The 144,179-nt window shown below is 41.2% G+C and overlaps 1 protein-coding gene and 1 long non-coding RNA gene across 2 annotated transcripts; one reads left to right on the plus strand and one right to left on the minus strand.

Moving 5' to 3' along the window:
* The first annotated feature begins 13,273 nt into the window (after positions 1-13,273).
* Positions 13,274-109,137, plus strand: DENND5A (DENN domain containing 5A). Its single transcript, XM_040258410.1, has 23 exons — positions 13,274-13,661; positions 57,453-57,524; positions 58,272-58,381; positions 60,502-61,159; positions 66,098-66,285; positions 76,611-76,928; positions 78,077-78,292; positions 78,778-79,012; positions 81,758-81,908; positions 82,597-82,690; positions 85,749-85,880; positions 87,839-87,991; positions 94,652-94,736; positions 96,300-96,384; positions 96,848-96,976; positions 101,747-101,868; positions 103,033-103,178; positions 103,733-103,851; positions 104,219-104,400; positions 105,006-105,088; positions 105,544-105,667; positions 106,289-106,457; positions 108,113-109,137. The coding sequence occupies exons 1-23, from the start codon at positions 13,553-13,555 to the stop codon at positions 108,294-108,296; spliced, it is 3,864 nt and encodes a 1,287-aa protein (XP_040114344.1). The 5' UTR covers positions 13,274-13,552; the 3' UTR covers positions 108,297-109,137.
* Positions 21,760-26,759, minus strand: LOC120876480. The gene is made up of 3 exons (XR_005724179.1): positions 26,648-26,759; positions 22,678-22,682; positions 21,760-21,770 (listed from the first exon to the last, which is right to left on the minus strand). It is a non-coding gene; the product is annotated as an uncharacterized LOC120876480 (long non-coding RNA).
* Positions 109,138-144,179: the final 35,042 nt, after the last annotated feature.

The raw sequence follows: 144,179 nt of genomic DNA on the forward strand, positions 1-144,179 counted from the left end.
GTGAATGGCAGCCCTGCCTGTTACCCTCAGGGTCCCCAGGAGTCAGAGGCACGAATGGGGATAACTTACAACCTGAGCTTAGCAAACTACTAGTGGGTAGCAGGCAGCAGTTGAGACAACAAGTCAAGGTGTGGCCCAGGCATACCTCTGAATAGCAGCTTCAGAGACATTCAGTTGAGAATCAAAACCAGTTCTTCGCTTTATATCACCTTGCCCCTAGGAGCTTATGGAAATTATCTTGGTGAGGGCTTTTGGCCAACTCCAACATTTGAGAAAGTCTAGTGGAGGAGAATAATATTTTTATCTAGGAGAAGCCTGTGCAGGCTAAAAAACCCCACCAAGCTTCCTTTTGTTTTGCTTTTGGCTAGAATTACATTAACTTGTTGCGTTCTACATATCTTGTGTTAATTAAAAGGTCTGAAATAAGATTAATGTATCTTTTATTAATAAAAAATGGGAAAACTATCTGTGCAGTTTGTTTCAGAGATATCTTTCTAAGTATAGGGTATCTGAGGTGGGAAAGCAATAAAAGGACTCTGAAAGTTGCAGCTATTAGAAACTGTACTTCTCTGTAAAACTGGGTAAGCCAAAGCCTTGAGAGAATGAGAAATCGGCCGAGGTCACTTCATCCGAGCACATTGCACAGTGGGGATTCTAACCCGGGTTTCCTGACTCCTGAGTGTCGATCACTGAGTGTTTCCATCTGCATCTTTCTTCCTCCTCCTCCTCTTCCTGAAATTTCATGAACTTTTATTCAGGCTCAGAAAAAACCCAAACCATTTCTTTAACATTTGCTAAAATCTATTGAACATTGTGAGTGTATTGCATTGAAGAGCAATTATTAATAATTCTTTTGCAAGCTCCACAGTTACCAGCAACCCAATAATATCTCTTCTTTGTCCACAGAGTACATTAAACTGTACTCTTAAAAGAGAACATCTCGGGAATTTCCTGGCTGTCCAGTGGTTAGGACTCAGCGCTTCTACTGCAAAGGGCATGGGTTCGATCCCTGGTTGGGGAACTAAGATCTGGTATACTGTGTGGCACAGCCAAAAAAAAAAGGAACGTTTTCTTATGTGTGAATAAAAACAAAGAGGTCCCCAAATATAAACTAGGACATAATTCTGTGAGTTTTTTTAGAAATTCAGTTTGATTATAGTTAATATTTGATGTGTTAAAAGTCTTGTGCTGTTTAAGTCTGTCAATTCATTATTATAAATTTAATCATTTCAACAATTAAATTTCTTTAATTTTTCTATATGTAATTACTCTTACATGTTTTTTGTCTGCCATACTAAAGACAAATTGACATAAACTAGCAAACTGATAGTGTGACACTGGTTTTGTTCATAGCTGAAAAAATACTAAATTATTCAATTGTCAATTGTACAGACTTTTTCCTATTTTTTAATTAAGGTATGATTTACAGTAAAATTCACTTTTTTGGTGTACAATTCTGTAAGTTTTGACAAACATACAATTATGTAACCACCATCACAATTAAGATATATAACAGTTTCATCACCTCCCCCTCCAAAATCTTTGCAAGCTCAGCCACAGTTAAATATATCTTCCTCTTGGGATCTGGTCCAAAGGCCTTTCACTTCCCCTCAGCAGACCATCTGGCCTTTCTCAGAACGCTCTTGGCTCTCCAGTTGATGGAAATAGTAAGGGGCTGTGTTCACAGCCTAAGGGCTGCAGCACATATAAGGTCATCCACCCAGACTCTCAGGCTTTCCTGGTGGCTCAGATGGTAAAGAATCTGCCCGCAGTGCAGGAGACCCGGGTTTGACCCCTGGGTCAGGAAGATCCCCTGGAGTAAGGAATGGCTACCCACTCCAGTATTCTTGCCTGGAGAATTCCATGGGCTGAGGAAACACATGGGCTAAAGTCTATGGGATCTCAGTTGGACACGACTGAACGACTAACAGACTTTCACCCAGGCTCTCAAAAGACTCTCAACATAGGAGGATAGAAAGGAAGAGGGGACAGAAGGGACCACCAGTGAGTCACTCCTAGGTTTGTCAAGAGCCTCTGCTTATCTGGTCTAGCAACTCGTTCAGCCTTCTCAGATATACACGACACACACCCACACGTGCATACACTCACACACGACACACACATACAATTATTAATGCATGCAAATATGAAGACACATCTAAAATATTTAAGTGCCTACATATACATGACCAACTCTGTATACAAGTGTTCACTCACATGTAAGTAAACAGACACATACATAGATAAACACACGCACACGATCATGCACAACTTCTGGGAATGTTGCACCATTGTGAACATTATCGGCAATTTGCTCTTCCTGTTGCTCAACTTTATACCTCCTCAGGCCATGGGGCAGGAGACGTTGCTTGCTGCTGACTCTTCTTTGGGGCTTCTTGGTTGCTGTGAGTTATGGTGGCTAAATGTAATGTCTGATTTTCAACCAATTTAGAGCTCTTGCGTCAACAAGCGACATGAGGAGCCTGATGCTGGTTATGAATGAGGTACTGGGGGCTGGTGGGACAGCAGGGCATGGATCGGTGTACAGAGGGACCTGACTGCCTGAGATGTTGTGAGTGTGTCACTCTATACCCAGCATTTTCTTGTGTTAAGAAAGCCTGTATTGGGACTTCCCTGGTGGTCCAGGGGCTAAGACTCTGAGCTCCCAATACAGGAGGTCCAGGTTCGATAGGAGGTCCAGGTTCGATCTCTGGTCCAGGGAACTAGATCCCACATGCCGTGACTGACAGTTCATAGACCACAACTAAAGACCTAATAGGCCACAATGAAAATCGAAGATCCTGCGTGCTGCAACTAAAAGCCAGCATAGCCAAATGAATAATTTTTTTTAAAAGGAAGAAAGCCTGTATTATGAACCTTGCATTTTTCTGTATAATCAGTGGGATTCATTTCAGTTTGTACATGGTGAACTCTTCATTGAACATTGGAGAGGAGGAGTTTTGAGCACCTGTGAGTTCACCCGCAGGCCTTTCTTGAATGCTGTACTGTGAACTGGGAGTGGGCAGGTTCAAGCCACCCCTCAAGCCCAATCCACTGATCTACCCCTACCCTCATCCCATTTAAGGGAACAACTCACTCCCCTCAGGGAGTGAGCAAGGGCCCCTGTTACCTTGTACTGCAGCAGGAGTCCCCATAAAGCCTTGCTTGAATGTCTCATCTGGCTTCTTATCAATTTCTATCGGTTAAAGGGTCCAAGAGTCTGTTACCCTGGGTGGGTAACAGAGGAGGAGCCACAAATGAGTGATTAACTCTGGGCTTTCCAAATGAGGATTGGTTATGAGTACTTTGTCCCAAGTGGGGTGATTGCTGGGAAAGTAGTAAGTAGTAAATCTTGACTGGAGATAGAAGGTGTGAAAGGAGGATGTTGGAAGAATAATAAGGTGAGTGGGTTGAGCCTGGATCATACAAAGCCTTAGCAGTCACACTGGAAAGAGTTTGTGCCCTACCAAGGATTCTGACTGGCCGGGTGTAGCATGACCAGAGCTGTGTGTCTGGAGGATTAATCTTGCTGTATGAGTAGGGGGCAGTGGAGGAAGGGGATAGCGTTTTTAAAAGTTTTAATATTGTCTATTTTTGAGTAAATAATGCATTCTTATGGTTCAAAAGTAAAAAAGTATGAAACAACGTATAATGAAATATTTCCCCTCTATTCTTGATCCCTGTCAGTTTCCATTTCTAGAACATTTTAACAAAATTATTTATTCTTCCAAAAACAGTATATGCATATACAAGAAAGAAAAAAGCACATATTTCTTTTATCCTTTTTACACAGATGATAGCACAATACATACACATTCTTTTTTATGTGTATCACTTTAATTCACTCAACAAACATATGAGACAAATAATATTATTGTCTTCCTTTTACAGATGAAAAAATTAAGGCTCAGAGAGGTTAAGAAATTTACCTAAAATTACAGATTTCATAAATGGTAAAGTTGAGATTTGAACCTTGGGTGTCTGACTTCAGAGATCTGTTTAGAGCTCACTCAGAGCTCTTCTTTAATAAGTCAGTTTGCTTCTTCTACATTTTATTTATTTTTTGAAGAAGAGTTGATGTAAAAATTATGAAACTTATAAGTGTACAATATAGTGATTCATTATTTTTAATGTTCTTATGTTATTTATATTTGTATTAAACATTAGCTGTATTCCCTTGTACAATATATCCTTGTAGCGTATTTTCTACCTAATATTTTGTGTCTTTTAATCCTCTACCTGTATATTGTTTTCTTCCACATTTTAATTGTATCTTTAGCTCATATCTACCTTTTCATTTTTAAAAACCAGTGTCCAAGAAATAAGTTCAGAATGACTGAAGAATTGTGTGTTACTTTGAAATTATTTTTTTATTTGTTTTTGGCTGTGCTAGGTCTTCGTTGCTTTGCTTGGGCTTTCTCTAGTTTCAGCGAGCAGGGGCTACTCTTTGTTGAGTGCACAGGCTTTTCACTGTGGTGGTTCTCTTATTGCGGAGCACAGGCTCTAGACTTAGGGGTTCAGTAGCTGTGGCTTGGGTGCTCTAGGGGCTTAGTTGCTCTGCAGCAGGTGGAATTTTCTTGTACTAGGGATTGAACCTGTGTTTCATGCATTGGCAGGCAGATTCCTATCCACTGTACCACCACAGAAGTCTACCTTGAACTTTTATTTTATTTTTAGTGTGTAATCTTTTTATTAATTTGAGAAATTGTGATTAAATACAAATAGAGTTATCATTTAAATCATGTTTAAGTGTACAGTTCAGAGGCATTAAGTGCATTCATACTGTTGTGCCACCATCATCATCATCCATGAATCTTTTCATTGTGCAAAATAGATACTCTATGCCAATTAAGCAAAAACTCCTCATTCCTCTCCCCCTGCCTCAGCCCCTGACAACCACCATTCTTTTTCTGTCTCTACAACTTTGACTCTTCCAGATACTTAAATAAGTGGAATCACACAGTACTTGTCTTTTTGTGACTGGCTTATTTCACTTAGCATGATGTCCTCAAGCCTCACTTGTGTTATAGCATATGTAAAATTTCCTTCCCTTTTCAAGCTGAATAATATTCCACTGTATCTATATACCACATTTTCCTTATCTAGTCACCTACTGATGGACACTTATGTTACTTCCATGTTTAACTATTATACACACTGTTTTGCACCTTGCTTTTTACATTAGCAAAGCAACTTGTATTTTTTTCTGTATCAGTATCTAACGAGTCTCCTTTGTTTCTTGTCTTTTCTTTTATCCTTTTCTTCTTGTTTTGTTTTACAGGTGCATATTTCAGTATTTGTACAAGCTTTAGTTTCTTTAACCTGTTCCCTAAAGCTGGATATTAAGATTGTTTCCAGTTGGTTTTGTTTGTTTTGTTTTGTCTTGTTTTGCTCTTACAAACAATACTGCAATGCAAATATATATAATTTTGCAGTTAGTGTTGATCCAAGATATACCAATGGATATACCAATGACCTCGTTCTGGCTTTTGAAGGAAGGTTTGGGTCTGTAAGCGGACCTGTGTGGACCATTCCTAGGGGCTCACTTCTCTGCTCCTGAGCTGATCCATTGGGATCACATCCTCCCTCCCTCTCCTTACTTTGGTGCTTCTATGTAAGGTACAAACTTGCAAGATTAGTCCCACTATTCCTACATTTCTCTAGGGAAGAACTGACACTCATGGGAGTTATAATGCAAGTAACCCTCTGCATTTCAAACTGATATTTTAAAAATGTTTATTGACTATGTATTAAGCAAAGGGAAATAAACTGACCTATTAATAAAATTATCTATTTTTTCTTTATATTAAAAATAGTGGATTTATTATCTTTCATTTCAGTCGCTCAGTCGTGTCCGACTCTTTGCGACCTCATGAATCGCAGCACGCCAGGCCTCCCTGTTCATCATCAACTCCCAGAGTTCACCCAGACTCGCATCCATTGAGTCCGTGATGCCATCCAGCCATCTCATCCTCTGTCGTCCCCTTCTCTTCCTGCCCCCAATCCCTCCCCGCATCAGAGTCTTTTCCAATGAGTCAACTCTTTGAATGAGGTGGCCAAAGTATTGGAGTTTCAGCTTTAGCATCATTCCTTCCAAAGAAATTCCAGGGTTGATCTCCTTCAGAATGGACTGGTTGGATCTCCCCTCAGTCCAAGGGATTCTCAAGAGTCTTCTCCAACACCACAGTTCAAAAGCATCAGTTCTTCGGCGCTCAGCCTTCTTCACAGTCCAACTCTCACACACATACATGACCACAGGAAAAACCATAGCCTTGACTAGACGGACCGTAGTTGGCAAAGTAATATCTCTGCTTTTGAATATACTATCTAGGTTGGTCATAACTTTTCTTCCAAGGAGTAAGCGTCTTTTAATTTCATGCCTGCAATCACCATCTGCACTGATTTTGGAGCCCCCCAAAATAAAGTCTGTCACTGTTTCCACTGTTTCCCCATCTATTTCCCATGAAGTGATGGGACTGGATGCTATGATCTTCGTTTTCTGAATGTTGAGCTTTAAGCCAACTTTTTCGCTCTCCTCTTTAACTTTCATCAAGAGGCTTTTTATTTCCTCTTCACTTTCTGCCATAAGGGTGGTGTCATCTGCATATCTGAGGTTATTGATATTTCTCCCGGCAATCTTGATTCCAGCTTGTGCTTCTTCCAGTCCAGCGTTTCTCATGATGTACTCTGCATATAAGTTAAATAAGCAGGGTGACAATATACAGCCTTGACGTACTCCTTTTCCTATTTGGAACCAGTCTGTTGTTATCGTAGCTATCATTTTGTTTTGTACAATATGAATTTGTGTTTTTCCTCAGTTTTTCCATTATTGATATCATTATCCAGAAATACTAACTAAATGTGCTGGTAACTCATAAGATATAGTTACAAAGTGTTGGGTTGGTCAAAATGTTCATTCAGATTTTCCCAATAGATGTTATTGAAAAACTCAAATGAACTTTTTGACTAACCCAATATTTTTCAAACCATGCTTAATGATTTTCTGGAATTCATGTAACCAAGATGTTTCACACTTTCAGAAACCTGTTCTTTCTCCAGCTTCCTTTGATAATTTTCTGAACCAAACAAGGGTTAAAAGTAGACAACTTGCTATGCTTTCAGTTCAGTTCAGTCACTCAGTCGTGTCCAACTCTTTGCGACCCCATGAATTGGAGCACGCCAGGCCTCGCTGTCCATCACCAACTCCCAGAGTTCACTCAAACTCACATCCATCGAGTCAGTGATGCCATCCAGCCATCTCATCCTCTGTCGTCCCCTTCTCCTCCTGCCCCCCTTTGTTAAAATTTTCAAAAGCAATACACTTTTCTAATGGATATGATGTGGTAGGTGTGCATATGTGTGTGTGTGTGTGTTTGTGTGCATGTGGTATAAGTGTGAGGAGGGAGAAAAAGAGAGAGAGAGGGATGAGTGTGAAGTTTTTGAACTGAACTGAAAGCATGAAGTTGCCAATTACTGAGATAGGGAAAGCTTATGGAAGGGGCATCATATTATGGGAGTAAATTAGAAATTTGATTTGGAATATGTTAACTTTGAGATGTCTCTCCAGATTTAAATGACAAGAAGTTGGTTGGATATACAAATCTTGAGTTCAGGACAAGTTCTAGACAGAGTTAATGTATATAAAATGCTTAAAATGATACCTCTTTTTGTTCAGTGGCCTAGCCGTATGCAACTCTTTGTAACCCCATGGACTGCAGCATGCCAAGCTCCTCTGCCCCTCACTATTTCCTGGCATTTGCTCAAACTCATGTCTATTGATGATATCAATATTGATACATTCAATAGTATCAATGATGCTATCTAACCATCTCATCCTCTGCTGCCCCCTTCCCCTTATGCCTTCATCTTTCCCAGTATAAAGGTCTCTTCCAATGAATTGGCTCTTCGTCTCAGATGGCTAAAGTATTGGACCTTCAGCTTCAGCATCAGTCCTTCTAGTGAATATTCAGGGTGGATTTCCTTTAGGATTGGCTAGTTTTCTCTCCTTGCTATCCAAAGGACTCTCAGGAGTCTTCTCCAACAGCACAATTCGAAAGCATCACTTCGGTGCTCAGTCTTCTTTATGATCCAACTCTCACATTCATATATGACTACTGGGAAAACTATAGCTTTGACTATACCTTTGTCAGCAAAGTGATGTCTCTGCTTTTTAATACACTGTTTAGATCTGTCATAGCTTCCTTCCAAAGAGCAAGTGTCTTTTAATTTCATGGCTGCAGTCACCATCTACAGTGATTTTGGAAAGTGAAAGTGTAGTCGCTCAGCCGTGTCTTATTCTTTGCTACCCCATGGACAAGAGTCCACTAGGCTTCTCTGTCCATGGAATTCTCCAGGCAAGAATACTGGAGTGGGTTGCCATTCCCTTCTCCAGGGGATCTTCCTAACCCAGAGACGGAACTCAGGTCTCCCGCATTGCAGGCAGATTCTTTACCATCTGAGCCACCAGGGAAGCACAAGCAAAAGTGATTTTGGAGCCCAAGAAAATAAAGTCTGTCACTGTTTCAATTGTTTCCCCATCTATTTGCCATTAAATTATGGGACCGGATGCCATGATGTTAGTTTTATGAATGTTGACTTTTAAGCCAGCTTTTTCATTCTCCTCTTTCACCTTCATCAAGAGGGTCTTTACTTCCTCTTCACTTTATGCCATTAGAGTGGTATCATCTGCATATTTGAGATTGTTGATATTTCTCCTGGCATCTTGATTCCAGTTTGTGAGTCATCAGCTCAGCATTTTGAATGATGTACTCTGCATTTAAGTTAAATAAACAGAGTGACAATGTATAGCCTTGATGTATTCCTTACCCAAATTGGAACCAGTCTGTTGTTCCATGTCCGATTCTCACTGTTGCTTCTTTACCTGCATGCAGATTTCTCAGGAGGCAGGTAAGGTGGTCTGGTATCCCCATCTCTTTAGAATTTTCCACAGTTTATTGTGATCCACATTGTGGATCTCCAGTGATTTTTCATTTTATTCAGAAACAAAGGTAAAATGTTTACAATGTGCCTACAAGGCTCTCTGTAATCTGTTTCTCCCACCTCAATGTCTTCTACTTGAGTGATGGTAATGCTAGTTGCCATAACAAAAAACAACACACTACCAGTGGCTTAACCCAACTGAAGTCTGTTTTCTGTTCACCAAACAGTCCTATGGGGGTATTCTTGGTCAGCTAGAGCCTTTCCTCCACATAGCTGATTCAGAGACCCAAGTTTCTCTGTCTTCTGTTTTGCCATTCCTTAGAATCTCTGAATTCTCTACTTCCAGCTGGTGGAAGGCAAAAAAGAGAGATAGAAAAAGCCTCATTTGTTTCTTAAAATTTTAATTAATTAGTTAATCTCATTAGCTTCTTTTTAAACTTTTATTATTTTTTTGACATATAGTTGATTTACAATGTTCTGCCAATGTCTGCTATACAGCAAAGTGACTCAGTTATACACCATGTAAACATTCTTTTTAAAAATATTATTATGCTTTTTTACTATGGTTTATCACAAGCTGGAATCAAGATTGCCGGGGGAAATATCAATAATCTCAGATATGCAGATGACACCACCCTTATGGCAGAAAGTGAAGAGGAAATAAAAAGCCTCTTGATGAAAGTGAAAGAGGAGAGCAAAAAAGTTGGCTTAAAGCTCAACATTCAGAAAACGAAGATCATGGCATCTGGTCCCATCACTTCATGGGAAATAGATGGGGAAACAGTGGAAACAGTATCAGTTTTTGGGGGCTCCAAAATCAGTGCAGATGGTGATTGCAGCCATGAAATTAAAAGATGCTTACTCCTTGGAAAGAAAGTTATGACCAACCTAGATAGCATATTAAAAAGCAGAGATGTTACTTTGCCAAAAAAGGTTCATCTAGTCAAGGCTATGGTTTTTCCAGTGGTCATGTATGGATGTGAGAGTTGGACTGTCAAGAAAGCTGAGTGCCGAAGAATTGATGTTTTTGAACTGTGGTGTTGGAGAAGACTCTTGAGAGTCCCTTGGACTGCAAGGAGATCCAACCAATCCATCCTAAAGGAGATCAGTCCTGGGTGTTCATTGGAAGGACTGATGCTGAAGCTGAAACTCCAATACTTTGGCCACCTCATGCGAAGAGTTGACTCATTGGAAAAGACTCTGATGCTGGGAGTGATTGGGGGCAGGAGGAGAAGGGGACAACAGAGGATGAGATAGCTGGATGGCATCACTGACTCAATGGACATGAGTTTGGGTGAACTCTGGGAGTTGGTGATGGACAGGGAGGCCTGGCATTCTATTATTCATGAGGTTGCAAAGAGTTGGACACGACTGAGTGACTGCACTGAAGTGAAGCACATCTTCTCTCACTCCTTCCACCTCCAACACCCCCTAGCTACCCTAGCTTTTTTATTGCTCCTTGACCACTCCAGGCACACTTTTGCCTCATGCCCTTTCCTGTATTTGTGCTGTTCTTAGTCGCTCAGTCATGTCGACTCTTGGCGACCCTATACTGTAGCCCCCCATGCTCCTCTGTCCATGGGGATTCTCCAGGCAAGAATACTGCAGTGGGTTGCCATGCCCTTCTCCAGGGGATCTTCCCAACCCAGAGATCGAACCCAGGTCTCCTGCATTGTAGAATGAGAAGCCCAGGAGTATTTCCTGTATTTACCTTCCTTCAGATGTCGATTTGCTCTCTCTCAGATCCTCGGTGCTGAAATGGGTGCCCCAAGTTGCTGCTTATTAAGAGTATGTTATGGGGACTTCCCTGGTGGCCCAGTGGTTAAGAATCCATCTTGCGATGGAGGGGACATGGGTCAGATCCCTGATCAGGGAACTAAGATCTCACATGCCACAGAGCAACTAAGCCCGAGCCACAACTACTGAGCCTATGTGTCACAACGAAGATCCTGTACGCCATAACTAAGACCCAGTGCAGCCAAATACATAAATAAATATTAAAAAGAAACATTGGTTCAACAAAAGAGAATATTATGTTCCAGATGTTTAAATTCCTTTCTTCATTCATTAAAAAAAATTAAGAATCTTGAAAGCAATCTTGTGGGGGTAAGAATGATTATTCCCATTTCAGAGAAGTTAACTGATGTACCTCTGCTCACATAACTAGCAAGAGTGGAAGTGAGGATTTAATCTAAAACAAGAGTACGCAGCTCTGTTGTTTTCCTCTGAATCTGGAAGAAGCAATCACTCTGCCAAACATATTTCCTACTGGAAGGAGATCACTTTACAGTTGAATATTCTGGGCCTCTGAGCAGTTACATTTCCCAGGGCAAATTAATACAGTCTTTTGTTTCTAACTTGTTTTATGAGTTCAGTTAGTGGGAGAGGTCTCCTAGCACCTGATCACCCTGGACACATTGGATAAAAAGTTTCTAGATTTCAAACTGAGAATAATCAAGCCCTTTTTAAATCTCTTCTTCCACATGACTCTCAGAGTGATCATTCTAAGATGTAAATCAGATCTTGTCACTCCTCAGCTTAAACTCCTCCAGTTTACCATTCCTCTGACACAGGGTAAATTCTTTAGCCTGGCATTTGAAGCCTTTCCAGCTTTGTCCTTCTTCTTTTTCCCTGGTTTCATCTTTTAATTCTGTCTTCCAGAGAAATGAATTACATCTTGTTGCTCCTATGTAACCATTTTAACCTGTCACTCCCTGTGTGTCGTTGCACATGTTGTCTGAAACATCTTTCCCTCCCTGTTTTACTTGAGATATTTCTTTCGGTCCTTTGGAACTCAGGTTGGATTATATCTCCTCCTGGAAGCCTTCCCTGACCATCACCCATCCTGGAAGGATGCTGCTTTTCTGTGCATTGTAATACATTCCATGTATTTTCCATAGCTCTCTGAGCCTCCTCTCCTGTCTGTGTCCCCAGCATGCAAGACAGGGTGAGGCACCACCCTCAATGCACTTTGTAAAGCTACCTTTTCTGCACTTTTTTTTCTTACTGGTTCAGGCAGGTTACATACAAAGAGGATCAGGTGCCATGGTTCCAAGTAATGTTGGCTGTGACCTCCAAGTCACCGTCCCTGCGGGAACCAATACTTGAGAGAGGTACCCAGGAGAGAACTCAGGGTGAGCCTCTGGGGAAGCCAGCTGCCTTCTCAGGCCTTTAGCAGCAGCCTGTCAGAACAGACCCTAGGCACACCTCTTGTTGGAATAATAATATAACCTCTAATATTTATTGAGTACCTTCTACTTCCAGACACTATTCTGATCATTTAACCTGTATGAGCATTCATTTTATGTAATCACAAGAAACATGACTGCTGGCACCTGGAAACGGTCCAAGGTCACACAGTAAATGATAAAGTCAGATTTCAAATCTGAGCACTGTTTCTAGAGCCAACTAGAAATAACCACTATACACATTGCCTTCTTGATTTCTGATCTCCAGTTTTCTGCTTAGATTCTGTGGGAAATCAAATCGGAGGGTCCCAATCCAAGTACTAGGAAGCAAGTTTCTCTCCTGGTCCCCCACTTCTCTCAGGAGAACTCGCTTAGGGATGGAACTGAGAATTGTCAGAAGCAGAAGGGGAGCTCGCAGTGACAGGGGCCTCTGGAGGCTCTAGGAGAGAGAAGGGCACAACCATGGCAAGGGAAAAGGCCTGCTTGGAGCGGGGGTGAGAGGGCAAGGACTGATCACAAGCTCAGGATTCCACTCCAGCCTTTGTCTTTCAGAGTTTACGTAACCATGGGGAAAGGCCTCGCTTCTTTCTGAGCCTTAGTTTCCCCATTTATAAGCCAAGCGTAAATACAGAGCGGGCTGATTCACCTCTGGCGAAAGAGGAGACATCCCCAGCTCTACTAGAGAAAAAGCCAGCCATGGACGTCAGGGAGCGGGGCTGAGGAGAAGACTGTCTGCGGTTTACGCCGCTGGGCTTCCTAGAGTTAGGATGAGCTGGGCTTCCTAGCTCAGTCTTAAGACCTATTCCTGAGACAGAGCCAGGCGAGGGAGGAGGTCGTCGGACCTTTAGTGGGAGGCGGGGGTGGGGGCGGAGCATGGGCCAGGGGCCAGGCTCTGAAGGATGCGTCCACTCATCCCGCACCTCCGCAGCCCTTCCTAACGGAGTCGCAGCCCCGAGGGGGTGGCGGATGCGGGCGATCCAGCAATTGCCTGCCGCGCTGCGGCGACCGCCTGGGAAGCTGCGGCCCGCCAGGCCAGAAGAGCATCACGTCATCCTTTCGGCGAGGAGCCCGCCCCCTCCCCAACGGCGCCTGCGCAGGCGCGGCGGGAGGGAGCCGCGGTGGGGGGGTTCTCCTCAGCGCTTTCCGCCCTTCTCCGCGCTCGCTCCGGCCGCGGCGCTCTGGGCTGGCGACAGCGGCCGCGAAGCGGAGGGGAAGGAGTCCAGGATGCGGCGCGGGGCGGCCCGGTGCCCCCCTGCCCCGTCACGGCAGCCGCGGCGGCCGCGGGGACCGGGCCAAGGCCGGGGGCGGCGGCCGGAGCCGCGATAGCGGCGGCGGCGGCGGGAGGGGCGGCCTGAGGGCGGGCGGGCGCCCGGGTGCGGGGGCTCGACGCTCCGCACGGCCCGGCCCGGCTCTGCCCCAGCGCCATGAGCGGCGGCGGCGGCGGAGGGGGCTCGGCGCCCAGTCGCTTCGCCGACTACTTTGTCATCTGCGGGCTGGACACCGAGACCGGGCTGGAGCCGGACGAGCTGTCGGGTGAGTGCGCGCTGAGTCCGGGGCCGCTTCCCCGCGCCCGCGGCCGCAGGGCACCCCCGAAAAGTCCTCCCTCACCCTGGCTTTGTCCCGGGAGGCGGGCGAGGGGCGAGCGCGGGGAAGGAGGCGTCTGGCTGAGGACGGGAAACGGGCAGAGGGGCTCTGAGCCATAACGGGTCCGAACAGTCCCTGCTCACCGCCACGCTTGTGGCCAGGTCCTCCCGGATGAGGAGGGAAGGATTGTGTTCTCAGTTAGGTGAAGGTTGACTGACTTAGTGTAAAATAAAAGGGAAGCTTGCTCTCGAACACCCGTTAGGGAGGGAAGAAGGCATCCCACTCCTGGTGAAAGTAAGTTCCACCCAGACTTTAAAAAAAAAAAGGAAAACAAAAACTTGGTGAGTTTTATTTGGCCTCCTCCCAAGAAACCTGTGATCGCAGTTCCTCAAAACATTTCTAACCCAGCCCTGGGCTAGGCCCCCTGAGTTGATGGGACGTGAAGTAATAAAGTGAACTTGGGCCACACCAAGGAAGGCGAGAACTCCCTTCGTTCGGGAAAGGGTTCTTAACCCGGGGCCGTGCCGTTTTTTTTTTTTTTTTTTTAACTTGAAAATAATTTATGCCCTTTATGAGACCAGCGTCATTGGTGAATAAAAGGGCAGCAGCCTAGTTGGAGAGCCTGGGTTGCGTAGTGATGCTTCTCAAGTCATCTTTCAAAGGGAAGTGGTGGGGAAGTGAAGATAAGGCCCAGATCAGATCTGACACTAATTACACATGAGTGTCAGAATTGTAAAATCCCGTGAATTCCACTGCACAGGTGTCAGAGTTGTAAAGTCCCCGCGAATTCCACTGCACCGTCATTGGTTTTGGAAAAGTTTTGGTCTGGAGTGTCCAGTTTGCAGGTTTTATGTAGGTGGAGGTTTGTTGTGTCATCCTGCTTTGGATGAGAGAGATTGCTGTTTACTGTTCTGTCATGATGTGTTTACTGTAGAGTTTTTCTCCTGAAAGCGAATATCCTGTTGACTAATTTTCTTTTGCTTCAGAGATGACAGGACAAGTTTTGTGTGTCCCCCCCAACCAGAAAAATTTCAGTGTTTCTTATGAAAAAAAATTAGATGCATGCATCAAAATGGACTTTTTTAAAAAATGATAAATCGATGACCTTTAACAAGGTCAGAGCAAATACACTACTTCCTCAAATTAATAGCAGGTGGAGAAAAAAATCATGAAGCAGTAATACAATTAATACTTGGTCTATTGTTGGGGTAGTTTTAAGCTCTCTTTTTTAGGTCTTTGAATTCCTGTAATCTGATGCTAATTTTTCATCTGTGTTTTCTATTTGTTAAATTTATGACTTTGAGATATAGTTGTTGGAATTCAGTTCATGGTACTGGAGCTGGAAGGATCTCAGAGAAGAAAAGGAGCCCACGAAGGACAGTAACTTGCCTCACTTTGATTCAGTGCCCCTCTTGTGCCATAAACTGCATTTCATTGCTTGGCTGGGATTTTAGAAAACACTAACATGTTGACAAAAAGACTTAAAATGACACAGTTCTCCTCAGTAAAAGAAACTATAAATTGGTGAAATAAACCAGTGTTATTTTTATGCTGTGCTTTTGAGTGTCTATTTGATTTTCAAAAATAAAGAAAACGATTTGCAGATGATAAAGCTTATGAGTTGAATTGGGAATGATTTGATTTGTTGGTGAGAACATGGGTTTGGGGGTAAACATTCTCACTCTGCTATTGACTATCTCTGTGACTGGAGGCCAAGTTATATAACTGCTGGGGTCCTCATCTCTAAAAAAGAGAATTTAAATAAAAAGTGTCTTATCAAGTAGACTCTCAAAAGTGTTAGTTCTCTTTTAGTGAATATCTGTTAATTATCTGGCTTTTCAGGAAGCTAAAATTATATCCTTGTGAAAGCTTATTGAGAGAATAAAGAGGAGGATGAGATGTATAAAATGTGTAAAGAGGGGTATTTTTCTTTTTAACTATGGTTGCAGTAGTGGAATGCCAAGACTGTTTATTCAGTAGATGGCCTTTTGCTAGAATAAGCCCTGATTGAAGGATTTATTTTTTTTCTTCATTTCATTTCTGGTAGGTTGATAGGGGAATCTGGACCCCAGAGGGAATCTTTAAGGAAAACAAAACAATACGAATAGCTCTATGCGGGTCAGTGTTGAAGCTCTCCAGGGTGCATTTTCTCTCTGCCTTATAGCTCCCAAACTGATGATGTCATAGTAAATGAAACTACAGGAAATTGTGAGTTGCACCCAGATTCCCTAGGGAGGTACTGAGGAGTCTATTGTCTCTTCAAACAAATTAAGTTATATACCTCAGATAGATTCTATACTCTTAGTAAGTGAATCCAGAACAAACAGATAAAAAATGCTGTGTTCTTCTAGCTTTATGGAGAAAGATTATAAGATTCCTTCTTTTCTGTTTGCAGCAATAACCATAGAACTTGCACTGTCGAAAAAACACTTTGATCATTTAATTTTATATGAAGTTTCTCCCTGTCACCTCTTCCCCTTTCTTGTAGACTTAAGCATTTAGGCAAGTCATGTAGTTACTTGTTGTGCAGGAACTGAAGAAGATATGAAAATTTGTTTTGCTTTTCTTTGAGTTAGTTGAGGAATTACTTCAAGCAGAAGGAAAGAAAGGTAATCTGTTGGTGAAGCACAGGTCTAGCTAACTGGAAGAAATGGTATCTGCTTGTTTGGGTTTTGAGTTTGTCAAGGAGATAAGCAATTCTGGAAGGAACATTTTTGATTTTGATTTTTACCAAACGTTGACCCATTTTATTGGCCCGTTGTAAGTGGGGAGGCAGATGGTTGTAGATTCCAGTCTCTCTCTCTACCTCTTTGATAGATGGGTGTTCTGGACATCTTCATTTTCGCTTTTTCTTCCTATGATCACCACCAGGTGACTGCAGCAGCAGGTTTACCAGGATATGGGACTCTTGAGTCAATTTTCCCTATCTCTGTCTGAGAGTTAAGTTGCCAATATGCTTATAACCTATTTCTTACTTTGGAATCTTTATATTCCTTTTCACTGACCTGCACCCAGTATTGAGATATAAGTATCCTAGGTTCATGAATCCGCTATTCCAGTTTCTTAAGCTCTGAGTAGTGGGTTTTGTCAAGAATTAACGAGAGGGCTTGGGAACATAGATGGGAAACTAGCCAGTGTCCTGTATGAACCTACTTAGAACACAGTACCCTGAAATCATCTTTTAATATCATTAAAAGAGAAAAAATGGCTCACTGTCCAGGAAAGCCAGAGGACTGGACAGATCTTACTGCTCTTTAACTATATTGGGCAGTGAAGTTAGAACAACAGAATCATGGAACGTCAAACATGGAAGCACCTTTTTTAAAAAAAAAAAAAATGTATTTATTTGGCTGCATCAGGTCTTAGTTGTGGCATGCAGGATCATCATTGCATCCTGCGAGATTTTTTGTTGCCATGCTGTGCAGACTCTCTAGTTGTGGCACGTGGGCTCAGTAGTTGCTCCAAGGCATGTGGGACTTGAGTACTGCCTGGTGAATATGTAACCATCGGACCACCAGAGAAGTCCTTGGAAGCACTCTTAGAGATTATATAACCTGATTTTTACTGATGAGGAAACTGAGGTCCTGAGAAAGTTGGGGAATATTTATCTCACTTGCTACATTTTATCCTTTTTTCTTCTCTTGGAGTGATGTTTTGTATGCTTTGTAGAAATTTGATGGGTGGTAGGGAGACAGTAAAACCTTTGGCAGGAGCAGACATACCATTGTTTTTTTCTAGGGCAGGTTTCTGTTTCATGTTAAGCAAGGATACAGTGTGTGATTAACTAGAGAGGGATTTTTTTTTTTAATTTTTTTTTTAGTTTTTTCTTTTGATGTAATTTCACACCAAACGTTGTCATTCAGTACTATGAACTTTAGTGCATCCTTTTTCCGGACTCAGTGTTAACATTTTGCTCCATTTGCCTTATCGCTTAGTGTGCATCACCTTTCTCTTTCTAATATATAAAAATGTCTTTATTGAGATATGTCTTTTATTTAAAATACACAATTCTGTGTTTTTTAGTATATTCACAGAGTTGTACAGTCATTACTACAATCAATTTTAGAATATTTTCATCACTTGCTCATCACTTGCCCTATATCCATTAGCAGTTACTACCTGTATCCTTCCAACTCCCTAACACCCTAGCTGTAAACACCCACTATTCTACTATTTTTTTTGGGGGGGGGGAACCTTTTATTTTCTTATCACCAAATCAGTACTAGTTCACATCATTATTCACATCCATAGTATAAGAAAAATGTAATCTCTTCATGCAGAAATAGTAGTTAACATTTTGATATAGATTCTTCTAGACCTTTTATTAAAATGAAAGGTACTCTTATTATTGTAATTATAATTTTGTAAAAACAAGTGCTGATGAGTTTGAGAAAGAAGAGAGTTTGAGGGCGGTAGGTTGTTTGGGAACCACTAATCTATCTTTGATCTTTATGGATTTGTCTGTTTTGGACATTTCATACAAATGGAATCATATAACATATGGTCTTTTGTGACTGGCTTCTTTGACTTAGCATGTTTTCAAGGTTCATCGGTGTTGTGACATGTATCCGTACATTGTTTCTTTTTATGGCAGAATGATATCGTATAGATATACCACCTTTTGCTTATCGTAAGTTGATGTACATTTGGGTTATTTATATACTTTTCATTTATTACAGATAATGGTATTGTGAACATTTGTGTATGTATATTTTCATTTCTCTTAGGTATATGCCTAGGAGTGGAATGGCTGGGTTAATGGCCAGTGTTTAACCTTTTGAGAAATTGCAGACTGTTTTCTTAAACAGCTACAGTATTTTACATTCCCACTAGTGGTGTTTGAGGGTTACACTCTCTGTATCCTCACCAGCACTTACTATCTTTTTGATCATGGGTGGCCTAGGGGGTGTAAAGTGGTATCGCAGTGTGGTTTTGATTTGCATATTCCTGGATGACTCAGAAGGATATTTTACTTAAAAGAAAAAAAAAAGCTTATCTCTTCTCGGAGATGGAGTATAAAAAGTTTGATGAGCCAGTTTCAAACAGATAGTCAGTTTAAAATAACCTTAGGTTTTATTTTCCTCTACCAGCCTGGTCAGTTCTGGGTAGATTCTCTTTATAAAATGGTCATTTAATAAAGGCATCTTCTCTGAAGCTGAGACTCTTAGCTGAAGCAAAACTCAAATCCTGATGGCTTACCTCAGGCATTTGTGGATACTTTCAGAGGTCAGGGTAGGAGGAAGAGAGTTCTTAAGTTAGGTCATGTGTTTCCTTTTACAAGGTAGAGCAAATAAGAGTGTTGGAATGGATTGCCATTTCCTTCTCCAGGGGATCTTCCTGACCGAGGAATCGAACCCGGATCTCCCAGGTTTCCCACATTGCAGGTGGACGCTTTACCGTCTGAGTCACCAGGGAAGCCCAAGATATCAGGAGGAGAGACTAACACACAGAAAACAATTACAGAGCAGCCCCAAGGCAGTTTAGAATTATATGCTAAATTTAGTTGGAGAGACTGTGTTCTTAACATAAGAGCACCTACTTCACACACCCTTAGGTAGGGAGGATCACACTGAAGGTAAGTGGATTTCACTTTAATAACACTAGGGCTCTGCTCCCCTTTTCTTAGGAGGAAATCCTGAGTAACAGTGTCTGGTATTTAAACCAAATTCTTAGAATCTGTTTAGCCTTTCCTTCCTTTTGTAGTAGATTATAGATAAAGTTTTTCTAGCCTTGGTCCTCCTTCGGTAATGCCCATTTCCAGTCCTGTATCCTTTTATAAGTCTAGTCCTATATCCTTTTGTATATCCTTGTTTTTTTTGGCTGACTGGTGGAAGATGGACTTGACTCAGCTCCTCAATTCCTATTGCTGTCCTTGGATTTGAATTATTGTCAGGTAGTCTTAGAGATCTCTCAGGAACCTGGGTACACAGGAGGGGACCTATACTTGATATGTTTTAGGTTACTGCTGGATGGGCATAGGACCTTGTAAAAGAGAGAAAGCCTTGCCTTTTGGAAGCTGGTGTCTTCTTGTGGAATTCATTGATAACACACAGGCTATCCCTACTAAAATTTTAGATTTAGTTCTCAAAAGTTTTTAGGTGAGATACTGGTTAAATGTCTGTGTTCTAGATGTTGTGTGATGACTGATTTTAGTTTGAAGTATGTAGAACCCTGGATGTTGGAGTCCTGTCCTGGTGGAAAATGAGGGCATGCGCTGGCCCTCAAGCTATTTTCAGTGTGCTTCTTAGGAGTTGGCTGTGGCTCCAGGAAGTTAGATGGGAGTGGCTATTGTTTAGACCATCAAGTTTTCAAATATTACACTTAGGATAATTGATTGATTCTCATCCATGGGATCTATCATAGTTTACTGTTAAAGAAAGCCAGGTTAGTAATTTGTTTTGTTCTTTAGTTAGATGGGTATTTCAGGTCAAAACTTTGCTAGGCCATCTGTGATGTACTCAATGGACTGACCTAGCTGCATTAATCTAAAATGGTTTCATGGAGTGCTGAGGGGCCTTGAGCAGGGAGAAGATGTGTGGAGGTTCCTCTTATTAAGCTTCATCCCTCTGTGAGTGAGTCCAATTCCTTGTTTTCTAAACTATTCCTAGTTGGCAAAACATAATATGAGTATGAATTCGTTTATCTTGGTCATAGAATCAAAAACTGTCAGAGCCAGACCTGAGATAGTCCAGGTCCCACTTTTGACATATGGTAATGATTAATATTTATAAATGACATAATAGTTTTTAAACACTTTTTAATGTTTTCAGCCTCATTTGAGAATATATTTTTTGGTCCACTGTTCCCCAGCAATTTAGAAAGAACTGTTAGAATCCAGGTCTTGTGTCTGCTTCTCACCATTGATGAGATTACTCCTTTTTTTTTTTTTGCCATGCCAAGTGGCTTGCAGGATCTTACCTGGGGTTTGACCAGGGATCAAACCTTCCCCCTTGGCAGTGAAAGTGCAGGGTCCTAACCACTGGACCACCAAGGAATTCCTGAGATTATTATTTTGAAATGATAGATTTGTCAATACTTAAGAAATGACTTAAGTATTAATAGCAGACCACCTTACCTGCCTCCTGAGAAATCTGTATGCAGGTCAAGAAGTAACAGTTAGAACTGTGCATGGAACAACAGACTGGTTCCATATTGGGAAAGGAGTATGTCAAGGCTGTATATTGTTACCCTGCTTACTTAACTTATATGCAGAGTATATCATGGAAAATGCTGGGCTGGATGAAGCACAAGCTGGAATTAAAATTGCCGGAAGAAATACCAATAACCTCAGATGCACAGTTGACACCACCCTTATGGCAGAAAGTGAAGAACTAGAGCCTTTTGATGAAAGTGAAAGAGGAGAGTGAAAAAGTTGGCTTAAAACTCAACATTCAGAAAACTAAGATCATAGCATCTGGTCCCATCACTTCCTGGCAAATAGATGGGGAAACAATGGAAACAGTGACAGACTTTATTTTCTTAGACTCCAAAATCACTGCAGATGGCATGAAATTAAAAGACACTTGCTCCTTGGAAGAAAAGCTATGACCAACCTGGACAGCATATTAAAAAGCAGAGACATTACTTTGCCAACAAAAGTCTGTCTAGTCAAAGCTATGGTTTTTCCAATAGTCATGTATGGATGTGAGAATTGGACTATAAAGCAAGCTGAGTCCCTGAGAATTGATGCTTTTGAACTGTGGTGTTGGAGAAGACTTTTGAGAGTCCCTTGGACTGCAAGGAAATCCAACCAGTCCATCCTAAAGGAAGTTGGTCCTGAATATTCATTGGAAGGACTGGTGTTGAAGCTGAAACTCCAATACTTTGGCCACCTGATGCAAAAAGCTGATTTCTTTGAAAAGACCCTGATGCTGGGAAAGATCGAAGGCAGGAGGAGAAGGGGATGACAGAGGATGAGATGGTTGGATGGTATCACCGACTCCATGGACATGAGTTTGAGCAAGCTCCAGGAGTTGGTGATGGACAGGGAGGCCTAGCCTGCTGCAGTCCATGGTGTCGCAAAGAGTTGGACACAACTGAGTGACTGAACTGAACTGACTGAAGCAATAACTTAATCATTGACTGGCAGAACTGTTGTGTGGCCTCTTTGATTCAGTCCCCAAACCACAATGCAGTAGAGGAGCTCTGTTAGGGGAGGAGTCAGGTCACTTGTTTTTTGAATTGTTGAGGCTGGTTGGTATTTTTTATATATATATTTTCCTATCTCCCCATTCTTATCAGTTCTGGAAATTTTTTTTTTTTTTTTTAAGACCAAATAGTTACTGGGGCTTTGTTTCTAAGAAGCTCTCTTTTGTAAGTCTGTTTCAGGATGTTTTATGCTTTTTGTCTGAAGTCAGTTTTCTTTGAAAAGAAAAAAAAAAAAGCTTTGCATTTGCTAACCTCAGAAATCCCTCCCTGTAGCCTGCAGTTTGCATCTTTTTCTGATTGTCGTTGGGTGCTGTCTGTGACTTCTTTTCTAAGAAATAATTTTGTTTATTTTTGGTTGTGCTGGGTCTTTGTTGCTGCGAGGGCTTTTCTTCAGTTGTGGCGAGTGGGGTCTACTCTAGTTGCAGTTCATGGGCTTCTCGTTGCAGTGGCTTCTGTTGTTGAGGATCTGGGGCTCTACGGTATGCGGGCCTCAGGAGTTGTGGCACGTGGACTGCATAGTTGTGGCTCCCGGGCTCTAGAGCACAGGCTCAGTAGTTGCCGTGCAGGGCTTTAGCTGGTCTCCGCAGCATGTGGGATCTTCCCCGATCTTGGTTCAATCCTGTGTCCTGTGCATTGGCAGGCAGATTCTTTACCACTGAACCACGAGGGAAGCCCTGGACTTCGGATTTACCATATTCTTTATAATGAAAGGATATGGAAAGCAGCTAAGAAACTTTTAGGATTTTTAAAGTCAGAAAGACAGAAGAAAATGATTTAGAAGTAACAATCATAAACCGCATGGATAAACCCAATTTACAACAACTTAGATTCATTAAAAAAAATGCATTAGAATTACTTTTCCAGGAATGTCAGAAGAATTCCTTTCTCAGTTGTGTCATCTCTGGTGTCCTTTTTCTCCTTGTTTTTTGTAGTTGTAAAATAGCTTTTTAACAGGGTCATGGAGATAGGTATTAATTATTGCTATACTGTTGAAGAAAACTAAAGGTTTTATTTTGAGTATGTTAGATGTCTCTTCTTTCCCCAGAGTCTTTATTTGACAATGACTATTACATTAAAAGTTCTTCCTGATTATAAAGACCATAGGTCTTTATACAAGTTAAAACATTACAGAACCATGTTATAACTTCACTTGTCCTAGAGTCAGGTAGACAAATTTCTTAGCTTTGCTAGAAGACCATGCTTTATCTAGTAGGTATTTGATAAATATTTGTATTAATTATGAAAAGATAAAGCCTGCTTATTCGGGCTTTCAAAGAATTGTATGTAATCATGCTTTTTTTTTCCTGATATAAGGCATAGTACTTAACTTTTAAAAACTTAAATAAGTCAGACTTCCACAGTTTTTCCAAGTGCTGAGTAATAAAGAATTTGGAGGTTTGTAGAAGAGTAGCAATGACTGTTTTCCCATACTCAAAAAGCTAAGGGTCAATGGCAGATTTGGAGTTAAAATGGTGATAGGAGAGGTATTTTGTATTGCTGTTGCTGCTAAGTCGCTTCAGTCGTGTCCGACCCTGTGTGACCCCATAGATGGCAGCCCACCAGGCTCCCCCATCCCTGGGATTCTCCAGGCAAGAACACTGGGGTGGTTTGCCATTTCCTTCTCCAGTGCATGAAGGTGAAAAGTGAAAGTGAAGTTACTCAGTCGTGTCCGACTCCTAGCGACCCCATGGACTGCAGCCTACCAGGCTCCTCCATCCATGGGATTTTCCAGGCAAGAGTACTGGAGTGGGGTGCCATTGCCTTCTCCCTGACATTGCTTTAGGTAAAGATAATCAGCAGAGTTTTGTTCAGTTATGCTAGTGAGATCTGGTCTTCACAGTTACCTTAGCTAGGCTCTGATTGAAAATAAGCCTGAAGGAACCACATTGAGGCAAAAAGGGAACCAACTTTCTCTCTAAGGAGAAAATTTTTGCTTAATTTTATAGGCAGATGCCTTTTGAGGAAAACGTTGATAGTTAAGCCAATACAGATTTTGGCCATGATTTTAGCATGATATCCTCACTTTGCACTTATCTTGCCTTTTGTTATGTAGATTTTCCTCCCTTGTGTTGTGTGGTGGATTTGAAAAATAGATTCTCTCTCCCCCCCTTTTTTTTTTTTTTACTACTTGGATTTACCTTAAAATTATTCATATTCTTAAACATTTAATTAGAATAGTTGTCATTTCTAGTTGTAGAAAATGAGGAATTTAGCAGTTTTGTTTGCTGTTTTCACTCACCCTTTTCATAAATTTCAGTTCAGTTCAGTCGCTCAGTCATGTCCGACTCCTAGCAACCCCATGGACTGCAGCCTAACAGGCTCCTCCGTCCATGGGATTTGCCAGGCAAGAGTACTGGAGTGGGGTGCCATTGCCTTCTCCAATTTTGTATTGTGCTGTGATTATTTCATAATTTTTAATAGATAGAGCTAAATTTTATAATAGTTTGGATGAACTTTTTTTTTTTTTTAAGTGAATCCGTATAGTTTTAGTTATTTAACCAGTCCTATTGACAAGTTGACTTAGGATCACAGTCTCTTGTTGGAAAAAATAAAACAAAAACCTGGAAGTATCACCTGCTAAACTGACCAGTTGTGCTTAATTCTGAGATTCTGTATGTTCAATGGTTTTTAATCCTTTTCTTTGCTAAATAATTATCTAGTATTCATCCTTTACACCCACTGTGAAACACATTCTTTTTGGTGCAGTTTTATTGTTTGAAAAGTTGATATTTAAGCATTTGTAGTTTTATCTTCTAGAAGAATGTTTAGTGTTTTGTGGAGGATTGTTGATCTGCTGGTCTAGCTCTGTTGGTTGCTCAGCTCAGTTGGTAGTGAATGTGATGAATTTAATGAGTCCAGGGTCATTGAATCAGTCTTCCTAAGGACCAGTTAACTTTGTTCTACCCATATTTATGCTACCGTCTGCTGATCATCCCACTCACAAGTACACTAGGTCATGGGGAACACAGTCAAGAAAATGAGGCTAGAGTAAGCTGGTCCATGCCTAATCATTAAATTAACAGATATTATTTATTGAATAGATTTCATTGCTAGGTAGCACAAGACATTATCCTCACTTTACAGTTTACGAAAGCACTGGTGACTGCTGAGCCCGCGCTTCAGAGCCTAGGAGCCTCAACTACTGAGCCAGTGTGCCACAGTTGCTGGAGCTGGTACGCCTGCAGCTCTGGGTCTGCTACAAGAGAAGTCACTGGAGTTAGAATCTCCTGCACCACAACCGGAGAACCCCACGTGCAGCAACGAAGACCCAGTGCAGCCAAAAATAGCTAACTAAATAAATAAACAAGTGTGTTTTAAAAATGAAGTGAAAGTAAAAGTGAGAGATATTGCCAAATCGCCTTCCTCAAAAGGTTAGACTCTTTGTGCTCAGTCACTCAGTCATGTCAGACTCTTCGTGACCCTACAGTTTTTAAGATGCTACCCAATTTTTTCTGTACATCTGTAATGGAATATTAGCTGCTTTTCTACAGTGTTTTCAATCTTCTAGGAAGAAAATGTCTGTTTTAATCTAAATTTAATTATTCGTGAGGCTGAGCATCTTTTCATATAGTTCATGTACACTTGTATATTTCTTCAACAAATTACTTGTTTAGTCCTTTGTTCATGATTTCTGTTGTGTTGTTTATCTTTTTCTCATTGACTTGCATAAACTGTCTTTTGGAATATGTTGATTGTTAGGAAATATTTCAAAAACACTTGCAGTGAAAAATATATGGAAACTAATATAGATTTATAAAATTGAGATCATAAGAGAAAAAATGTATCCTGCTTTTAAAATTTACTATTATATGTGGATCGTTTTTCCATATTTTTAAATGTCTTGAATATTTTTCCATGTCGTTAAATATTCTTCATAAACATGATTTTAATTATTATTTGTTTTTAACAAATGAAATTGTTACTTGGTTTTATTTTTAATTTGTTATCCAGAGTATGAGTGAACTGTACAATTTTTAATGATTAACTGGCACTTGGGTGGTTTGTTTATACTCTTTTATGATAAGTAATTTTACAACATATATACTTTATATAAATCTGTATCTGTTACTCTAGTATATATAACAGTAAGACAGTTATTAAGTTAGATAAACCTTTAAGCACATTTCATATGTATGATGAATTTCTTCTTGGAAGTGCTGTGCCAATTTATGCTCACTTCTAGTGTGCTATCATTTCACCATACATATATAAATTATATATATATTATTTTGAGAGGGGGTAGTAGATTACTTTCACTTTTCACTTTCATGCATTGGAGAAGGAAATGGCAACCCACTCCAGTGTTCTTGCCTGGAGAATCCCAGGGACAGGGGAGCCTCACGGGCTGCTGTCTGTGGGGTCGCACAGAGTCGGACATGACTGAAGCGACTTAGCAGCAGCAGCAGATTACATGTAACATAAAATTTACCGCTTTGGCCATTTAAAAATGTGCAGTTTGGTGGCATTTAGTACACCTCACAATATTGTGCACGTCATTATGTAAGTGCTTAACAGTTTCATCGCCACAAAAGGAAACCTCCATCCTTCGAACAGTAGTCATTCCCTATTCCTCCCCCCGCCAAGCCCCTGCCAACCTCTGACCTACTTTCTGTTTCTTTGGATTTGCCTATTCTGGATATTTTTGCCTTTTCATACTTCAGGAAAGTTAGAGATACCAAGGGAACATTTCATACAAGGATGGGCACAGTAAAGGACAGAGAAGCAAGGACCTAACAGAAGCAGAAGATATTAAGAAGAGGTGGCAAGAATACACAGAAGAACTATACAAAAAAGGTCTTAATGTCCCAGATAAACATGATAGTGTGTTCACTTACCTAGAGCCAAATATCCTGGAGTGTAAAGTCAAGTGGGCCTTAGGAAGTATTACTCCAATCAAAGCTAGTGGAGGTAATGGAATTCCAGCTGAGTTATTTCAAATCCTAAAAGATGATACTGTGAAAGTCCTGCACTCAATATGTCAGTAAATTTGGAAAACTCAGCAGTGGCCACAGGACTGGAAAATGTCCATTTTCATAACAATCCCAAAGATGGGTAGTGCTAAAGAATGTTCAAACTACTGTACAATTGTGCTCATTTCAAGTGCTAGCAAGTTAATGCTCAAAATCCTTCAAGCTAGGCTTCAACAGTATGTGAACTGAGAACTTCCAGATTTAGAAAAGGCAGAAGAACCAGGGACAAAATTGCCGACATCCACTGGATCATAGAAAAGGAATTCCAGAAAAACCTCTACTTCTGTGTCATTGACTATGCTAAAACCTTTGACCTGTGTGGATCACAACATACTGTGGAAAATTCTTAAAGAGATGGGAATACCACAGCACCTTACCTGCCCCCTGAGAAACCTGTATGCAGGTCAAGAAGCAACAGTTAGAATTGAACATGGAACAACAGACTGGTTCAAAATTGGGAAAGGAGTATGGCAAGGCTGTATATTGTCACCCTGCTTATTTAACTTATAAGCAGAGTACATCATGAGAAATTCCAGGCTGGCTGCCCCAGAAGCTGGAATCAAAATTTCTGGGAGAAATATCAGTAATCTCAGAAATGCAGATGACACCACCTTTATGCAGAAAGTGAAGAGGAACCAAAGAGCCTTTTTATGAATGTGAAAGAGGAGAGTGAAAAAGCTGGCTAAAACTCAACATTCAAAAAACTAAGATCATGGCATCCAGTCATATCACTTCATGGCAAATAGATGGGGAAACAATGGAAACAGTGACAGACTTTATTTTTTTGGGCTCCAGAATCACTGCAGATGGTGATTGCAGCCATGAAATTAAAAGATGCTTGCTCCTTGGAAGAAAGTTATGACCAACCTGGATAGCATGTTAAAAAGCAGAGACATTGCTTTGCCAACAAAGGTCTGTCTGGTCAAAGCTATGGTTTTCCTAGTAGTCATGTATGGATGTGAGAGTTGGACTATAAAGAAGAATAGACTATAAAGCTGAAGAATTCTTCAGCTGAGTGCTGGAGAATTGATGCTTTTGAACTGTGGTGTTAGAGAAGACTCTTGAGAGTCCCTTGGACTGCAAGGAAATCCAACCAGTCCATCCTAAAGGAAATCAGTCCTGAATATTCATTGGAAGGACTGATTCTGAAGCTGAAACTCCTATATTTTGGCCACCTGATGTGAAGAACTTACGGGTGAAGATAATTCTCTTCTCTTATTGAGGGTAACCTGACAGGAGGCTCACAGATTCTTAAATCTGTTCACCTGGGGAAGAAGACTGTTGGGTGCTTCCTGATAAGCTGTGGTTTTAAGTTTGGATTTAGGGACATATTAGTGTTCTGGGTGCAGCCATGTTTCCTTCTCTGAGTTCTGCTTCAGTACTCATTCTGTGAAGCTGCTATGTGCTGTCAGTTTCATTCAGTAGAGGCTTCCTTTTGGTGAAACATTTGAAAATTTCCAGGGCATTTCTGTCTGTGTCTTGTTTCCATGGTTAAAGATTTAGATGGGATTCTTGCATGTTTAGGAGTTCCTTGGTGGCTCAGACAGTAGAGAGTCTGCCTGCAGTGCAGGAGATCTGGGTTCCACACCTGGTTTGGGAAGATCTCCTGGAGAAGGGAATGGCTACCGACTCCAGTATTCTTGCCTGGAGGATCCCATGGACAGAAGACCTGAGGGGCTACAGTCCGTGGGGTGGCAAAGAGGTGGCCATGACTGAGCAACTTTCACGTATGGATTTTTTTTTTTTTTTGCCTCTGTGCTCCATACAAGAATATGGTCATAAGGAATGTTTCCCGTATTCTTTACACATATTTACACACTCAGTGCTCTCAGTAAACCTGTGAAATAGGTATCGTTATCTATATGATACAGATGACAAAACTGAGATTATAGGAGAGAGACCTTGGCCAGATTAGTTAAAATTCAACAAGACATGGAACTAGTATTTGAATTTAGATTTGCCTGCCATTAAAATCCTGTTTGTTCCACTATGTATTATAACACAGTACCTTCCTTAGCTTCCTCTGGATGAGAGGTCCATTCAGATCTGTGAGGCCTGTCTGCTTTGGAGAAAGAGATACAAGTTTATTCAAATTGTGTTCATGAATTCCAGGAGGGATTGGTTTTGAATGATAAATTTTTGTGTCTCTGTAGCGCCTAGCCTAGAGCTGGGTGGCACACAGTGGGAAGGAACTCGTGAAGGTTGAGAAGTTGCTTGAGTATGGAATAATGTAGTGGTGCCACATAATAGGCAAGTGTGGGGTAGACAGTGTCTCTGTCCCATGGTCGCTGAGTGGAGAAAACATCATTCTGTGCCTGTTTATAGCTTGGATTTTTTGAGAGGGTGTGAGTATGATGTTAGGTTTTGAATGAATAGTTTTGATTAAATGCCCTGCACATTTAGTAAATATCTGTTGGTTTATATGTTGATGAAGTATGGGGATATTTTCACCTTGAGAGACAACTAAAATTTTTGGCTTGACACATTTTCTTCCCTGTCTGTGGCAGCAGTATATTCATTTTCAGAATTCTTCTTTAGCCTGATTTTGTAATACATTGACTAGTTTGGTGTTGGCTGCCGTAATAAGAACTGTGCTATAATTAGCATTTCTGCTTCCTGTAACAGTTTTATGGATTTGCTTTGAAGAATCATAAAAAAAAAGAAAGTATTATTGTGATAAATATTTCTTCAGGAAGGATGCTTTATACAGGGTGATATTCTAAATGTGAAATCCCAAATAACCACATTTGAAAAAAATATCTCCACAAGACTGAAATGGCCCCAGAAGCCGTCCCCCCAACGCCCATTGTCAGGGTAAATTATCAGTAGATCGGCAAGGATAGAACTGAATTGCTAAGAGGAGACTGAAACCTGAGATCATTAAGCATTTACATAGAAGCATTTAATTCCTCTGAATAAATTCAAGTCTCATGGCCCAGACAAATTACACCTTAGTGTTCTGAAAGAATTTTGGGATGATTATAATGATGATTAGTCACTGTCAGTAATCTTTAAGGAATCATAGAATTACCACAGTAGACATATTTTCAGTCTGAGAAGAAGGTAAGAGCTTGGCATATTCCTAGTCAAAATCTCGGATGGTTTATTAAGGATGTAGTATGAGAATTTAGAAAAGAAAGCTGTGATTATTAGGAGCCAACATGGACCCACTAGGATGTGTTGGTGACTTAATAACCACCTTTTCTTTATTAAGGGAGTAAACTTCTAGAGGAGGGGAATACCGTCAGCTATCATTTTTTGATTCAAGAATGTTTTGAAGGGAATGATTAGAATATAGTTGGGGTTAAGAGATTTGAGTTGTGTGGTGAAATAGGAGATTCCCAGGCGACTCAGTGGTTAGAATTCTGTGCTTTTACTGTTAAAGCCCTGTGTTTAGTCTCTGGTCAGGGAACTAAGATCCTGCAAGCCGCCGAGGGCGGGGGGAAACCTAAAGAGGGGGAAAAGAAATAGGTGATGCAGAAATACGGTGGGATAGAAGGGAGGACTTAATAGCAACACAAAAATGCAAGGCTTGTAGTTGTCTGTAAATTGGATTTATGGCAAAAATGTGGTCTGGTTGACAAAAAGTTTTGGTTTTAGCCAGCATTAATAGCTACTGTTGAAAGAGTGAGTGGATAGTGTTGTTTTAAACGATGTTAGACCACATCTTTCTAGATAGATTTTAGTTCTAGGAGCTCAGGTGGTAAGGGACCTGAAAATATGATATGAACTACTTTCAAAGGAGCAGATTTGTTTTTTGACGAGTTAATAGCTCTGACAATAGCTTCCACAGAACAGTTCCAGGAGAACTTGGAGAAATGGCAACATTGTTGGAATACCGTAGATTTTGATAGCATTCATTTGAAAAAATGTAAATTTTGGCTAATCTGGCAAAGAAAAGTATGAAGGTCATTCTAGGCAGAGAATAGCATCTACAAAAAGAATGAAGGCATGAGAAAGCATGCCACATTTGAGGAACAAGTGAGTTAGTACAGATGCTGTGTAAAGAGGGAGAGGTGGGTTATAGGAGGTGAAAGTGGGGAAATTGGCAGGTGTTGTATATGAAGGTGGAGAAACTGGAATCCAGGAAGATAAAAGTGATTTGCATAAGTCTTGATTGTGTATTGAACCAGGCCTAGAATTCCAGGCTTTCTTCTGTCCTTTCTGGAGTTCGCTCCATCTTTCTTTTCTTTAAGTATGTTGTTCTACATTTAGTTTAAAATGGCCAGGGCATGCTCTATATTTATGAAAGGATTCTAAATAATCATGTAAGACTATCCTTTACATTCTTTAATAAGCTAAAAGAACTTAAGTAGCTGTGATCTATAAGCAGTATAACTTTCCCAGTTATCAGTGCCAGATATTATGGTTTTAACTTTTAGAGACCAGCAGCCTATATTCTGGGTCATGCTAGAATCAAGAACTCTTTCTACTTTTCCATGCTATTTGTTTAAAAGAGGATTCTTTCTTTGCCTAGTTCAAATGATAGATGCTTGGATTAACAGTTGCAGCTATAATGATCATTTATAGCTGTGCAAAGTAGAAGATAAGTTTATTAAGACCTTGTGGCAACTTTGCTTGTGACTGGTCTGGTTGTAACTTGTTGTTCCACTGCAGACAGGGGTGAATTTCACATGGGAAGCAAGTTCCTGAGGCCTGTTTGTTCCTTAGTCACAGTTCTATCCAGGGTTGATGTCTAGTCTGTATACCATATGTGAATATGTATATGGCCAGCATTTGTCCTGACTGGTTGGTGCCCACATTGTATTGATTGTTAACTATTTTGAGAATCATGTCTAACTCTCACCATCCATCTTTCCTCATTTTATGCCAGATATGAAGTTTCTCTAATTTGTTTGTGGTTTATTCATACAGAGAAATTGCTACCTTTTCTTCTCAGGCTCTTAAACAATTTTATTAAAATAATTCCTGGAGAGACTTACCTGATGGTCCATTGGTTAAGAATCTGCCTTCGTAACCAGTTAACCAGTCTGCAAGGGGACACAGGTTCAATCCCTGATCTAGGACCTAAAAGTGCCACATGCCCTGGAGATAGCATGTGATCTGGAGTTGCAAATCTGACACTGCAGTGCTGCGCGCTGCAACGAAGAACCCGTGTGCCATAACTAAGACCTGATGCAGCCAAATACATTCATAGTACAAAAATTCCTGGAATCAAAATTTTTAAAATTATGAAGACACTATGTACTATTTTCCTTTAGGTCCACTTAGTGATTGGAAAGCTAGTTTCAAACATTTATGTGACAGTTAAGGAAATCTGAACACTGATTAGATATTTAGCTTTAAGTATTCTTTTGGTCAAATTTTTTTAGGTGTATTAATAGAATTGTGGTTATGTTAAAAGAAAAAGAAGTCTTATTTTTAGAGACACATGGTGAAATATTGTAGATATGTCTAGATTTGCTTTAAAATAATTTGGTATGAGGGTATACGGAGAAGGCAGTGGCACCCCACTCCGGTACTCTTGCCTGGAAAATCCCATGGATGGAGGAGCCTGGTAGGCTGCAGTCCATGGGGTCGTGAAGTTGGACTCGACTGAGTAACTTCACTTTCACTTTTCACTTTCATGCATTGGAGAAGGAAATGGCAGCCCACTCCAGTGTTCTTGCCTGGAGAATCCCAGGGACGGGGGAGCCTGGTGGGCTGCCGTCTATGGGGTCGCACAGAGTCGGACATGACTGAAGTGACTTAGCAGCAGTAGCAGCAGCATGAGGGTGTACAGATATAAAGTAAGATTGGACATGCACTGATATTTGTTGAAACTGGGTGATGGATACAAGATAATTCATTGTACTTTTATAATAAAAAGTTAGAAAAAGTTTATGTATTTTTAACCCCCCGAATTTATAAAATTATAATTGGATTTAAAATTTTTTCAAAGGTATATTATTGGCAATTATAACTTCTGATTGCCTTGAAATAATTAGAAGTACAACTTGGGATTAATATGGGCATACCTCATTTATGCGCTTCCCTTTATTGGGCTTCACAGATATTTCATTTTTACAAAGTCAAGATTTATGGCAACCCTGCATCAAACCAGTCTGTCAGCACCATATTTCCAACTGTATTTGCTCACTTCATATCACTGTGTCACATTTTGGTAATTCTGGCAAGATTTCAGACTTTTTTCATTATTATTATATTTGCTCTGGTGATCTGTGATTAGTGATCTTTGTCTTGCTGAAGCCTTCAGTGATGGTTAGCAGTTTTTAGCAGTGAAGTATTTTTAATTTAGATCTGCATATTAACTTTTTAGATGTAATACTGTTATACACTTACTAGACTACTGCGTAGTGTAAACATAACTTTTATATGCATTGGGAAATGAAAAAATTCGTGTGACTTACTCTTGCTTTATTGTGATAATCTGCTTTATTGAGGTGGTCTGGAACCAAACCCACAATCTGTCTCAGGTTTATCTTTGTACAGGCATGTTAAGTCGCTTCAGTCATGTCCGACTCTTTGTGACACTATGGACTGTAGCCTGCCAGGCTACTCTGTCCATGGGATTCTCTAGCCAAGATGATTGGGGTGGGTTGCCATGCCCTCCTTCAGGGAATCGTCCGACCTAGAGATTCTCTTAATGTGTCCTGCACTGAAAGGTGGGTTCTTTACTACTAGTGCTACCTGGGAAGCCCAGGAATGTCTGTACTTCCAGCCATAGCAAAGAAATTTGACCTTTTCATTTATGTAATATTTAAAAATATGTTTTAGTGTAGCTTTTTGAAATATTTAAAGTGGTGCCCCTATCATTACCATTTCATTTATGGGCCTCTAGTTGGGAGCCGTTAACTCTAAAAAATTTTTTTTCTATCTTTTGGCCATATCATGTGGCATGTTGGATATTCTTTCTCTGACCAGGGATCATACCCTTGTCCCCCTCAGTGGAAGGGCAGAATCTTAGCCACTGGATTGCCAGGGAAGCTCCTTGGCTCTAAAAATTTTGATCAACCTTGTTTGTATTTAGATTTCTTAATGCAATTGTATTAATATTGTAATTAATAAGGAATTCTTTCTTTTCCTGTGTATATTGCTTTAATGGTTAGATTGTATCCCTTTGCCTTAATGGACCTAACCTTTTTTAAAGCATTTGCTTTTCTTCTTTTTCTTGCAGTTATAAATAGCTTTACCATGAGAAATAGCTTTTCTTAAAAATACTCCTTGAGTGCTATTTTAGTGGGGGCTAGTTTTTTTCCTGGTGCCTTTTGGGTGGTATTTTAGTGGATTTAGCAGATCAAAGGGTTGGTTTTTTTTTTTTTTTTTTTTACAGTTTTTGTGATGTTGTGCTACTTTGGTTGAGCTTCTTTCGAAGGTGTTACTTTGTGGTTGGAACCATTTCAGTGTTTAAATCTCGACTGCTGAACCAAAGTCTTAAGGCATGTTAACAGTCTCGAAAAAATGATAAATTGGATCTCTTGAGCTTTCATTGGAAACAGGTGGAAGGATGGAAATGCATTAACTGTAAATCTTGAAGTCAGTTTATTAAGCTACTGCTGTTTAATTTAGAGAGCTGTATAACAGAGGTGGCATTTGAATGAAGTGTTGAAGGATAGGAACGACTTAAAAGTTGAGGATGTGAGTTGTTGTTTAGTCGCACAGTTGTGTCCGACTCTTTTGCAACCCCATGGACCATAACCTTCCAGACTTCTCTGTCCATGGGATTTCCCAGGCAAGAATACTGGAATGGGTTGCCATTTCCTTCTTCAGGGGATCTTCCTGACCCAGGGATCAAACCTGCATCTCCTTCATTGAAGGTGGATTCTTTACTGCTGAGCCACTGGGGAAGCCTTAGGATGGTGGGGATGGGTAAGAGGTGGGTGAACATGGAACTCTGGGGCATGTTTAGGCAATCTTGAGTCATACTCTTTGGCTATAACATATGCTATTTAGAGTACAGTAATGGAAGCTAAGATTAAAGAGTTAGTTAGGGGAACAAGTAAAATAAATAAGAATATACCAGGTAGACTGTGAAAAAATAATAGTGGGGAAAAAATGATGGTAATTGATTGTAATAGCTTGAAGACTATTGAGAGGGTAACAGGCAGGAAGGCCAGGGGTCTTCTTTAAGCCCTGGGGATCAAATCTATCCCAGTTTTTCAGGATACAGTTCAAAGGAGTGAGGCTGGAATTGTTAGCTCCCATCTGTAAGAGAAAAAAAGCTACCAGTGCCATCTTTCTACTGGAGGCGTCCCTCCCTTCTCTAGATGGGGGTGTAGACAGTCTGTACACCAAAGCTTTTCTTTCCTGGTCGGACTTAGTCTGTCCCTTACCGACGCAGGCGTCATACTCGTCCCTCCCTCGGTGGTTCTACCGCCGAGACGGGGTGGGGATGCACCAGGGGTAGACCTGACGGCATCCCTGACTGATGTCCAGCTCCTCACCATTAACCTTGCTTGCCTCTGATGCCACCCGGGGTGCAATCAGAGTAACCTTCCGGAATGTCTCCCAAGCTGAGACCGCTGGGGGAAACATTTGTCACCTGAGTGCCTGTGCACGACCCTGAGTATATTCCTGACCACAATAAGACTGATACCAACATAAAACTGAGATGTTCCTTCCAAGCGTCACCACACCAGTATAAGAGCCTCCTCTGGTCCACTAAGAGCCAGTGTTACTAAAGGAAAAAACCCATTGTAGTTCCAATCTGAGTAACCTTTAACCTCAGAGATGTTCTTGGAGGTAGAACTCCATCTAGCTTCTGAACTTATGATTCCTAGCGAGGCTGGGCACTTCCTGATTACCAATCCAAGTCTGGGACCTAAGTCACAGTACACAGTAATGGCATAGATCACAAGTCCCTTGAAAGTCTGTGGTCCAATAGATTAGGTTAATACTTCTCATTCCCAAGGAGTTATGAAATGGTCAAAGAGACCGAAAAGTTTGACCAAGAAAGGAGAGTTCGGTCCACACGCTTTGCCCATTTCTGGTCAGTCCCCAAAGGAGACATTGGGAGCCTCTTGGCATTGGCAGGTCGGTATAAACTCCCAACAGGTTTCTGCCATAAGCCGTATGAGATCACTGTGGAACCGCAGAGCAGGGCTCCTCACTTGGTTGGTGCAGGGCGTTTCATTCATTCACACAAGCACACCGTAGAGTTAGTAAATTACAGCAGAAAATGTGTTCTCTAGGAGAACAAAGAACTAGAGCTCCAAGCATCCTTACCTTGTCCTGAAGGATCCCGGATGAACCCCCAAGACGAAAGGTTGTTGTTGACCCACGAAAAGACACCGGAATTCTTGGCCTCTGGAGGAGAAGAATTCAATCCAGGGCCAGAGACGAGGCTTGATCGCTCAGAGCTTTTGTGTAATAAAGTTTTATTAAAGTATAAAGGAGATAGGGAAAGCTTCTGACATAGGCATCAGAAGGGGGCAGAAAGAGTACCCCTCTGCTAGTCTTCAGCTGGATGTTATATAGTCACTAGCAGTCTGTTAGGAGAAGGCAGTGGCACCCCACTCCAGTACTCTTTCCTGGAAAATCCCATGGACGGAGCAGCCTGGAAGGCTGCGGTCCATGGGGTCGCTAAGAGTTGGACACGAGTGAGTGACTTCACTTTCACTTTTCACTTTCATGCTTTGGAGAAGGAAATGGCAACCCACTCCAGTGTTCTTGCCTGGAGAATCCCAGGGACGGGGGAGCCTGGTGGGGGGTCTATGAGGTTCCACAGAGTCAGACACGACTGAAGCGACTTAGCAGCAGCAGTAGCAGCAGTCTGTTAGTGAAAGAAAGGAATGTCTTAAAACTCAGAATGGCACCAGGCCCCTCATCCATAAGATGTATTTGGGGATAATCTTGGCACCAGACGATTCATTCCGGACCATAAAACGATTGACTTGAATCTTGTAGAAGGGCAGATTACCATACAAATAATTTCGTTTACATAGATTAGGGGAACAATATCTGAGTATAACATACTGGTTTGTCAAGTAAGTTCTGAGCCATTAGGTAGAACGGACTTGAAGGCACAGTTTGGGGTAATTAACATAGCTTAAGACAGACATTTCCATAAGAAAAATGCATTGGTTAACTCAAGGTTTGAAAATAGTTAACTTCAGGTGAAACCAAGTGTCATTATGGCAACACATTATTTTAAGAGAAACCTCCTTTTAAATTTGTATAGAGAAGGGAAAAAATATTGCTAGTTTGTTTCCTCCTGCCCCTTAAGAGAGATAAAATGTCTGACACTTGCAGCCTATTTCCTCCCTTTGGAGACCCCTGGGGTTACCCTCTCACTATCAGCTGCCACTATTGCTTCTATAAATAACTCTTGCAGGAAAATTACTACTCTGTTAGTCATTCTGTTGGGTCCTCATTTTAGCAGACCTGTAATTTTCTAGGAAAAGTAGGGTCAGTGTTTGTAGGGTTGTTGATATAAGTGGAACTGATTCATTTTCATAGTCTGTTCAGATAAGAGACTACGAGAGATACAGAAGACAATGGACGTTCAGAAGGCGGAGAGGGGAAAAAAAAATGAAGTAACGTTGGCTTCTTGGGCTCTTTCTAAGAAGCTTTTCATCTAAAGCTTCAGCAACAGTGGTGGCTTTTAGTCTTGGTTTTCTTCCAAGGACTGATAGAAGGCCCTAGTCTTATGTGTTCATGTTACTCTTACTAAACTCAGTTACTGGCAGGTTGGGCCCCCAGTTTAACCTCATCTATTACTCCCTCTGGATCTCTAGTGCCAAGAGAAGACTCTGAGGGGCCATCTTTGTCGTAACTGCAACATGAAGATTGATGGTGCTTGGAGCAGTGAAAGGATCCAGGGGACCTGGGTTGCTTTAGTTGGCGAGGAACCCCTCTTATGACCTGTGGGTTGAGGATACTGCTTTGTTTCACAGTGTCAAACTTGAGGTTTTAATGGTTTTTTAACCTTCTGATGAAGATTACTTACTCTTAACATCGTGATGTACTTCGTAACAGCTCTAAATTCTAAAGTTTTAAGAGACATCTGCTCTCATGCAGTAGGTGTAAAGAACATTGGGTGGGGTGTCTGGGGGGGTTTCTAACCCCATTTTGCCTTATACTCATTGGTGTCTTACTGTCTCTGGGCCAGCTTCCTTATCTGTAAAAGCCCTCTGAGGGTTGTGGTGAAGCTTAATGAAGTAATGGATTTCAGGTGGTATATATGTTTTTTCCTTTTTCTTCTTCAAGGTTTCTCATTCCATATCTTGCCAAGCGAGTAGGAAATATGCAGAAGTAATGTGTAGATAATTAAGAAAAATTTGGGTTCATGTAATTGACCTTTTGAAGACGAGTGCTTTTCACTTAAAAAGATATATAGAAAACTGTGTCCTTACTGCAAAATTCAGGCTTAAGAAAGTAGGGAAAGAAGAAAGTAGGGAAAACCACTAGGCCATTCAGACCACTAGATGTACATCAAATTCCTTATGGTTGTACAGTGGAGGTGATGAATAGATTCAAGGGATTAGATATGGTAGATAGAGTGCCTGAAGAACTGTGGACAAAGGTTCATAACATTGTAAAGGAAGCAGTGACCAAAATCATCCCCAAGAAAAAGAAATGCAAGAAGGCAAAGTGGTTGTCTGAGGAGGCTTTACAAATAGCTGAGGAAAGTGAAAAGCAAGGGAGAAAGGTAAAGATATACCCAGCTGAATGCTGAATTCCAGAGAATAGCAAGGAGAGATAAGAAGGCCTTCTTCAATGAACCATGCAAAGAAGTAGAGGAAAACAATAGAATGGGAAAGACTAGAGATTTCTTCAAGAAAATTTGAAATATCAAGGGAACATTTCATGCAAGGATGGGCACAATAAAGGACAGAAACGTTAAGGACCTAACAGAGGCAGAAGAGATTAAGAAGAGGTGACAAGAATACAGAAAAACTATACAAAAAAGGTCTTAATGACCTGGATAACCACAATGGTGTGGTCACTCACATAGAACCAGATATTGTGGAGTGTGAAGTGGGCTTTAGGAGGCATTACTATGAACAAAGTTAGTGGAATTCCAGCTGAGCTATATCAAATCCTAAAAGATGATACTGTTAAAGTACTACACTCAGTATGTTAGCGAATTTGGAAAACTCAACAGTGGCCATAGGACTGGAAAAGAAAGACAATGCCAAAGAAGGACAATGCCAAAGAACGACATTGCCAAGGAAGGACATTGCCAAGGAAGAACATTGCCAAAGAATATCCAGACTGCTGTACAGTTGCACTCATTTCAAATGCTAGTAAGGTTATGCTCAAAATACTTCAAGCTAGACTTCAACAGTATGTGACACAGAGAAATTCCAGATGTACAAAATGGGCTTAGAAAAGGCAGAGGAGGGTCAGGATGGGGAACACATGTACACCCATGGCTGATCCATGTGAATGTATGGCAAAACCACCACAATATTGTAAAGTAATTAGCCTCCAATTAACAGAAAAAGAAAAAGGGAAAAAAAAAAAAAAAAGGAGGGGAGTAGAGGCACCAGAGACTAAATTGCCAACATTTGGTGGATCATAGAGAAAGCAAGGGAATTCCAGAAAAACATCTACTTCTGCTTCATTGACTGGGCTAAAAGCCTTTGACTGTGGATCATGACAAACAGTGGAAAATTCTTAAAGAGATGGGAATACCTGAACACATTACCTGTCTCCTGAGAATCCTGTATGTAGATCAAGAAGCAACAGTTAGAACCAAACATTAAACAAAGAACTGGTTCAAAACTGGGAAAGGAGTACAGCAAGGCGATAAATTGTCACCCTGCTTTTTTAACTTCGATGCAGAATACATCATGAGAAATTCTGGGCTGGATGAATCACAGCTGGAATCAAGATTGCCAGGAGAGAAATATCAACAACTTCAGATATGCAGATGATACCACCCTAATGGCAGAAAGTGAAGAGGAAGTAAAGAGCCTCTTAATGAAGGTGATAGAGGAGAGTGAAGAAGCTGGCTGAAAACTCAACATTCAAAAAACTAAGATCATGGCATCCAGTCCCATCACTTCATGACAAATAGAAGGGGAAAAAGTAGAAGCAGTGACAGATTTTATTTTCTTGAGTTTCAAAATTACTGTGGATGGTGACTGCAGTAATAAAATTAAAAGACGCTTGCACCTTGGTAGGAAAGCTATGACAAAAACCTAGACAGCATATTAAAAACCAGAGATCATCTTGCCAACAAGTCTGTATAGTCAAAGCTATGGTTTTTCCAGGGGTCATGTTCAGATGTAAGAATTGAACTGTAAAGATGGCTGAATGCTGAAGAATTGATGATTTCAAATTGTGGTGATGGAGAAGACTCTTGAGAGTTCCTGGGACTACAGGGACATCAGACCAGTCAATCTTAAAGGAAATCAACCCTGAATATTCACTGCAAGGACTGATGCTGAAGCTGAAGCTCCAGTACTTGGCCACCAGATTCGAAGAGCTGACTCATTGGAAAAGACCCTGTTGCTGAGAAAGATTGAAGGCAATAGGAAAAGGGGACAACAGAGAATGAGATGGCTGGATGACATCACCGACTTAGTGGACACGAATTTGACCAGCCCCAGGAGATAATGAAGGACAGGGAAGCCTGGTATGCTGTAGTTCATGCTTTATTCACTTGTGGTAATCTGGGAAGGGAGAACCATGCTGAGTCTAGTTGGAAACTGAACCTAATTGGAAACTGAATTTAGAGTCTTGGTAGAGTTTTCACTGTAAGGTAGTATTGGGTCATGAATTTCAAATACTTTTTCCTCCTAAGAGGAATTTTAATAACAAGGCAGGAAGTGATGTTTCTTTTCCCTTTTGCTGTCAGTGAGTAATATAGCTATGCAAGTCCCTTTTGTAGGTGATGAGTCAGGACTCCTACAATTGTTTTGGTGTTGAGTTAAATTTTAAGTTTTATTCATTTCAGTTTTCAAATACTGTGTTAATATTGTGGAACTATTTTAATACATGTTTCTTTGGTTTAAAAGAAATCACTTCATTGGAAATAGATGGGGAAACAGTGGAAACAGTGACAGACTTTATTTTTTTGGGCTCCAAAATCACTGCAGATGGTGATTGCAGCCATGAAATTAAAAGACACTTACTCCTTGGAAGGAAAGTTATGACCAACCTAGACAGCATATTCAAAAGCAGAGACATTACTTTGCCAACAAAGGTCCTTCTAGTCAAGGCTATGGTTTTTCCAGTGGTCAGGTATGGATGTGAGAGCTGGACTGTCAAGAAAGCTGAGCGCCAAAGAATTAATGCTTTTGAAGTGTGGTGTTGGAGAAGACTCTTGAGAGTCCCTTGGACTGCAAGGAGATCCCACCAGTCCATTCTAAAGGAGATCAGTCCTGGGTGTTCTTTGGAAGAATTGATGCTAAAGCTGAAACTCCAATACTTTGGCCACGTCATGCGAAGAGTTGACTCATTGGAAAAGACTCTGATGCTGGGAGGGATTGTGGGCAGGAGGAGAAGGGGACGACAGAGGATGAGATGGCTGGATGGCATCACCAACTCAATGGACATGAGTTTGAGTAAACTCCGGGAGTTGGTGATAGACAGGGAGGCCTGGCTTGCTGCGATTCATGGGGTCACAAAGAGTTGGACATGACTGAGCAACTGAACTGAACATGATATATTAGTCTTCTAATATTTACCCTTAAATTGGTATATGTAAATAGGAAGAGTTTCTCTTTGTTTTTTAATTTTTTTAAATTTATTTAGCTGTGCCGGGTCTTAGTAGTGGCATGTGGGATCTGGTTCCCTGACCAGGGATCGAACCCAGGCCCCCTGCCTTGGGAGCACGGAGTCTTAACCACTGAACCACCGGGGGAATCCCGAGTTTTTATTTTAATCCTGTACTTTAATATTATTAAAACATGTAAGTTTTGCAATATAGAAATTAGGAATAAGTTAGTCATTATAAATCCAAGTTGAAAAGAATCTCTTACCAACTGGAGAGAAATGTGCTATTATGCATATTTTTTTTACTATAATCTCTTTATCTTGGGATCATACGTGCTCAGAGTAGGAAAGTTAGAAAGTAGATAAAAACATAAAGAAAAAATAGTAATCATCCATAGTCCAGCCTTTTAAAAGTAACTTGAAAGTGAAAGTCTCTCAGTTGTGTCCGACACTTTTCGACCCCATGGACTATAAAGTCCATGGAATTCTCCAGGCCAGAATACTGGAGTGGGTAGTCTTTACCTTCTGCAGGGGATCTTCCCAAACCAGGGATTGAACCCAGGTCTCCCGCATTGCAGGTGGATTCTTTACCACAAGGGGAGTCCAGAAGTAACTTAGGCATGTTTAATATTTTGTGTATTTCTTTCCATAATTGTTTCTGTGTTGAATTACTTAAAAATACATCCTAATTCACTACAATGTTTACAGCAGCACTATTTACATTAGCCAAGACATGGAAGCAACCTAAATGTCTCTTGAGAAGTGAATGGACAAAGAAGATGTGGCATATATACACAATGGAATAGTACTTAGCCATAAAAAGAATGAATTAAAGCCATTTGCAGCAACACAGTCAGGAAACTAAGATCATGGCACCTGGTTCCATCACTTCATGGCAAATAGATGGGGAAACAATGGAAACAGTGACAGACTTGGGCTCCAAAATCACTGCAGATGGTGATCGGAGCCATGAAATTAAAAGATGCTTGCTCCTTGGAAGAAAACCTTTGACCAACCTAGACAGCATATTAAAAAGCAGAGACATTACTTTGACTACAAAGGTCCATCTAGTCAAAGCTATTGTTTTTCCAGTGGTCATGTATGGATGTGAGAGTTGGACTATAAAGAAAGCTGAGCACTGAAGAATTGATGCTTTTGAAGTGTGGTGTTGGAGAAGACTCTTGAGAGTCCCTTGAACAGCAAGGAGATCCATCCAGTCCATCCTGAAGGAAATCAGTCCTGAATATTCATTGGAAGGACTGATGCTGAAGCTAAAGCTCCAATACTTTGGCCACCCGATGCGAAGAACTGACTCATTGGAAAAGACCTTGATGCTGGGAAAGATTGAAGGTGGGAGGAGAAAGGGAGGACAGAGGATGCAGTGGTTGGATGGCACCACTGACTTGATGGACGTGAGTTTGAACAAGTTCCAGAGATGTTGAAGGACAAGGAAGCCTGGTGTGCTGTAGTTCATGGGGTCGCAAAGAGTCAGACACAACTGATTGACTGAACTGAATTGAACTGCAGCAACATGGATACAGACGTAGAGACGATCATACTAAGTAAAGTAAGTCAGACAGGGAAAGACAAATATTATATATCATTTATATGTGGAATCTAAAAAACATACAAAGGAACTTATTTACAAAATAGAAATGGCCTCCTAGACATAGAAAACAAACTTATGGTTACCAAAGGGGAAAATGTGGGGGGAGGGATAAATTGGGGATTTGCAGTTAACAGATACACACTACTATATATAAAATAGGTAAACAGCAAGAGCACGCTGTATAGCACAGGGAGTAGTATTCAGTATCTTGTAGTAACCTATGATGGAAAAGAATCTGAAGAATACACACACATATGCACACACACACATATATATAAACAATCACTTTGGTGTGTACCTGAAATATAAATCAACTGTGTGTGCTTAGTTGCTCAGTCGTGTCCGACCCTTTGCGACACCACGGACTGCAGCCCACCAGGCTCCCCTGTACACGGGGATTCTCTAAGTGAGAACACTGGAGTATGTTGTCATGCCTACACTTCAATAAAAAATAAAGTAAGCAAACTATCATTTTTTGCAATTTATGGGAAAGTTATATCATAAGTACTTAAGAACATCTGTTTCTTTGCTTTTATGTTCTTTTTTCTGATTTAAATTTTTTATATGATTTTTCTTATCATGTGTCATTTTATTTTTTTGAGATTGGTGGGACAGAAATCACAAAGTTAAATAAAATACCACTATCTTCAGGATGTCTCAAGTTCTGTAGTCAGGTACCATGTTTCATCTGAAGTGACATTCACAAGGCTTCTTGAGTGCTTTAACTGTGCCTCGGTTTCCTTTCTTATTTCTACATGATCATAATTAGGAAAAGATCATAATTAATTAGGAAAACTATATTAATCTTTATTACTCTCTGTTGAAGAAGACTCTTGAGAGTCCCTTGGACTGCAAGGAGATCCAACCAGTCCATCCTAAAGGAGATCAGTCCTGGGTTTTCATTGGAGGGACTGATGTTGAAGCTGAAACTCCAATACTTTGGCCACCTGATGTGGAGAGCTGACTCATATGAAAAGACTCTGATGCTGGGAAAGATTGAGGGCAGGAGGAGAAGGGGACGACAGAGGATGAGATGGCTGGATGGCATCACTGACACAATGGACATGGGTTTGGGTGGACTCCGGGAGTTGGTGATGGACAGAGAGTACTGGGGGACTGCGGTTCATGGGGTAGCAAAGAGTCGGACACGACTGAGCGACTGAACTGAACTGAACTGAACTCTCTGTATTTCTTCTCTTTGAGATTTGCAGCATCTGAAAGATTCTTTTTGTTATAGGAGTTTGTTGTGGTTTGTCTCTTGAGTGAGACCTGTGATGAATACTTTAACTTAAGGTAGTTGTTGGTTCCCAGATCCCTTTGAGAATCTGATACAAACTGTGGATCCTTGCTTTAGCTTTGTCAATCTGTTTCATTTGAAATCTTGGCTTGCCTATTGCACAGATAATATTAATACCTTAGATTGTCCTTTTACTTTATTGTGAAGTTATACTTGTGACACTTTTCTGTGATAGATTCAGTTTCCTGTATCTCATATATATATCTTTCTTGGTTAGTTTAGTTTTGGCAGAGAACCTTTTAAATTTCCACAAAGCTTGCTGTTGTCTCTCTTTTTTTAAGCAACTTTATTGAGATATAATTTACATACCATGAAGTTCATATCCCCCCAGTGTAGGCAACTACAAATCTACTTTCTGTCTTTGTAGATTTGCTTATTCTGGACATTTTGTTTAAATGGAATCTAATTTTTAAAATCTTTAAAATAAACTTATTATTTTAGAATAGATTTAAACTTACAGAAAAGGTGTGAAGATAGTACTGGAAGTTCTTGTATGCCTCACACGCAATTGCCCCCTAATAGTAATATCATTACACTCATTTGTCACAGTTAGTGAGCCAGTATTGACACATTATTAATTAAAGTGTGGATCTGTTTTCATACACTCTGCTAGATCTTTGAAGTGCACTTTCAAATTTGGTAATTCATGACACTTCATTTCTGGAAGATTTTGTTGAATTATTTTTTTGATCTTCCCCTTAATTTTCTCTTTATGGGATTCTGTTATTTGGATATTAGACTTCCTGGACTGACTAGATACTTTATTCATATTTTCTTAGTTTTTGCATAATTCTCCTTCTGTTCCAGTATTCCCATTCAGGATACCATATTATAAATAGGAGCTATGTTTGCTTAGGCTTCTTTTAGCTAAATCGTTCAACTGGCTTATTTTCTTTTAGACTTCAGCAGGCTTTAAAAATATTGGTCAACTGTTTTGTAGAATGTCCCTCCATTAGGGTGTATGTGATATTTTTCTTCTTGATTAAACTGGGATTATGGTGTTTTGAGAGGAAGATTACAGAGTTATGTATATCAGGAGTACACACATATTCTGAACATGACTTACCATTTTGACATTTATCTTGATCTCCGGGTAGCATTTATCAGATTTTTCCAATGTTTATCAGGTTTGTCACATTTGGTAGTGTTTGTCAGATTTTTCCTATGGGCAGCCCATACTTAAGGAGTGGGGAGTTATTTTCCACCTCTTTGAGAGCAGAGTATTTATTTACATAAATTATTCGGAATTTTTCTGCACATGAGATTTGTCTATTCTCCCTCTATTTATTTAATGACTTATTTATATTAGTATCACTCATGGACATTGATTTTATTCCTTGGGTTATAATTCAACTTCTTTATTATTACTATTATTATTGGCCGTGCTGAGCAGCTAGCAGGATTCTGGTTCCCAGACCAGGGATCAAACCCTGGCCCTCAGCACTGAAAGCGTGGTGTCCTAATTATTAGCACGCCAGGAATTTCCCTCAGCTTATTTATTTTGTTGTTCAAATTATTCTAGCTTTGGCCCTTGGAAGATGGTTCAGTGGGCTCTTGTGTCTGATGTGCCTGAATCATTGTGGGACTTTTTTGAATACTTCCTACTTTTTGGCACTACAAGATGTTCCAGGTTCCTCCTTTATACTTCCTGCTCAGTTAAAGAACCAGCTATTTCTCTATGTAGCCTTAAGTCATTTTATTGGAGAATAGTATCAGAAACCAAGATCTCGGTATTAGTTGTGCTCATTGTTACTGGGGTACTCTTGCCACCTAGCCTGATGAATAGTATTTTTGAAACTTCTTTTTCTGTATAGGTTTCTGTTTCCTCAGAGTTGCACTAATTGATCGATTGGGTGTGCTGTGCTTAGTGGCTCAGTCATGTCCTACTCTTGGCCACCCATGGACTCTATAGCCGGCCAGGCTTCTCTGTCTGTGGGGATTCTCTGGGCAAGAATACTGGAGTGGGTTGCTATGCCCTCCTCCAGGGAATCTTCCCAACCCAGGGATCAAACCCAGGTCTTTTGCATTCCAGGGGGATTCTTTACCATCTGAGCCACGAGGGAAGCCCTTGATGTCTTTCTTTAATTGTAGTCTTTCCCCAAATGCCTCATGATCTCTGGCTATGCATTCACATCTAAGAATAATGCACCAGGAAGCTGATTGGGAAGCTCTGTGTTCGTAGGTGGGGTTTGGTTACTGAGAGGTTAACTACAGAATTGATTTGGCTACATAGTTTTTTTCCTGGGCCACCAGTATCTCTGGGTCTTTTTTCTTGTGCTGGTCAGGTTCACGTAAAAGGCTCTTTAGATCTCTGCCTTGAAGTCATAATCCTTGCTGCCAGTTTTCTTGAGAGCCAAGGGTTTCTTGAAGAGAGGCCAAGGGAAGAGCTCTGGGGGTCTCAATGTTCAGTATGTAAATTTTCTATTTCCCTACTTTTATTTTTTAAAATAATTTTATTTATTCGTTTATCTTTGGCTCTGCTGGTTCATTGCTGCACAGGCTTTCTCTGGTTGTGGAGAGCAGGGGCTATTTTCTAGCTGTGGTGTGTGGGCTTCTCATTGTGGTGGCTTCTCTTGTTGCCAAGCGCGGGCTCTAGAGCATGTGGGCTTTAGTAGTTGTGGCACGTGCACTCAGTATTGGAAGCTTCCAGGCTCCACAGCACAGGCTCAGTAGTTACAGTGCATGGGTTTACCTGCCAAGTGGCATGTAAACAGTCCATGGGGTCGCAAAAAGTAGGACACAATTGAGTGACTGAACTGAATTGTTAACTATGGTTCAGTTCAGTCGCTCAGTCGTGTCCGACTCCTTGCGACCCCATGAATTGCAGCACGCCAGGCCTCCCTGTCCATCACCAACTCCCTGAGTTTACCCAAACTCATGTCCATTGAGTCGGTGACGCCATCCAGCCATCTCATCCTCTGTCGTCACCTTTTCCTCCTGCCCCCGATCCCTCCCAGCATCACGGTCTTTTCCAGTGAGTCACCTCTTCGCATGAGGTGGCCAGAGTACTGGAGTTTCAGCTTCAGCATCAGTCCTTCCAATGAACAGCCACGACTGATCTCCTGGTTGGATCTCCTTGCAGTCCAAGGGACTCTCAAGAGTCTTCTCCAACACCACACTTCAAAAGCATCAATTCTTCGGCGCTCAGCTTTCTTCACAGTCCAACTCTCGCATCCATACATGATCACTGGAAAAACCATAGCCTTGACTAGACGGACCTTTGTTGGCAAAGTAATGTCTCTATTTTGAATATGCTATCTAGGTTGGCCATAACTTTCCCTCCAAGGAGTAAGTGTCTCTTAATTTCATGGCTGCAATCACCATCTGCAGTGATTTTGGAGCCCCCAAAACTGATACTGTTTCCACTGTTTCCCCATCTATTTCCCATGAAGTGATGGGACCAGATGCCATGATCTTCGTTTTCTGAATGTTGAGCTTTAAGCCAACTTTTTCACTCTCCTCTTTTACTTTCATCAAGAGGCTTTTTATTTCCTCTTCACTTTCTGCCATAAGGGTGGTGTCATATGCATATCTGAGGTTTTTGATATATCTCCCAGCAATCTTGATTCCAGCTTGTGCTTCCTCCAGCCCAGCGTTTCTCATGATGTACTCTGCATAGAAGTTAAATAAGCAGGGTGACAATATGCATCCTTGACGTACTCCTTTTCCTATTTGGAACCAGTCTGTTGGTCCATGTCCAGTTCTAACCTTTGCTTCCTGATCTGCATACAGGTTTTCAAGAGACAGCTTAGGAGGTCTGGTATTCCTATCTCTTTCAGAATTTTCCACAGTTTATTCTGATCTACACAGTCAAAGGCTTTGACATAGTCAATAAAGCAGAAATAGATGTTTTTCTGGAACTCTCTTGTTTTTTTGATGATCCAGCAGTTGTTGGCAGTTTGATCTCTGGTTCCTCTGGCTTTTCTAAAACCAGCTTGAACATCTGGAAGTTCACGGTTCACGTATTGCTGAAGCCTGGCTGGGAGAATTTTGAGCATTACTTTACTAGTGTGTGAGGTGAGTGCAGTTGTGCAGTAGTTTCAGCATTCTTTGGCATTGCCTTTCTTTGGGATTGGAATGAAAATGGACCTTTTCCAGTCCTGTGGCCACTGCTGAGTTTTCCAAATTTGCTGGCATATTGAGTGCAGCACTTTCACAGCATCATCTTTCAGGATTTGAAATAGCTCAACTGGAATTCCATCCCCTCCACTAGCTTTGTTCATAGTGATGCTTTCTAAGGCCCACTTGACTTCACATTCCAGGATGTCTGGCTCTAGGTGAGTGATCACACCATCGTGATTATCCGGGTCATGAAGATCTTTTTTGTACAGTTCTTCTGTGTATTCTTGCCACTTCTTCTTAATATCTTCTGATTCTGTTAGGTCCATACCATTTCTATCCTTTATCGAGCCCATCTTTGCATGAAATGTTCCCTTGGTATGTCTAATTTTCTTGAAGAGATCTCTAGTCTTTCCCATTTTGTTGTTTTCCTCTATTTTCTTACATTGATCGCTGAGGAAGGCTTTCTTATTTATCTCTGTGAATTACATCCCCAGGACTTACTTATCTTATAACTAGAAGTTTGTAGCTTATGACCACAATCACTCATTATGCCCTCCCCACTCATTGTTTTATTTTCTCCTTGTAAAGGATAAACTTTCCTTTTTCTTTTGCAATGGAGGGACCAGGTGGAGTGGGAAAGGTGTGGGGTGGGGTGGGGTGGGATGGGGTGGGGTCCAGCTGGTTCTTTTCTTTTTTAATTGAGATATAATTCATGTAACATATATGTGCCATTCTGAAGTGTAGATGTTAGTGAGTTTTAGTGTATTCACTATGTTGTACAACCATCACACTATCTAGTTCCAGAACATTTCCATCACCCCCAAAAGAAACTACATAGCTATTAGAAGTCTGTCCCTTGGTACTACTTTTTGTTTCTATGAATATGCCTATTCTGGGCATTTCATATATGTGAAATTGCACAACATGTGGCCTTTTGTGTCTGGCTTCTTTCACTTAGCATAATGTTTTCAAGGTTCATTTGTATTGCAGCATATAACAGTACTTCATTTATTTTTGTAGCCAAATAATGTTCCATTGTGTAGTTATACAACGTTTTGTATTATCTGTTCATGAGTTGATGCCATCTGGTTCTTAAATAGACTTTCAGTTACTCCTTCTGTTTTTAGCCCCATCTTAATCCCTACTTCCCTAAGTACCTGATGCTACAAGTTCTGAGCTTTTTGGAGATTATCTTCAATTTTTCATTTTGTAGGTTTATGCTTCCCTATTACTGCTATTGTTTCAGTGGGATTTGGGGAAGAGAGGCAGCAGAGGAATAACCAATGCTCACAATTTGAGAGGTAGGATTTCTGTGCATGGTCAGACCCAGTAGTCATTAAGTCATGGAACGATCGAGCTGGAAAAACCTTTAGAGATCACCAATGAGTTCTCCACTTTTTAAAAAAAAATCTTTCGGTTGAGGAAAGTAAGACCCACAAAACTCAGTAAATTGTTAAGGGCCGTACAACTGGTAATCAAGGTAGGACCTTGACCCTCTTCCTGCCTTCTACCCTAGTTTCTTATACTCAATTTAGACTGCTTATTTTAAAATTTGGTATTGAGAGCATGGGAACCATTGCTCAGATTTGTCCTCTGCTACTTCTTTCTTAGAGATTCTAGTCCAGGCGTTTGTCTAAGCCTGGTCTTCTGGACAGCCCAGCTTTTAGAGAAGAGTACCCCAGTTATGCACATGTGTAGCCTCTGGGAGCCCTCACTCTGTTTAGAACAGTATGTGTATTTCCAGCTCACAGGACTGGGTTTTTTAGACTAGCCTAAAATACCGTGAACTTGAGAGCTTTTTTCTTCCCCCATTAAACACCAGCAAATTATAGATCTTAGTTCAATATGTTAGCTCAACAGTTGTGTCCCCTGCAGGGTATTCAGCTGGGCTGAAAGGGAGGCAGTGTCTGCACCTGATGCCTTGCTACCTAAATTCTGTCTTATCTGTGGTTTGGAGCAGTCCTCTTTAGATGGGTTCTCAAATCTCAGTCTCTTGTTAAAATTGGGTATATGAGAAGTTCAGCCATTTTAAGAATACTAATTGCATGAATTGGACTAGGTGTGGTGCCCTGATGATATCAAGTAGGAGGCAAAGCATCAATAAAGGTAGTGGCCATATGTACAAATCTAAAGTTAGTCTGACAAAGAAAATACATTGAGAAAGAAAGTGAAGAAATTTGTCTCAGGGGAACACATAGGGGTAACAGATGGTTTCTGTTGCTCTTTCTTTGAAAGCCTGGTAAACAGCTTTCCTGGGTTAATAGTGCCTTAGAAGAGGCCTGTGGCTTGTCCAGATGGGGGGCAGCTCATTATCTGCATTCTGGATATTTGTGAGTGTCTGTCTCCTGAGCACCACAGTCATCTGGTGATGGGGGTGCCAAGGTACAGGCTGTCTCTTCAAGGAGTGATTGTCTTCTTCACTTTATGCAGGAGCTGTGAATTTACCTCAACTTTGTGTGTACAAGAGAGAAAGAAGACAGTGATGAGAGCAGTGTAAGATGGTTTTCTTTAGATACCCAAACTCTGCTTGTTAGTCTGTGTCATTTTAAAGCTGTCTCTATTTAAAAAGTGCTGATAGTAATGAAGTTGTCATCTAAAAGTAATAACAAGTTAATTTAGTTAGAAATTTGCATTTCCTTCTCTTTCTACATTGTGCCCTGTTAGAGTTGACAGAAGGTCATCTCTGATTTGTGCACAAGTTCAAAAATTATCTAGAAGACAAGGAAAATTGAAATGCTGGGGCAGGAAGTGAATCGAAGATACAACAGTTGGTTTTCAACATGCACTGAAAACCTAAGTATAAGTTGGTAGTAATACTTTTCTGTTGGGCAATCAATTTCAGAAATGATTATAACAGGAAAAATATAGTGAAATCTTTTAATGCAGGAAAGAAATTGATTATAGCATGAGTAGCACTGAATTGGTGACCAGTGTCACTAACAGGATCAGTTCTAGGACATCCCAGGTTGTCATTATGCAAAGGATAGCATAATCATCTGATTATATCCATTCCCAAGGGCCTCTCTGGTGGCTAGTTGTAAAGAACCCACCTGCCAATGCAGGAGAATCAGGTTCAATCCCTGGGTCAGAAGGATCCCCTGGAGAAGGAAATTGCAACCCACTCCAGTACTCTTGCCTGGGAAATCCCACGGACAGGGAGCCTGGCGGGCGACTGAGCATGCTCACACGCATGCATACATCTATTCCTAGGGAAAAAAATTTCATCACTCTTGCTGTAGATAATGTGAACTAGACTTTATAGGATTGGTGGTGTTGTAGTGAGAATAGGCAGTTTATATGACGCTTCTGTCTTAGAGAGGAAGAACATAGCTGTCTTCAAAGAACTCTGTCTCAGGTTTAGCTTTGAACGCTGGATTTGTGTTGCCTGGAGCTTCGGCTTTAAAACCCTGGCTGGTTGTTTAAAACATTAAAACATTTTTTTAAAATTAAAAACACGCTTTTTAAATACATTAAACTTTTTATTTGAGTTAATTGTAGAATCAGTTATGCTGCTGAAAGAAAATACAGGGAGATTATTTTCCTTTACATGATGGTAACATCTTGAAAAACTGTAGTATACTGTCACAACCAGTATATTAACATTGATACATGTTAATATCAGGATATTAACATCCTGATACAGTCAGCATACAGGATAGTTCTGTCACCACAGGAATTCTTGGAGTTGTGCTTTTGTAGCCTCCCTCCACCCATCCCTGACTTCTGATCATTCATTTCTGTGATGAATGAATGAATACCACTATTGATCTGTTCATTTCTATAATTTTGTCATTACAAGAATGTCATATAAATGGAATCATACAGTATATAACCTATTCTCATTCTTGTAAGTGCAGGTCTGCAGCAGTGAATTCTCTCAGCTTTGTTTTACCTGAAATGTGTTAATTTTTGCCTTCAATTTTGAAGGATTTTTGTTTGTGAAATTCTAGATTGACAAGGCTTTTTTTTTTCTTTTAGTATATGTAGAATGTTTTCCATGTCTTATAATCACTATTGTTTCTGATAAAAAGCAGTAGTAATTTCAATCATTTTTATTCTTAATGTAATACATTCTTTTTCTTTAGCTCCATTCAAGATTTTCTCTTAAAATTTTTCTTTTTTCAAGAGTTTAATTACGTATCATTTTCTTGGTATTTATCCTGCTTGGAATTCTTGACTGAGCTTCTTGACTCTGTAAATTTGTATCTTTTACCAGATTTGGGAAATTTTTGATCACTATTTCTTCAAATATTCTTTTTAACCTCATTTGCTCTTCTTTCCTTTGGGGCTCCAATTATATGTATGTTAGACTTGCTGTCTCTCATATCTCTGGTTTCCCTCCCTTGCCCCCCCTTTTCTTTCTAATCTATTTTCTTTCTGTTTTACAGTTTGGTTACTTTGTGGTTGATTTGTTTTTCAGTTCACTAACTCTTCTGCATCTCCATTCTACTTTTCCCATCCATTTAATTATAGTATCTATTTCTTTGCTGAGATTTACTGGCTTTTCATTCATTATGTACACCCCTCTTTTAAATCCTTGACTGCTAATCCAAACATTTGGGTCAATGCAAAGTCAGTTTCTTTTGACTCTTCTCTTGAGAATGGGTCATGTTTCTTGTTTCTTTATATGCTAACCAATTTTAGATTGTGTCCTTGACATTGTGTATGGTATGTTATAGAGACTCTGAATTCTGTCACTTTCCTCCAGAGAACATTGAATTTTGTTTGTTTCCCAGCAGTGAGCAGCAGCTTAAATCTCAGTTCAGTTCTTTTAGCCCTAATTTAGCTGTTTGGGGTCTGTTCCATGCACTTATGGTTCAGGGATCAGTCAGAGACTTGAGCAGCATTTATACAGTTAGTGGTATCCCTCTCTGGCTCTCCTTGGAATTTCCCTCCTTCACTTCTCAGCTGTTGTGGTTGCCTTTAAAGTCTGTTCTCTGGTTCTTCAAGCTAATAAGACTGGATTTTTATCTGAATTTTAGCCACCTCTCATGGCACAGACTCAGACCTGCTTAGCCAAAAGGGGACTCTTTTCCGGTGTTATTACCTTTTTCCCAGCGTTGACCCTCCATCTCCTTTCATAATATGCCTGGTTTTTGTTCTCTGTTACTTTTGGATGGGCTTCCATAGTGGCTCAGACTGTAGAGAATCTGCCTGTAGTGCAGGAGACCCGGATTTGGTCCCTGGATGGGAAGATGCCCTGGAGAAGGGAATGGCAACCCACTCCAGTATTCTTGCCTGGGAAATTGCATGGACAGAGAAGCCTGGTGGGCTATGGTCCATGGGGTTGCAAAGAGTCAGACAAGACTGAACTACTAACACACACACACACACACGCTTGCAAAGAGTCAGACAAGACTGAACTACTAACACACACATACACACACACACACACACACACACATACCCCTTTGGGTAGTTGTTTTTTATATTTTGTCTGGAGTTCATAGTTTATCTGCAAGAGAGTTGGTGTCATAGGAGACTTTCTGCCATGGCTGGAAGTAAAACTTCCATCAAACTAGACATAAATTACTCTTTTGACAAAGTCAGTTTTTTGTTGTTGTTTATTTATTTTTTAAATTTTAGTTTCACCGATATTTATATAATCCTCCCTATGTCCTCCAAGGGACCAGATATAAAAATGTTTTTAGCTTTTTAAAAAAAAAAACTTCAAATTTTATATAAAGCTCCTTTAGTGTATCCCAACTCGGACTACTGATAGTTTAGAAATTGAGATACTCATTTTATTTGGTGTATCTAATCCAAGACGTAGGTATAACAGATGTATTCTATAAACAGTTTCCCAGGAAATAATGGTTACTTTTATTTTGCTTGAATCTAAGCTAACACTATGATCTGGAGAAGTTAGGTGGTTCAGCATAAACCAGGTTGAGATTTAACTATATTGGGTCTTCCTCAGGCAGACCTCCCTTTTCATATCCCCTCTACCACTTAAAAACACAAACATAATAAGTTTAATATAAATGTGGAGGTCTTGATGAACATTTTCTGATGACCTGGACTTCAGACAGAAGTTTTGAGGTATTTTCTATTTTAACTTGCTCACATGAAGCAATCAACAGGCTTTTCATGGTAAGAATGGAGAAAATAATGTCCTAATTTGGGTCATTATCAACCTGGAAAGCAGTTATTTAGTAGTATGTGTATTTCATTTTAGACTCTGTGAAAACCTGCTCATTTAGGTTAACTTTTAAGTGGTCAAAATATTTTCTGCCCATATTAGAAATATTTGGAGCTGTGCTTTAACTTTTTTGAGTCATGAAATCCTTTGAGATCTGATAGAAATTGTGTTTTCTTCCCAGAAAAATGCAGACGTCTTCCTACAAAAATTTGTAAAGCATTGCAGAGTTTAGGGGTTCCTTTGAAGCTTCTCAGCATCAGCATCCCTCATTCAGGATTATTCCAATCAAGCTAGTACCAAGAAGCTAATAGCAATAAAAATGTCAGTTTGTTTCTGGCTTGGCCAAAGCAGGACAAGTAAACAAAGAACCTATTAGAAGTCCTTGTAAGGCATGCGGGCTTTTAAAGAAAATCTGTTGTGATTTTATCTGAACTGTACTTTCCAGGGGGCAGATTCACAAAGATAGATCGATACCTAGTTGACTAATTTTTCAGTTGTTAGAAATGTGCCTTTTGATGTTCAGACCTGCTGACATTTGTGTTGGGCAAATAATTAGTTATTGTTTATAGAACAATGGAACAGCTGTGGTTGTGATGTCATATTCCTGGTATTGTTTGTATTTCCAGAGGTCTAAATAACTGAGGATTTAAGGGACCTGTGACACGTGTAGGTTCGAGGAGACAGGGCTATCTAGATGTTCCTGAGGCAATATGTGTGTGTTGCTTATTCTCTGAAAAATTCAGCCCTCAGTAAATGAACAGCGATTAAGTTGTTTTTAATAAAAAGATCTTAGGTTTGTGATCTCCTTCCTCTATTACTTTATGACACTTCATATGGTGTCTATAATGAACATGATTTGGTCTCAGGGCCCTTAGACCTGTTCTTTACGCATCGCCTGTCCCCTTGCAGTGAAAATACTGTGCTTCTGCTGCTGGTTCAGTCTAATACACAGCAGGACTTTTGTCTAAGAGGCATTGTCTGCTGTGCGTTTACCCAGAACCTGACTATTTCACAAGACTTCTTTACTCAGCTTGTTTAAAGAAGGAGCAGGAAGTGGAGAGGTGGTGGTGGGGACAGAGGGTCTGAAGACCACTTCTGTGGTCATAGCTTTCCTCCTCTTTGTCTACATTCCAGGTCAGCTCATCATGTTCACTTTTGGCTCCATTCTTCATCTCACTGCTTTGAAATTCTCCCCCTAAATAGTCCCCTGTTTCATCTTTTGAATGCTCTTCAGGTCTTAGGGGGTACCTCATAGCCATTTGAGGAAAATGTCTTTCTCTGAAGGCTTTCATATAGGACATTGCTAACCGCCCTGACTCCTGTGTATGTTCAGATATTTTGTGGTTTTTACTGAGGGGATTTTTTAGCCTACTAGGAAAGACATGAGAAAACTGACAATTAAAAGTAAAGAAGCTTATGAGGAAGAAATAGTTTATCTTCTCTCAGAATTGGATGCAGTTTAAAAATACATTCTGAGAATGTCAGAATGTAGACAAGATCTTTTGTCAGCTGCTTGCAGTTTAATTACTTTGTACAGTGAGTGCAGGCTTGCATGGGTGGGCTCTTTGCACTCTGCAGGTGTTAGTGAAAGCTCTGAGACTTGCTTGACATAGCTGTAGAGCTTTGTTGCATTGCTTCCAATATCACCAGCTGCCTGCTGATTTTGCAAGTTTTCTTCAGTGAAGATTACCAAATGTATTTTGAGAAATGAAACTTGCTAGATACGAGTTTCAGAAAAATCAGTTTGAAAGAAGGGATTGGATGTGAGAGAAATTGAAATTGTAGAACTTGCTTTATTAACAGAAAGAAGGTTGGGCCTTGTCAGAAGTTGAAAATTATGAATAAGTGGGCTTATGATGACAGTGATGGACAGAACCTGACAGAAAATGGATGTGAAAGTTTTGATTATAAAAGCAGTAACTTTCTGACTGGAATGATTATTAGTTTCTGGAACAGGTGCCTTAGAATTAATATAAGCTTTTTTTTTTCCCAGAAGCTTTCAAGATGCCTCTAGGCTGATTTAAAGTGAAGGACTCTCTGACTTTAGGTTCATCCCAATCTTGTGTTGGTGAGAAGTGCATCTTCCTTAATAATCACCAGCCTCCTGGGGTTCTAAGCCAACTTAGAAAAACTTTAGTTGGAGCAGAGTTTATTCTGGCAACTGGAAGCACATGAACAGGATCCTGTGCAAGTGTGCTCTGAATGGATAAATCACACAAGTGGAGCCTCCCACCTAATAACCTCCCTGCAAAATTGTTATTTGTGTGTGTTCTTTTTCCTATAGAATGTTTCATATACTTTTGATGGAACGGTTCTTGAGGATAGGTGGTTCATCTCTATCCTCCACAGTACCTAAGGCCCTTGTATAACACGATTACTCAGTAAATAGATATGTAATTCAATTGAATTGTCCTTGGTCATGTTTCCCACATATTTTTCCATGATTACTAGTAAATTTATATGTTTGAAATATTTAGATGCATTTAATTTGTTCCCTTTTCCCTCATTCCTTGGGAAAAACAATATTTGGTGGTATACTTTCAGAGAAAGCACTAGTGGCTTTATAGTACTTTAACATCTGTTGAGCTCTTTATCCTATTATACTATATTGTAATGTTTTTCAAACTGTGAATCGTGGCCATTGGTAGGTCTGCAGGTAAGCATTTTGGTTTTAAATGATACAGAGTAGAAATTATGAAAAGACATCTCATGTAGTAAGGGTAAGTATTTTTTGGGTGAAATTTTTAAGTGAATTTATGTATACATATTATGTATGTGTTTATTGCTTCATGATGTAAACTTTGTTTCATACTGGAGTCATGGTCAAAAAAATTTGAATAACATTGCTTTATTGTAATCCTGTGTTATTTTATCTATCATATAGCATTATGCCAGTACATACAGGCTTCTAAAGCCAGGGATGGTGCCAGCTCTTTCATTTCAAGTACAACTGAAGGTAAAAACAAACTTGAAAACACCCATAGCATTCTGGTGGCTCTTATATAAGTCTCTCCGGCGGCATTTTGTACCCTTTGACATTCTAACTTTCTTATGCCTTTTTCGACCAGTAGATTTTTCATATTCCTATCTTTCTAGGTGGTGGGTTCTTTGATTCTTCCTCTTTTCTTCTTAATGTCCTTATTTCTGTCTACTCTTAATGTTTTTAGGAAGGGATGGAGGAAACAAAGGAGGAATTCAGGAATTTCAAATGATTCTCAACTGACAAATAACTCATTTATCCTGAAAAATCCGCCTTGTATTTTTTCAGAGATCATAGAAATGCATACTTTATGTTTAATTTAAAATAATTTATGCTTCTGTCATGTTTTCAGTTGACTTTTACCAAAGTAAATGTTGCTTTTAGGGGAAAAAAAAAACCAATGATATAATCCTTCATCTTTCCTTGTGTTTTCTCCCCTCTTCTCCCAATAAGATTAACTATTGGATTTGTAGTAATGATTTCATTTTAAACAAAAGCCAAGGTATCTAGCAGTGTCCAGTATTAACCATGCTAAACTTTTCCAGCTTCTTTACTGATCTATAATCTAATAACTATAATGCCTTTCCTGTTCTTAGATGGTTGACATACTAACCCTTTTGCCTTCATTTCTGTACCTTGCTGGACTGCCAAGCTCAGATATTCATAACCCTGTGGTTTCAAGGGACTTTGTGGAGATGATTTGCTTTGTTGTTTTTCTTGCAGGAGAAAATTTTGAGCAAACACCATTGAGACGAACATTCAAGTCTAAGGTCCTTGCACGATATCCTGAGAATGTGGACTGGAATCCCTTTGACCAAGATGCAGTGGGAATGGTTAGTATTTGTTAGCTACAAGTGTGAGATAGTTTACAGAGTAATTTACAGTAGGATTGTAAGTTCAGACTATGGTAGCTGTGATTCCAGCAAGGATCAGTAACTTCTGAAGATGGGGTAATATGCATGTTGTTCATGATTCTGCATTTTGATCACTGTATCAAATGCTCAGAATATATCAGCTATACTAAAAGTCACAGTGTGCTTCTGTTGAATCAGACAAGTACTTAGTATTGGGTTAGTGAACTTTTTTTGTCAGATTGAGCTCTTAGTTGTTTATAGCATTGATACTGTATGTTGAGATTTAAATCTTAATTTGTATATATCTGAGTAATATGGCAGAAATGAATCTGTGTTTTAGTATAATTTTAGCACCCCGCTGGTGCCAGTGGTAAAGAACCTGCCTGCTAGTGCAGGAGACCAAAGAAACATGGGTTCAGTCCCTGGTCTGGGAAGATCCTCTGGAGGAGGAAATGGCAACACACTCCACTGTTCTCCCTGGAAAATCCCATGAACAAAGAAGCTTGGTGGGCTACAGTCCATGGAGTCACAAAGAGTCAGACACGACTGAAGTGACTTAGTACACAGATAAGGCAGCATTTTTAATCTCTAGAAGAATACTACCATGAATAACATTTATTGAGTATTCAACATATGCTAGGTACTGTGATAAATACTTGACATGAATTAACTCATTTAATTCTCATAGTACCCTTTACGTGGGCTACCCTGGTGGCTCAGTGGTAAAGAACGTATGTACCAATGCAGGAGATGTGAGTTTAATCCCTGGGTTGGAAAGATCCGATGGAGAAGGAAATGGCAATCCACTCCAGTGTGCTTGCCTGGGAAATCCCATAGATAGAGGAGCCTGGTGGGTTACAGTCCATGGGGTCGCAATGAGTTGGACATGACCTAGTGACTAAACAGCAAAAAATGAAATCCTTCATGTAGATAATATTAAATAAACACAGACACACATATTTTATGGGTAAGGAAACTAAGATCCAGAGAGGTTAGGTAATGTGTTCAAGTCACATGGCTAAAGAGCTGTTTGAGTAAGCTTAAATACTAGTTCCAGAACTCTGCCCTTGACCACATCTTTGTACTTCATTATTTTTTAATAGCTTTGTGAGGATGATCTTGTTTGATGGACACAATAAGCCTGTGAAGTAGGCAGAGTAAACAGTATTATCTTCATTTTACAGGGGAGGAATCTGAGTCTAGAGAGCCTCAAGTGTTTTGACTCCTAGTCTGGTGCTTATTTCCTTTTAACATGGTATATTCTAGAAACATTTAGGCTTTGAGAAGTCAAGTTCAAGAATAATGGAAATACCATAATGTAGCTCCTTGTACTTGTTAACCCAGGCTCCTCAAAGTCCATTTGTATGACTAGGTTGGTGAAAAAGTAGAAAATGAAAACTGATTGATTCAGGTCACTTTGATTAGCTGTTCAGTTTCTTTATATAACCCATCTGAGTTAAAGTGAAAAAAGTACATCTTTATCCTGATTATGTCATCTCTTTGCATTGTATGAAATGAACATCTCTCCCCTCCCCCCCTTTTTTTTTCTCTCTGAAAAGAGAAGATTTTGTTGATGACAGAATCTTGTGAACTGGATAGAGTCTAAAACTTGGTTTATTTTTAGGTATGAAGTTGCATCTATCTGGTTTTTAGATATGTTTCTAGCATCATCTCCTAATACATGCTGTCATGCTTGACCACCTACCTAAATTCTCCAAGCTTTCTTTAACCTCCTTTATGCACTTTTTTTTTTTGGTGCCCATGAAATACCCTTCTTTCTCTTGTCTACCTGATGAGTTCAGGCATAAGCTCATCTCTGAAGCCTTTTCTAATGAAGACTAAGACTGAGTTGTTTTGTGTTCCTCTGGTACTTTGTGTATACTTCTATATAGCCTTGATAACTACAATGTAATTTTAGTTATGTGTGTGTCTTAGAATGGGAGTTCTTTAGGGCAAATAGTTTGCTGTGTTGGACTTGATATTGCAGACACACAGCATAGTAGGTGCTCTTTAAGTGTTAATAAATAAGTAGTGAAGGTGTTCTGAGAAGAGGAATAGCAGTGTGTTCTCACTCGTTATTTTCTTGTTGTCTTTTACAGCTATGCATGCCCAAAGGGCTGGCATTCAAGACCCAGGCTGATCCCAGGGAGCCTCAGTTCCATGCCTTTATTATCACTAGGGAGGATGGCTCTCGGACCTTTGGGTTTGCTCTCACGTTTTACGAGGAGGTGACTAGCAAGCAGATCTGCAGTGCAATGCAGACCCTCTACCACATGCATAATGCAGAGTATGATGTCCTCCACGCCCCACTTGCTGATAGCCGAGACCTCAGTGGCATGGAGGATGGTGATGGCACTCCTGGGACCAAGCTGCAGCGCTTCAACTCCTACGACATTAGCCGGGATACACTCTACGTCTCTAAGTGCATCTGCCTCATCACGCCCATGTCCTTCATGAAAGCATGTCGGAGTGTGCTGGAACAGCTTCACCAGGCAGTCACTTCGCCTCAGCCCCCTCCACTGCCCCTTGAGAGCTACATATACAACGTACTATATGAGGTGCCACTCCCACCTCCCGGCCGGTCCTTGAAGTTTTCCGGAGTCTATGGGCCGATCGTCTGCCAGAGACCAAGTACCAATGAGCTTCCCCTGTTCGACTTTCCTGTCAAAGAGGTCTTTGAACTGCTTGGAGTGGAGAATGTGTTTCAGCTTTTTACTTGTGCCCTTCTGGAGTTTCAAATTCTGCTCTACTCACAGCGTAAGTCAGTGCTTACTAGAGCTCTCTTCCTGCCTAAGGCCTCTCTTTTTTTCCAATTCAGGTAACAGTGGGGGTGACTGTAAAGGCCAAGGGCTGTTAGAGTTTGAGCAGAATCCAGATCTTTTGCTTTTTATGACTCATCAGCTTTTGTAAATTCCAAGTATGTGAATTTTCAACCAATTGCAAAGAACAAATACAGAATTCCCTATTTAGAATTCCCTATTTAGCATCAACTAAATTAACTTGTGGCACTAGTGGTAAAGAACCCACCTGCCAAAGCAGGAGACAGAAGTGATATGGGTTTGATCCCTGGGTTGGGAAGACCCCCTGGAGGAGGAAGTGGCAACCCAATCCAGTATTCTTGCCTAGAGAATCCCATGGACAGAGGAGCCTGGCGGCCTATGGTCCATACAGTCCCAAAGAGTCAGATATGACTGAAGTGACTTAATATGCACACATGCTGGATGGCAAATTAATGGAACATGAGAGGTCTACCATTTCTTATTGACTATTATCATGGCCTTTTGCTGGACTCTGCAGTCTGGGAGGAGAACCCTGCCTCCTAAAGTCTGATTGATGCTGAAAAGAGGAGGCAGGAGTTGATGTTTGTGGGACATACTTTCAACCAGTTTGTCCTAGCCTCTGCAGAGTTGTTTCTCCCCCTTCCTCAGCCTGACGGTAGTGATGACCCTTCATATATTTGAAAAAAATATATTTGAGAAAATGAGGATGTGTTGCTTTTTTCTGTTGTTTGTTATAACTGAATTGTTTTTTATAAATGAGAGCTTAAGTGATTTTGAGCAGTGGATTTGGACAAAACAATAAAGTAGAGCAGAAGGAAAAAATATTTATTAAGGGAGTGAATTAAGTAACATAAAATTCGTTCATTCAGAACATATTTACTGAGAGTATGTTGTGTGCCAGGCATTATTCTAGGGGCTAGAAATTCAGGGTGGACAAAATAGATAAACGTTCCTGCTATAATAGAACTTATATTTTAGTGGGAAAGAGGTGATTTTTGCTTGCTTGGCAAAGATTAGGCCTCTCTGAGTGATCCATGTTAATGTTTGTGGGAAAAGTTTTCCAGGCAAAGAGCACAAAAAATAGAAAGGTTCTGAGACAAAAATGTAGTTGGTATGTCCAGGAACAGTGAGGGTGCCTGATGGATATAATGGTGTGAGAGAGCAGGCGCTTGATAGCAGAGGGTGTTAGAGACCTAACAGGAGGCCAAATTGTAGAGTCCTGTAGGCCATTGTAAGGACTTTGTTACTCTGAGATGTTTAGTCATTAGAGGTTTGAAGATTTTTGACTTTTTATTTTGAAATCATTCCCAGCTTATGGAAGAATTGTAAGAAATGTTCAAAGAGCTCTTGTGTACTCTGCCACAATTCCCCAGTTGTTAACATTCGGGTACATTGTTTTATCATTCCCTCTGCATCTCTGTATGTGTGTGAGCATAAATGAACCATTGAGAGTCACTGTAGATTCCATGTTCCTTGACTCCTTAGTACTTCAGCTTTTATTTTGTAAGAACAAGAACATGTTTTAATATAGCCATAATATGATTAATAAATTTAGAAAATTTAACATTGACAAAATAATAATACTGTATTCAGGTTTCATTTACCATTATCCAATAGTGCCCTTTATGATAAATTTTTTAAAATTGAGGGATAGTTGATACACTATTATGTAAGTTTCGGGCGTACACCATAGTGATTCATGATTTTTAAGGGTTATATTCCAGTTGTAGTTGTTATAAAATATTGTCAGAGAATACGGACAAATTCCCTGTGTTCCCTGCACTGTACAATAGGTCCTTGTAGCTTATTTTATACATAATAGTTTTTACCTCTCATTTGTTTGTTCTATCTATGAGTCTGTTTCTTTTTTGTTATAACCTAGTTTAATTTCTCAGACTCCACATAAAAATGAATGATAATTAAAAAAAAAACTCCTGATTCAGAATTTTAGTCCAGTAACATATGCAGTATGCATATTGCTTTTAGTAGTCGATTCTTCATGTCTCTTATGACTGACTTTTTTGTAGAGTACAGGCAAGGTATTTTGTAGAATGAACCTCCATTTGGGTTTTTCTTCTGGTGTTTCCTTCTGGCTAGATCCAGGTTATACATTTTTGGCTGTGATATCACAGAAGTGATGTAGTGGTTCTCTCAGGGCATTACATCAAGAGGCACATCATGTCTGTTTTTATCACACAAGGCACATGATGTTTGCTTGTCCCATTTTTGATAATGTTTATTTGATCACTTGGTTAAGATGATGTCTGCTGAGTTTCTTAACTGAACGTTATCATTTTTTCCCTTTGTAATTAATAACTAATTTGTGAGTTGATACTTTGAAACCCTATAAATTTATTGTTGCTCTTCAAAGTTTTACCTAACAGCTTTAGCATCCTTTGATAATTCTAGTCTGAATTAGTTAGCAGGCTGGTTGCTTTTTACTGTGAGGAAGAACATTTCATTCTCCCTTGTTTATTATTGTATGGACTCATAGATTTTTATTTTATTCAGTAGGTTATATGGTCCATTACTATAATTAATTTTTTTTTATTTTGAGGTCAAATTGTCCCAGATCTGGTCCATGGGCAAAGTCTGAATAATGTTGGTTAGGAGACCATTGTAATAATCGAAGTGAGACTCTATGTTGTCTCTTCACTAAGGAGGTAACAGCAAAGTGGTGTGAAATGGTTGGATTCTGGATATGATTTGAAGTAATAGAGACTGTGTTGAATTGAATAGCATATACCCCATCTAAAATGGACAGCCAATAGTTAGCTCCAGTTAATTCCTTTGGAAATCCTGGCCTGATGTTTCTAGATCTTCCAGTTTTTCACGAGGACCCTATGGGGTCGCACAGAGTCGGACACAACCGAAGCGACTTAGCAGCAGCAGCAGCAGCAGCAGCAGCAGCAAGAGTGTTCTTGTTAAACACTGCAGAACAAACAAGAAAAGCCTCTGTTGACTGAGTGGTTCCTGAGGCTTCACTTTGCAACTTGTTTTAAATAATGATGTTTCAGACTCCTGTCTCTGGCTGATGTATAGACCTGTGTAAGTCTTGTTGCTTTTTTGGTTACTGTTTCTTGACTGCTCAGTTGCTCAGTCCTGTCAGACTCTGCAGCCCCATGAACTGTAGCCCGCCAGGGTACTCTGTCCATGGGATTCTCTAGGCAAGAATACTGGAGTGGGTTGCCAGGCCCTCCTCTAGGGGATCTTCTTGACCTAGGGCTGGAACCCGTGTCTCCTGCATTGGCAGGCAGATTCTTTACCACTAGTGCCACCTGGGAAGCCCATGTTTCTTGACTAAAGCTAGGTGAAACAGCTGACACTGAAAAACATGGGTTTGAATTACATGGATCCACTTATATGTGTATTTTTTCCAATAAATATGTACTATAAGAATGAACAATCCATGGTTGTTTGAATCCTTGGATGTGGAACTGTGGATAGAGAGTGAAGTGAAGTGAAGTGAAAGTCGCTCAGTCATGTCTGACTCTTTGCAACCCCATGGACTGTAGAGTCCATGGGATTCTCCAGACCAGAATGCTGAAGTGGGTAGCTGTTCCCTTCTCCAGGGGATCTTCTCAGCCCAGGGATTGAACCCAGGTCTCCCTCATTGCAGGCAGCTTCTTTACCAGCAGAGCCACCAGGTCAGCAGAGGGCCACCTGTAAATATTTGAGAAGATGAAGTTTTAGTCATCAGTTTTTAATTATTGCATTGCTAGTTAAACAAAAAAAAAAAAAACAAAAACTATTTCCAGGTCATGCTTAGCCAGGAACAACATGTAAGCTGCTCCAGAGTTTTATTGATGACCACACAGGATGCTTTGCTAAAACTTCTCTATCTAGTTGATGCATATCAGCTTCTGCTCACTTCCTACTCATTTGTCTTCATTTTCTGGAAAGCTTTTTGTTACTTATAACTCCTTTAAGCTGGGATTTGCTTAAATGGTGGGCTGAGTTTTTAGTGCATAAAGCTGTTTAACCCCTGTGAAAACTCACTCATTTGAAATCAACTGTTCCAGGAGGATATTACTCATATGGTTTTAAAATTTTTGTTCCTACTTTGTCCTTAAGTATCTGAAACCATCATACCATTTGTAAATAGTAACTTGTTAAATTTTGATTTTAATAAATCTATTGTATTGGCTTTGCTTATTTTAAAAATAAAACTCCAAAAACAAAAAGAAAAACAAGTCTAGAAATTGCATCCTGAAGAAAAGTTAAACTTTGAACATAAGCCTTCTCTTCCAAGCTATACTCTCTGACCTAGAATAGGCTTTTGAGTAATGAAAATCAGTCTTCTGAGTCTGTCAAGTTCTAGGGAAGGTTTTTATCAAAGTGTTAAAATGACACTTTCATACTGTTTCCATTCAGGCTAGGTTGTCAGGTTGGGGGCAGACTTGGCTAAGGGTAGAAAACCAGCTTCTGCTTGGTTGGTGGTTCTTTGGTCTTGTTCTTGACTGCAAAGTTCACATCAGCTCTTTATAGAATGCAGGCGCATGTAAGCGGTAAATGAGGTGTTTGGCATTCATGCTGAATAGAAACCAGACCACAGTTCCTTTTCTTTTTGTTCTAGTTCTCTACCCTCTTTCTACTTAAGAGAATCTACTTAACCTTCTCATTTAGTATTTAGAGCAAGGTGCCATTTATGATTTCTATTGTATTTCTATTAAATGTTATAATGAGTATGGACCTGTGTGTGTGGGGGGGGTGTATACTTCAGCATGTGATCCACTGAGGTTTCTGGGTTGTCTCTGATACCCATAAGGGAATCGTGCTCTGAGCATACCCTTGCTGAAGTTTATACTGTTCTTTCTACATGTGGAATTGTATTAAAAATTTTAAGTTACTATTGGAGAAGCAGATGCCTTGTTTTTGACTGGTTTGTGTGTATGTGTTTATTTTTTTGACCTAGATTACCAGCGACTGATGACTGTGGCGGAGACAATTACAGCTCTCATGTTTCCTTTCCAGTGGCAGCATGTCTATGTTCCTATTCTCCCGGCTTCTCTCCTACATTTCTTAGATGCTCCTGTCCCATACTTGATGGGCTTGCATTCCAATGGCTTGGATGACCGGTCAAAACTGGAGCTGCCTCAAGAGGTAAGAGAAACGTGGAGGTTGGGTGCTGGTGCCTGTGGCCCTGATACAGGATTTGGGAGAGAAGGGCTTTGGGATGAGTCCAGGGTGGTATCGCCAAGTTTATTTTCTTTTTTGGAGAACATAAATAACTTTCCAGGAAAAAAGTAAAAATAATGAACATTGAGCTCAATTTATATCATTCTAGAAACACTTGTTTATCACCTGACATAACATTTATTATAATCTCTGTGTTTATACTATTATGAACTGCCTTTTTCATGCACAAATTTTCAAACACAGGATTTTATGTATTTATAAGTCATTTATTAGAAAATCTTATTATGTAAAATTTTAAATTTACATGGAAGAGGAGCATAGTGAATCTGCTTTCAATACTTAGCTTCAACAGTTATCATACATTTAAATTGTATTTTATTTCTATACTATTTTATATTATTTAAAGAAATTCCACATAATATAATTTTATGGCTACTTTAGTAGCCAGACTTATGTTAATAAATCATTGGTTTTCTTTTATAGGCCACAGTGGCTCTGTAAAAGTTGACCAGATCATAGTGATTCTTGTAGTACTGAGACATCTTTGAAAATTTTCCTTGCTCAAGATAATGAAGGCCTTGAGATAATGCATTTCCTCTCTTGCTGTGAGAATGATCTGTTGGTCATTTCTATTGTTTCAAATACTAAAATAACTGATTAAAAAAAAGTATTTATTTATTTAGTACTTCATTCTAAAATAAATTTAAAGCACCATTAGAAATAAGATCGTCCACTGTTTATTTTCCTAGAACTACAGGTAAAACTCGTCTACCTCTTTTGGTCATTTCGTGGCTGGTATGAAACTAGCTGGGGGAATTGGGCTTTACTACTCTGAATTTCATAGTCAGTGGAAAGGCCTGGGAAGAACACTTTGGAGTATTCACACAATGGTCTCATCCCTCTATCAGTGATTTTTTGGGGGAAGATTTTTATGTGTAACTGAGGAATATGAGTAAAAGGACCTCTAAAGAAGAGACCATTCTAATGGAATTGGGTCTGAGCAGCCTCATGTTGTCGGGCATGTCTGGGTAGTCACAGTGATGAACAATCCTGATAATTAGATCATACCTGTAATATTTAAATTATATTCAGATGCATCTCTTTTTCTCTATCCTTTGGTTTTAGAATCAAAATGTCTTCTTTGTAGTTTTTGCTCTTCTATCTCCTTTGCTTCTTTGATTCTATAGTGCTTTGTGCTTTTTGGTGTGGGACAAGATGAATTAAGAAAGAAAAGATCTAAATGATGTCAGCTTAAAAAAAATTCAGAAGTTTGCAAAAAGAACAAAGTTTATTTGGGGACTTAAAATATGCAGTTGGGGAGAATCAGATTTGGTAACCCTGAAAGAGTGTTCCAAGGAAGAGAAAGAGTCAGGGACTTATAAGGACAAAAAACCATGAAGTTGTTAAAAGTTGCCCTGTGAGAGTTGTGATCGACTCTAACCTAAGTCAGAATATTTGTCCTTAAGAAATCGCAAGTTATTTTATGGTAGGGGTCCTATAAATATATAGACTGTCACAAATTGTTTAAGGGTAAGGGCCTTTTAGTATCTTGAGTTTTTGGATGTGTTCTGGGTGACTTCATCAGGCCAAAAGGTCTGAATCCATCCAGCCTGAGTCGTGCAAACATACTTCCTTAGTGGCCTCCTGGCTCCATTTTAGAGATCTCTTTTAGCAATACTGACTCCATTTTGACTTTCACAGTGATGGAGAAAACCATTGCATTTTGGGGTATTGGGTTTTTATATGTATTTGTCTACTAATATGCCTAAAGAGTAGATATCAAAGATTGGAGTGTGGAGAGCTTTTTGTTGTTGCCTTAAATGATTGCATATTTAATATTGACACTTCTTTCTGGTAAACCTAACTATAATTTTGTAAAAGTCAAATAAGAGTAACAGTAGAAATGATTGAAGGGAGAAAGGCAAAGAGGCATGCATAATCTGATAAATAGGTCACTAGGCAAGAAGCCAGATTTCTGTTTTATTTTCATCTTTGGCATCAGCTGGCTGTACACTTGCGGTCAAGTTCTATTTCCTGTAGGGTCTCGCAGTATCATTCTGTGTGGGCTTCGTGTATGTGGGTGTGTGAAGAGGCTGCTGGGAGACCAGCAGTTTTCTTAACAGGACTGTTTGAGAAACTGTGGGTTGTTTGGGAAACCCAGAATCTCACTCTGTTCTGGGATGTTGGAGCCTTCACTTTTGCATCCAGCCTGCTGGATCTTTTGTACTCCACTGTTGCTGGATCTTTTGTACTCTGCCTCTCCTTGTGGTCCCCTTGAGAAGGAGTGGTGGGTTGGAGAATACCTGTGTGTACTTTATAGGCAGTTCTAGGGTTTCAGAGTCCCACTTCATCCAGCCAGTCCCTCTGAAGATCATGTGTTTGTGGGGATAGTTACACGGCTGGATATTTTCTACCTTAATTTTTAGCAGGTGACCTGTGAGATATCTGAGTCTCTGTAGTCCCCCTGGTAAACTTTAGGCTGGTAAAGAATGAGGGGGTTTCTCAAGGAGTAAAGCATCATCAAAGATACACATAATGAATGGAGAGTGATAATATTTTTGAAAGATAATTTTAGGATGTCTCAGAGATGATACATTTATAGTTTCAAATTCTAACAGTGCACAGAAGTATAAAGTAAAAAATTACCTCAGATTTTACCACCCAGAGATAACTAAGGCTGGGAAATTCACTTAGGCCTTTGCAAGTGGGGATCATTAGGGTATTGGAGTTGGGCACACTTGATGTATAAAAGGGACTTTATCCAGAGGCATAAAGAGTGTACATTCCCTAACCTCCCCAAGTCAGAATTCATCAGTTGCTGCCCCATCTTTGAGCATCAGAAGTCTGTGAAAAGCCCTTTGTTTCTTTTTACACCAACACATGAGCTCAGCTGGCCCTGAGCAAGTGAGAATGCTGTGCTGCTTTGTGAAGCTTTCTTTGTCCTGTGCTGCTTTTTTGGGTTTCATTGTCTGAGCACAGGAAGGAGGCAGTTCCTCCACAACTGTGTTGGGGGAGGGGGTGTTCTTTCTTTCTGTCTTGGGTCGCTCTTTCTTTGCTTCTTTCTCAGGATACTTTGTCAGTAGCTTTTCCGCAGTAATCTGTTGAGACTAACCAGTGAGGCTGTCTGTGATTTGGTGCTAGGAACTCAGGGCTGGGAAAGACCATTGTGACCTTTTGCAGGAAGGGATTTGGGAAACTTATATGGTTTGGGATATCTATGTGATCACTGCCCCAGAGTAGCTAAGTCTTCCCATGGCCTCTCCTGATGAGACAGAAGGTTAACGGAAGAAAACTGATCACTTGGGTTCAGTGCCTTTTTCAGGCTTCTTCTTGTCCCTCAAGCTGTCTGTAGGAGTTGGCCTCTTTTCAGATAAGGAAAGGGGTTTAAGGTAGATTTCAAGTTATTTCTGTTTGTCAGAGCCCTCTGTGTCCTGACAGGAAAGAGCATGAAGCTCTTGTGTTAGTCTGGTAGCTGAATGGACTTTTCATTTTGCCTTCTTATCCCTACCTGCCTTGTTATGCCCAAGTCGCGAAATCTCGCAGTGACCACCAGGGAGCCGATATCCGATGCAAAAGCAAGAGAGTTTTTATTACCAAGCTTGAGCTGGGGCTCCCACCGTTACTGATGCAGTGGCTAAGGAGAGGAGCCCCGAACTGTGGGTTACGTTGCTTGTATAGGGTATTCTCGTGCGAAAAATTCGAAAAAACAGGAGTTTCCAATTGGGGACGTCTAATTGGTTACCTTCTGTGGAAGGGTTAGGTGTTGGGTTCTGATTGGTTTTCATTTCCCGGGCTGGCCACGGGTTCTGATTGTTTTTTTTTTTTATTTCCATGGTAAATCATTACGTCCAAGGTAAATCACAAGTGTAACTCATTACTTCCAAGGTAAATCACAAATGTAACTCATTACTTCCAATGTAAATCACAAATTCTTGAACTTAAAGTCAGGAGGTTTAAGGGCTGCCAACCTAAGGGCTGATTGGCAAGTTTAGGCAATATCCAAAGTCTAAGTCTGTTTGCCCAGTACCTTTGCAAAATGGAGCTCTTTTATAAGATGGAGTAGCTTAGGCTCTTCAGCCTCAGCCCAGCTCTGTGAAGAATGGCCAGTAGTGTTGTCTCAGAGGCTCCTGTCTTAACCTCCGAAGTGCGCCTGAGCTGCTTTCTTTTCTCCAGCCGCCTCTGCCCAGGAGTATCTGCAGTATGTGGATACACCATTTGGAGTTTATCAGATTCTTCACAGATGTTCTGTGTTTGGTCAAGAGCAGTGGGAGAAATGGCAGCCAAGCATTGTTGAGTGGATGTAGTTGTATTTAGCTGCCTCTATGTTTCCTATTGAACAAACTTTTTTTCCCCCCTCTAAAGAGAGGAGAACCAAGAGGATAAATAATTGCACTGTGTGCCTCTGAGGGGAGAGGTCTCAGTGCTTTCTTCTGTTAGCTATATGGACAGGGCTTGTGAGGCAGGTGATTTTCAAGACTAGATGATTTAATTCTGTCTTTACTGTATTTTTTAATTGCTTGATCCAAAGCCATTTATGATTTTAAAATCTTAAAGGAATAAACATAAAAGTAGGTGTTATTTTTAGGTGTTAAACATGTATTAGCTCTTTAACAAGGAAGGAAGGGTTCAAAGTTGTTTTCTAGTGGAGGAACTCTGGAAAGTGGAATTTAAAGTGATTCTTCTAATTTTTGAATCTTGGTTATGGGAAAGTTCTCTTTAGTTATGGATTTGTTAATGGGGCAATTTATGCACTCAGCAAATGTGTATTGAACGAATGCATACATGGCACATGGACATGTTAAAACATGAAGTTTTCATAGATTGAAAGTCTGTGAAATAGATAAAGCTGGACTTACCATATGGTCCTCCTGCCTCCTAGAATATAAGACTTACTGATACAGGGATAAATAGCAGAAACAGTGGAACAGCATTTTGATACATAATAATACATACCATGCCAAAGAACTTTTTAGTAATGGAGCTGGAAAAATTGCTTGTCCATAGGAAAAAAAGGATTCTTACCTTAATCGGATAACAAAGTCAACTTGAGGTGGAATAAGCATTTAAATGTCAAAAGCAAAAATTTAAATCTTCTAGAAGAAAACAATACAATCTTGATCTCGGGGTAGGGACTTTGTGAACAAGATGAAGAAAACACTTTCCATAAAATAAAAGATTGACAAATTTGATTTTTTTAATTAAAAAGATTTTAAAATGAAAAGATAAAAGCTAGAAGAAGATATGTGTAGGACACATATAGCCTTTAAAGAGTTAGCATCAAGAGATTATAAAGAACTTTTGCAAATCGGTAAGAAGATGAGCAACCCAATAGATAAATGGGCTAAACATATGAAGAGGGATTGCATAAAAAATACACATTTCTTGTAATCAGAATCTTTGTAGCTCAGTCTGTAAAGAATTTGCCTGCAGTGCAGGAGACCCAGGTTCGATCCCTGGGTTGGGAAGATCCCCTGGAGAAGGAAATGGCAACCCACTACAGTATCCTTGCCTGGAAAATCTCATGGACAGAGGAACCTGGTGGATTGCAGTCCATGGGGTCGCAAAGACTCAGGCTCGACTGAGTGAGAGGGATTGCATAAAAAATACACATTTCTTGCAATCAGGAAAGTGTAAATTAAATATACCCACTCAAGTGGAAACAATGGAAACAGTATCTGACTTTATTTTCTTGTGCTCGAAATCGCTGCAAGTGGTGACTGTAGCCATGAAATTAAAAGATGCTCCTTGGAAGAAAAGCTATGACCAACCTAGATAGCATATTAAAAAGCAGAGACATTACTTTACTGACAAAGGTCCATCTAGTCAAAGCTATGGTTTTTCCAGTAGTCATGTATGGATATGAGAGTTGAACCATAAAGAAAGCTGAGCGCCAAAGGATGGATGTTTTTGAACTATGGTGCTAGAGAAGACTCGAGAGTCCCTTGGACTGCAAAGAGGTCAAACCCTAAAATCCTAAAGGAAGTCAGTCCTAAATATTCGTTGAAAGGACTGATGCTGAAGCTCCAATACTTTGGCCACCTGATGCGAAGAACTGACTTATTGGAAAAGACCCTGATGCTGGGAAAGATTGAAGGCAGGAGAAGAAGGGGACAACAGAGGATGAAATGGTTGGATGGCATCACTGACTTGATGGACATGAGTTTAAGCAAGCTCCGGGAGTTGATGATGGACAGGGAAGCCTGGTGTGCTGCAGTCCATAGGGTCGCAAAGAGCTGGACACGACTGAGCGACTAAGCTGAACTTAAGTAGGTATATTAAGAAATCTGATGATACCAAGTTTTGGAAAATACTTGGATTATTAGTAGGATCACTATAGATTGTTGGCAAAAATGTAGATTGTTATAAGCACTTTGGAACGCAGCTAGGACTTATCTTGTAAAATTGAATATTTGCATACCTTATGACATAGCAGTTTCACTCTTAGGATATAACCAAGAGAAGATCTTGCACATGTGTCCAAGAAAACATGTATAAAAGTATAAAAGCAATACACAGAAAGCTAGTTGAAGGCCTTTTGATGAGAAGACTGATAAATTGTTATATATACACACAGTGGAATATTGTATAAGAGTGAAAATGAATAATGGGTAGTTACATAAAACAAAATGGGTGATTGTTAGTAACTTAATGTTGAGTGAAGAAAAGTAGTACCACAAGACTACTTAAAGAACAGTGATCCTTTTACAGAATTTAAAAACAAGCAAAAAATCTAAAGGCATATATACATATGTGATAAATGAAAAAAGGCAAAAAGATAACAAACATAGAATTCAGGATAGTGATTACCTGGGGGTGAAACTGTGTAGGTTGGGGAGAAGTACATTGGTAGATAAAAATATTGGTAACTTCTAGTTTCTGGGTTGGACTGGTTAAAAAAAATAATGTCTTTAAGATTGTTCCCAGAAAGTTGTCAACTTATATTCCTAGTAATAGTCTTTGTTTCCTAGTAACTTTGCCAGCGTTGGACACTGTAAATCTTTTACCTTTTTGCTAACCTAGTAGGTAGAAAATATTTTGTTTGCATTTCTTGGTTTATTAGTGAAACTGAACATCTTTTCATATATTTGAAATTAACAGAAGCTTCTTCTGTTTGCCTTTCATAGCCATTTTCCAGCTGGGTGAATTAGCTTTATCTCAATAATTTCTTTGAATATTAATCTTTTACATGTTATGTATGACAATTATTATTTCCCAGATTATTAAAAAAGTTTTTTAATGGCAGTATTTATACAAAGTTTTTAACCTTGTATAAAGTTTAAAGCTTCCCTCATAGCTCAGTTGGTAAAGAATCTGCCTGCAATGCAGGAGACCTGGGTTTGATTCCTGGGTCTGAAAAATCCCCTGGAAAAGGAAATGGCAACCCACTCCATTATTCTTCCCTGGAGAATTCCATGGACAGAGGAGCCTTGTAGGTTACAGTCCATGGGGTCATAAGAGTCAGACACGACTTAGCAACTAAACCACCATCAGCACCACCACCACCAAGGTTTAAAAAGCCCAACTCTCTACCCTAAGGCTTAATAGTAATCATTTATATTTTCTTTTAATACTTTTGTGAATGTTTTCATATTTTTTCACTTTTTGTTATGGAAAATGTTGAACATACCTAAAAATAGAGAGGCTAACATCCATCATTGCACAGTAATCATCGACTCATGGCCATTCTTCTTTCTGTATCCTCCATCCTTTCCCCATTTACATTACTGGATGAACCCTACTGGATTATTTTGAAGCAAATCTCACACAACATTATTATGTCATCATATATGTCTCTAAAAGGTAGAAATTCTTTTTTATGACATAAAGTGGCTTTATTTATATTTAAATCTCAGTCTATCTCAAATTTGTTTTTGAGTATGGTATTATACTTTTAACATTTCTAAATGTCCATTTGTCCCCAAAACATTTATTGAATGATCCATCCACAATAGATTGGTCTATTCAAGACTATTCTTTTCCAACAGATTATTGTTTTACATTTGTATTAGAATCCAGCAAGGCAGTTCAGTTCAGTTGCACAGTTGTGTCTGATTCTTTGTGACCCCATGGACTGCAGCACGCCAGGCCTCCCTGTCCATCACCAACTCTTGAGCTTGCTCAAACTCATATCCATTGAGTCAGTGATGCCATCCAACCATCTCATCCTCTGTTGTCCCTTCTCTTCCTGCCTTCAGTCATTCCCAGCATCAGGGTCTTTTCAAATGAGTCAGCTCTTCGCATAAGTGGCCAAAGTACTGGAGCTTCAGCTTCAGCATCAGTCCTTCCAGTGAATATTCAGGACTGATTTTCTTTAGGATGGACTGGTTGGATCTCCTTGTTGTCCAAGGGACTCTCAAGAGTCTTCTCCAACACCACAATTCAAAAGCATCAATTCTTCGGCACTTAACTTTCTTTATAGTCCAACTCTCAAATCAATGCATGACTACTGGGAAAACCAAAGCTTTGACTCACGGACCTTTGTTGGCAAACTAATGTCTCTGCTTTTGAATATGCTATCTAGGTTGATCATAGCTTTTCTTCCAAGGAGCAAGCATCTTTTAATTTCATGACTGTAGTCACCATCTGCAGTGATTTTGGAGCCCAAGAAAAGAAAGTCTGTCACTGTTTCCATTGTTTCCCTATCTATTTGCCATGAAGTGATGGGATCAGATGCCATGATCTTAGTTTTCTGAATGTTGAGTTTTGAACCAACTTTTTCACTTTCCTCTTTCTCTTTTATCAAGAGGCTCTTTAGTTCTTCTTCGCTTTCTGCCATAAGTGTGGCCTCAGAATTTTCTTGGCTATTTTTTTCTTTTATTTTTATAGGTAAGATTCAGTCAGTTCATCAGATATGCCCTGCAAAAAAGTAAAAATCTTTCTGGGATTTAAAACCATTTTACATTAAATTTATAAATGTGGGGATAATTAGCATCTTTTCATTATGGAATTTTCCTATTTAATAATATATAGTGTGTACTTGTGTGTATATTCATTTATTGAAATTTTATATTCCACAGTGATAATAACAGTGTCGATTGACATTTATTATATACTAACAGTGTCCTAAATCCTTGTTGTTGGTTGTCTCTTTATCCTTGTTATAACAAATGCTTAATTAAGCACATAATAATACTCTGCAGTGAAGCAAATGACAATTGTCTTGGCAATTGGTTCATGGTTATAAATATACAAAGGTACTTGGCAATGGGTTCATGGTTATAAGATAAATATACAAAGATAGAAGACTTTTCTAATTTATAGCTGCATTACTTGAAAATTCCAACATGGTTGAGAACTATGAAATATTTAAGTTAAACTGAACAAGAAATGTATAAGACCTCTCAGGAGAAGAGTGGATGTCTTGGCAATTGGTTCATGGTTATAAGATAAATATACAAAGATACTTGGCAACAGGTTCATGGTTATAAGATAAATATACAAAGATAGAAGACTTTTCTAATTTATAGCTGCATTACTCGAGAATTCCAACATGGTTGAGAACTGTGAAATAGTTAAACTGAACAAGAAACGTAGAAGACCTCTCAGGAGAAGAGTGGATGGTTAAGAGCTTGAGGGTGCAACTTAAGTCAGGCTAGCTGAGTTCAAATCCCGGCTGTACTACTTACTAGCTATGTGACTTTGGACAAGTTACTTAACCTCTCTGTGTCAATTTGTCTGTAAAATAAGGATAACTATTGCCAGGTTGCTTTTTGTTTATCCAGATTACCTACCTCCCCAGCAGTTATGAAAGTACTGTCTCTCTGTATCTTCTCAGAAGCAGTCTTAAAAACAGAAGAAAGCACAGAAATCAAGACCAGCCATCAAATCTTACAAATCAGGAATGAGGCTCAGAAAGGAATACTGGCATGCTCAGGGCATATAGGGAGACAGTGACAGAGTCAGATCTGGGACCCAGATTCTGACACTCTCCTAGTATTCTTTCTACTGTTGTAAGAATTTTTGAGTTCGATAAGTATTCTGTGAGCATTTACTATGTGAGAATTTGGTGCTAGATGCTAAGCATCTATGTACTTATATAATCCTTATCACTAAGATAAGTATTTTTATCTTCATTTTATAACTGAGGAAACAGAGTTTCATAACTTTCCCAAGATCCCAATACTGGAAAGCATCAGGGCAGGATTGGAACTCAGGTCAACCTCCTTCCACCCCATCTTTATGCCACACCTAATTTATGCCCATTGCAGATGTTTGCTCTTTCCTCTCTTCATAATTCCTCTAAATAACTCTGGAGTTGTTCACAGTCCTCCTCCTGTTTTGACTACCAGGCTAACCTCTGCTTTGTGGACATTGACAACCACTTCATTGAGTTACCAGAGGACTTGCCTCAGTTTCCCAACAAATTGGAGTTCGTCCAGGAAGTCTCTGAGATTCTCATGGCATTTGGCATTCCCCCTGAAGGAAACCTTCACTGTAGCGAAAGTGCTTCCAAGCTGAAGAGGCTCCGGGCCTCTGAGCTCGTCTCTGACAAGAGGAATGGAAACATTGCAGGCTCCCCTTTACATTCCTATGAGTTCCTCAAGGAGAATGAAACTATCGCCCGCCTGCAGGCCTTGGTCAAGAGGACTGGGGTGAGCCTGGAGAAGGTAAGATGTTGTATATGGGTTATATATGGGTCTGAGCTAAGGTGTCAAATAAAGTATAGGGTAAGAAAGTACCCAGTTCAGGGCAGTGCCTACCTGTGAGTAGTGAAAGGATGCTTTGTGTGGAAGACCCTGGATTTGGCTCTGGCAAACATGATCCTATGTGAATGCTACTTGAATCTAAATCTGGGTAGCTTTTCACTTGGACGTCAAGGAGAAACCACTGTCATTCTGTAAACACTGCAGCAGAGAGACTTAGAGGGATGATGGTGGCAGTCTGAGTTTGGGCCTCTTTCAGATCCATTGCCATGTGAATGTCACAGCAACCTGGAGCACATAGAGCAGGAATTGTTGACTTAGAGAGCCTGAGTGTTTTGCTTAAGATTAAATGCCTCTGTGTGGTTGACTTGAAGTTAGAACCTGGTCCTCTTGAATTCTAGTCCTCTGCTCTTCCTGGGGATGTATTAGCTTTCCATTGCCTGACTTTGATGAGACTGTCTACTTTCCGTAGTTGTTTACTCATCTCTTCATTCTTCACCCTCTGCATTCTCACTGTTATATTACTTTCTTAAATTACATATAAACAAAATAGGGTAATCATTTTGTTCGGCTTTTTTTTTTTTTTAGTGCAGTGTGAAACATGTCATTTTCCTGGTTTGTTAGTAGCGCAGATATTAAAAAAGAAGAATAATGGCCAGTTAAAGAAGAGCAGAGAAATATTTAGAGAGATTTAAAAGGTTAAAAGAGACCAGTAAGGAAAAATTTTTAGGGAGAAAGGGAACGTAAATATGGGGGAGAAAAAGAGATGAAGGGAGAATGAGAGTCTGACCTTGGTGCTTTGCATTATCATTTTCTTGTTGCCTTCCCAAATTCCTTCTTTCCTGACCCTTGAGATAACTAGTGCCTTTTCTTCTAATGCTGTTTCTCTGCCTGTAATGAGTTTCTTTCCACTTTCATTGAGTTGCTGGATTCCTGCAAGTGGAACACCCTCATTTATCTCTTCTTCATGTCAGAATTCCTTTCTTTTTTTTCCCCCCATTTTTTCTCTTTTGAATGACTCTTGTGGGGAAAAAAGGATAAGTTGCCTTTCTTTGGTATAAAAAGAAAAACTTGGGTATTCTCAACTGTTTTATTTTATTTTGTTTTTGTAGCTGGAAGTGCGTGAAGACCCCAGTAGCAATAAGGATCTCAAAGTTCAGTGTGATGAAGAAGAACTCAGGATTTACCAGCTAAACATTCAGATCCGGGAAGTTTTTGCAAATCGTTTCACTCAGATGTTTGCAGATTATGAGGTGTTTGTCATTCAGCCCAGCCAGGATAAGGAATCCTGGTTTACCAACAGAGAGCAGATGCAAAATTTTGATAAAGTAAGTGTTAATATAGTCCTGCTGGGGAGGTGGTAAGAAATGAGAACATTTAAAGATGTGACTGAAGATGAGTTTTTCTTCCATAAAACGTGCTGGAAACAAGTTCTCGGTCCTTCTGATGTTGGTAAAATGGTTGGTTGCTTTAGAGCAGAGTGCTGGTTATTGGCTATCAGGTGATTTACCTTCAGTCAGAGCTCTCTTAGGCAAAGATGCACATGCAGGTTGAACATTAGGATTCTGGGAACGTTGATTGCCACAGTAGGTTTCCTGAGTAAGTTTATGCCAGTGTGTCAAAGTTGCAGGATATTTGAAATATATAAATTTTTAAAAATGATGAGGTTTTGCGCTTTGCTTTTTATAAAGACCTGGGAAGCTTCAGAGAACAATTAACCTACTGAATCTCATGGGTATGTAGGCTTGGTTGATTGAGGCTGACATGACCTCTTCCCTCTCGATGACGCTCTGTTTCCTTTTGGTCCCACCAGGCATCTTTTCTGTCAGATCAGCCTGAGCCCTACCTGCCTTTCCTCTCAAGATTCTTGGAGACTCAGATGTTTGCTTCTTTCATTGACAACAAAATCATGTGTCATGACGATGATGATAAAGATCCTGTGCTCCGGGTGTTTGACTCCCGAGTAGACAAGATCAGGCTGTTGAATGTTCGGACACCTACTCTGCGCACATCCATGTACCAGAAGTGTACCACTGTGGAAGAAGCAAGTGAGGCCTCCTTGTTGCTAGCTTTCTAGCCTCTTGGATTATATCACTAACGTGTCCTTATTCCTAAATATGCCAGCTTCTTTCTCTTGTTTTCTGCTTTTGTATAAGTTGTTTCCATTGCCTGCAGTGCTTTCCTCTATCTTTTTTGCCTGGCAAACTTTTTCTCATCCTTTAACACTGTCAGTTAAGAATGAGTCCTGCTATAAGTACTAGAGAATCTAATTAGCAGCGCATTAAATAAATGGAGGTTATTGTTCTCAAATTATCAAGAAGGGCCGAACTGGTCGTGGTTCGGCTGCTCAGCATTGTAATCAGGAAATGAAATTCTATCTTTTCACTCAGTATTCTCAACATGTTGACTTTTATTATATTCATGCTTATTGCCTCATTGTTACAAGAGGCCTTCTATGTTCAAATTCAGGGCAAAGGGGAAAGTTGATGCCAGCTGTATTGTCCCTCTTATATCAGAAAGCAAAAGCTTTCCCAGAAATTCCCAATAGCTTCTGTTGTCTCATAAAAGCATAATATGTGACTACCATTAAGTGCAAGGGAGGCTATGAAAGTGAGTATTGACCTGGTATAATGTTAGCCCAAACTGTATTGAGATTCTGTTAGCAAAAAAGAAGGGGTGAGTGAGTTATGGGTAAGTAAGCTGCTAACAGAAATCCAGCTGATGTTTCTCTTCCTCTGAAGCCTTCTCTGATGCGCTCAGGCTGAGTTGATTTCTTCGCTAAGCTCTGTAGTACCTTGTTCTTGCCTCCCCTTTATAATCTCTGTTCTGAGGTATCATTATCAGGGAGCAATTTAAGATCTGAGACTTTATTTACTCATTGTCTTACTCCTAGTCCTCTAACATTGTACCTAGAACATATAGATGTTAAAAGTTGTTTGCTACTTGCGTGGTGGAGTACACCTTTTTGTTCACAGAGATTCTGTCTGGATCAGTTTAGCTAGAGAATAGTCTCAGCCTGAGGTATCAAATTAAGTAGTGTGCTCACTTCTGTGAGTGATATTCAGTATCCTTGTAGCTTATTGGTATGTTTTGTTTGTTCATTTACTAAACGTAAATACTTAGTGCCCAGTGTATGGTAAGTGCTCACCAAGTATTTACTAAATGAAAGAATGAATGTGCCAAGCATTTTTTTAGGTTTTGAAGATACAAGTGGTGACTGGCTTCCTCAACCTTATGCTTGGTAGCCTTCTGACTTTATCTTTCAGCTCATGCTCTAGGCCTTTCGTTAAGATGATAGTCCTCTTGGCCAAGACTTGAGGACATGTTGCCCATGCAGGTGGAGTACTCTGACATAGTCATCTTTGCCTCCTAGAGCACATCCAGTTTCAGATTCCAGAACCCTGCCTAAGGTTTTGGTCCTGGGGAGCAAAGTGATCTCCTAAACCATCACTTTAAAGCAGGACTTCCCAATCTTTTCATGTTGTGTTACACTTGAAAATAACAATATTTATATTTGGCTTTGAGAGCCCAGGTCTACCACTTAAGGCCAAGAAGCCTTGAATTTGGGCCTGCTTGGTCAGGATGCATGTCCTCTCCCCAGGAGACCCACATCCTGAAGTGTTCTCCAGGTCTACCCATTACAGCTGGTCAGGCTGTTCCCCCACAGAGCAGGGATTGCATGCCCGCACACGTGTGGCCTTGGCGCTATGTGCAGAGCTGTCCTGCCTGGGTATGTGTTTCTGTAGCCAAGAGTGTCCAGAGCAGGAGCCTGCTTTTGTAGATAGCTCTGTGGTGTCAGAGGGCTTCCCAGGTGGCGCTAGGGGTAAAGAGCCTGCCTGCTAATACAGGAGGCATAAAAGATGCAGGTTTGATCCCTGTGTCGGGAAGATCCCCTGGAGGAGGAATTGGCAACCCACTCCAGTGTTCTTGCCTGGAGAATCCCATGGACAGAGGAGCCTGGCAAGCTATAGTCTATAGAATCACAAAGAGTCGGACACAACTGAAGCGACTTAATGTAACATTGTGGGGCTAAAGGGAGGGGTCTGCTTATACTGGAGACTGAAATGAGAGGCTGTAGTGATTTCAGGCCTTGTTCTCCTGCCCAGAGGTTGAGGCAGTCAGTTCTCAGCCCATCTGTAATCCATTTGTTGAATACCAAATACTGATACGAATTACACTGGTCTCATTTGCGGCCAGGACATGAATTCTTGTGGTCTTGTTAGAATGTGGGGTTTGGGATATGGAAGGAGAGCTAACTAACCCTCATTTCTGTGACTCCTTTCAGAAAAATGAGTATCAAAGACCCTCCACGCACCTACACACTCTGTTCCCAGGAGTAATGCCATTGGTATATTCCTGAGATATGTAATCCAATAATGCTTGTTCAGGGTTCTTCCTGCTGGCTTCAGATTTCTAGCCTAGAGTAGCTCAGCTACGTCATCTCATTCTGCATGGACATCTCAGTTTCTTGAATCAGTGTGATTGGAAAATGGTAAAAACATAGCTAATGTGACTTTTTAGAGATTCTTTAAAGCGTGACATTTAGAGGGGATCTTGGAAATTCTTTTTTAAAGAATGAAGTTCCACAAATTTTGGTATCTTGTGTTTTCCTTTTTGTCTCCTGGTTTATTTAGAAATGTGTTATTTAGTTTTAAGGTATTAATGATTGTTGTTGGTCACAGGACTTAACTTTGTCTGATTCAAGTTATTTCAGATTTATTGAGACTTGTTTTATGGCCCAGAATTTGATACATTTTTTAAAGTACTGGGCTTTCTTTTTCATTCTTATCCAGAGAAAGCAATTGAGCTGCGACTGGCAAAAATTGATCATACTGCGGTTCATCCCCATTTACTTGACATGAAGATTGGACAAGGGAAGTATGAACCAGGCTTCTTCCCGAAGCTGCAGTCTGATGTGCTTTCCACTGGGCCAGCCAGCAACAAGTGAGTCAGCCCCAGAGATTTCCTGGTCCAGCTCCCGGGTCACAGTGGTAGTATAGTATCTGGACCTAGACTGTCGTTTCCAGAAGACCTTGACTTTTGTAAAGCAAATGTGGAGAAGATACAAACTGTCCAGGTTGTTCACTTGTTTAAACAAGGAAACAGGTGACAGAGCATCATCAGCTCCTGTCTCCACTGTGCAAATTGGGATAGATCCATGTATCAGGACCTGTAAAAGGCCAGACTGCAGATGGGTTGAAATCATCTGCAAATCTCATAACTGGGCCCAGACAGCACCTAGCTAGCTCTGTAAGTGGTAGAGTAGGGTAAGCGGTGGTTGAAATAATTGGGAGTCTGACCTGAAACTCAGTAACTTAGCAGAATTGTTTTTTCTTTGTTAACTTTTGGAGATAAGTTTATCGAAGGCCAGGCAGAGATGAGTGAAAATAGTTTTGGATCTGTAAGTGAAGTTTCTGTAGATGTTTCAAGAGAGAGAACGTCTTGGTTCCCTGGAAAGATATCTTTTGCCCAGTCACTGATCTTTAACCTGCCCTTATATCAAGGTTTCTGAGCTACCTCTGGTGACTTCTTGGTAGCTTCCCATTGGTCCCTAGATGTTTAAGTCTTCTCCTATAAGTTGACCTTACTTTCGTAGCAGAATATTCTTAATTGTCTGCTTTGATCCTGTCAGGTGGACAAAAAGGAATGCTCCTGCCCAGTGGCGGCGTAAAGACCGGCAGAAGCAGCACACAGAACACCTGCGTTTAGACAATGACCAGAGAGAGGTAAGACACCTTGAGAATGATGAGAAAAGACCCTGTTACTGTGCTGTACCCTCCTTCTCTTTACGTCCTTGGTCTCTGATCTGATTCAAACATCCTTCCCACAGGGAAGGGTTAATAATGAGTTAGTTCCTGATACCTGATATGGGCCTGACTTGTGACAAATCTAGGATGTACAGTGGTTCATAAGTGGCAGTAGCCACTAACCACATGCATCCTCTCCCTGAACCAGACTTTGCACTTGTGTTTAGTGATGCTCCCAGTACTTGGAAGAAAGCCTTTCACTATTGTTTCAGTAGTCGCTCGTGCATGATACTCTCTCCCAGGTGTAGGGAGAGTGGTAGGGGTGACAGGAACATCAGGAGGTAAGATTCTACAACTTGGAAAAATTACTTTGAAAATTCTTGAGGCTTTTGTGTGTGTCTGGTATGATAGAAGTTAATTTGTTAGAGTGAGATAGAGGAAAAGCTGAACTTGGGTTAATGCTGTGAATCTCTGAACCTGGGGAGGAGAAGCCTTTTTTACCTATTTCTTTTCTTCATCTTAATTTAAAAGAGGTAATCTTGACTTTTTTCTCAGAGGAGCTAAGGGAATATTTTTATCAGGTGCCTGAGGATTGAAGATTCTTCAATTGACCTGAGTCCTCATTGCTTGTAAGCAGAGTTTCTCAGCACTGCTGTAACTTGTTCTCTGTAAAGTTTCTAGTTATAAACCTCAAGTTGCAGACCCTGCCTTACTGAGTTGCAGTGAAGTTGTGAAAATGGAGCTTAAGCTTCAGAAACCTATTTGAGCAACTTCTCTTTAAGAAAAGACTGCAGTTTGCATTTTATACAAAGTCAAAGCATATTATACAAAATAAAGCATATTATTTTCATATGTGTCTAGCACCTCAGTGGATGGGAAAATATTTTGCTTTTGCTGTTTTTTAAATGAATAAATTAAAATTGCAAAGTATGGTCATGAATTTTTAACTGCTGATTTATAGGGTACAGTTGCACTTAGTGTTTTTGTGAGGATGGCATAATGGGTGTAGGGTATGGGTGTTATTTTTAAAGCTCTCCTCTAGGTCTTCCACCTAACGTCCATAATATTTCTTTCAGCAGGGTTTATTGAGCACGTTTTCTTGGTCAAAATCACTATAGTAAACACTTTGAAATATAAAAATGACAAGGAGATAGCCTTGTCCTCAGGGAATGCCAGTTTATTAAGGGGGCAAAGGTAGGTATGCAACTGTCTTTAGTAGAAGAGTTTTTTGAAAGAGCTGTATGGGAGGCATGCCAGTGTTTGATTACTGATTAGAGAAAATAGAGTTCAGTTCTGCCTGGGATAATCTCAAACAAGACTGCTTAGAGGAACTAGCATCTGTTTTAGTCTTGAGGATGATAGGATTGTTAGGAACAGAGATGAGCATTGCAAGTAGAGGAGATGGCAGGACCCAAAGTGTGGTGGTGGATTGTGTAAAGGAGACTGGGTAGAATATTTTGGAAGCAAGAGGTACTGGAGGTAGCTAGCCAGTTAGAAAGCAGATAGCAGTAGTGCAGGTGATAGTCATTGAAGCCTAATCTTGAGGGTTGATAGTAGGGGCAGAAGGAGGGGCCAGAAACTAGAACGGACAGAATTGTACTTCTGGAATAAACATGGGCAGAAGGAAGTTGGGTACAAATGTTTGTTGTGAAACGGGGGTACCGAGAAGGTGTCAGCGTACAGTTTATTGCATTGATGTGGGTTCTGTGTTAAAACAGACAGCATGTGGGGAATCACCAGCAGATTATAGAAAATGCAGTTGTTTTGAGTGTGCACACATGCAAGAGTACTTCCTGCGAGATGCCGGACTGGGTGAATCACAAGCTGGAATCAAGACTGCCAAGAGAAATATCAGCAACCTCAGATATACGAATGATACTACTCTAATGGCAGAAAGTGAAGAGGAACTAAAGAGCTTCTTGATGAAAATGAAAGAGGAGATTGAAAAAGCTGGCTTAAAACTCAACATTTAAAAAACTAAGATCATGGCATCTGGTCCTATCACTTTATGGCAAATAGATGGGGAAAAAGTGGAAGCAGTGACAGATTTTATTTTCTTGGGTTCCCAAATCACTGCAGATGGTGATTGTAGCCATGAAATTAAAAGATGCTAACTCCTTGAAAGAAAAGCTATGACAAATCTAGATAGCATATTAAAAATCAGAGACATCACTTTGCCAACAAAGGTCTGTCTAGTCAAAGCTGTGGTTTTTCCAGTAGTAGTGTACGAATGTGAGTATTGGACCATAAGGAATGCTGAGTGTTGAAGAATTGATGCTTTCAAATGGTGGTGCTGGAGCAGACTCTTGAGAGTCCCTTGGACAGCTAGGAGATCAGACCAGTCAATCCTAAAGGAAGTCAGCTCTGAATATTCATTGGAAGGACTCATGCTGAAGCTCCACTGCTTTGACCACTTGATGCGAAAAGTGGACTCATTGGAAAAGACCCTGATGCTGGGAAAGATTAAAGGTAAAAGGTAAAGGGAGTGGCAGACGATGAGACGATTAGCATCACTGACTCAATGGATAAGAATCTGAGCAAACTCCAGGAGATAGTGAAGAACAGGGGAGCTTGGCGTGCTGCAGTTCATGGGGTCACAAAAAGTCTGAGACAACTTTCCAACAGTTTAGCAAAGATGAATATCTTTGATATGAGCAGAGGGATTAAATTCCTCCCAACTTGGTGGAGAAAATGATTTTTCTCAATAGTACTCTGAGATTATAGTTGGTTTGTCCACGCATAGGAGTTTGCACATTCATACGTGTTGCAGCTGTGTGTTTTTTACCTTTTGTATCATTAAAGCCAAGATAATTCCAGCACTCATGGAGCGCTTTACCTCAGAAAAAGAATTAATTCACCCTGTTCTCTTAGTTTTCCCTAAGATACAACTGTTGCTTTTCAAACTTTGTCCTGAGCCTGAGAATGAGGCAGTAAGATAGTGCAGGGTGGTAGTGCCCTCTTCAGGCACCCATCTGTACTGATTGCCTGTGATTTGTATGCATGGGCACAAAGTCTTTGATTTTTCCTTTTGTTTTAGAAGTACATCCAGGAAGCCAGGAATATGGGCAGCACCATCCGCCAGCCCAAACTGTCCAACCTCTCCCCGTCAGTGATTGCCCAGACCAACTGGAAGTTTGTGGAAGGTCTGCTGAAGGAATGCCGCAACAAGGTGAGCTGTGGACTCTTCTGAATGTGTATTTTCCTTTGCAGCCAAGGCGAGACCAAGGCTTAGCTCTGACCATTCTTCTCTTGATTTTTAAAATATTGTTAATATAATGAGATAGTACTAGTGTTAAGGTCCTGTTAACTTGGAATTAGATGTATTTGTTTTACATAAAATGTAACATTGATTAAGAGCAAGCATAGTTTGCTTGATAAAAATTTAATATGTATTCTTTAAAGCTGAGAGACAGTGGTAGTTTTTAATTTTAGACATCTTGTGTTACTTAAAATCATTAGTTTTAATGTAGTTAAATTGTCAACAGATTCATTTTACACATATGCAAATATTTTTGCGTCTCTAATTTGCTGATAACACTGATCTCATGTGTCTAGAAACAAAAGAATTCACTGAGTGCCTACTGTGTGTCAGACCAAAGTGTGTTATTCAGTTTGTTTGCTGTTGGCATGTTTTTTGCCATTCTACAAGAAGAGTAATTTTTTTAAAGGTACTTTATTGAGGTGTAATTGATATATAAAAAATGACACACATTTATGTATATGTCTTGATCATTTTTTTTTTCCGGAGGTATCTATAGGTGATTTTAAAAATTTAAAAATTTTATTTAAAATGGAGAATAATTGCTTTACAATGTTGGTTTCTGCCATATAGCAACACATATTGGCCATAGGTATACATATATCCATGTGCATACACTGGTGATACCACTAGCACAGTCAGGATGTCTGTCACTTCCAAAAATTTCCTTACATTCTTTTGCAATTTGTGTGTGTGTGTGTGTGCTTACGCAGCATGAGATTTATCACCTTAACATATTTTAAATTGCACAACAGATCTGTTTAGTGTGGATGAATTTCACAGACATAAAGTTGAATGAAAAAGAAAAGAAAATAAACTACATTGTTAATTATTTCCTTGCTTTTCTGTAGTTTTATTGTATAAGTCAGGACAGTGATTACTTCTAGAGTGGGAAGGTGATTGGAGAAGGCACGTAGGGTTCTTCAAAGATATAGATGGGCATTATTGTTTTTCTTAACCTTAGGTCAAGTTAGTCTAATAGTATACACTCACATAAACACATATGTGTATGTGTATGAGATATATTTCAACAGTAAAAATGTTAAAAATAGTAGCACTGGAAAAGAAATATGCCAGAGTGTTAAGAGTTGTTGCTTCTGCAAGGTAGAGTATGGGGTGATTTTTTCCTTGCTGAGATTTTTATATGTCACACATGATAACACAATTAAATCTTCTTTAAGAACTTGGATTCAATATTCAAGCAGCTTTAGATTCAAAGACCAGATCTGCTACTACTTTGCTGTGTGAATTTGGGCAAGTTACTTAAGTTCTCTGACCTCAATTTCATTATCAATAAATTGTGAAAAATAATGTCTTCTTACAGAGCTATTTGGCTTAACTGAGATAATGTTATACTTAGTACAGTGCCTGGCACATAGTAATTAAACCTGCAGTTACATTATACAGCCATGGTTTTTGTTTTACAGCGACCACATGAAAATTTTTTTACCTAAAAGTAAATTATTTCTCAACTTTTTATCCCCTTGGCAGGTACTTCAAATATATTTCTAGGATTAAATGCTTTTAAAGATTTGTTTAAAAGGTCAGTTAGGCAATGAGAATCAGAGAATGTCTGAGATGAGCATGACCAAGGGTTTTATTCAACTCTTTTCATCTCATAAGTAAAAAAACTGAATCCTGAGTGATGAAATCACATGTCCATGGTCAGTGATTTCTGTGTTTTTATCTTCTTTAAAGAAGGCACTTTACTATATAACCTGACCGATATGGTGAAAAGTAAATACACTCTTTACCTGTGAGTCTTCCTCTCAGCCCAACAGATGTACCTGGCAGGTGGGCACAAGCCTGCTAGTTGAATGTGGTCTGGCTAATGTGGGTGTCTGATCTTACCGACTGATTTCTTACAGACCAAGAGGATGCTGGTGGAGAAGATGGGGCGAGAGGCTGTGGAGCTAGGACATGGGGAAGTGAACATCACAGGGGTGGAAGAGAACACCTTGATCGCCAGTCTTTGTGACCTGCTGGAAAGGATTTGGAGTCATGGGCTACAGGTGAAACAGGTGATGAAGTCTGGCCTCTCCCTTTTGAGCAGACTGTCTTCCTGTTTTTGCATACTAGTTTCCCCACTTTTCCAACTGGCTGGCTTTGAAGAATGGCACGTGGTGCTTGTGGGGTGAGACTTGGAATTGATTTTTTTTGGTACAGAAAATTGTACACCTAATAAGTGTGAATTTTATGGTAATATGAATTATGTCTCAAAGTTGTTTTTTTTTTTTCCAATTCAAATAGAATCATCCTGTATATAATATTTTGGAACTTGTTTTTTCTTACCTCAGAATGTCTTCTCCATGTTCTTAACTAATTTAGGTGATAGTATAAGAGCTCAGACTATAAATCAGATAGTCCTGGGTTTAATTCCTGCTTTCAGTCTGTGAAACTGAGCACGGTACCTAGCTTCCGTAACATTCTCTTTCCTCTGTAACATTCTCTTTCCTCCTGTCCATGATGGAACTGTAAAAGAACACACCTCCATAGGACTCTTATGAAGATTTGAAAAGATACTTTGTGTGAAGCACTAAGTTCAGAGTTTGTTATAACTGAGAGGTTCTCTAAAAACGTTTGTGGTTATTCTTCTTCTACAAGTTCAGTTTTAATTACTGTTTTCACTGTATAGATGTGCAGTACTTAAATCAATCCTTTATTATTGGTTATCTAAGTTGTTTCTGATTTATCAGTATTAAGAACAGCACTGTGATTATAAGCTTTTAAAAATGTTAGTAATTGTGTATCACATCCCTAAAATGTTGAGAGTTTTGTAGTAGAGCAGCAACACTGCTGCTGCTGCTGCTAAGTTGCTTCAGTCGTGTCCGATTCTGTGTGGCCCCAGAGATTTCAGCCCAGCAGGCTCCCCCGTCCCTGGGATTCTCCAGGCAAGAAGACTGGAGTGGGTTGCCATTTCCTTCTCCAAGGCATGAAAGTGAAAAATGAAAGTGAAGTCACTCAGTTGTGTCTGACTCTTCGAGACCCCATGGACTGTAGCCGACCAGGCTCCTCTGTCCATGGAATTTTCCAGGCAAGAGTACTGGAGTGGGTTGCCATTGCCTTCTCCCGAGCAGCAACACTATAGGCATTGAAATCAGAAAGACCTGGTTTTTAATCCTAGCTCCTCTTGATAACTTTAAGTGACTTGCAATTTCTGAGTCTCATCTTCCTTATCTATACTACAGAGTTAATAAAACCTAGCTTTCAGGGTTGTTATGATAATTAGATATGGTTAAAAAAAAAGTACCTGGCATGTAGTAGGTATGCAACATACAATAACTCTTATTATGCCAGGTTCTATGTAATGGATTTATGTTTCTTTCCTTTTCTCTGTAATAAATGAGAAGACTATATATGATCATTTTATCATTTTCTTTTAAGTTTAGCAAGCCTGACAATATAGTTGAGCCCTTTCAGTTTTTTAGTAAAATATATGCTCCCCCCACCCCACCCCCCAAACTTCTTATTCTCCATAAAAGTCTTTAGGGAGTTAGTTATTAAAAAATAGTAATACCATATCATCACAGGTGTCTTAAACTTGTCCTCTGAGGCTTTGCAGGCATATCCTTTAGGAATTCCCACAGCCTGGGGAATTTTGTTTGGAGCCCATTTGTTCCCCCTCTCAGTCTGGATAGACAGAGGCTACTTACTGGTTGAGCAACCAGTACAGAATAGTGGGAACTTTTCAATTGAGCTTCCATTTTGTTCTGAGTTCTGATTTTGGAGCTCTAAATGTGAAGCACTGACAGTGTCACAGAGGAATTGAAGATCCATGCCTTCTGGCAGGGACACAGGTTCAGCTGGGATTGAAATACCTACAGCATGTTCTCCTTAGGCCTCCATTTTAGACCACTTTTCTCTCCTGCTGAGAAATTCTTCAGTTATCTTTCAGTCCAGAGATTATAACCTGGCTCCCTGGTCCCCTCAATAATGTACCCAACTGTGACCAAATTCACTCTCAAAGAGTGATCATCTCAGTTCCCTCTGGGGGCACCTTGTTGAACAACTACTTACCTGCTTAGAAAGTCAAAGAGAACACAAACCGCAGTTTTTGCTGCTAGTCTCAGTTTGTTACCAGCTGCCTGCCTGAAAGGCTGCCAACAGCAGGTCCTCATAAGAACCTGTGTTAACCTCACCACTCCCTTTGGCTTCCGGTGACATTTTCCAAGGATATGGACTTCCTTTAGTATATTTTCTGAGGTTTGGTTTTTTCATACAGATTTAGTAACTGCTGCCATTTCAGGACTGATCAGTGAAAAGGGGTTGTTTCTCATCTTTCATGCGTGTGACATTCTTGGAGAATCTGGTGCTATATATTGTTTGGCCACATTCCCAAATGGGTAGTTGGGCTATATTGAATCTTGAACTCCCAGTCAGCCCCTTGCAATCACTGAGCGCCTGGGTGTCCTTCTGGCACTGTGGCTGGTGTTGCTCTTGCCTTTGGCATCATTACATGTGAGGACTCTGGTGACCAGCTGCATTTCTGTGTCACATTCAGACAGTTGTGTTAAAGGAGGTTGCCTTCTTAGCCTAGATTTAGGGGATACGGTGATGAATAAGGCAGTCTCTGCTTTTTCAGGAGTTAATAATGGTTTTGGTAAATGGATGGATATATGGGTTTCTAGAAGTTGAATTAACTAAATCAAAGACCATGAATATTTTGAACTCTCATATTGTCTTCTACTTTATAGTATTAATAAACCAGTTCATAACAGTATAAGAATTGTAAGTCTCATTGATTTTTGTTGAGCATCTGTTTTCCCAAACATTTGGTATTTCAGTGGATTTAAAAAATGGTCTTTTCTAGTTGTGTGTTTTTTAAAAAACTGCCATTAAGGTTGTTGGGTTTTAAGTTGGTTAAATCTTGTAGGAAATCCAAACCTACAGAAAGTTCATGTCAACAGCTTGCTGATCTGTAGATGGGGGATTTTTCCCATTCAAATGCTTGATTCCACCCTCCCCCCCTCCTCCAAATCAGGTCAGTTGGTGGATAAAAATAAAACAGATCCTCCATATTCTCATGGGAAAAATCTTGAGACTTAATTCCCCAAATTCATTCCCAAATGTAAAATTTTCTTCAGAAAGTACAGCTTCAGAAGTTAAATGCTCTCTTCCAGAAGCTCCCTGTATAGCATCATTATTAACAGTAATGGTTCTAATATTAGCTGTACTTAAACTTGCATCACAATACTTACTAGTTATATGATCTTTTACAAGTTACTTAGTTGATTCTCAGTTTGTTCTTTTCTAAAGAAAATGAGGATAAAGGGAGCTACACTGTAGGATTGTTGGAAGCATAAAATAAAATATTGTATTTTAAACTTTTAACATAGTGCTTAGTTCATAGAAAATGTCAAGACATAGTAGTTTCTGTCATTATTACTCTTGTAAAATATAGAACTAAATCACTTGTAAAATGACCATAATAAATCCTACTATTAAAATTATACTACATTTATATTATATCTGCTATGTGAGAATATTTATCATGAATCTGAAGTAAAATTTTTAATCCTGTAACAAGTTGGATGACTAGACTAAGGATACAAAGCAGTTGCTAGGTGGCCAGCTGGGCTCACTTACTTTATAGGCAAATTGCTCCCTTAACATCAGGCTTGAAAATGTCATTCAGATTTGTGTCTTGGTAAAATGCAAAATGGAAAAGTAGGAAGTCAAGAAACATCTCGAGTAACAGGCAAATTTGGCCTTGGAGTACGGAATGAAGCAGGGCAAAGGCTAATAAAATTTTGCCAAGAGAATGCACTGGTCATAGCAAACACCCTCTTCCAACAACACTAGAGAAGACTCTACACATGGACATCACCAGATGGTCAACACTGAAATCAGATTGATTATATTCTTTGCAGCCAAAGATGGAGAAGCTCTATACAGTCAGCAAAAACAAGACCAGGATCTGACTGTGGCTCAGATCATGAACTCCTTATTGCCAAATTCAGACTTAAATTGAAGAAAGTAGGGAAAACCACTAGACCATTCAGGTATGACTTAAATCCCTTACGATTATACAGTGGAAGTGACAAATAGATTTAAGGGACTCGATCTGATAGAGTACCTGATGAAGTATGGCTGGAGGTTTGTGACATTGTACAGGAGAACAGGAATCAAGACCATCCCCAAGAAAAAGAAATGCAAAAAAGCAAAATGGTTGTCTGAGGAGGCCTTACAAATAGCTGTGACAAGAAGAGAAGTGAAAAGCAATGGAGAAAAGGAAAGATATACCCATTTGAATCCAGAGTTCCAAAGAATAGAAAGGAGAGAGACGAAAGACTTCCTCAGTGAACAGTGCAAAGAAATAGAGGAAAACAACGGAATGGGAAAGACTAGAGATCTCTTCAAGAAAATTAGAGATACCAGGGGAACATTTCATGCAAAGATGGGCACAATAAAGGACAGAAATGGTATGGACCTAACAGAAGCAGAAGATATTAAGAAGAGGTGGCAAGAATACACAGAAGAACTATACAAAAAAGATCTTCACGACCCAGATAATCACGATGGTGTGATCACTCACCTAGAGCCAGACATCCTGGAATGTGAAGTCAGGTGGGCCTTAGGAAGCATCACTATGAACAAAGCTAGTGGAGGGGATGGAATTCCAGTTGAGCTATTTCAAATCCTGAAAGATGATGCTGTGAAAGTGCTGCACTCAATATGCCAGCAAATTTGAAAAACTCAGCAGTGTCCATAGGACTGAAAAAGGTCAGTTTTCATTCCAATCCCCAAAAAAGCAATGCCAAAGAATGCTCAAACTACCATACAATTGCACTCATCTCACAGTCTAGTTACAAAATGCTCAAAATTCTCCAAGCCAGGCTTCAATGATACATGAACTATGAACTTCCAGATGTTCAAGCTGGTTTTAGAAAAGGCAGAGGAACCAGAGATCAAATTGCCAACATCTGCTGGATCATCAAAAAAACAAGAGAGTTCCAGAAAAACAACTATTTCTGCTTTATTTGACTATGCCAAAGCTTTTGACCACAAACTGTGGAAAATTCTTCAGGAGATGGGAATACCAGACCATCTGACCTTCTTCTTGAGAAACCTGTATGCAGGTCAGGAAGCAACAGTTAGAACTGGACATGGACCAACAGACTGGTTCCAAATAGGAAAAGGAGTACGTCAAGGCTGTATATTGTCACCTTGTTTATTTAACTAATATGCAGAAGTACATCATGAGAAACGCTGGGCTGAATGAAGCACAAGCTGGAATCAAGATTGCTGGGAGAAATATCAATAACCTCAGATATGCAGATGACACCACCCTTACAGCAGAAAGTGAAGAAGAACTAAAGAGCCTCTTGATGGAAAAGAAAGAGGAGAGTGAAAAAGTTGGCTTAAAGCTCAACATTCAGAAAACTAAGATCATAGCATCTGGTCCCATCACTTCATTGCAGATAGATGGGGAAACAGTGGCAGACGTTATTTTTTTGGGCTCCAGAATCACTGCAGATGGTGATTGCAGCCATGAAATTAAAAGATACTTACTCCTTGGAAGGAACGTTATGACAAATCTAGACAGCATACTAAAAAGCAGAGACACTACTTTGCCAACAAAAGTCCGTCTAGTCAAAGCTTTGTTTTTTCCAGTAGTCATGTATGGATGTGAGAGTTGGACTATAAAGAAAGCTGAGTGCTGAAGAATTGATACTTTTGAACTGTGATGTTGGAGAAGACTCTTGAGAGACCCTTAGACAGCAGGAAGATCAAATTGGTCAATCCTAAAACAAATCAACCTTGAATATTCATTGGAAGGACTAATGCTGAAGCTGAGGCACCAATACTTTGGCCACCTGATGCAAAGAGCTGACTCATTGGAAAAGACCCTGATGCTGGGAAAGATTGAGGGCAGGAAGAGAGAGGGACAACAGAGGATGAGATGGTTGGATGGCATCACTGACTTGATGGACATTAGTTTGAGTAAACTCTGGGAGTTGGTGATGGACAGGGAGGCCTGGTGTGCTGCAGTTCATGGGGTCGCAAAGAGTCGGACACAACTGAGTGGCTGAACTGAACTGAAAATGACAAACTACTACATGTCTCCAACAGTTTAAGCTGCAGCTTTTACATTTTCAAGTGCCAAGGTTCTCCTGTGTTGACAGTAGTATATCTTAGATATGTAGTTAAGTACCAGCTGCCTCTTCTGAGACTTCTTCAAAATATCTTCCACAGTAAATCCTCATCCTTGTGATGATGTACTCTCCCTAGGCTGCAGAGGGCATGAATGCTTTTAACTGTTTTAGGAAATTTGGGAGCTGTTATAGAACCTTGTAGGCTGGGTATCTGTTCCTCTGCAAAAGCCATCATGCACTACCCAAGCTGACCTTCAACCAACAGACCATTTAGAGATTGATAGGTTATTTGCTTTTTTCTTTCTTATCCACTGGTCCATTCTCAAGCTCTTTTTTTGACCATGTCCTTGCTATTCCCAGTGGGGGACCATTTCTTTTTTCTGTTCCCTTCCATTCTTTGTATTTCTCCTTAATTTTTGGTAGGGGACATATGCATCTGGGCATATATTGAGATAAAAAATAGGACAGATACTTTTTAGCCAAAGCCCACATCTGTATGTTCAGATTATCTCTGACTTTGCTCACTAGATGACTTACCCTTAGAAATCTAAACTGATAGATGTTTCTCCCTTGCATTGGTTCCAGGGAAAATCAGCCTTGTGGTCCCACCTGTTACATTATCAGGAAAACCGGCAGAGAAAACTCACATCAGGAAGCCTCAGTACCTCAGGTAAGACGGTCTTAGCACCATTGGGCAAGCTCCCTCCACTCACTGTCCCATTCCCCACTGAAGTGATCCTCTTTAGCAGACTGTTCCATGTCAGTGAAGCCTTCACTCTGTAGTGTTTAAGCCACAGGGCTCTGTGGACCACAGAGCATGCCAAGGCCATGGGGTTTGCTTTTATTATGTGTTTCTATACACTTTTAATGAGTGAGATAGAAGATTTATATCAGCAAGAGCCACCCTTAGAATAAATTTGGATTTTAAATGAAGTTGGATTGATACTGATGTCCTGTGTTTGGAGCAAGTGTTTTCAGACTCTTTTGTTTTATTTCTCTGAGATGAGCGTTGAGATGATTTCCCATCAATTAAGAGAGCCTGTTTGTCAGTGTCCTGCCTTGGAACTTCTCAAAGTCCAGGCCTGATGTGCATGATCCCTTGAAGTTGCTTTCTGTTTCTATTTAATAAAAATATCAAAGTTGGCAAGGACCCCAGAAACCATCTAGTCCAGTCCCCTTAATTTACAAGAGACAGAAACTGGGATCCAGAGAGGAATTGAATTTACTTAAGATCATACAGTGAATTGATAGAAGAGGGCAGATCAGGAGTCAGGCCTCTCGTCTCCTGGCCTGCTGTTCTTTATAACCTCGTGCAGTGTCTTTTCCAGGATTGTCTCTCTTCTTCCTTTTCTTCTTGGCAGCATATCCTCTTCATACCATCCCTCATTCTCCTCTCTCTGCCAGGGAGTTTGTTTACTTTTCTTAAATGTTCTTGTCCTAATGGTAAAAATCAGTTTAAGTGGAGGTGAAAAAGTAGTCATGAACTTAGTGTTTATTGTCTTTGCCCTTGAAATAGTTGATATCAATAAGCACTCACTGCATGTGGGGAAAATATCAATAGTTGGCAAAAAACCAGATCTAAAAGCTCCCTGAGTAACCTCATAAGGAGTTTTTGAGTCCACTTTCTGGGTATGAGAACAGAATCTTAGGAAAGCCATGGAAGTTATTGCCAAGGGATAAAGTGTAGCCACAAAGTCTCAGCAGCTGAATGATGAGGATACTAATTTTAAACATTGGGCCAGACATGGGGATATAGAGGAATTGTGTCTAGAAGTCCTAAGCATTCCTTACACATCCCCTTGGTCTTTCTGTAGTCCGTTTTGAGGCAGGAGTAGGACATGAGTATAGCTCTGAGCGGAAGCACTGCTTCCAAGGATTATGATGAGAACATGTTGGATTAGGAGCCAGAGGATCTGTGTTCCTTCCATTCCCAACTTTGCTGCTTGCTGACTGGGGGCAAAGCAGCTCACCTCTCTGAATTTCAGTTTTCTCCTCTGTGATACTGTCCATGGCTATCTTATAAGTTGTTAGAGAATTAAGTGATACAACGTGCATAAAAGCATAAAATCTGGTACCTGATAGGTACTTAATGTTCATGAAATGATTGATTAAAGTGTTTTCAAAGTAACCAGCTTTTTTTCTGTAGAAATTTGTGATTTGAGATAAGAAGAGTACTTAGCTACTTCGGTAGTCAGATCTCTTTGGATTTAAGCAACTTTTTTTTTTCTCCTAGGAATATTTCTTGATTCAGAACGGAGGAAGTCTGATGCCAGCTCCGTCATGTCTCCCCTGAGAATCTCCCTCATTCAGGATATGAGGTCAGTCTGGGCTCATTTGTGATTAGCCACTCAAATTCTGTTTTCAGCTGCTTAGGAGTCCACTTTAAATAGCAGAGTCTCAGTGACCGGGCTTCTACAGCCTCTCATTTAACCAGGAAGCCTCCTTATTGGTCCTGTGTTTCATGATGCATTTGTAGAGCTGTACAAGCAGTTGTGTTTCCATAGATTTTTGGAGAGTTATACCAGGGTGTTTTAAGGCCTAAGAGCGTTAGCCTTGCTTTTTGAAAGCTGTACTGTCTTCCTCACCAACCCCCTAAATTATGGTGAGCCTATCCTTCAAAGCTTCATGGAAGCTCAGAATTTTGAGAACAAGAGAGATGGAGTCTCTCAGGACGGGGTGGGACTGCCTCACCAGGCTTCCGTTGGCATTACAGGGGAGGTGTTGGTAGTGAGTTCATTTCCCACCCCACCCTCCACTTCGCTTTCCCCATTTGTCCTTCAGGCACATCCAGAACATTGGAGAAATCAAGACTGATGTGGGAAAAGCCAGAGCGTGGGTGCGTCTGTCCATGGAAAAAAAGTTACTTTCCAGACACCTGAAGCAGCTTCTCTCAGACCATGAGCTCACCAAGTAAGGCCATTCCACTTGGAGTATAACCAGCTCCTGGGAGTGGCGGGAGGGATTGGAAACCCATGGGAAAGGAGAGTATGTGGTGTATCATTACTGCTAAATTCAGCTAAACTCAAATTGCATGGGAAGGTTTTGTAGCCTTTCTTCTTTTTCTTTATTCCTTTCTGTGTAGAATACTATTGTGTACTACACTGCAAAATATGTTTTCTGTTTTCCTGTTGTTGAATAGTAACTCTTTTGGCAGTGCTCAACACAGCATGCTTGTTTTAGTAGGAACATTCAGACATAAGCAGTCGACTGGGTGCTCTCTGAACTGAGTTCTGAAGGCCTGGATTCTTCAGACTAAGCCACAAACACTACAGGAAGCACTGGTCCTCCCTTTTGGCTGTTGGTTCCTTTTATGGGACCTCCTGTGGTCTGTTCCGGCTCCTTCAGCCGCTGGTCAGCCAGTGAGCTCTTGTTGAGTTCTACCTTGAGTCAGTTCCCATAAAGAAGATGGGAGGACTTTTCTTGTTTGGGTGATTTTTGTGATGTGGCATTTCTTCTTCTCCTTCTTTATCTGTAGAAGATAATTCTATTATTATCTGTTATCTATTCTTCCTATCTTCTCAACCTGCATCTCTCACCTCCCCAAATAGCTTTCTTGCAGAGGTAGTGAGAAGAATGGAATCCTCATTGAGTACCTCAGAGTTTTGGGGGTCCTCCTCTCTTTGTGGCACTCAAATGACCTGCATACTTCCTGGGCATAGGATGTTTTATTGGTCTCTCTCTTGTCTTCAGGGGGAAAGGATTGGAGAATTAAAAAGAAACTTCTAATATATCCGCTTACCTTTTTTGTTCTCTCCTGAGCCTAGGGCTAGCCCAAAGTAGCTAAGTTCTCGCTTTTCCTTGCTCCTAGAACTGCTAACCTTACAGTTCTCTTCTCTTGATTTTATGTTTGCGTTCATTCTGTACCCAGGTTACTAGAGCAGGAGGGAGAAGAAGGCTGTCCCCCTTCTCTGATTATCATCTCTCAGTCTTCTCCTATATGTAATACTTTTGATTCTTTCATCATCAGCAAATCTATTGGGGATTTTTCTTTTTGGCATTTCCTTGGGCATCTTTTAATGGTATCCTTTATTATGTGACTTGCCTGTTGATGATAAAGCAGAGAAGCAGACCTTGATGATAAAGCAGAGAAGCAGAAATTTTGTGTAAGTGAATTGATTAAAACTGTAGAATCTGTTTTTATTTAAAGTGAAACTGTGATTTTTTAAAGACTTTATTGTATGTTTAAACCACAGCAAGAGGCTAGTTTCAAAAGCTTGATAGGTTAGGGAGCTCATCCTATCATGAGCTCAGCCTCATGATACAGGATGCTCATTTTGAGAGGTTATGAAATAGCAGTTCTTAAAGTGCTTGAATTTGATTCCCTTTAAGGATGAAAAGGTATAGGAATAAAATTCGAAGATTGGGAGACAATTAAAAGAAAACAAGTGAACATTTAAGCCTGGAGTTGGGAAGGGAGTCAGTTGCATACCAGTGTCTAGAGGCCAGTTGTATGTCCTGGAAAAATCTGTGGCTGTGTGGGCACTGGGGTCTGACAGGACAGGAGAGATTCCTATGGGGTGGTATGGGCGTTGTCTGTTAGGAGATGGCTGCAGGTTGGCAGGAGGACAGGGTACAGAGGTAGCTGAAAGGGGGCCCAATCCAGGAACTTTATGATAGAGTCCAGGGCAGTAAATGGGTCTAGGGCCTGTAAACTTAAAGGCCCTGTCTAGGCAGGAGCAGACAGGGCCCAGACCTTGGTGAGGAGGCTAATTTTGTTTTTTTTTTAAACTGTGGCCCTGTTAGAGGACGACAGCTCAGAATTCATTTACTACATAGTAACTTCTCACATGATATTTTGACCCCTGTGCTACTTCAGTGACTAGAAAATGAGGAGAGTTTTGCTGCCACAGACTGCATTTTGGGTGGGGTATAGGGAGAGAGAAAGAGGTACTTCATCAAAACCTACCTACTCCTCCATCCTACCCCTCTCATCTTTCTTGTCAGTTTGCTTACAGCTACAGCCACTTTAGACCCCTCATACTTCTCAGGATGTGTTAAGCTCTTTCAGGGCCTAGTCACAAGTTTTCTTTGCTGGAGTCTGCCCAGACACCCCAGCGACCTGGTCCATTCCTGCCCAGGCACCCATAGCATTTGTTACAGTACTTGTTCATTCCTTTTTTTTTTAAAAACCACAGGTGGGGTGTGTTGTCATTATCATTATTTGTTTGCCACTTATTAAAATTTGCTTTCTTTGCAGCAAAAGAAACGGAAATGTATAGAACAGACTTATGGACTCTGGGAGAGAGCGAGGGTGGGATGATTTGGGAGAATGGCATTGAAACATGTATAATATCATATGTGAAATGAATCGCCAGTCCAGGTTCGATGCATGATACAGGATGTTCGGGGCTGGTGCACTGGGATGACTCAGAGGGATGGTATGGGGAAGGAGGTGGGAGGGGGTTCAGGATGGGGAACACATGTACACCCGTGGTGGATTCATGTTGATATATGGCAAAACCAATACAATATTGTAAAGTAATTAGCCTTCAATTAAAATAAATAAATTTATATTAAAAAAGTATAAATTAAAAAAAAAAAGAGAAACTGATGTTGGGAAAGATGGAAGGTAAAAGGAGAAGGGGTGAGAGAGTCAATTCCTAGGCTGGTTGATAAGAAGTCCAGGGTACCAGAGGAAGAGAAAGGGGTCTGTGGCTCTCAAAGCAGAGATGGGATCTGAAATTCTCAGGGAGAAGGAAAAGACAAACATCTTTTTCCTTTTTTTTTCTCTACATTCATTAGTCTTAGTTACATAAAACATTTTTTCCTTTAAGCCAGGAACTGATGATTACACAACAAACAATTCAGTTTAAACTCCTCCTGGTAGCTTGGACGGTAAAGCGTCTGCCTACAATGCGGGACACCCGGGTTCGATTCCTGGGTTGGGAAGATCCCCTGGAGAAGGAAATGGCGACCCACTCCAGTATTCATGCCTGGAAAATCCCATGGACCGAGGAGCCTGGTGGGTTACAGTCCATGGGATTGCACGAGTCGGACAGGACTGAGCGACTTCTCTTCTAAGGTTTATATAACAACAGTGTATCCTGATTGCGGACAGTTTCTCCTTCCTGAAACCTGGCTAATCCTGTTATCTTAAAATATAAATTATGGGAGTGGGTCTAGTAAGATCTTTACAAACTTGAGACTTTCTTTTGATTTATAACTAATTTTAAAAAGTATGTAACTTCCTTGCATAGACTAGCGAGGGGGGCTTTCTCTACCCCCTTCTGATGTCTATGTCAGAAGCTTTCTCTGTCCCTTTTTATACTTTAATAAAACTCTGTTATACAAAAAATAAAATAAAATTTGCTTTCTTTGGAGGTGGGAACCATACACCTTTCCCTGTATGCATTTTCCCTACTTAGGTTCCTGGTTTTGAGTCCGTGTGACTCCTTGCTTAGCTTTACCTCCCACGTACACATTTCAGGTCCTTAGCTGCTGTTCCATCTGTCTCCTTATTTATTGCCACTCCCTGGGTTTCACTTTCATGCCACTTTCACCCTTCAGCTGTGCTGAATTTAAATTTCTTGAAGTTGGTCATGTCTTTCCCTTTATCTCTAAGAAAACTATTACTTGTAGGGCAGATTGCAATCTCTTTAGCCTGAATATTTAGGCCTGCCTTCATTTTTCCCTAGCCAGACTTTTCAGTCTCTTGCTAACTGTTTACTTCCCCGAGCCCTCAACTCTAGCTAAACTGGCTTTTATACTCTGTCCTTCTCCTTCTGCAACCCCTGTCTGAATGTGTACTGTCCTTCAGGCCTCTTCTGTTCTAGGACCATCAAAGCTTACGGCTCTTTCAGTTTACAGAGAGAACCTTTTAGAGCCTTTTATTTGGCAACTTGTTATGTTACGTGCTGTGGCTATGAGCAGGTTTATTCATCTAGATCGTATTTGAGGATAGGCTTCCCTCTCTGGCTCCTGGGTTGGTGAATTATCTGTGAAGAACTGTATAAACTGTCTAGGTAGAACCTCACAGGTCTGCTGAATCCCACACTTCTCTGGCATGGTAATGGCAGTCTGGCCAGGCAGGACAGGGACCTTGCTTTGTTCTCTGTGTGTTTCTCTGTGCTGTGGTCCTCTGCATTGGGCTTTTTGTGTCCCTGATACTCGGGGAAGATAGGCCCTCTGTGCCTGCATTGTCCAGCAGAGGAGTGAGCAGTGGACGGATGGAGCTGGGAGGAGGTTTGAAAAGAGGGTAAGAACATTCTCTGTACAGCTTTTCCTTACCTGTGACCTGGATCATTCCATTTCTTGCCTCTGACATGTTCAGAGCAGTGTTCTGACCTCTGGGTCTCAGGTCTGCTGAGGGTCTGAGACTAGCTCTGGTAGGAATGCTGACCACTACCTCTTGGCATTGCTACTTGCATGCCACACACTGGGATGATGCCCTGTAGAAGCCTTCAGGTTAGCAAAGAGCCCCACAATCTCTGACACTTCACAGTAACGTCAGCTCTTGGACACGAGTAGAGCTTGGCTTTTGTTGTTCCTCTATAGGTTAAGCCACTTTCGCGCTACCCCTCAGATGGAGTTGCTGGCTTTGTTCCTTTTTTAGGTGGCTACAGAACTTTGAGGCTTGCCCTCGTATTCTTTCCTTAGCCATCTCCCTCCGGAACTGAATACTTCTAGCCTCTTTCCCCCACTTTTGGCTGAGAGACTGATGTGTTACCTCCTCTCCGACAGAAAACTCTACAAGCGCTACGCCTTCCTGCGCTGTGACGACGAGAAGGAGCAGTTCCTCTATCACCTCCTCTCTTTCAATGCCGTCGATTACTTCTGCTTCACCAATGTCTTCACTACTATCCGTGAGTGGCCCTGTGCTCCCCACTAGCCTTCCCATTGCCAGTCTTCATGAACCTGTCAGAGGCTAACTTACTGTCCCCTTTTTAAATAAAGAAGATGATCACTTCTCCTTTCTTCTGTGGGGAGAGAGGTCTTTACTAGCCCTCCTTGGAGGTTGTTTTTTCTCTGAAGTTTCTTCTTCTTGTTTTGAGCTAGGATGCTCATACTTTTGGCCATTGTGTTATCACTGTGGTTGGGCACAGCTCTGGGGGCCTAAGATGGAGTGGGGTGGGGATGGTGAAGTTCACTGCCTGCTCTGCACACCTATAAAGAAATCTCCCTTTTGTTTTGGGTTGAGAAAGTCGTTCAATATCAGAGAAAGTTTCAGACTGGCCCTCAGGGAAAAACAGCTCCTGAAGTAGCAGGAAGAACTCCAGACAGCTGTGGGAGGTTTGGGTCTGGACCCTGTTCTGCCCCAACTCACTATGGATCTGTGAGCAGTGTCTGCCCCTGCAGTGGGCCTCTATCTCCCTATTTGCAGAGTGAGGAAAAGGGTTTGAAATGGTCTCAGAAAGGCCCAGGATGCTCTGTTAGGTAAACAGTTGCTGCAGTCCATAGGGTCGCAAACAACTGGACATGACTGAGCAGCTGAACTGAAGTGAGTCTGAATTTGCCCATGGCTAGTTGTTTGGCTAGTGACTCAGCATTGTGGACTCTTGTTTTCATATGACACTCATTCTTCTCCCCAGGGAAGAGGGTCATAGGCTTTGGTGGAAGCAGCGCTGACTGGAATGTAGGAGGTCTGAGGGAAACTGTTTCCCTCTCGGGGGCTTAGGAAAGGATTGTGATGCCTGCCTGGCTTCCCTGGAGATTGTTACTAGAGTCCTTGAGATGACAGACAGAAAAGTGCTCTGAAAAGCCATTCAGTACAGTGTTGAGTTGTCATGTTTAAGGGACAGTTTTTCTTAGCTCTGAGCTCACAGATGGGCGTGGGTGTGGATGTTTGGGTGATAACCCTGAGAGGAGTGAGATTCAGAAGATTGGCTAATCCTCTAAACTGGCCTCAGGCCCTGCTGCTCCAGCCAGGAGCTACAGACATGCCAGCGCACCTGGGGCAGGTCAGGGCCTTCTCAGGTACGGGAGGGATTCCTGATCTCCTCCAATGCCTTATGCCTTCCCCTAAACAGTGATTCCTTACCACATCCTGATCGTACCGAGCAAGAAGCTGGGGGGCTCTATGTTCACCGCCAACCCATGGATCTGCATCTCAGGAGAACTGGGTGAGACACAGATCCTGCAGATTCCCAGGAACCTGTTAGAGATGACCTTCGAGGTATGTGTTACCCTGGGACCACATCCCCAGGCTCTGGGCGTCTGAGTTTCAGCTGCTACTTTGGCACCTTCCTCCAGGGTTTTATAGAGGCCTTGCTCTATACAGTATTATGTTTCAGCACAGCTGACCTGTCCCAGGATGACCAGAGGCCAGAGCCAAGGGTTGACCTGAGGAGAGGGAGCCTGTCCTGTGTAAATGGTCTCTGGCTGGAAGGTACCCATTGGGACTTGCATACCTCCCTGTCCATGGCGTATTGAGGAATTCTCAAGAGTTCTTTCAGCTGCTGAACCCAAGGATTCACAGAAACCTCAGACTGCTCTGCCACTTCCAGAGCTTTCTGTTCCCAGGCCCTAGTTCTTCCTCTAGGTTGTAGTATCTTTCTTTCTCAGCATCGTTCCTCATGAGAGTACTGTACTGCCGGCTTCGGTGGCAGGTGGAGCTATGAGCTCTGCAGCTTGCAGGCAGCCAGTCAGATCTCTGCCTCTGAGCAATGTGGCACTTTTCTCCTGTTTTCTTGACCTTCCTATCATCTCTGTTTCCCTGTTCTCTTACAGTGCCAGAACTTAGGGAAACTCACTACTGTGCAGATAGGCCACGATAACTCTGGACTCTACGCCAAATGGTTGGTGGAGTACGTGATGGTTAGGAATGAGATCACTGGACATACCTACAAGTAAGTGTTCTTCAGCTCTGCCCTGAGACAGTGGGGCCTGGTGTACTACCAGGGGCTGTGTTTGATGCTTGGGTATGTGGGCTTCTCAGGGAGACCTTTTAGGTGTGATAGGCTGAGGCTTCTTGTTGGAAGAGACAAAAAAGGGTTTTCCAAGTGGAAGTGTCTGCTACCACTGTCCAGGCCACCCGTCACTCAGGTGGCTTCCCTGATGCTTCACAGTGGGATGAGGAGCAGGGCTACGAGGGGTCCCAGGCCAGTTTCAGAGCCTGTCGCCAGGGATTGGCTTTGTTGATGGCCTTTGTGGATCAGCAAAGGGAAAGACAGTGAAGGAGCTGACAGCTCTGACAGGCTATTGCCTGAACCTCAGGTTTCCATGTGGCCGCTGGTTGGGGAAGGGCATGGATGACGGGAGCCTGGAGCGGGTTTTGGTCGGGGAGCTGCTCACATCCCAGCCTGAGGTGGATGAGAGGCCGTGCCGGACCCCGCCCCTGCAGCAGTCTCCCAGCGTCATCCGGAGGCTCGTTACCATCTCACCCAACAACAGACCCAGTAAGTGGAAGGTGGGGCTGGGTCCTCACACTGCCCAGCCTGGAGAGTGGGCAGATTTCTGGGAGCCCTGATAAAGGAGCCCAGATCCGTGTTGCACAGCTGCTTCAGGAACTACCTCTGCAAAGCAGCATCAGGCGTTGCCACCCTCCTCTCATGAAGCAGTGCAGGGGTTTGGCACTCCCGTTAGAGGACTGGGAGGAGAGGGGAGAGCTCCTGGAGCCAGGCCCGATCCTCTGTGCTATTTGTATGTGACCCTGTGGAGGAGAGGGGTCTACTTTCTGGCCTTCCCTGTTTTCACTATCAAGTTCCTGGCTTCACTGTCAAGGCTTGGCACTCTTTTGGTTGCCAGAATTCCAGGGCAAAGAATAAATTTTACGAGCATCTGTTAGAGACTAGACTCTAAGGTATTAGATGTTGCTTTTTGTCCTAAGATTTTAGGAAGAGCTAGCTCCACAAAGTTGGGTGAGCCAAGAGCAACTCAACTCTTCCCAGGATCCAGGCTGCTCTACCTCTCCTGTGGGCCTTCCCTATGTCCTGAGTCTTTTGCTCTGTCAACCAAGCACTATTAACCTCTGAGATTGGATATCTGCTTGATTTTTAATCAGAGCTGAACACTGGGCAGATCCAAGAGTCCATCGGTGAGGCAGTCAATGGCATCGTGAAGCACTTCCATAAGCCTGAGAAAGAGGTGAGCCTCCCTACTCTCCAGTCCAGGGCCTTATATTGAATAAGAGAGAATAACTTTGTTCCAGGCTCAAAGATGTGCCTCAGTTAGTTTGAGATTCATCATATTCCTTCCTCCGAGGACCTGTGCCTAGGGTTACCCTGTTTTCCTTACATTTTGACAACACAGCAGAGTCCAGTGAGCTGTGTGTATTTCTCTTGTCTTATGAATCTGTCTGCGTCTCCTTAGTAATGGCCACATTGGCTTTGTCCCCTACTGGGGACCCAGAACCATCGTCTGTTCACTCAACAGCTTTTCACTGAGACTGGCTCTGAGTTGGGCCCTTCAGGTGCTGAGAGACTAGACAAGGTCTCTGCCTGAGTGTTGCTGCCCTCCCAGGGTGGTGGGCTTGGGGTGTAGTGGTTGAAGGGCATCTTGACCAAGGCTAGCCTGGCACTCTCCCCTGTTTCCTTATATAGCGAGGTAGTCTGACGCTGTTGCTTTGTGGAGAATGCGGCCTTGTCTCGGCCCTGGAACAGGCTTTCCAGCATGGATTTAAGTCTCCACGGCTCTTCAAAAATGTCTTCATTTGGGATTTTTTGGGTGAGTTGGGCTAGGATTTGAGGGTGGGAAAAGCATGCAGACATGAGGGGATCATCAGCCTAATGTGTGGGTGCTGACCACCAGTGTCTGAGATATAGAAGCCAAATCAAGTGAGTCTCAAGTTAGATCTGTTGTTTGGTGGCCCTGGCTTTTCTTGAAGGTAATGAGACAACACTGCTACCCCCACCCTACCCCACCGTTCACCCCTCATCTCCTGTGAACTGGATTGGAAAGACTCTTTGCAGGCATCTGTTATATATAATACGGGCTTAGTCATGAGCCCTCACACTTCCTGCTTGTAGGTCCAAGAGGCCAGTTGATAGCACTGGAGTCCAAGCCCTTTGTTAGACCCCACCTGGAGAAATAGATGCAAGAAGCTTCTTCCTCAGGAGTTTTGTTGAGAAAGGAAAGGACTATCTTTATATCAAGGGTCACTTTAAGGAATTTAGAACACAGAGCTAGGGAACAGAAGGATCATTTTGAACTGTGACCAGAGACGTTAGAACACCCTTGTTCTCACTGAGTTACCTGCATTGACATGGAGGGGCCTGAGGTAGGACAGTCAGGGATAGGTTCGTTTTGAAAGCCTCTGTCACTGGCAAGCTTTTCTCCTCTTCACAGAAAAAGCACAAACCTATTATGAGACTTTGGAGCAGAACGAACTTGTCCCTGAGGAAAACTGGCATATGAGGGCCCGGAACTTCTGCCGATTTGTCACGGCAATCAACAATAATCCCCGGAACATTGGCAAGGATGGCAAGTTTCAGATGCTGGTGTGCTTGGGAGCCAGGTACTGCAGCCCCATGGCACCAGCCTTGCAGGTGGTGCTGGAGGTGCTGGGGGTGGGGAGTATACTGTGACCACATGCCCTTGAGTGGGTAAGGCCTTGTGGGCTTGGTGGACGCCCTTAATTTCCTTCATGTACCATGTGTGTGGGGGGTGTGGGGATGAGAACGTGTGTCTAGTTGGGGAGGAAGGGCCACATTTTGATGGGAAGGAATAAAACTGCCCCCCGGTAAAATCTGAAGCAGAGTACATGTATCTAGTCACTCCTTCAACAAACATTTGAATGTGCTAGGTCTCATGGGAGGTGTGGGAATAAAGCTGAATAAAACATGGTTCCTGCCATTTAGAAGTTCACTTGTCCTAATTAAGTACAGTACAAAGCAGAAGCTTGGGAGAGTTTGATAAAGTACTCATTGATAAGGTTTGCTGAAAACGCAGAGGAGAAAGACCAGAGGAGGCTTTAAGGAAGAGGTGGCATTTGAGGTGAGCCTTAACAAAAGGATAGACGTCAGGAGGGGGCTTGAAGCAGACGAAACTAGCAGAGAGGCCCTAAACGAAGCAGAGGATGTGGGGTTAGGAATTAGCAGGCAGAAGGTGGGATGGGCGGTTAGTAGGATGGGGGCCTTGAGGAGCTGGGACAGAGTTTATTAACCAGGGGACTGAAATGATAGTCATTTGATATCAGGGATGGCACACATCAGAGTGGACAAGATTGTTAGGGGTTATTCCAGGGGTCAGGTGAGAACACAAAGACCAGATAAACAGGGCGGTTTATTTAGGCCGTGGAAGGGAGGAGTTGGCATAGTGGTTAAACATAGACTCTGGAACCAGAGTCGCCAGGTTCACATCACAGATCAGCCACTTTCTGGCGGTGTGCTCTTGAATAAATGCTTATCTCCATCAACCAGTAGATATTTCTTCATCTCTACTATGGGGATAATATTAGCACTGATAGCAACTCTCTCACATCATAGGGTTGTCCTGAAGGTTGTCTCTTATAAAGGGGCCTGGCACATGCTAAGTGCTATTTGTGTGTCAGTTTGTTGTGTATTTTTGGTGGTGGTGGCTGTGGAGAGGGGTGAGGTTCTAGGAGATGGAGGATGTGATGCAGAGGGGACCTAGTGTCTGGTTGACAGTGTGTCTGGAGGGAAGAGGGAGCAGCAGGGGAGGAGGAGCAGGCCTTGTGCGGATGACAGGGTCTGTTTGGATCAGCATTCCTGGGACTGGGTAGCCCCCAAGCAGATCGTGACTGTGCTCATGCTCAGTTGTGTCTGACTCTTTGTGACCCTGTGGACTAGCTAGCTGGTCAGGCTCCTCTGTCCATGGAATTTCCCAGGCAAGAATACTGGAATGGGTAGCCATTCCCTTCTCCAGGGATCTTCTGACCTTGGGATTGAACCCAAGTCTCCTGCATTGGCAGGCGGATTCTTTACTACTGAACCACCTGGGAAGCCAGGTACCTCCCAGTAGGAGCCTTTTAAAGCCTTATAAGGCATCTTCACCAGGTGCTCTTAGGGGAGGGGGAAGGGGACTGTGGGGAGAGACCTGCTTCTCCTGCTTCACACTTGGTTCAGGAGGTGATGGGGCAGGTTCCCCCTTGGGGTTTCGCTAACTGTCTCCTGTCCTTCTGACCCATCGGAACGGATCCTTCCCTGCCAGAGACCACCTTCTGCACCACTGGATCGCCCTGCTGGCCGACTGCCCCATCACTGCACACATGTATGAGGATGTGGCGCTGATCAAAGACCACACGCTTGTCAATTCCTTGATCCGCGTGCTGCAGACGCTGCAGGAGTTCAACATCACACTGGAGACGTCTCTGGTCAAGGGCATCGATATCTGACCTCCCAGCACCAGCCAGCAGCAGGACCCAGAGACTCGCCTGCAACTTCGCCCCTTCTTCCCAGAGGGACCTAAGCGAGTTGTGCAGGAAATGAGAGGAGATGTACACTCACTGTAAAAAGAAAAGTAGAGGTTTTTTGGAATAAATAATCTATTTTAGAGTTTATTTGCTGATTTGCTTTTTACACACTTTCATGTGAAAGAGTGATAGGGAGAGGGAGATGAGGTTGGCGCCGCTTATTTTGAAGCTGGTGCCCTCCCTCGCCGTGGCCACGCTGGGGCCTGCGGCCTCCCTGGACTGAGCCTGCGGCGCCGCGGGGCAGTTCTGCCTCCTCACCCTGCCGCGTTAATGAGGCCATTCCACATCGTTTTTAAACTAATGTTTTCTATATTAACATTATTATAGATATTTGGCTTTCACGGGCCACACAGGTGTGCTGAGCAGGAATCCCCACACTCCAATCAAAGGGATTTTTAGTAGTGCCTCTGTAAGCACTGATGAGTCAGCCCTATGTCTTTTCTGTTTTGTCAGTATTATTTGGGAAGGTGACATGCCGGGATATATCATCATGTGGAGAATCACGTTTCCTCTTGGCACACAGTTGCACAGAAGTAAATATAAGCATGTTTTAACAGGTTTTCCTTTTTTTTTTTAATGTATTATTTATTTAACCCTCCATTGTATGTTTTAAGTCGTTTTCTTTTCTTTTTTCTATTTTTTTTAAGGAAAGAAAAAGCTGTCCCAATCTAACTGGCTATGTTATTACTGTTAAATTTATGTTGTTTTGCAACTTACAAACCAGCTGCAGTATGGCCCACTTAATAAAACACCTGAAACAAAACTGTGTGGGCCCCTGACTTTGGCACGGGGGCTGTGTGGAGTGGTGGTGGAGAGCACAGTTTGATCTGAGAGGAAGGGGCTGTAGCCCTGCCTGCCCCAGCAGGCCTGCCCAGAGGGGTGAGGGGGTTTGGGTCCTGGATCTTATCCACTGTGGTGCCAGGAGCTTCCATGGCTATTTGGGAGCAATGCAGATAAGGGTTATTTTCCCACCTTCCAGAGGAGGAGGCTGAGGTGGGGGGGAAAAGACCTAAGTTGCAAAGATGGTCACTTGACTGAGACAGGATGGGCCATTTCTTAAGAGTAAGAAAGGCCAGATACGGGAACACTGGACACATGAGAGCCTGTGTGCCCTTGGGAAAGAAAGCTTTCTCCCAGTGTGGCAGGTGGTGGAGCTCTGTCAGGTTCCCAGAAATCAGCTTGCGTGTGGTGTGCTCAGTTATGTCTGACTCTTTGCAACCCCGTGGAGTGTAGCCCACCAGGCTCCTCTGTCCAGAGGATTCTCCAGGGAAGAATACTGGAGTGGGTTGCCACTTCCTCCTCCAAGGGGTCTTCCTGACCCAGGGATCGAACCTGTGTCTCCTTTGTCTCCTGCATTGGCAAGTGGGTTATTTACCTGCTGAGCCATCGGGGAGGCCCCATAAGTGAGCTTGATTTGGTTTTATTTTTCAACCAAGCTGCTTTGGCAGGAAGCTCCAGAGGTGTAGACAATCAGTCACGTACAGCCCCTCAAGCCAGTCAGTGTCCTCTTGTATGCATCCCTGGCTTGGCATGTTCTGTTGCCTCTGCCTGGTATGCCTACCCTCATGTCTGTTTGTGTTCTTTATTCAGGGTTTACTTTAGGAATCATCTACTGACTCCTCCCTGGGCACTGTTAATCTCTTTCATTGTGCTCCTGCAGTTTCTTAGATGCTAGGACTTCCTTTCTGGGTTGGCATTGTCTGCTTTCACATTGGGCCCACTTCTTAGACTGAACTTGTAGAGGGTGGAGAGGGTCTATGGTTCATCTCCCTCCCTGGTGACAGGCATTCTTTAGTTCAGTTCAGTTCAGTCGCTCAGTTGTGTCGACTCTTTGTGACCCCATGAATCACAGCACGCCAGGCCTCCCTGTCCATCACCAACTCCCAGAGTTCACTCACACTCACGTCCATTGAGTCAGTGATGCCATCCAGCCATCTCATCCTCTGTCGTCCCCTTCTCCTCCTGTCCCCAATCCCTCCCAGCATCAGAGTCTTTTCCAATGAGTCAACTCTTCCCACAAGGTGGCCAAAGTAATGGAGTTTCAGCTTTAGCATCATTCCTTCCAAAGAATACCCAGGACTGATCTTTAGAATGGACGGGTTGGATCTCCTTGCACTCCAAGGGACTCTCAGGAGTCTTCTCCAACACCACAGTTCAAAAGCAGCAATTCTTTGTCGCTCAGCTTTCTTCACAGTCCAACTCTCACATCCATACATGACCCCTGGAAAAACCATAGCCTTGACTAGACGGACCTTTGTTGACAAAGGAATGTTTCTGCTTTTGAATATGCTATCTAGATTGGTCTAACTTTCCTTCCAAGGAGTAAGCATCTTTTAATTTCATGGCTGCAATCACCATCTGCACTGATTTTGGAGCCCCCAAAAATAAAGTCTGACACTGTTTCCACTATTTCCCGATCTATTTCCCATGAAGTGATGGGACCAGGTGCCATTATCTTAGTTTTCTGAATGTTGAGCTTTAAGCCAATTTGTTCACTCTCCTCTTTCACTTTCATTAAGAAACTTTTCAGTTCCTCTTCACTTTCTGCCATAAGGGTGGTGTCATCTGCATATCTGAGGTTATTGATATTTCTCCCAGCAATCTTGATTCCAGCTTGTGCTTCTTCCAGCCTAGCGTTTCTCATGATGTACTCTGCATATAAGTTAAATAAGCAGGGTGACAATATACAGCCATGACGTACTCCTTTTCCTATTTGTAACCAGTCTGTTCCATGTCCAGTTGTAACTTGCTTCCTGACCTGCATACAGGTTTCTCAAGAGGCAGGTCAGGTGGTCTGGTATTCCCATCTCCTTCAGAATTTTCCACAGTTTATTGTGATCCACACAGTCACAGGCCTTGACATAGTCAATAAACGAGAAATAGATGTTTTTCTGGAACTCTCTTGCTTTTTTGATGATCCAGCAGTTGTTGGCAATTTGATCTCTGGTTCCTCTGGCTTTTCTAAAACCAGCTTGAACATCTGGAAGTTCACGGTTCACGTATTGCTGAAGCCTGGCTTGGAGAATTTTGAGCATTACTTTACTAGCATGTGAGATGAGTGCAATTGTGCGGTAGTTTGAGCATTCTTTGGCATTGCCTTTCTTTGGAATTGGAATGAAAACTGACCTTTTCCAGTCCTGTGGCCACTGCTGAGTTTTCCAAATTTGCTGGCATATTGAGTGTAGCACTTTCACAGCATCATCTTTCAGGATTTGAAATAGCTCTACTGGAATTCCATCCCCTCCACTAGCTTTGTTCATAGTGATGCTTTCCAAGGCCCACTTGACTTCACATTCCAGGATGTCTGGCTCTAGATTAGTGATCACACCATTGTGATTATCTGGGTCGTGAAGATCTTTTTTGTACAGTTCTCCTGTGTATTCTTGCCACCTCTTCTTAATATCTTCTGCTTCTATTAGATCCATACCATTTCTGTCCTTTATTGTGCCCATCTTTGCATGAAATGTTCCTTTGGTATGTCTAATTTTCTTGAAGAGCTCTCTAGTCTTTCCCATTCTGTTGTTTTCTTCTATTTCTTTGCATTGATTGCTGAGGAAGGCTTTCTTATCTCTTCTTGCTATTCATTGGAACTCTGCATTCAGATGCTTATATCTTTCCTTTTTTCCTTTGCTTTTCGTTTCTCTTCTTTTCACAGCTATTTGTAAGGCCTCCCCAGACAGCCATTTTGCTTTTTTGCATTTCTTTTCCATGGGGATGGTCTTGATCCCTGTCTCCTGTACAGTGTCATGAACCTCATTCCATAGTTCATCAGGCACTCTATTATCAGATCTAGTCCCTTGAATCTATTTCTCACTTCCACTGTATAATCATAAGGGATTTGATTTAGGTCATACCTGAATGGTCTAGTGGTTTTCCCTACTTTCTTCAATTTCAGTCTGAATTTGGCAATAAGGAGTTCATGATCTGAGCCACAGTCAGCTCCCAGTCTTGTTTTTGCTGACTGTATAGAGCTTCTCCATCTTTGACTGTAAAGAATGTAATCAATCTGGTTTCGGTATTGACCATCTGGTGATGTCCATGTGTAGAGTCTTCTCTTGTGTTGTTTGAAGAGAGAGTTTGCTATGACCAGTGCGTTCTCTTGGCAAAACTCTATTAGCCTTTGCCCTGCTTCATTCCGTATTCCAAGGCCAAATTTGCCTGTTATTCCAGGTGTTTCTTGACTTCCTACTTTTGCATTCCAGTCCCCTATAATGAAAAGGACATCTTTTTAGGGTGTTAGTTCTAAAAGGTCTTATAGGTCTTCATAGAACCGTTCAACTTCAGCTTCTAAAGTGTTACTGGTTGGGGCATAGACTTGGATTACTGTGATATTGAATGGTTTGCCTTGGAAACGAACAGAGATCATTCTGTCGTTTTTGAGATTGCATCCAAGTACTGCATTTTGGACTCTTGTTGACCATGATGACTACTCCATTTCTTCTAAGGGATTCCTGCCTGCAGAGGTAGATATAATGGTCATCTGAGTTAAATTCACCCATTCCAGTCCATTTTAGTTTGCTGATTCCTAGAATGTCGACGTTCACTCTTGCCATCTCCTGTTTGACCACTTCTAATTGCCTTGATTCATGGACCTGACATTCCAGGTTCCTTTGCAATATTGCACTTTATAGCATCGGACCTTGCTTCTATCACCAGTCACATCCACAAACTGGATATTGTTTTTGCTTTGGCTCCATCCCTTCGTTCTTTCTGGAGTTATTTCTCTACTGATCTCTAGTAGCATATTGGGCACCTACCAACCTGGGGAGTTCCTCTTTCAGTATCCCATCATTTTGCCTTTTCATACTGTTCATGGGGTTCTCAAGGCAAGAATACTGAAGTGGTTTGCCATTCCCTTCTCCAGTGGACCACATTCTGTTAGACCTCTCCACTATGACCCGCCCGTCTTGGGTGACCCCACAGGGCATGGCTTAGTTTCACTGAGTTAGACCAGGGTGTGCTCTGTGTGATTAGATTGACTAGTTTTCTGTGAGTATGGTTTCAGTGTGTCTGCCCTCTGATGCCCTCTCGCAACACCTACCGTCTTACTTTGGTTTCTCTTACCTTGGGCGTGGGGTATCTCTTCACGGCTGCTCCAGCAAAGCACAGCTGCTCCAGCAAAGCACAGCCGCTGCTCCTTACTGTGGATGAGAGGTATCTCCTCACGGCCACTCCTCCTGACCTTGAACATGGAGTAGCTCCTCTCGGCCCTCCTGTGCCCATGCAGCCGCCACTCCTTGAATCTGGGGTTGCTCCTCTCGGCTGCCTCCCATCGCCTCGGGTGGGGGTAGCTCCTCCCGGCCACCACCCCTGACCTTGGACGTGGGGTAGCTCCTCTTGGCTGCTCCTGTGCTGTCGCAGCCTGGCACTCTCGGGTTCTTCCTTCCCTAGAGGATCTTCCCGACCCAGGATCGAACCCGGGTCTCCCACATTGTAGGCAGACGTTTTACCGTCTGAGGTACCAGGGAAGGTTAGGCATTCTTCAGGTGAGGGTTTTTGAAGAGGTGAGGAAGCAACTGGAGGTTTCAGGGCAGCCGCAGTGCACCGTCCTGCCAGCAGGGGGTGTGAGCGGGTCGCGGGAGTCCAGGTGTTTTGGGAAGCTGAGGTTGGGGAAGTGGGAGGGAAAATGCCTCAGAGCATATGTTTGTTGTGGGCGCTCAGCCAGAGATGACCTTAAGCCAAATGCTTTGCACACACACCTCTCCCTTTTCCTCACAACTCGCAAGGCAAATTTAGATTATTCTCTGTTTATAAGTGAGGAAATTGAAGCTTGGAGAAGTTGAGTCACTTGGCCAAGGCCACACATCACGTAAGTCGTCGGCAGTTACCAGAACAGTTTACTCCAAGCTTGTGGCTTTGGAGCTTCTCCCTTACTGGATTCAGGTCTCTGCTCAGATGTCCTTAGAGAGACCTGCCCTGACCACTCTAAAATACCAAGTCACTTTTTATCCCCTGTTCTTTATTTTCTTTCCTAACACCTGTAACCTGCAAATACTAGTTATTTGCTAATTTTAAACGTAAGCCTTATGAGGAAGAACCTGATCGACTTTGTTCATGAAGTACTAACTGGCACCTGTTTTGTATCTAGTAGGTGTCTGTGGAATATGTGAATTCACTGGCAATTGTTAACATCACAAACTGTGGGCCAAAGTTGAATCCTTGCTCTGCAGCTGGGACTGAGAAAGCAAGCTGTTTACTCACTGTCGATGAAATGGGAATGGTAATAGTGACTATATCATAGGCTTGTTGTGAGGACTGAATAACTCTGCAGGTATACCTAGAACAGGCCAAGTGTATGTAAATGCTGGTCATGGTTATTACTGTATTGTATCAAGCCCTGTCCTGGTTCCTATGACCCAGACTCCCTGTCCTCAGAGAGCTCAGAGGCAAGTATTTCTCGGGGAATATGACATCAGGAGAGATCGGAGAAGGCAATGGCAACCCACTCCAGTACTCTTTGCCTGGAAAATCCCATGGATGAAGGAGCCTGGTAGGCTACAGTCCATGGGGTTGCAAAGAGTCAGACACGACTGAGTGACTTCACTTTCACTTTTCACTTTAATGAATTGGAGAAGGAAATGGCAGCCCACTCCAGTGTTCTTGCCTAGAGAATCCCAGGGGCGGGGGAGCCTGGTGGGCTGCCATCTATGGGGTCGCACAGAGTCGGACACGACTGAAGCGACTTAGCAGCAGCATGACATCAAGAGAGATACTGCTCACCATGACCATATCTGCTTAGGATGGAGGATTTTCAGATGAGTGGAGATTGCATGTAGAGCGAACTGCATGGGCGAAGGCATGGTTATGTGAATGTGCCCTCCCTACTGGGATGCATGGGGAAGCCTAGTACTAGTGTTGAGTCAGACAGGGAGGAGAGCAGATGTGTGAGCCCACAAAATGGGAGACAAAAGGCTGACAGGTATCCCAGGGCCTTGAACGTTGCTGGTGCTCATTAGATGTGGACTGAATGAACGAACGAGCGCATGCTGCAGACACCAAAAACCAAAGCCATACCACTTGTATGCGGCCCTCCTTGTGCACATGTACACCTGTGAGGAGTGCTGCTGCTCCGAGCCCTCCTTGTCTGATTGTGGAATGGAGACCTGGGGTTAGAGTGTAACTGTTGGGCTAAGACATGACAACTGCGTGTCCCCAGTGCAGCGTGCAGTCTGAACAGGTCACCTGGAGTATGTGCTCATAACCACGTGTATGGTCTCAGGGCAGACTCACCACATCTCAGAGCAGCAAGAGGGGGCAGTATCGTATAGGTAACCTGGGAGTATCTCTCCTCTGCCTCCTTCCAGCTTGTGGGTGCTGATTACCTGAGCCAGTGCTCAAGCCAGTTGGAGACAAATGGCCTTCCTCGATGTGGGGATGTGACTGACTTGCGAAATGGTCCAGTGGGTCTTGGCTATGTGTGGTGGGTGCACAGCACCCTGCTCTTGGTCATGTGCTTAAGCGGAGGCTGCTGGTGGCCTCAATAAGCCAAAAGCAGTGGAGAAACAACGCCTTTTCTAGCAGATGCTGCCGAGAAGGTGAGTGTGAATCACGTTTTACAAATCAGGGCTCTCCTGGAACCATCCAGCTCTCTGCCCCTTCTAACAGCTAATTGTGCTGTGTCTCACTTTCTACTGTGTTTTGTTTTATAATCTGCTGCAAATCCTTTTTCGAATGACATAATAGAAAAGAACAGACACGCTCGGTAGCTCAGTGTTTCAAGGACACTCAAGTCAACTGCCTCTCCAGCAGCTCCGGGGAGGTCAAATGCATTCAGTTTGCTCAGCAAGCAGCCCTTCCTGCCTCGGCTTCTGCACCTGCACTAAATCAGTGCTTCCCAGACTCTGAGATTTCAGGGACTGGTCAATAAACAAGCAGATGAACTCAGTGAATTGTTAGAAAACGAGCACCCTTGTAACCACCACCAGGACAGGAATAGAGCTTTACCCACATTCCCAGGTTCCCCACTCCCCTCCTTCCAACTTTTTGACCTTCACCGAAACCACTTCCTTGAGTTTCTTTTATTGTTTTATCACCCACGTGTGCATCCCTATACTCTATAGGGTAGTTTTACTATTTTTAAAAAACAGAAACCCACTTTATTATTTATTTATATTTTTGGCCTCACCTCTTGCCTTATGGAATCTTAATTCCCCAACTAGGGATTAAACCTGGGCCCCCGACAGTGAAATTGCCAGGTCCTAACCACTAGACCACCAGGGAACGCTATGGTGTTACTATTTGTTTGTTTTTGTTTTTTAACTTGATGCATCTCTCTTAATCTGAAGAGTCTCCTCTATCCCTGTCTTTTCCTTACAGTTTATCTGTTGAAGAGCCTGGGCTGTTTGATCTGTAGTTTTTCCACAGCCTGGATTTTGCTGGTTTTACGCTGAGAGTGCAGTTCAGTTTGCTCTTTTATTCTCTGCATTTCCTGCAAATCAGCAGCTAGAGCCTCAGGTTGGATCCCTCTTGAGAAACCTGTATGCAGGTCAGGAAGCAACGTTAGAACTGGACATGGAACAAGACTGGTTCCAAATAGGAAAAGGAGTACGTCAAGGCTGTATATTGTCACCCTGCTTATTTAACTTATATGCAGAGTACATCATGAGAAACGCTGGGCTGGAAGAAGCACAAGCTGAAATCAAGATTGCTGGGAGAAATATCAATAACCTCAGATATGCAGATGACACCACCCTTATAGCAGAAACTGAAGAAGAACTAAAGAGCCTCTTGATGAAAGTGAAAGAGGAGAGTGAAAAAGTTGGCTTAAAGCTCAACATTCAGAAAACTAAGATCATGGCATCTGGTCCCATCCCTTCATGGCAAATAGATGGGGAAACAGTGGAAACAGTGTCAGACTTTATTTTTGGGGGCTCCAAAATTATTGCAGATGGTGATTGCAGCCATGATATTAAAAGACGCTTACTCCTTGGAAAGTTATGACCAACCTAGATAGCATATTCAAAAGCAGAGACATTCCTTTGTCAACAAAGGTCCGTCTAGTCAAGGCTATGGTTTTTCCAGTGGTCATGTATGGATGTGAGAGTTGGACTATAAAGAAAGCTGAGCGCCGAAGAATTGATGCTTTTGAACTGTGGTGTTGGAAAAGACTCTTGAGAGTCCCTTGGACTGCAAGGAGATCCAACCAGTCCATCCTGAAGGAGATCAGTCCTGGGTGTTCATTGGAAGGACTGATGTTGAAGCTGAAACTCCAGTACTTTGGCCACCTCATGCAAAGAGCTGAGTCATTTGAAAAGACCCTGATGCTGGGAAAGATTGAGGGCAGGAGGAGAAAGGGACGACAGAAGATGAGATGGTTGGATGGCATCACTGACTCAATGGACATGGGTATGGGTGGACTCTGGGAGTTGGTGATGGACAGGGAGGCCTGGCGTGCTGCAGTTCATGGGGTCACAAAGAGTCGGACATGACTGAACTTAACTAACTGCACTGATGAGACTTTAGGAATGTGCTCATTTACCAAGTGGTACCTCATGTCTGGTGTTCACTTCTATTGGTGTTGGCAGCCACTGATGTTCAGCACCTACATCCGGCAACCAGTGCACTGGAGGTTGCAATATGGACATATTCTAAGCTGTTATTTTGTTTTCATTTATTAGAGGGAGTAATTTTACAAGGAGATGCTACCCTCTCATCTATTTGATTTCTGAATAGAGTTTGTATGAGAAAGGTAGGATAAATATTTAATTGTTTCCTTTTATTTACTCCACTTTTAAGATAATGAACTGGGCTGGTTCCCTGCTATCCTCAGAAGGTAGCTATTTAAAACAATTGTTATGAACTTAGAAGTTAAAACCTGCCTGATGGGTTTCATTTCATGACAATTATTGTCTTTATTGCCTCATCTTGGCTGTTGGGAGTCCCTTCAAGTTGGCTCCTGAGTTGTTTGCCATGACTCTTGTGGTTGCTTTCTGGCATTTCCTAAGTTCCTCTTGTATGTTTTCTATCCTAAACTTGGAATCAGCTATTTCTCTAAGAAGCCCTGGGTTTCATGTGTGCTTTGCCCCTACATATAAAGGCAGTCCTTCCACGCCCTGCTCTTCAGGCTCAGTTATCTCCACCAAGATGGTGACTCTTTGTCTATGGGTCCTCAGACACATGGAATGCAAAATGCCCTGGTGGCAGCTGGGACCTGTAGTTCCATGGACTGGGACCTGTAGAATGTAGTTCTGTGTCCCCTGGAAAGCGTATGCTCCCTTTGGAGGACAGTGCTTCCAACCCCACAGAACCCAGAGCCACAGAAACAGGAAGCACAGTGGCCCCTCAATGGACTCTTGGAAGTGACGAGAAGTGTGGTCACTTCTTATGCCCTTTGGTTCCTGGAACCAGGTATTCTTCCATAGGGACAGAGCAGCACTTGAACTTCTCTGATTTAATGCATATGCTGGATCCTGAAGGATGACATACCATTCTTGCAGATTGTTGCCTCAGATGCCTTCAGAAGGCTATTCCAGGGCTCCTTAGGGCTGGTATCTTCTGGATGGCACAATCAAAAAAAAAACTATGAATGTGTATCTATCAATCACCAGTAGATCCTAATGTCATGGGGCCACTTCCTAACTTCCTTCCCTGCAAACTGGGTGTGCTGGTTGGATGCGATGGAATTCCATACCTGGGGATCAGGTACTCTCTAAGCTTCTGGATATTGGTGCTGACTGGCTCTGGGTAGGAAAGGCAAACTTATTTCAAGAGTAGATCTCTATCCCTGCGAGGATGAACTGCTGACCCTCCCTGGATGGAAGGGACCTGAGATAGTTGATTTGCCACCAAGGGATTTGTTGTTCTCCTCAAGGAATAGTGCCATATCTGAGGCTCAGCATTTGTTTCTTTCACTGGCAGAAGGCAGCAGCAGCTAGATGAGCTTTGGTTCTTGGGCGTCTGTGCTGGTGGGCCTATGCATAGCCTCCATGTCTATCTTATGATAGACAACTCCATTCATCTGCTTATTGTGCCAGTTCCAGGATGGCCAGTGACAAAGTGGCTGAGTCATTTAATCTACTTAGTTCAATCCTCTTCTGTGATGGATGTCTCTGGTGAGTTGTGATGAAATGACACCAAAATCTTCATACTGCCTGCCTCCTTCTAAATGTCCAATCACATGTCTCTACCCCAAACCTTCTTGTCCCCAATCTTCCAGACCCTTCCAGTCCCTTGACAAGCCTGCTATATTATTGACCACTGCTGAAGAATGTGTATCTAGCCTCCTGTATACATTTCTCCTTCCATTACCAGGGGCAGCTAATTGGGAAGACTATAGAGTCTGCTTGATCATTACCATTTGCAGCTTTGGCAAGATTTTCCCTTGCTTCCCACTGTCTTTCAAGGCAACTCCTGGATGTGACTGTCACACAGCCCCTGTCCTTTTTGACTTCCACCCACATACCAAGCTGACCCATCTGCAAACCAAATGAGGTTACCATTTCCATCTTACAATAAACTACTGCTGGCTGCACTTGACTTTGTCTTGGCCAGCTCAATGGAACCCAGTTTATAACAGGAAGTTCATGACTTATTTTTCACTTGATGCTCATGGATAACCATTTCATCTAAACCAGGGCCCAGTCACATGCCAGGAGCTGCTTCTCAAAAGGTGTGTAATTCTCTGCTGTAGGTGACATGACTTTGCTCCAGACTCTCAGGGGCCAACTTTATGATTCTTTTGCTGGGTTTTGCAATGAGCTCTAGATTGCATCTTTCCCCATCATTGCCACTTCCAACAATATAGAGTCTGCTGGATCTCCCCCGCCTCCAAATGCTCAAAAGATTTTTTTTTCTTTAAAGTTGAGTAATTTTACTAAAATACATCTTGGTGTTGGTTGCCCTAGGTAGTGGTCTCAGGTACATGGTGTGCACTTCCAATGTGAGGGGCCTTCGGTAGCTTTCCTTCCATTGTGACTGTAACACCCATCTTGGAGGAAACAAGCACTCTGACCCAGGTCATACCTTTCATGGTTTGAGTCCAACTTAAAATTTTAGACACCATCTTGGCATCTTCTCTGCTGATCAGAATTCCTGTAGTTCCATATGGGTCTGCTGCCACTCTGCACACTGAAAGGTCTTGTTCACAGGTGGTCCAGCAGGTCAGCATAGTCCAGTCTTCTAGCTTGACTGTTAAAACACCAAAAGTATTTTAATTCACTTTTCCAACAAATATTTATTAGATGTGTCAGCCACTGTTTGAGGCACTTAGGAAGAAATTGTGAGCAGATACTATATCAGTTCAGTTCAGTTGAGTCACTCAGTCGTGTCGACTCTTTGCGACCCCATGAATCGCAGCACACCAGGCCTCTCTGTCCATCACCATTTCCCGGAGTTCACTCAGACTCACATCCATCGAGTCAGTGATGCCATCCAGCCATCTCATCCTCTGTCGTCCCCTTCTCCTCCTGCCCCCAATCCCTCCCAGCATCAGAGTCTTTTCCAATGAGTCAACTCTTCGCATAAGGTGGCCAAAGTACTGGAGTTTCAGCTTCAGCATCATTCCCTCCAAAGAAATCCCAGGGCTGATCTCCTTCAGAAAGGACAGTTGGATCTCCTTGCAGATGCTATATAGTGAAATACATTTCTTCAAAATCATCCAAGGTAAGGGGAGTGAGTGAGAGTATAGGGAAAATAAGGCTGCCATGAGTTTCTAACTGTTGAGGCTGGGTGAGGAACATGGAGGTTCATTATACCAATGGGTGTCTCTAATTCTGTATATTTGAAACTTCCCATAATAAAAAGATTAAAAAATATATATGGTCCTTGCCTTTAGGCAGTTTGCAATCTAATGAAGAGTTAGATACTAATTTTTAAAAATCACATAAATGTCAAGTTGCAACTCTGATAATTTCCTTGAAGATATCCAGTGCTATAAGAGCCTACATGAGGGGTCAGGAGGACTTCCCTGAGGTTGAAGGTCAAAGTTAACTAGGCAGATGGGCAAGGAGGAGAGAAACTTCTAGGGAGAAGGAGCAACCTTCTGCCAAGTGTCTCATTCTTTGGTGGGAAGGAGCACAGAGCACACCGGACCCAAAAGGGAGTTTGCTCAGTTGAAGCAGAGGCTGGTGAGGAACGTGGTGGGAATGAGGCTGACTGCTGGAGCCCAGCTGTGCGGGGCCTTCAAGACCACCTTGAGGGAGTTTTGTCTTTACCATTGGAAAGAACTGATGCTTTTGAACTGTGGTATTGGAGAAAACTCAGAGTCCCTTGGACTGTAAGGAGATCAAACCCAGTCAACCCTAAAGGAAATCAGTCCCGAATACTCATTGGAAGGACTGATGCAGAAGCTGAGGTGCCAATACTTTGGCCACCTAATTCGAAGAATGGACTCATTGGAAAAGACCCTGATGCTGGGAAAAACTGAAGGCATGAGGAGGAGGGGACAACAGGATGAGATGGTTGGATGGCATCACTGACGTGATGGACATGAGTCTGAGCAAGCTCTGGGAGTTGGTGATGGATAGAGAAGCCTGGTGTGCTGCAGTCCATGGGGTCACAAAGAGTCGGACGCGACTGAGATACTGAATGAACTGAACTGACTGGAGCTCTGAGCGGTGTGGGTTTCCTGGAGGTGGGTGATGCGTTAGATTTGCATTCTGAGGAAGTGATGTAAACCTCCCAGCTAGTGGCCAAAGGGGAGATAAGAGAGAGAAGAGCAGCTTGAACTAATGGTGGTAGAATTAGAGGGAAAGGAAAGGATTTTACAGTTGCCTCAAGAGGCAAGACTGACAGGACTTGGCCTCTGACAGGTGAGGAGTTATCAAGGTTGTCTCCTAGGCGTTAGGGGTGCATTGTTTACACCCAGACTTGTGCTATTAGACAAGCTAAAATGTGTGGGGTAGTGTTGAGTACATCTGTGCTTCATTCACCTGTGGGACACGATTTGTTTTGAACTTCCTTTACTCGTACTAACTCTGTAGGAGGGGCGACTGCCTGGGCACAACAGAATCTTTGAGCTTGAGGTTACTTCCTGCCCTTTCCTTGACTCTGCTCTTTCCTCCGGAGTGGGGCAGTCCCTGAACACTTCTGTTTAGATTTGGGTCTCAGCGATCTCAACTTCTGAAAGAGGATTATTATAGGATCTGACCTTTAACTTGAGCTTCACAAGCTGGACAGTTCCAGCAGTCTTGGAACTACAGGATTAATTGCTGAGAACCTGGTTTTGATAGCTTGAATGCTGACCCCAGAGCTAGTCCAAGGGTATCCCTGGACCAAACTGTTATTTCCTATCTTGGTTCAAACTCTTGATTCCTGATCTCCTGCTCTGCCTTAGTAAGTTCTGGCCTCGGGGGACAGGCAATACCACCCCTACCTCTAAAGGCAGCCATGGGCCAGGCAGCTCTTTGAATCATGATGCTTCACTTGTCAAAAATGTTAGTTATACCCTAGAACCGTAACACAGAACACGGTAGGCTCGGGCTTTCCAGTAAATAAACCTTTAGCCCAGATCGTGTAAGATTCTGTAAAAGCTTCCTGGTTTTGTGGTTGTGCTTCATTATTTCGGTTTTGGCGTTTGGAGGCACCTCTGGCAAGAGCTGGAATTCTGTGACCTCAGCCCACCATTGTTACTCAGCAAGCTGTGTGATTTGCTAAGCTTAACCCTCTAGTATCATGAGAACACATGGGTTTATATACCTTTGTAGGAAAAAGTAATCATAAAGTTGAATTAAAATTGGTGCCTGGTTTTATTTGCAACAGATTCAATGTACTGAATTCACAGTTGTGGGTGATGCTCATTGATAATGCTTTACTTTGAATAAGGTTGCTGAACCCCAAAGGCAGGCTTTAATTTGGTAAACTGAAGAAGCTAGATTTTAGTCTTAGAATACTGTGGGTTCCACATACCCAGATAGTGTGCCTTCCTGCTCCTCGTATATAAAATAAATAATTTAGCCTTATGTGACCGCTGTGTGATAAAGAGGAAAGGATCTAGCAAATAAATGCCTTTTGAAAACAAGTCCATAGCAATTAAGAAAGAAAATGCAATAAAAAGCATTCATATCAGAAATTGGAATTAAAAACTGTCTCTATTTGCAGATGACATGATCTTGTATACAGAAAATTCTAAGGAGTCTACTAAATCTATGAAAGCTAATAAATGAGCTTAGCAAGGTTTCAGGATACAAGATCAATATAAAGATGAATTGTGTTTCTCTACAGGAGCAATAAACAAACTGAAAGTAAATTAGTAAAACAATTTATAACAGTATCAAACAGAATAAAATGCTTAAGAATCTTTAACAAAAGATGTATATTCTGCAAAATACCAGACATCACTGAAGGAAATTAAAGGAGATGGAAATAAATAGAATATGTTCATGGATCAGAAGACTTAATATTGGTAAGATGGCAATACTCCCTCAACTGATCTATAGTTGAATGGGTGCATGCCTGCTAAGTCGTTTCAGTCCTGTCTGACTGTGTGCCACCCTATGGACTGGAGCCCACCAGGCTCTTCTGTCCATGGGATTCTCCAGGCAAGAATACTGGAGTGGGTTGCCTTGCCCTGTCCTCCTCCAGGGGATCTTCTGACCCAAGGATTGAACCTGCATCTCTTATGTCTGCTGCACTTGCAGGTGGGTTCTTTACCACTAGCACCACCTGGGAAGCTCCACAGTTGTGTTCAGTTCCTACCGAAATTCCACCTGACTTCACAGAAATTGATAAACTGATCCTAACTGAAAATTCATGTGGAAATTCAAGAGACCTAGAATAGCCAAAACAAGCTTGAAAAAGAAGAACTAAGTTGGAGGACTCACACTTCCTGATTTCAAAACTTATTACAAAGCTACAGTAATCAAGACTGTGGTACTGGCATAAAGATAGACGTATATAGATCAGTGGAATAGAATTGAATTCAGAGATCAATTCTCACATTTACAGTCAATTAAGTTTTGACATGGCTGCCAAAATAATTCAAAGCGTAAAGAATAGTCTTTTTCAACAAATGTGCTGGGATAACTGGATAGCCACATGCAGAATAAAGTTGGACCCCTTACCTAGCACCACATACAAAAATGAACTCAAAATGGGCTTCAGGGAAGATAATGCTCATGTGTGGTTTCTCAGCTGGGCTGTTTCTTCTCTCCAAAGTTTTAGTCAAATCGGCATTGAGCATAAATCCCATCTGGTGCTTGTGCTGGCTCTGCTAACAGAGATAAATCACAACCAGGCTCTCCCCGGGGCAGCCACCTACACCTGCCCATATGATGTCTTCATTGAGGGCAGAGTCTGTAGACATGGTGACAAGAATGATGATGGTGATGATCGCTGACACTCTGAGTCAAGCACCATTCCAACCATTTTACAAGTATTACTCCTTTGATTCTTACAAATATTAACCTCATTTCATAGATGAGGAAATTGAGGCAGAGGTGGACTAACTTGCCACACAGCTGATAAATAGCAGGGCTTCTGAGAGACTGGGTGGGGAAAACTTGCAGGGAAAGGGCTGTACCTATGCCAGGACTCGGCTGATGATATCAATAGAGAGAAAAGGGGCTGGCATCACAGTCGGCTGGGGCAAGGTGACCTTGACTACAGTGGCCACGGGTCTCCTTGGAATCCTGTTGCTGACCTGCCCAAACTGGATTCAGCAGCCCCGTGGAACTCTGGGCCTGCCATGGCCTCCAAGTCCCACACCGCCCTAATGAGCATCTCCTTAGCCTAGCACAGAGCAGGAGCTTGCGAGTAGTCGCTGGGGTCCAAGAACTTGACATTTCCACTTGCTCATGGCCTGCACTCCTAACTTCCATGGTGCTTCTCCTGAAAATGGGATTACAAAAGCAATAGAGTCGTTATAGAAATGCACAGCCATTACACATGTAATGGAAAGACAAGCAGAAGAGCTGGTTCTGGCTTCTGATTCAGCCTGGAGGAGGGGACTTTTTAAAGGGTTCTTGATGGTCTTTAGGATATGAAAGGTCAGGATATTCCTGCTGGAAAAAGCACATTCCACAAGGGAGGCCTCATACTCTGTAAAGGAAAACAAAGGACTTGAAGAATTTGGTGACTCGGTGAAAGGTGAGGACACAAAGTGGGCCCCCGGGGGCAGAAGTGAGGGTATCTAGAGAGGGACCCAGCCACCTGTGAGAGGAAGGGGTCAGAGAAGAAGAATGTCCGGTGAGAACCCCCCAGAAGCAGGATCAGCCTGGACACACCAGGACACAGACATTCCTGCTGATTTTAAGTTGTCTACCACACCATGCAGAATGGTAGCCCCTCAGCAGTGCCTCATGCAAGATATTCTTCGGAGAAATCAAGGAGAAGGGACAATGTTTCATATTTGTGTTAATTATGGACAGAGAAAGGAACAGCTGTGGAAAGTGAGATGCCAGGGAAACTGAGACTGGCAGGAAGAGGAAATGGGAGTAAACAGAACTTGTTGTGGTTCTTGAGTTGCTCAGTTGTGTCTGACTCTTCCAACTCCATGGACTGTAGCCCTCCAGGCTCTTCTGTCCACGGGATTTCTCAGGCAAGAATACTGGAAGGAGTTGCCATTTCTTTCTCCAGGGGATCTTCTTGACCCAGGGATTGAACCCACGTCTTCTGCGTTGGAAGGCAAATTCTTTACCACTAAACCACCAGGGAAACCCAAACAGGAGAACTAGGCACCTGGAAATTCACGCCAGTGTGGAGGAGGGCATTGGAATTTGCACATATGTATACTTGCTTACATACATTTGCTATATACTTTCCTTAGTATAGAGGATGATGGTTTCAGCCATTTTTATTTAAATGTTAAAAGAAAGGATGATCCTGTGAGGCTGGAAGACTGCAGGATACAGAGATAAACAAGATAAACAAGTGGAGGAAAATAAAAATCCCTCTCTACCAGGTAAAGAGAATAACTCCAAACATTTTGGCATATATATTTCAGACTTTTTCTATGCACATGTGTAGTTCTGTTGTTCAGTTGCACAGTCTCATCTGATTCTTTGCAACCTCATAGACTACAGCACTCCAGGCTTTACTGTCCTTCACTTTTCTCAGAGCTTGCTCAAACTCATGTCCATCGAGACGGTGATGCCATCCAACCATCTCATCCTCTGTCATCCCCTTCTCCTCCTGCCTTCAATCTTTCCCAGCATCAGGGTCTTTTCCAATGAGTCAGGTCTTTGCATCAGGTGGCCAAAGTACTGGCGCCTCAGCTTCAGCATCAGTCCTTCCAATGAATATTCAAGCTTGATTTCCTTGCAGTTATGAATCTAATTTTAAAAGTCGATTTAATGTGCACATAATTTTGAAGTCTGCTTTTTTCCTCAACGTAGTATTATGAACATCCTTCTGTTTCAATAAATATTCATCTTGTATCTTTTCTAGGGGCTGGGTGATATCTTATATGAAGATACTAGAGTTGACAATCAAGCCTTAAAGTTTTGATTTTAGTTGTATTTTTATGAAAGTAAGAAATGCTCATAGTTTGAAGAGTCAAATGATTCTATAAATCTTGCTATGAAAGATGGCAATCCCTTACACATTCTCCCTCTTTGCCCAGGAGCAGAAGCAACCACTTTCACATCCATCCTATTAAGCTAATTACTTTGGTATTTACTTCTGCACCTCTGAACAACAGCCTCGAATTGCTATTTGTTGATTTTTCATCTTAGGTATGATTTCTTCACTTCTTGATATGGAAATTGAGGACTTATCTCACGTTCCTCCTATATTCCCAGGAGACATCTCCCTATGTCCTCCTGATAAAATGCTATGGTAGTTTTGGCTAGATCAACGTGTAGAGTTTATATTGTTGATGGCTACGTGGTGTAGTAAAATATGATGAACTGTCCTTTCCCCCATAGATTTTCTTTTCTCTCGATTGCCTTGTGTTGCAGGTTGGTGTTTCCAGAGACAAAACTCTAAGATGGATCTCGGTGTAGGATATTTATTACAAGAATACCCTGAGGATCAACACCTGTGGATAGAGGGCGAGCAGACAGAATTGAGGTTTTAGGAGAGAAAGAAGTCAGACTGCCATGGAGGCTGAGCACAGCCTTGACTGATGCCCTGGGAGCTCTGGAGACAGAGGGTAACTTAGGAATAGTCCCTTCAGTGTTCATTTACATGCATTAGTCACTCATTTAACCCCTAACCCTTGGTCAGTTGGCAAAATCTCCTCTCAATGCATTAGTTTGCACCAGATTTTCAATGTATCCCTATCTTCTCAAAGAAGTCTCTCCTGGACCCTTGCACCTACTCCAGGCTGCACTGGTACTCCAGGCTCCACTGCACTGCACTCCAGCCCTTGCTCCTGGGGCTTTTGTCGCTCCGGGCTCTTGTTTCAGCATCACTCTGGGCTTCAGGGCAGCCCATTGTACAGAGGTTTCTGGTTCACTGTACTCCCCTGTATTGGATATTCTGTTTTCCTGTGTTCCATGCCTTCTTCTTTCTTAGTTTATTCTATTGTTTTAGTGGAGTATATCTTCCAGTCACATCCACAGAAAGCAGAATAATGGGCTACATATATTTTTTTGAGATCTTAAATATATGAAAATGTTGTCATTCTTTCCTTACAGATTCCTAGTTTGGAAAAAGACTTCTAGCTTGGAAATACTTTCCCCCACCCCCAGTTTTAAATGCATTGCCTTGTGCCTTCTAGCTTCCAGCATTGCTAAGAAGTCCAAAAGCACTCTGATGTCTGACCTTTTTCTGAGCCCTCTTTTTCCTTTCTGATAACTTGTAGAATCTTTTCTGTCTCTGATGATAAAATTTGCCTCTGTGTGGGTATTTTCTTTCATCCATTGTAGGCACATGAGGGACCCTTTCAATTTATTTGGAAATTCATGAGCTTCATTCCCAGGAAATTTTCTTAAATTCTTTTTCTTGGATATTTTCCTCTCCTTTTTCTGTTTCATTTTATATTTTTCTGGAATGTCTATGATTAAGACACTGTATGTTCTGTACTTCATCTTACCACTCACTCATTTTTCCATCTTTTGGTTTTTTGCTTTTATTTTTGGAAAATTTCCTCAGTTTTATCATCTAGCACTTTTCTAGTAGAGCCTGACACATAAACAGCAAAGTGTAAGAATCACAAGTGTGCATTTAGCTCAGTGACTCATCAGAAACTGAAGATGCTTGCATAGCTCCAACCCAGGGAAAGAGTAGGTGAGGACTATTACCTGCAGCTCTCCTGTGTGTTTATCTCATCACCACTCACTTTCCTCCCCCAGACAATCATGATCCTAACTTCTAACACCATAAATCAATTTTGTTGTTTTCAAGCTTCAGCTTACGTCAGAATCACCTGGAAGATTTGTTAAAAACAGATTTCTGGCACTCACTTTCAGAGTTTCTGATTCAATAAGTCTATGTTGGAGTCTAAAAATTTTCATTTCTAACAAGTTACCAAGTGATGCTGATGGTGAGAACTACTGGCCTATTCCTTAACTGAAAACAAATGGAATCATACAGTGTTTCCTCTTTGCTGTATGGTTTCTTTTGTTCAAAATTAACTTTATCCTTTTTTAAAAAACATGTAGCTGAAGTTCATTCATTTAAACTACTGAATAGTATGACTGTACCCTATAGTATGAAGTTATTTATCCATTTTACTGTTGATGGTCATTTGTGCTATTACCAGGGTTTGGTTACTATAATTAATGGCTCTACAAACATTCTTTTGGAGTCTTTTGGTGAAAATGTGCACACATTTCTGTGGGGTATGTCCATGTAGGAGAGGAATTGCTGGTACACAGTATGGGTCAAGCTCTTTTCCAAAGCAGTTGTACCAATTTTTACTGCCACCAGCAGCAGGGTGTGAGTGCTCTCTGTGCTCTGCATTCTACACAACACCTGATGTCACCAATCTTTTTATTTCTAGCCATTCTAGTGCAGTGGTATCTCACTGTGGTTTATCTCATGCAAAATGGTTTTGCATTTTCATGATGATTGATTGATTGTTTTTTCATAAGTGTATTGGTTACTTGGATATCCTTTTGGATGAAGTACCCATTCAAGCTTCTTGCTCATGTTTCTCTTGATTTATCTTTTTCTTTTTGACTTGTAGTGATTCTTGATACATTCTGGATATGACTATTAGTTGGTAATACATATTGCAATAATTTCTTCCATTCTGTGGTTTACCCTATTAATGGTGAATTTTTATAAATACAAACTTTTGAGTTTTGTGTATGTAGTGAGAGCACCTGAAATTGCTTTTTAAAAGCAAATTTCCAGTATATTATACAGTATTATATAACGATAGTCATCACATTGTACACTAGATTTCTGGGCTTATTCATCCTATATCACTGTAACTTTGTACTCTTTGACCAACATCTCCCCATTTCTTCCACATCTCTGCCCTTGGTAACCACCATTCTACTCTCTGCTTCTATGTATTTAACCTTTTTAGATTCCACATATAAGTGAGATCATGCAGTGGTTTTCTTTCCAAACCTGGTTTATTTCACTTAGTGTAATATCCTCCAGGTTCACCAACATTTCCACAAATGGCAGGATCTCCTTATTTCTTAAGGCTCAATAATATAACATTGTATACATGTATATGGAAGACACAGAGCAAGGCTATGAAGAAGTGGATGTAGGAAATGGATGAAGAGTTAGCAATAGCAAAGAAATCTACAGTTGAAAAAGATATATTGTAAACTGTGCTCTCACCATTTGGATGCTATGAAGAGGGACTGTGTGAAGAGAGAATGTAGGATTTAAGTTACCTCCTTTTAAGAGACTTGCCTTTGTACCGATGACTATGGCCAAGAAGACGGAATGTGCTAATTTGTCAAAAACAATGAAGGCATACTCCTGGAGATGGGGTTGGGGTCCTGTTTCCAAAGCACACAGGGGGCTTAGGGGAGAAGTGGATACCTAAATGAAAAGAATGAATGAAAGCCCATGCAATGTTAGGAAGAGATCATGGATAATGGATGCTTAAAGGGCAACAAAAAATATCCACTACATTTTCCAATGACTTTAAGCCTTGAATATTCTTGGAGCCCCTGCAGCACAAACAGGTATTGGCAGGGAAATTAGTTCTAAATTTTGCAGGAACTAAATAACTCTGTGATGAATTTGTCTGTTTGGTAGTCAGCACTGACTTCCAAGTCCTTCTAGAATGCCTTTCTGCACTGTGTAAGCTGACAAGCTAAAAAACCTCATCATAAACAGCATTTCTAGGCTCCCTTGCAGCTAGGATCCTGGATATGACTTATGTCTTGCTAGTGAAATGTACTTACATGAGATTGAAAAGTAGGAGTGATTCAGAGGCTATTTTCCAACTGCTTCTGGTTTTGTTTGTTTGGCTTTGGTCGTGAATAAGTCTATGGAGATAAACCTGACAACCAATTTCCAGGTACTGATAAGCAGTTGCTATGATGGCAACCTCCTCATCTTGATTCTTGAGAGTTTAATTAACTTGTTAAAGGTACACAGACAAAAAGTGACAGGGTTCAAGCTCAGGTGTCTGAATTCATAGCTATTTGGAGAGCTCTCATAGTTTGCCACAGTTGCACAGTTGTTGCTTCCCTGGCGGGTTCGGTCTGGGTACTGATCCTGAAGACCCAGCCTAGACCTCACCCCATTCACCGCTTCCAAACATGTTGTAAGTGCTTAATTTATTCTTATATACTTTCAGAGCTACTTCAGTTTCCTGCACTGAGACCTTCTCACTAACATAGTAAGGGAAACACCCTATCTCCCCAAATTCCAGGTTTCCTAATTACAATCATGCTATGGGTATGGAATAATAGCCAAGTTTCTCCCAACAAGCAGGGGCAAGTACCTGTGCTTTGGCATAGCTGTAGAAGAGCCCTGATAAAGGAAGTGAGGAAAAAGGACAACAGCCAGGTGTGGCTTCCATGGGTCCGACGGGTGTGTGGCGGGATGAGAATTGCTTGTACTGTGTGCCCACTCTGCCAGCACTTGTGCTCTGTGCTTCAGAACCTTATCACATCCACAATTCAGTGTAACCCTGCAGGGCAAGTGTAATTGCTTTCAGTTTACATATGGGGAAACAGGATCCGAGAGGTTAACAGGACCTGATCAAGATGCTTGGAGTTGTCTACACACATGGCATATATACATTTACAGTTTTAAATGTTCTTCTCCTAATTACAAAAGTAATGTATGTTCATTGTAGAAACTTTGTCATCATCCCTTTGCTGTCATGGTAGCAGGATGGAAGCAGGGGCTACTTTTTCTACATGTGTATTTACGTAATTATGACGTCTTTGCTTCTATTATATACGCTGCTCAGTTTTTGATATATGAACTCTATTTTCTTTTTTCCTCTTTTTAAAAAATTGAATGGCATGAAAAATATTTCAGAAATGAGAAATAATTGACAAACTGGCTTGTGTTGCCCTCTTAATAAATGAAAGGGCTGAGATAGTTATCTGCAGTAAAATTGCAAAATAGATAATTGAAAGGAATCACAGGTCACATCTTAACTTATTATCTTATTAATAGGCTCTATGAGCTAATTTAAAAGGATTATAACATCTCTCATATCAGTAATCTTATATGACGATTTTAATGACTCACCAGTGTGTGTGTGTGTGTGTGTGTGTGTGTGTGTGTGTGTGTATGTTTTCATTGCCCATTCTCTTCCCACAGGCTTTAGGCAATAGTTAAAAATGTGGCCACAAGAATTTAGAAGATGTTATCTGTTGCCTGTCTAGCCTAAATTGGTCCAGGATGATAACTCACTATAATCAGGTGTCCACATTTCACAGCATAAGAAATGCACGTATACTCTGTGGCTTAAAATGAACTACAAATAAGACTCCCATTGAAAAGTCCTATGATCTTCAAAAATGGCTGGGATCTGATTTCATTCAATTTTAAGTTACTTTTGTGGTCATGACAATAAAAACTACTTCTGCTCCAGTCCTCCTTTTCCTCCTCCTCCTTTTATTGCAATATATTAATAGTTACATGGTTCAACAACTAAAAAGTCTAAAGACAATCACTGAAACTTCCCTTCTATTTTTTACCTCTACCTACCCAGCCATCTTCCTAATTTCTTATATATCTTTCCATAAATTCTTTATGTATATACAAGAACAAACAAATATAGTTTCTAATTTTTCTTTCTGTTTTCCCACACAAAAGGTAAATATATATATATACATTGTTCTGTATTTTTTTTTCATTAAAAAATATCTTGGAGATCTTTTCATATGCAAACATATAGTTTCCTCTTTCCTTTTTATAGCTATGTTAATGTTCTATTTTATGTATGTCATATAATTTATATTTCTGCCTGGGATTTTTGGCCATTTAGTTGCTTTTAATCTTTTGCTGCTACAAACAATGCTGTGATGAATAGCTTTGTACATAATATCATTTCATACATGTGAGAATTAACATGAATTAAATGTTTCAGTTCAGTTCAGTCACTCAGTCGTGTCTAACCATTTGCAACCGTATGGACTGCAGCACACCAGGCCTGCCTGTCCATCACCAATTCCTGGAGTTTACTCAAACTCATGTCCATTGAGTTGGTGATAGCATCCAGCCATCTTATCTTCTGTGGTCCCCTTCTCCTGCCCCCAATCTTTCCCAGCATCAGGGTCTTTTCAAATGAGTCAGCTCTTTGCATCAGGTGGCCAAAGTATTGGAGTTTCAGCTTCAGCATCAGTCCTTCCAATGAATATTCAGGACTGATTTCCTTTAGGATGGACTCATTGGATTTCCTTGCAGTACAAGTGACTCTCAAGAGTCTTCTCCAACACCACAGTTCGAAAGCATCAATTCTTCAGCGCTCAGCTTTCTTTATAATCCAACTCTCACATCCATACATGACTACTGGAAAAACCATAGCTTTGACTAGATGGACTTTTGTTGGCAAAGTAGTGTCTCTGCTTAAAAAGATGCTGTCTAGGTTGGTCATAACTTTTCTTCCAAGGAGTAAGCGTCTTTTAATTTCATGGCTGCAATCACCATCTGCAGTGATTTTGGAGCCCCTGAAAATAAAGTCAGCCACTGTTTCCACTGTTTCCCCATCTATTTGCCATGAAGTGATGGGGCCAGATGCCATGATCTTCGTTTTCTGAATGTTGAGCTTTAAGCCAACTTTTTCACTCTCCTCTTTCACTTGCATCAAGACGCTCTTTAGTTCTTCTTCTCTTTCTGCCATAAGGGTGGTGTCATCTGCATATGTGAGGTTACTGATATATCTCCCAGCAATCTTGATTCTAGCTTGTGCCTCCTCCAGCCCAGCATTTCTCATGATGTACTCTGCATATAAGTTTAAGCAGGGTGACAGTATATAGCCTTGACGTACTCCTTTCCCTATTTGGAACCAGTCTGTTGTTCCATGTCCAGTTTTAACTGTTACTTCCTGACCTACATACTGATTTCTTAAGAGGCAGGTACAGAATGAAGAAAGTATACAGTACAGAATGAAGCAGGTCAAAAGCTAACAGAGTTTTGCCAAGAGAATGCATTGGTCATAGAAAATACCCTCTTTGAACAACACAAGATAAGACTCTAAACATGGACATCATCAGATGGTCAATACTGAAATCAGATTGATTAAATGTTTATTTAATTTAAATAGATATTTTAAGACTGCTTTTTCTAGAACTTATGTCAGTGTATACCCTCATCACTAATATTTAAAGTGCCTGTTTTCCTAGACTTGCCATGAGAATGTTGTCAAACTTCGGATTTTTTGTGTCATATGTTTAAGATTTATTTACATTTTTTTTAATTGGCCATTTTTTTGTGTGTAACTGGTCTTTACTTATTGACACCTAGGGGCTCTTTACATATGATAGAGATTACTCTTTTGTGATCTGATATGAAAACATTTCTCCCAATTTCTTATTTATTTTTTAACTTTACTTATAATGTTAAACATTATTTTTTTTTTGTATAGTTGATCTTATTAATTGTTTATAGCTTCTGGGTTTGGGGTGACAAAAAGACTTTCCTTACTATAAGATGAAAGGCATTTTCCCAGTTTTCTTTTAAAACTGTTGAGGTTTTTTAAAAGTTAACTTTTTTTTTTTTTTTTTTTTGCCACATGTCTTGCAGTATCTCAGGTCCCCAACCAGGGATTGAACCCAGGCCATGGTAGTGAAAGCCCGGAATCCTAACCATTAGGCCACCAGAAACTCCCCAAAAGTTAAATTTTGTATTCTTTTGAAGTTAACTCAGTGAGGCATAAGGAATGGATTTAACTTCATTTGTCTGAGTGACTACTCATTTGTCCTAATACCATTTATTTAGTGGTCCATATTTTTTCCAATGATTGGAATGTCAGCTTTATTACATTGTGTCTATGTATGATTTTGTGACTATTTCTGGATATTATGTTCTCCTCCATTAGCCTATCTGTCTTTGTATAAGCTGGCATTACACTGTGCTGATTGCTGAGATTTGATAATACCTTTTACTAGTACTAGTACTGCTGATCTTCCTCCCCTGCCATGGCTCTTCCTTTTCACACTTTTTATCACTGTTCTTGCTCCTTTCTTGTTCTATATAAACTTTAGAATCAACTTATATAATTTTTTTAAGCCTAATAGATCACATTAAAAACTTGAATTAAGTTATGGAAAACTGACATTTTTATGATGTTTCATATTCCTGTCCAAGAGCATGTAATATTTCTACTTGTTCAAGTTTTCTTTGGATAGTGTTTAGTAGTGTTTTAAAATTTTTTCTTTACATAGAACTTGAACATTTCTTATTGTCTTTATTTCCAGGTATTTAATTTTTTGTTGTTGTTGCAATTGTAAATAGTCTTTTTTCCCATAACCTCCTTTATTTTGAGAAAACTTGATTTCTACACATTAATTTTATTCCCTACTAGTTTATTGTATTCCCTTATTGCTTGCTAGTAGTTTTTCAGTTGATTTTCTTGGGTTTTTCAGATATCCAACGATATCACCTGTCATATTTCCTCTCTTCCAGTTCTTATACCTCTAATTTATGTTGTCTACTTGATTTGACCATTATATTCTGTAAACTGTAGTAAATTGAAATGATCATCTTTGCCTTGTTGCAGAGTTCACTGGAAATGCTTCCAGTATTTCCCCATTAAATCTGATGTTGGCTTTTGAATTGGGATAGATTTTTTTCCTCATGTTTAAGAAGTATCTATTTATATGTTATTGATTTTTTTAAAATCAAGGATGTTTGTTGTTTAAAATCCCTTTACAATCTATGAAGATGATCACCTGATCTTCCTCCTCCAATCTACTTATAAGATAATTATGTAAATAGATCTCATAATATTAAACCATTCTTGCATCCTGAAATGTATCCCACTTATTTATGATGCTGAATTTTGACTGCTAATTTTTTGTTTATAGAGTTTTTTTAATTGACGGTAATAAATAATATTGGTCTTTAGTTTTCTTTTTTGTGTACAATATTATGAAACTTGGGTATTAATGATATACTTCCTTCATAGAAAGAATTTGAACTCCTTTTCTATGCTTTGGAACGATAAAAAAATTGGAATAATTTGTTCTTTAAGAGAATGAATTCTTCGTTAGAATTTTTTCTGTCAAATTATCTGGTTGGTCCTGCCTCTTTCTCAAGAGGTAGGGTAGCTCTTTGACAACTTCCCTTTTTCTCCCATACAAATTGGTTTCCATCATTTCTCTCTCTTCTGAAGCCAGTTTTGTGTGCATGGCTCTTCTGATGTTTAGAAATCTTGGATTTTCTTCTTATAAGTTGTCTTTATAATTACAGGATGTCTTTATAATCAGGATGTCTTTTATGACATCCTTCATCATCCATTTATTTAGATAGTATCTGTGGCTTCCCTACTATGAAAATAATGAAACTAGTTCATATCCTACCATACCGGCAGCTGAGCTGTGGCAGCCGCAAGAAGAGAGCAGGGTCTCTGTATGGGGCACTACTGAGATCCTGTCCATCCACAGAGCATGTTCCTATGGTGTCCGCACAAGTATTAACTCTGGCCTGAGCACTGGAACAGGAGTTGCCAACACTCAGGCAGTAAACTGTCAGTAAATTATTACGAAGGAAAAGCAAACACATGCATGTGGCAGTCAAACATAGCAGGGAGTCAGAATTCTTTGAGTTCAGAGTCTCTGGTTTTTAAAACTACTGCAACATTGTGAGGCAAATGGTCACAAGCTTAGAAATAGAAATCAAATATAAAAATCATTCCATTAGGTAAAAAAGAACAATTTTTACATACGAGGCTTCTGCTCAACCAATTATTAACAAGGAAGACAATTTTAAAATTAATTTTCCTTGTAATTAAAGATATAGCAATGGATATATAAACATATATTTTGAATTGTACACACATCATGAAGCCACTTTTTTTGTTTTCTTAAATGACCCTCACAAATTACAGGAAATGTGAAAGAAAACAATAACTGCAAATTATGAGCTGGTTCTGCCCACGTGTTTGGTCTATGGTACAACTAATGCAGGCAAGGGAGCATCAAAGGTTTTTAAGTAAGAATTATCTTAGGGACTTCCCTGGTGATCCAGTGGCTAAGACTGCTCCCAAAGCAGAGCCCTGGGTTCGATCCCCGGTTGGGGAACTAGATCCTGCAGGCCACAACTAAGAATTCGCATGCCAAAACAAAATCCCACCTACCACAATGAAGATCAAGGATCCGGAGCACCAAAACTGCTGCTACTGCTGCTAAGTCGCTTCAGTCGTGTCCGACCCTGTGCGACCCCATCGACGGCAGCCCACCAGGCTCCCCCATCCCTGGGATCCTCCAGGCAAGAACACTGGAGTTGGTTGCCATTTCCTTCTCCAATGCATGAAAGTGAAAAGTGAAAGTGAAGTCACTCAATCGCGTCGGACTCTTAGCGACCCCATGGACTGCAGCCCACCAGGCTCCTCTGTCCATGGGATTTTCCAGGCAAGAGTACTGGAGACCCAGCAAAGCCAAATAAATACGTAGATAAATAAATAAATACTTTTAAAAAAAGAATGACCATGTTTAGATTTTGACAGAAGTGTTGAGGATGAACACTCATTATGTCTTTTCTGTTGGATGGTAAGCTCTTTGAGGGCAGGGCTTGCCTCTCATTCATCACTGTATCTCCCATAGTGCCTAGCACAGCACCTGGTGCACATTCAGGCTGCGCGGGGCAGTGGTTAGGAAGGAGGATCTGATGCCAGATATCTTGGCACTGAGGCCTGTTCTGCCACCTCCTAGCAAACTACTGAACCTCTCTTCACTTCAGTTCCTCTATCTGTGGAATAAAGATAATGGTGATATCTACTTTGTAGAGTTTCCATGAGGATTAAATGAGCTGATGTATGTGAAGTAGTTAGTATCTGACATTTAGTATTCACTTAAATGTTAACTACTATTACTTAAAAAAAAATATTTATTTACTTTATTTACTTGGCTGTTCCGGGTCTTAGTTGCAGTATGTGGGATCCAGTTCCCCAACCAGGGATCAACCCCAGGCCCCCAGGCTTGGGAGTACGAATCTTAGCCACTGGGCCATTAAAGAAGTCCCAAATATTACCACTTTTTAGGAAAAATTTATTGGAAGAATTTTTAATCCTCTGTAATTGAAAGAGAATATTGGTGAAGTTTTCAGAGCCATTGAAGAAACAGAGTCCTGGTATTTAGACCAAGATAGCATCAACTTTGTGAATGAAACAATCATTTGCTACTTAGGCTCTCAAGAGGACTCAACCCTACCCAACTATCTTTCTCCCATCTTACACGGTTACCTTCTACCCAGCCAAGTTTCCTAATGGAAGCTTATCTGGAACTGAATAGGAATATTTTTTGCCTGTAAATAACAGAAAATCCAACTCAAAAAACTTCAATGAGCTACTGCTCCACATTCATTATGATGGCTATTGTTTAAAACAACACAAAACAGAAAGTAAGTTTTGGTGAGGCTGTGGAGAAACTGGAATCCCTTGTGCATTGCTGGTGGGAATGTAAAATGGTTTAGCTGCTCTGGTCATTAGTATTGTGGTTCCTAAAAAAATTAAAAATAGAAACATCATATGATCCAGCAATTCCACTTATGAATATCTACTCAAAAGTATTGAAAGCAGGCACACAAATAGATATTTTTACACCCACATTCACTGCTATATTATTAAAATAGCCCCCAAACAGAAGCAACCCAAGTGTTCATTGTTCATGGATAAGCAAAGTGTGGTATACACATACAATGGAATACTATTCAGCCTTAGAATTTATGTTACATGAAATAAGACAGTCACTAATGCAATCCCTATCAAGCTACCAGCGGTATTTTTCACAGAACTAGAACAAATAATTTCAAGATTTGTATGGAAATACAAAAAACCTCGAATAGCCAAAGCAATCTTGAGAAAGAAGAATGGAACTGGAGGAATCAACTTGCCTGACTTCAGGCTCTACTACAAAGCCACAGTCATCAAGACAGTATGATATTGGCACAAAGACAGAAATATAGATCAATGGAACAAAATAGAAAGCCCAGAGATAAATCCACACACATATGGACACCTTATCTTTGACAAAGGAGGCAAGAATATACAATGGAGTAAAGACAATCTCTTTAACAAGTGGTGCTGGGAAAACTGGTCAACCACTTGTAAAAGAATGAAACTAGATCACTTTCTAACACCACACACAAAGATAAACTCAAAATGGATTAAAGATCTAAATGTAAGACCAGAAACTATAAAACTCCTAGAGGAGAACATAGGCAAAACACTCTCTGACATAAACCACAGCAGGATCCTCTATGATCCACCTCCCAGAATTCTGGAAATAAAAGCAAAAGTAAACCAATGGGACCTAATTAAAATTAAAAGCTTCTGCACAACAAAGGAAAATATAAGCAAAGTGAAAAGACAGCCTTCCAAATGGGAGAAAATAATAGCAAATGAAGCAACTGACAAACAACTAATCTCAAAAATATACAAGCAACTCTTGCAGCTCAATTCCAGAAAAATAAACCACCCAATCAAAAAATGGGCCAAAGAACTATATAGACATTTCTCCAAAGAAGACATATGGATGGCTAACAAACACATGAAAAGATGCTCAACATCACTCATTATTAGAGAAATGCAAATCAAAACCACAATGAGGTACCACTTCACACCAGTCAGAATGTCTGCGATCCAAAAATCTGCAAGCAATAAATGCTGGAGAGGGTGTGGAGAGAAGGGAACCCTCCTACACTGTTGGTGGGAATGCAAACTAGTACAGCCACTATGGAGAACAGTGTGGAGATTCCTTAAAAAAATTGCAAATGGAACTGCCTTATGACCCAGCAATCCCACTGCTGGGCATACACACTGAGGAAACCAGAATTGAAAGAGACACATGTACCCCAATGTTCATCGCAGCACTGTTTATAATAGCCAGGTCATGGAAACAACCTAGATGTCCATCAGTAGATGAATGGATAAGAAAGCTGTGGTACATATACACAATGGAGTATTACTCGGCCGTTAAAAAGAATACATTTGAATCAGTTCTGATGAGATGGATGAAACTGGAGCCGATTATACAGAGTGAAGTAAGCCAGAAAGAAAAACACCAATACAGTATACTAACACATATATATGGAATTTAGAAAGATGGCAATGATGACCCTGTATGCAGGACAGCAAAAAAGACACAGATGTGTATAGCGGACTTTTGGACTCAGAGGGAGAGGGAGAGGGTGAGATGATTTGGGAGAATGGCATTGAAACATGTATAAAATCATGTAAGAATCGAATTGCCAGTCTATGTCCGATGCAGGATATGACACGCTTGGGGCTGGTACACGGGGATGACCCAGAGAGATGTTGTGGGGAGGGGGGTGGGAGGGGGGTTCATGTTTGGGAACGCATGTACATCCGTGGTGGATTCATGTCAATGTATGGCAAAACCAAAAAAAAAAAAAAAAAAGAAAGTATTGGTAGGAATGTGGAAAAATTGCTGTGGGGTACAATGTAAAACGGGATAGCCATTGAGGGAAATAGCATAACAATTCCTCAGAAAAAAAACAAAAGTTACCATACAGTCCAGCAGTTCCAATTCTGGGTATATACAGAAAATAACTGAAATCATGAATGTAAACATATTTGTGCATCCATGTTCATAAAGATTTATTTATAATAGCCAAAAGGTGGAAGCAACCTAAATGTTCAATGACGGATGAATCGTTTAACAAAATGTGGTAGGAAAGAAATTCTGACACATGCTGTAACTTGAATGAGCCTTGAGAACATTATGCTAAGAGGAATAGGTCAGTCACAAAATGGCAAATGCAGTATGATTCCACCATATGAGTTACCTATAGCAGTGAATTCACAGAGACAGAAATCAGAATGGTGGTTGCCAGGAGCTGGGGGTGGGAGGAATGAAGAGTTAGTGTTTAATTGGTATGGAGCTTCCATCTGGGAAAAGGGAAAAATTCTGAAGATGGATGGATTATACAACAGTGTGAATTAATGTACTTAATGCCATTAGATGGTTACAATGATACCTTTTATGTTATACATATTTTACCACAATAAATAAGTAACCATTTTTCCATAAAAAAAAAAAAGAAATAAGACAGTCACTAACCCTGTATGATTTTATTAATATGAGGTACTTCAGTTCATTTTAGTCACTCGGTCATGTCCAACTCTTTGCAACCCCATGGACTGCAACATGCCAGGCCTCCCTGTCCATCACCAACTCCCGGAGTTTATTCAAACTCATGTCCATCGAGTCGGTGATGCCATCCAACCATCTTATCTTCTGTGGTCCCTTCTCCCGCCTTCAATCTTTCCCAGCATCAGGGTCTTTTCAAATGAGTCAGTTCTTTGCATCAGGTGGCCAAAGTATTGGAGTTTCAGCTTCAACATCAGTCCTTCCAATGAATATTCAGGACTGATTTCCTTTAGGATGGACTGGTTGGATCTCTTTGCCGTCCAAGGGACTCTCAAGAGTCTTTGCCAGCACCACAGTTCAAAAGCATCAATTCTTCAGCACTCAGCTTTCTTTATAGTCCAACTCTCACATCCATACATGACTACTGGAAAAATCATAGCCTTAACTAGATGAACCTTTGTTAACAAAGTAATGTTCTCTGTTTTTGAATATGCTGTCTAGGTTGGTTATAACTTTCTTTCCAAGGAGTAAGCATCTTGGCTTCAGTCACCATCTGAATTTCATGGCTGCAGTCACCATCTGAATTTCATGGCTGCAGTCACCATCTGCAGTGATTTTGGAGCCCCCCAAATAAAGTCTGCCACCGATTCCACTGTTCCCCCATCTATTTGCCATGAAGTGATGGGACAGAAGCCATGATCTTAGTTTTCTGAATGTTGAGCTTTAAGCCAACTTTTTCACTTTCCTCTTTCACTTTCATCAAGAAGCTCTTTAGTTCTTCGCTTTCTGCCATAAGGGTGGTGTCATCTGCATATCTGAGGTTATTGATATTTCTCCCTGCAATCTTGATTGGAGTAGTCAAATCCATAGAAACAGAAAGTAGAACGATGGTTGCCAGGAACTGGGGCTGGGTGGAGGAGTGAATGATTACTGTTGAATGAGTACAGAGTGTCAGTTTTGCAAGATGAGAAAAGATCTGGATGGTAGTGATGGTTGCACAACAGTGTAAATATACTCAATGCCATTAAACTGTGTACTTTAAAATGGTTCAAATTGTAAATGTTATATATTTTTTTACAATTTAAAAAGCAAAGAATAACTTTAAAAACCAATTCAAACAATAAGGAAGGGGCTTATCTGGTAGCTCCATCTGCCAATGCAGGAGACAAGGGTTTGATCCCTGATCCAGAGGGTCCTACTTGCTGTGGAGCAACTAAGCCTGCATGCCACAACTACTGAGCCTGTGCTTTGGAGCCCAGGAGCTGCAACTACTGAGCCTACATGCTGCAAGTACTGAGGCCAGAGTGCCCTAGAGCCCATGTTCTGCAAGAAGAGATGACATTGCAACGAGAAGCCCGTGCGCAACTAGAGAGTAGCCTTCCTCTCCACAGCTAGAGAAAGCCCGCACAGCAGCAAAGACCCAGCGCAGCCAAAAATAAAGACCTACAACAACAACAGTAAGGAAGTGTGCTGGCACACATACCTGGAGATCCTGAGCTGGGGTGTACCTGTGGGTTGGCTTCAGTGTTCCTCTTGATTTACTCTCTTTGGGTTGGTATCAAGATGGCTGCCACAGTCTCTCATTCACCACACCCATATCATAGCAAGAAAAGAGGACTCTTCCATTCCAACCTTTCAAGCAAAGAGACTGAAATTGCTTCTGATTGGAACACCGTCATGTGTTTATCCCTGAACCAATGACTGTCGCGGGGGAATGGAATGAAAGTACTTGATCTTCTTAAACCATCTCCTGAGCCTGAAGTTGAAGGTGGGGCAGCTTCCCTCCGAGTGGCAGGGACTGTCTGGGGCAGGGGAAAGCATCTGTTGCGAGGGACAAAAGATCAGATGGAGGTGGGTCCAGATCAAACATACTGGAAAGGTTTTTCAGGAGATGGGAAAGCCATCCACGGAGGAGGAATGAATGCGTGTGAGAGCTGATGGGTTTTCTCTTCTGCATTAGTTCTCAGGACCTGCTAACCTGCAGACTCTGGTACTTTCATTCATATCTCACTGCTGTCTGGAGGACATCTCAGCAAACACCTTTCCCCTGGGGTACAGTATCATTTGTTAATCAAGACATTGCATTTTATTTATTGAGACCCACTTTGTGTCTTTTAGGCAAAGGGAAGAGTGTGAGCAAAAGAAAAGATACATGAGGTGGGAAATGGCAAACTCCTGATACAAGTAGCTCAGTGTTGCCGGACCATAACTTGTGGGTAGGAGAGAAGTTGGAAGGGCAGAGGGTGTCAGGCAGACCACAAAGCTCTTTGGCTAGGCAGTTCTTGTTTTAACTTACTTTTTGAGGTAAAACACATACAATAAGGTGCATAAAGTGTTTTACGTGTAAGACAGCATCTCAGTGAATTTTTACATATGTATACATCTATCACCCAGATCAAGATCTAAAACATTTCTAGTGTTCCAGAAAGTTCCTTCATGCTTCTTCCCAGTCAACACCCATTCCCAGAGGGAATTATTATCCTGGCCTCTATCACAATTCATTAGTTCTATCTGTTCTTAACTTTCATAGAAGTGGAACTGTACAATATGTACCCTTTTGTATTTGGCTTCTTTCACTTAATGTAAATAATCATGAGATGCCTCTGTGTTATTGAATGTATTAGAGTTTGTTCATTTTATTGCCCTACAGTATTCCATTGAATGAATACCTCACAATTTGTTTATGCATCCTTTATTTGATGGAGATTTGAGTTATTTCTAGTTTTGTGCTAGTGTGAATACAGTCATTATGAACATTCTTATATGTGTTTTTTTGAGTAAACACTCATTTCTCTTGGGTATGTACCTAAAAGCAGGTAGTCATGTTTTGCTTGAGGAGATACTGCACAAATGGTTTTCAGAGTGATTGAATCAAGGGATTTGGACTTTAGCCTGAGAGAGACCGGGATTGGTGTGACAAAATTTACATTTTACTCCCACAGCCACTGTGAAGATGCACTGAAGGTAAGATTCTAAACAGGGAGATCAATAAAGAACCACAGACTAGGAACAAACAGACCAAGTGAGGGATGATGAGGTCCTGAGCTCTGGAAGCTTGCATGAAGGAAGAGGATGGTTTTGAGAGATAATAAGAAGGTTGGGTTGACATGAGGGTTTGTATTTTGTATGTCGTGGGAAGAGAGAAGATGGACTCTGGTGTGACTGACAGGTCTCTGGTCTAGTGTTGGCAGAATGACTTTGCCTTTCTATCAGGTGCTATCAAGAGGAAGCGCTTGATAAGGAGCAGGTTTGAGGAAGAAGATGAACTTCATTTTGA

This window comes from Oryx dammah, unplaced genomic scaffold (assembly GCF_014754425.2).
Source record: "Oryx dammah isolate SB20612 unplaced genomic scaffold, SCBI_Odam_1.1 HiC_scaffold_17, whole genome shotgun sequence".
NCBI classification, from domain to species: domain Eukaryota; kingdom Metazoa; phylum Chordata; class Mammalia; order Artiodactyla; family Bovidae; genus Oryx; species Oryx dammah.

Bases quoted from the DNA above. Each gene is read 5' to 3' on its own strand.
- DENND5A (XM_040258410.1), top strand. From the start codon at position 13,553: ATGAGCGGCGGCGGCGGCGGAGGGGGCTCGGCGCCCAGTCGCTTCGCC. The intron at 79,013-81,757 runs GTGAGGCCTCCT...ATTCTTATCCAG, and splicing joins TACCACTGTGGAAGAAGCAA to AGAAAGCAATTGAGCTGCGA. The intron at 96,385-96,847 runs GTCAGTCTGGGC...TTTGTCCTTCAG, and splicing joins TCCCTCATTCAGGATATGAG to GCACATCCAGAACATTGGAG.